We start from the raw sequence: 144,179 nt of genomic DNA, 5'->3' as shown, positions 1-144,179 counted from the left end.
TGTGAAGTTCCAAGGGATAGAGTAAAGCTGCAGTAGTGCATCGGAATCTAATACTGATCTTTTACGAAACGCTCAAAGCAAACAACAAACAATGAGAATATTTACTCTTCTTGTACTTATGTCGGCATTGTGCCCTTTGTATTAAATTCCGACGCAATTTCTGTGTTTCATCGTCAATGTGAAGGTCCAAAGGATAGAGTAAGGCTCCAGGGTTGCATCGGAAACTAATACTTATCTCCCAGGAATCGCTTCAATCAAATCACAAACAATGAGAAGATTTACTCTTCTTGAACTTATGTCTGCATTGTGCATTTTGTATTGAATCCCGACGCAATTTCTGTGTTTCATCGTCAATGTGAAAGTCCAAGGGATAGAGTAAAGCTCCAGTAGTGCATCGGCATCTAATACTGATCTCCATGAAACGCTCAAAGCAAACCACAAACAATGAGAAGATTTACTCATCTTGTACTTACGTCGGCATTGTGCCTTTTGTACTAAATCCTGACGCAATTTCTGTGTTTCATCGTCAATGTGAAGGTCCAATGGATAGATTAAAGCTGCAGTAATGCATCGGAACCGAATACTTATCTCCCAGGAAACGCTCGGACCAAACCACAAACAATCTGAAGATTTACTCTTCTTGTTTCTAAGTCGGCATTGCGCCTTTTCTATTAAATCTCGACGCGATTTCTGTGTTTCATTGTCAGTGTAAAGGTCCATGGGATGCAGTATAGCTGCAGTAGTGCATCGGAATTAAAACTGATCCCCCAGGAAACGCTCAAAGCAAACCACAACCATTGAGAAGATTTACTCTTCTTGTACTTAAGTCGGCATTGTGCCTTTTGTATTAAATCCCGACGCAATTTCTGTGGTTCATCGTCAATGTGAAGGTCCAAGTGATAGAGTAAAGCTGCAGTAGTGCATCGGAATCTAATACTGTTCTCCTAGGAAATGCTCAAAGCAAACCACAAACAATTAGAAGATAGACTCTTTTTGTACTTAGGTCGGCAGTGTGCCTTTTGTATTAAATGCCGACGCAATATCTGTGTTTCATCGTCAATGTGAAGGTATAAGGGATAGAGTAAATCTGCAGTGGTCCATCGGAATCTCAATTCAGATCTCCCAGGATACGCTCAAAACAAACCACAAAAAATCAGAAGATTAACGGTTCTTGTACTTAAGTCGGCATTGTGTATTTTGTATTAAATCCCGACGCTATTTCTGTGTTTCATCGTCAATGTGAAGGTCCACGGGATAGAGTGAAGCTCCAGTAGTGCACCGGAATGTAATTATGATCTCCCAGGAGACTCTCAAACCAAACCACAAACAATGAGATGATTTACTCTTCTTGTATTTAAGTCGGCATTGTTCCTTTTGTATTAAATCCGGACGCAATATCTGTGTTTCATCGTCAATGTGAAGGTCAAAGGGATAGAGTGAAGCTGCAAGAGTGCGTCTTGATCTAATACTGATGTCCCAGGAAACGCTCAAAGCAAACTACAAACAACGAGAATATTTACTCTTCTTGCCCTTAAGGCCGCATTGTGACTTTTGAATGAAATCCTGACGCAATTACTGTGTTTCATCGCCAATTTGAAGGTCCAAGCGACAAAGCTGCAGTAGTGCATCGGAATCTAATACTGATCTCCCAGGAAACGTTTAAAGCAAATCACAAACAATGAGAAGATTTACTCTTCTTGTAGTTTAAACGGCATTGTGCCTTTTGTATTAAATCTCGACGCAATTTCTGTGTTTCATTGTTAATGTGAAAGTCCAAGGGATTGAGTAATGCTGCAGTCGTGCATCGGAATCTAATACTGATCTCCCAGGAAACGCTCAAAGCAAACTAGAAACAATGAGAAGATTTACTCTTCTTGTTCTCAAGTCGGCATTGCGCCTTTTGTATTAAATCCTCACGCTATTGCTGTGTTTCATCGTCAATTTGTAGGTCAAAGCTATAGAGTAAGCTGTAGTAGTGCACCGAAATCTAATACTGATCTCCCAGGAAACGCTCAAAGCCAACCACAAACAATGAGATTGTTTACACTTCATGTACTTAAGTCGGCCTTGTGCCTTTTGTACTAAATCCAGACGCGATTTCTGTGTTTCATCGTCAATGTGAAGGCCAAGGGATAGAGTAAAGCTGCAGTACTGCATCGGAATCTAATACATAACACACAGGAAACGCTCAAATCAAACCACAAACAATGAGAAGACTTACTCTTCATGTATTTAAGGCGGCATTGTGCGTTTTGCATTAACCCCCGACGCAATTTCTGTGCTTCATCGTCAATGTGAAGGTCCTAGGGATAGAGTAAAGCTGCAGTAGTGCAACGGAATCCAATACTTATTTCCCAGGAAACGCTCAAACCAAACCACAAACATTGAGAAGAGTTACTCTTCTTGTACTTGATCGGCATTGTGCCCTTTGCATTAGATCCCGACCCAATATCTGTGTTTTATCGTCAATTTGAAGATCCAAGGGATAACGCTGCAGTAGTACATCGGAATCTAATACTGATCTCCGAGGAAACGCTCAAGGCAAATCACAAACAACGAGAAGATTTAATCTTCTTTTACATAAGTCGGCATTGTGACTTTTCTATTAAATCCCGACGCAATTTCAGTGCTTCATCGCAATGTGAAGGTCCAAGGGATAGAGTGAAACTGCAGTAGTGCATCGGAATCTAATACTGATCTCCCAGGAAACGCTCAAAGCAAACCACGAAGAATGAGAAGATTTACTCATCTTGTACTTACGTCGGCATTCTGCCTTTTCTATTAAATCCCGACGCAATTTCTGTGTTTCATCGTCAATGTGAAGGTTCAATGGATAGGGTAAAGCTGCAGTAGTGCATCGGAATCCAATACTTAACTCCCAGGAAACGCTCAAGCCAAACCACAAACAATGAGAAGATTTACTGTTCTTGTTTTTAAGTTGGCATTGTGCCTTTTGTATTAAATCCTGACGCGATTTCTGTGTTTCATTGTCAATGCAAAGGTCCATGGGATGCAGTAAAGCTGCATTAGTGCATCGGAATCTAATTCTGATCCCCCAGGAAACGCTCAAAGCAAACCACAAACAATGAGAAGATTTGCTCTTCTTCTTCTTAAGTTGACATTGTGCTTTTGTATTAAATCCCGATGCCATATCTGTGTTTCACCGTCAATGTAAAGGTCCAAGGGATAGAGTAAAGCTGCAGTAGTGCATCGGAATCTAATACTGATCTCCTAGGAAATGCTCAAAGCAAACCACAAACAATTAGAAGATAGACTCTTCTTGTACTTAGGTCGGCAGTGTGCCTTTTGTATTAAATGCCGACGCAATTTCTGTGTTTCATCGTAATGTGAAGGTCCAAGGGATTGAGTAAATCTGCAGTGGTGCATCGGAATCTCAATACTGATCTCCCAGTATACGCTCAAAACAAACCACAAAAAATGAGAAGATTAACTCTTCTAGTACTTAAGTCGGCATTGTGTATTTTGTATTAAATCCCGACGCTATATCTGTGCTTATCGTCAATGTGGAGGTCCAAGGGATAGAGTAAAGCTGTAGTAGTGCATCGCAATCTAATACTTATCTACCAGGAAACGCTCATACCAAACCACAAACAATGCGATGATGTACTCTTCTTGTATTGAAGTCGGCATTGTGCCTTTTGTACTAAATCCCGACGCAATATCTGAGTTTCATCGTCAATGTGAAGGTCCAAGGTATAGAGTGAAGCTGCAAGAGTGCGTCGGGATGTAATACTGATCTCCCAGGAAACGCTCAAAGCAAACCCCAAACAATGAGAATATTTACTCTTCTTGCGCTTAAGTCGGCATTGTCACTTTCGAATGAAATCCTGACGCAAATTCTGTGTTTCATCGCCAATTTGAAGGTCCAAGGGATAAAGCTGCAGTAGTGCATCGGAATCTAATACTGATCTCCCAGAAAACGCTTAAAGCAAATCACAAACAATGAGAAGATTTACTCTTCTTGTACCTTAATAGGCATTGTGCCTTTTGTATTAAATCCTGACGCAATTTCTGTGTTTCATCGTTAATGTGAAGGTCCAAGGGATTGAGTAATGCTGCAGTCGTGCATCGGAATCTAATACTGATCTCCCAGGAAACGCTCAAAGCAAACTAGAAACAATGAGAAGATTTACTCTTCTTGTCCTCAAGTCGGCATTGCGCCTTTTGTATTAAATCCTCACGCTATTTCCGTGTTTCATCGTCAATTTGTAGGTCCAAGCTATAGAGTAAGCTGCAGTAGTGCACCGAAATCTAATACTGATCTCCCAGGAAACGCTCAAAGCAAACCACAAACAATGAGAATATTTACACTTCAAGTACCTAAGTCGGCATCGTGCCTTTTTGTACTAAATCCCGACGCGATTTCTGTGTTTCATCGTCAATGTGAAGGCCAAGGGATAGAGTAAAGCTGCAGTACTGCATCGGAATCTAATACATGACACACAGGAAACGCTCAAATCAAACCACAAACAATGAGAAGACTTACTCTTCTTGTATTTAAGGCGGCATTGTGCGTTTTGCATTAAACCCCGACGCAATTTCTGTGCTTGATCGTCAGTGTGAAGGTCCAAGGGATAGAGTAAAGCTGCAGTAGTGCAACGGAATCCAATACTTATTTCCCAGGAAACGCTCAAACCAAACCACAAACATTGAGAAGAGTTACTCTTCTTGTACTTGATCGGCATTGTGCCTTTTGCATTAGATCCCGACCGAAAATCAGTGTTTTATCGTCAATTTGAAGATCCAAGGGATAATGCTGCAGTAGAACATCGCAATCTAATACTGATCTCCCAGGAAACGCTCAAAGCAAACCACAAACAATGAGAAGATTTACTCTTCTTGTCTTTAAGTCAGCATTGTGCATTTTGTATTAATTCGGGACGCAATTTCTGTGTTTCATCGTCAATGTGAAGGTCCAAGAGATAGAGTTAAGCTGCAGTAGTGCATCGGAATCTAATACTGATCAAACATGAAACGCTCAAAGCAAACCACAAACAACGAGAAGATTTAATCTTCTTGTACCTAAGTCGGCATTCTGCCTTTTGTACTAAATCCCGACGCGATTACTGTGTTTCATCGTCAATGTGAAGGTCCAAGGGATAGAGTAAAACTGCAGTAGTGCATCGGAATCTAATACTTATCCCCCAGGAAACACTCTAAGCAAACCACAAACAATGAGAAGATTTACTCTTCTTGTACTTAAGTTGACATTGCGCCTTTTGTATTAAATCTCGACGCCATTTCTGTGTTTCACCGTTAATGTGAAGTTCCAAGGGATAGAGTAAAGCTGCAGTAGTGCTTCGGAATCTAATGCTTATCTCGCAGGAAACGCTCAAAGCAAACCACAAACAAAGAGAAGATTTACCCTTCTTGTTCTTAAGTCGGCATTGTGCCTTTTGTATTAAATCCCGACGAATATCTGTCATTCATCGTCAATGTGAAAGTCCAAGGGATAGAGTAAAGCTGCAGTAGTTCATCGGAATCTAATATTGATCCCCCTGGAAACGCTCAAAGCAAACCACAAACAATGTGAAGATTTTTTCTTCTTTTACTTAAGTTGGCATTGTGCCTTTTGCATTAAATCCAGACGCAATTTCTGTGTCTCATCGTCAATGTGAAGGTCCAAGGGATAGAGTAAAGCTTCTGTAGTGCATTGGAATCCAATATTTATTTCCCAGGAAACGCTGAACCCAAACCACAAATATTGAGAAGAGTTACTCTTCTTGTACTTGATCGGCATTGTGCCTTTTGCATTAGATTCCGACCCTAAATCTGTGTTTCATCGTCAATTTGAAGGTCCAAGGGATGACGCTGCAGTAGTGCATCGGAATCTAATACTGATCTACCAGGAAACGATCAAAGCAAACCACAAACAATGAGAAGATTTAATCCGCTTGTTCTTATGTCGAGATTGTGCCTTTTGTATTAAATCTCGACGAAATTTTTTTGTTTCATCGTCAATGTGAAGGTCCAAGGAATAGAAAAAGGCGCAGTAGTTAATCGTAATCTGATACTGATCTCCCAGAAAACGCTCAAAGCAAACCCGAAACAATGAGAAGATTACCTCTTCTTGTACTTACGTCGGCATTGTGCCTTTTGTATTATATCCCGAAGCAATATCTGTGTTTCATCGTCAATTTGAAGGACCAAGGGATTGAGTAAAGCTGCAGTAGTGCATCGAAATCTTATACTCATCTCCTATGAAACGCTCCAAAAAAAACCACAAACAATACGAAGATTTACTCCGCGTGTTCTCATGTCGGCATTGTGCCTTTTGTATTAAATCCCGACGCAATTATTTTGTTTCATCGTCAATGTGAAGGTCGAAGGGTTAGAGTAAAGCTGCAGTAGTGCATTGGAATCTGATACTGATCTCCCAGGAAACGCTCAAAGTAAAACCAAAGACAATGAAAAGATTTACTCTTCTTGTACTTAAGTCGCCATTGTGCCTTTTGTATTAAATCCCGACGCAATTTCTGTGTTTCATCGTCAATGTGAAGGTCCAAGGGATAGATTAAGGCTGCAGTAGTGCATCGGAAACTAATACTTATCTCCCAGGAATCTCTGAAATCAAATCACAAACAATGAGAAGATTTACTCTTCTTGTACTTATGTCGGCATTGTGCATTTTGTATTAAATCCCGACGCAATTTCTGTGTTTCATCGTCAATGTGAAAGTCCATGGGATAGAGTAAAGCTCCAGTAGTGCATCGGAATCTAATACTGATCTCCATGAAACGCTCAAAGCAAATCACAAACAATGAGAAGATTTATCCTCTTCTACTTAAGTCGGCATTGTGACCTTTGAATTAAATCCCGACGCAATTTCTGTGTTTCATCGTCGATGTGAAGTTCCAAGAGATAGAGTAAAGCTGCAGTAATGCATCGGAATCTAATACTGATCTCCCACGAAACGCTCAAAGCAAACCACAAACAACGAGAGGATTTACTCATTTTTTACTTAAGTCGGCATTGTGCCTTTTGTGTAAAATCCCGACGCAATTTCTGTGTTTCATCGTCAATGTGAAGGTCCATGTGTTAGAGTAAAGCTGCAATAGTGCATCCGAAACTAATACTTATCTCCCAGGAGTCGCTCAAGGCAAACCACAAACAATGAGAAGATTTACTCCCCTTGTACTTAAGTCGGCATTGTGACCTTTGAATTAAATCCCGACGCAATTTCTGTGTTTCATCGTCGATGTGAAGTTGCAAGGGTTAGAGGAAAGCTGCAGTAGTGCATCGGAATCAAATACTGATCTCCATGAGTCGCTCAAAGCAAACCACAAACAATGAGAAGATTTACTCCTCTTGTACTTAAGTCGGCATTGTGACCTTTGTATTAAATTCCGACGCAATTTCTGTGTTTCATCGCAATGTGAAGGTTCAAATGACAGAGTGAAGCAGCAGTAGTGCATCGGAATCCAACACATATCTCCCAGGAAACGCTCAAACCAAACCACAAACACTGGGAAGAGTTACTCTTCATTTACTTAAGATGGCATTGAGCCGTTTGTATTAAATCCCGACGCAATTTGTGTGCTTCTTCGTCAATGTGAAGGTCCAAGGGATAGAATAAAGCTGCAGTAGTCCATCGGAATCTAATACTGATCTCCCACGAAACGCTCAAAGCAAACCACAAACAATGAGAAGATTCACTCTTCTGGTCCTTAAGTCAGCATTGTGGGTTTTGTATTAAATCCCGACGCAATATCTGATTTTCGTCGTCAATTTGAAGGTCCAAGTGTTAGAGTAAATCTGCAGGAGTGCATCGGAATCTAATACGTATCTCCCAGGAAACGCTTAAACCAAACCACAAACACTGGGAAGAGTTACTGTTCTTGTACTTAAGTCGGCATTGAGGCTTTTGTATTAAATCTCGACGCAATTTCTGTGCTTCCTCGTCAAAGGGAAGGTCGAAGAAATAGAGTAAAACTGCAGTAGTGCATCGGAATCTAATACTGATCCCACAGGAAACACTCATATCAAACCACAATCAATGAGAAGATTTATTCTTCTTCTACTTAAGTCAGCATTGGGCCTTTTGTATTAAATCACGACGCAATTTCTGTGTTTCATCGTCAATGTGAACTACCATGGGTTTGAGTATAGCCGCAGTAGTGCATTGGAATCTAATACTGATCTCCCAGGAAACGCTCAAAGCAAACCACAAAACAATGAGATGATTTAGTCATCTTGTACTTAAGTCGGCATTGTGTCTTTTGTGTTAAATCCCGACGGTATTTCTGTGTTTCATCGTCAATTTCACACTCCTAGCTATAGAGTAAAGCTTAAGTTGTGCACCGGAATCTAATAGAGATCTCCCAGGAAACGCTCAAAGCAAGACACAAACAATGAGAAGATTTACTCTTCTTGTACTTTAGTCGGCATTGTGCCTTTTGTATTAAATCCCGGCGCAATTTCGGTGTTTCATTGTCAATGTAAATGTCCAAGAGATAGAGTAAAGCTGCAGTAGTGCATCGGAATCTAACACTGATCCCCCAGGAAACGCTCATATCAAACGACAAACAATGAGAAGATTTACTCTGCTTGTACTTAAGTTGGCATTGTGCCTTTTGTATTAAATTCCGACGCAATTTCTGTGTTTCATCGTCAATGTGAAGGGCCAAGGGATAGAGTAAAGCTGTAGTAGTGTATCGAAATCTTTATACAGATCTCCCAGGAAACGCTCAAAGCAGGACACAAACAATGAGAAGATTTACTCTTCTTGTACTTAAGTCGGCATGTGCCTTTTGTATTAATCCCGACGCAATTTCTGTGTTTCATTCTCAATGTGAAGGTCCAAGAGATAGAGTAAAGCTGCAGTAGTGCATCGGAATCTAATACTGATCCCCCAGGAAACGCTCATATCAAACCACAAACAATGAGAATATTTACTCTTCTTGTACTTAAGTTGGCATTGTTCCTTTTGTATTAAATCACGACGCAATTTCTGTGTTTCATTGTCAATGAGAAGGTCCAAGGGATGGTGTAAAGCTGCAGTAATGCATCGAAATCTAATACTGATCTCCCAGGAAACGCTAAAAGCAAAACAGAAATAATGAAAAGATTAACTCGTCTTGTACGTAAGTCGGCATTGTGCCTTTTGTATTAATTCCCGACGCAATTTCTGTGTTTCATCGTCAATGTGAAGTTCCAAGGGATAGAGTAATCAGCAGCAGTGCATCGGAATCCAAACCTGATCTCCCAGGAAGCGCTCAAAGCAAACCACAAACATTGAGAAGATTTACTCTTCTTCAACTTAAGTCAGCAAATTGCCTTTTGTATTAAATCCCGACGCAATTTCTGTGTTTCATCGTCAATGTGAAGGGCCAAGGGATACACTAAAGCTGCAGTAGTGCATCGAAATCTAAGACTGATCTCCCAGAAAACGCTCAAAGCAAAACAGAAACAATGAGAAGATTAACTCTTCTTCTACTTAAGTCGGCATTGTGCCTTTTGTATTAAATCCCGACGCAATTTCTGTGTTTCATCGTCAATGTGAACTTCCATGGGTTTGAGTATAGCCGCAGTAGTGCATCGGAATCTAATACTGATGTCCCAGGAAACGCTCAAAGCAAACCACAAACAGTGATATGATTTAGTCTTCTTGTACTTAAGTCGGCATTGTGCCTTTTGTATTAAATCCCGACGTATTTTCTGTGTTTCATCATGGATGTTAAGGTCCAAGAGACAAAGTAACGCTGCAGTATTGCATCGGAATCTGATACTGATCCCCCAGAAAACGCTCAAAGCAAACCACAAACAATGAGAATATTTACTCTTCTTGTACTTAAGTTGGCATTGTGCCTTTTGTATTAGATCCCGACGCAGTTTATGTGTTTCATCGTCAATGTAAAGGTCCAAGGGATAGTGTAAAGCTGCAGAAGTGCATCGGAATCTAATACTGATGTGTCAGGAAACGATCATATCAAACCACAAACAATGAAAAGATTTACTCTTCTTATACTTATGTCAGCATTTTTCCTTTTGTATTAAATCCCGAATCAATTTCAGTGTTTAATCGTAAATGTGAAGATCCAAAGGTTAGAGTGCATCGGAATCTAATACTGATCGCTCAGGAGACGCTTAAAGCATTCCACAAACAATGAGATCATTTACTCTACTTCTACTTAAGGCTGCATTGTGCCTTTCGTATTAAATCCCTACGCAATTTCTGTGTTTCTTCGTCAATGTGAAGATCCAAAGGTTAGAGTGCATCGGAATCTATTACTGATCTCCCAGGAAACGCTCAAAGCAAACCAGAAACAATGAGAAGATTTACTCTTCTTTTAATTACGTCGGCATTGTGCCTTTTGTCTTAAATCCCTACGCAATTTCTGTGTATCATCGTCAATGTGGAGGTCCAAGGGATAGAGTAAAGCTGCAGTAGTGCATCGGATTCAAATTCTGATCTCCCGAGAAACGCTCAAAGCAAACCTCAAACAATGAGAAGAGTTACTCTTCTTGTACTTGAGTCAGCATTGTGCGTTTTGTATTAAATCCCGACGCAATTTCTGTGTTTCATCATCAATTTGAAAGTCCAATGGATAGAGTAAAGCTGCAGTAGTGCATTGGAATCTAATACTGATCTCTCAGGAAACGCTCAAAGCAAACCAGACACAATGGGAAGATTTACTCTTCTTACACTCAAGTCGGCATTGTGCCTTTTGTATTAAATCCCGACGCAATTTCTTTGTTTCATCGTTAAATTGAAGGTCCAAGGGATAACGCAGCAGTAGTGCATCGGAATCTAATACTGATCTCCCAGGACACGCTCAAAGCAATCCACAAACAATGAGAAGATTTTCTCTTCTTGTTCTTAAGTCAGCATTGTGCGTTTTGTATTAAATCCCGACGCAATTTCTGTGTTTCATCGTCAATGTGAAAGTCCCAGGGATAGAGTAAAGCTGCAGTAGTGCATCGGAATCAATTACCCATCTCCCAGGACTCGTTTAAAGGAAACCACAAGCAATGAGATGATTTACTCCTCTTGTACTTAGGTAGGCATTGTGCCTTTTGTATTAAATCCCGACGCAATTTCGGTGTTTCATCGTCAATGTGAAGGTACAAGGGATAGAGTAAAGCTACAGATGTGCATCGGAATCTAATACTTATCTCGCAGGAAACGCTCAAAGCAAACCACGAACAATGAGAGGATTTACTCTTCTCGTACTTAAGTCCGCATCGTACATTTTGTATTAAATCCCGACACAATTTCTATGTTTCATCGTCAATGTGAAGGTCCAGGAGATAGAGTAAAGCTGCAGTAGTGGATCGGAATCCAATACGTATCTCCCAGGAAACGCTCAAACCAAACCACAAACACTGGGAAGAGTTACTCTTCTTGTACTTAAGTCGGCATTGAGGCTTTTGTATTAAATCCCTATAAAGGCACATTTGCATGCCGAGCGTGAGTTTCCTCGGAAACGCGAGATATTAATTAAATAAATAATCAGTGACAAATAAATAAAGCCTATGGCACACAACTGCAGCGCTGTGTCGCTGATAAAACAAAAGTACATTTTCGTTAGTCGTATGTTTGATTAAAAAAAAAAAAGAAGAGCTCTCGTTGAAGTGGTGCGAGAAGCACGTATTTTAGTTTATTGTCTGGCACACCGCCATATTTCATGATATAGAAAATTACTGCGAGTTGCAACCATACTAGGCACTCGATTCTGTAAAGAATTTATATTTATAAAAGTAAGTAGGATTATGAACTGTAGGCTTATTCATTGAATATATCTGATTTAACTAACTGTGTAATTTTTTGTTTAGTAGACAATCACCTCTGTACGACGTTTTGGCATGGCTGGCAAATTATTGTAATATTGAGATTTAGATTATGAGTCCGCACCTACCGCAGCAGTCTTTGGAAACGATTTAATTACGAAGTCCGATTATTTCAGTTTTATTTCACGGTCAACTACGAGTAACATTGCCTTTACGAAAAAGCCATTGTGAAGCGTCTGATACCGAATAATCAAAACCTGACGACTCATAGGAGAGCCAATCAGACAGATAAAAATAATTAATATTTTATTTTATTTTATTTTATTTTATTTATTTTATATTGGCGACCGTGACAGGACTTGTTATTTTGTCATTTGTTACATTGTTCTCTTTGTTTCATGTGAAAAATCAACCTTCTGGTCCTGGACTTGACTATATGAGAAAAAAAAAAATCAGAAGATATTTGCCAATTATAAAATTTTGCGGGAAGACGCAAAGAAGCTTCCAGCAAAATAAGGTAAGACGCAGCATCTTTGCATTAGCAGGCTTGACCAGACGTATAATTCAGTGTATTAGCTTTTCAGTAAAATTCTGTAGTGTTTCTTTTCCGCATAACAGTTTCAGTGATAAATTCCATTCTCAGTATTTTTCCTTAAACAATAACGTATGCAACAATACCAATACACGAGTGTACAATATGGCCGACTTCTGTACGATATCATGTAACATGGCCAGCAGCCATTACCAATAATCTCAAATTCAGTTTATATTTTTAAATTAACAGACAGCCATTGTTGCTACGACCGATTCATGCTCAACTGCATTTTATTTTAAAACCAGTGTCAAACATTAATTTCTTGAAATATATAGCACGTGTGGCATGGTAATAACTAGAAAACAATACGCAAAAATGGAACAGCAAAGACGTACTATTCAGACGCAATCCGACTCGGACGAGAGACAAATGTTAGAAAATGACTTTACGACAGCAACCGGTAGTGACGATACATCAAATATTGACGCAAGTGTCAACGGAAATTTTGACAATAGGCCGTCCACCACAAAAATTTCAAAGTCTCAGTCAGAGCCCATGTTAATACATGACGTCACGTCTAATGACGCGGCGGGGGCAGAGACCTTGCAAACAGTAAACATTGCCAACATGTTACAAATGCTAATGAAACAAAACGCAGAAAATATGGCAACCTTAAGGATGCAGAACGCGGAAAACATGGCAACCTTAAAGACACAAAATGAACAGTTAAAGACACAAAATGACGAAATTAAATCTGATCTCATAGCAATCAAGGCATGTAATGACACTTTGTGTAAACGTGTGGAACTTATAGACGCCACACTGACCGAACAGATGACTGAACTCAGTACGAAATTTTCCAAGCTTAATACGAGACAAGAAAAGACTACAAATGACGTAGCACTTTTACAGAAACAATTAAAAAACCTTAATGTCACGTGTGAAGCTCTTACTGAACAAATTCAAACATATCCTTCAGTACACGACAACCTTGAAAAACGAATTACTGACGTGCAGAATAAATTTGACGATGTTGAACAACACCTGACTGACATCTTACAATCTGATGCCACAGCTCATTTTCAAAATATTAATAAAGAATTTCATGATTGGGTAGAGAACAAAGACAAACATTTTGATAGATGCATACGTGAAAATTTACCAACAATTGTGCACGACTCCGTAGCGGAATACATCACTAATAACAAACAGCTGATTAGTGACGCAGTACAATCCGTCACTGCACCCATGAGACAATTCACCGATCAACCACAGTTTGAATGTAACGAAAATATCAGTCAAAATGTACAGTTCAGAAACCAATATACATTCGAGTATGACGCACACATACCGCACACCACAAACACACAAGAACAAAACACACCACGACTACAACACATACCACGACGTGCAACCACAAACACAAGCTATTATCATGGTAAACCACAGCAACATTATCGTAATTACTCGCCAGCTGAGCATTGCAGTAATTACAGTGGAACAAATCCATATCATAATGCAAAGGAAGAAGAAAGCTTAATAAAACACAGGCAATTTCAGGCTTTTATCCCAGAGAAACGAACCATTCATCCGGTGATTTTTCTTAAATCTTTTAGTAACGCATTTCCACGCACTTGGAGTGACCGGAAAAAGATTTCATATATTGTCGGTTACATCCAAGGCGATGCAGCTGTCTGGGCATACAGTCAAGCTGACGTATGTACCACGTACAGTGAGTTTGAGCGTGCCTTTCTGAACAAATTCTGGTCGCAATCCGTCCAGGAGCGACTCAGGAGACAAATTTTAGAACCTGAAACTTTTAACAGTAAAAATGGTAACTTACGCAGATATTTTGAAAAATACTTGAACATGGGACATTTTTTAGACGAACCAGTCGCAACACGTGATATACTCCGAGCGTTGAAGGCCAAATTGCCTTTCAACATTAAGGAAAAACTTCTACATATCCCGGATGACGATTCAGATTATTTTTTAACAGCTTTAGATTCGGTTGACATGTTACTTGAAGATCAGCGCTTCGCGCGGCAAAACAGCAGCCACAATGTTTACACTAGTGGTATGCAAAACATGCAGGCTTGCCAACACAATTCTGGCGCGCCCACAGTTGGATACGCGGTACAACAAAAACAGCAAACTCACATGCCGTCTCAGTACGGAAATCAAAATCAACACGCGTATTCCAATACGAACAATAGTTACAACAGTAATAACATTTCATGCGGCAATCCATACAAAAGGCACCGCGGTAATAACTGCAACGGTAACAACGGATACAAAGGTAATAACAAAAACACAAACAGAAATAGAAATAATAATAACTACGAGCCAAGACAGCATCAAGGTTGGACTCGTAACGATCAGTACTTTCATTCAAACTCTGCTTTACCACAGCAGCCACCAGGTCAAAATTGGAGCATACCTTACGACCGACAGGTAAGTTATAATGCGCAACAGCAACAACAACCGCAAAAGTTTGGAGATCATAATAGGCAATATCCGAATGTGAATATAATAGAAATGACACCTGATGCACAACCTCAATCTGTGTCAGTACCTAGTACAAATGCTAATCCAACAAACTAGAAACAGTCACTACTTTGCCCCAGGTCGTGGCTGAAGAATCCTTGGGGGGCGGCTTCAATGTTAATCAGTTATTTGACACCACACTTGAACAACAGAACGATCAGTGGATAGAACCATTACCTAAGTTGTCAGACAAGGAAATCACACCTGAACAGAAAATAAAAGAAGTATTGACTACGCTGACACATCACGCACAGATACGAAACAAACATCACAGAAACATAATAAAAAGAAAACAAAAATTCGAGGTAGGAATGCTTGTACTACTTCGTACTCATCATAAATCTGTTGCACTCAAACGACGCAACGCTAAGTGGCGTCTGCTATATGAAGGACCTTATATAATTGTTAACATACCGCACCCTGGTGCGTATCTGTTACAACATCGTAGAACTAACAAAATTATTGGGCTATACGCACACCGAGATCTTAGAGCATTTCATGCTGAATAATGTAAAAGTCATACCCATCAAAATATTGCTAAGCAACTCGAAAAACTCTGTTGCTACAACACAGATAATAAGTAGTATAGAAATTTTCATTTCAGCGTTCCAGAGTCGCAGTTGAAGACAGAAGAACTTTTCTTTCAACGCCGCGGTTCCACCGAGAAGACTGAATATTAAAGTAAAATTTATGATTACGTAGCAGTGAATGATATATAAATTTTTCACGGAACATTTGTGACTGTAGGTACCACTGGCCTGGTATGACACCTGACGAACTGACAGACGTCATCTGTGAAGCGATCTTTTACTTCGAGAAATAGATTAGACGCACATCTCTCAGCAAGAAAAGCATCTACCAGTAGTCAAGGCCACACAGACACACTACACACACGCACAAAACGCGAGGAATCGAACATTTTCTCTCTCTTACTATTTTGAATATTTATTGAGTAGTGAAAACGCCTGGTCTTGCCTACTGATGTAATGAATGTTGTGTCTAACCTATCTTAATTTCAGATGACATCACAAAAAACATCGATAATATCCCAGCAAAACCGCTAAAGAGGATGCAATTCATGTAATCAAATGTGACACAATGTAATAACCTATAGCTATGTAATGATGATGTAAACATGTTTATGTGCAACTGTATTATGTTTATGCTAAGAAAATATGTGACGTGTGTATGTATTATTACTTATGTTTTTTTTAAACTGATGTATAATGTAACTGTTACTGTGTGAAAATTTGAACGATAACGAGTGCCAAAATGTGAAAAACTTTTTTAAAAAAAAAAAAAAAAAAAAAAAAAATTGCGTAGTGAACCACTATTCACGGACATTAACGTACATTACTAAGTCTGCAACTACGCAGAAACCTATGTGAAAGAAACTGTTAATGACATTCATGATGCATCGTACCTTTGTTAACGCGATGAACGATTTCTTCGATGAGTAACCACGAACATTTAGGTGAGCTATATTTAAAAAAAAAAAAAACTGAATATGTGAAGTGCATAATTCGTGCATCGTCTAGCGACATTACTACAGTACCCAACTTCAAGATGTTAACTGGATTAAATGGACACAAAGTGCCTGTCCAGAAAACAACACGACGGGTGGAAGAATTTTGGTTGGAACTTCAGGGAATGAAATGTTCTCGAAATGTGACGGACACGCTTACCTGGACTGTCCAAGGATCGACGCCAGCTATGTGCCGTCCGAGGTTCTGCAACCAAGCTTCCACGGAATATCGAAAACGAACTGCATATGGACTAATTACTCGACGGGTCACGTCTGATCTGTAATAAACAATGCTTTTTGTCACAACGAACTGCATCACAACGACTATAATGGAAATAGGAAATGGACATGCTTATGTATCAATCACGTTGTTATACAACGATGTTACTGTGATCAAAAAAACTTTACCACGACGATACTAACCTGTAAAAAATTATTGTGCAGCAGATGAATATGAACTGTGATAACGACACCATGTGTATAGGTCAACGCACCTGAAAAATACGGACATTTTTCTTTGAAGCATTTCATTGCAATGCTATGTAACTAAGAACATTCAACAATCTAAAGTTGTATTGTATTATAACAAATATTGTAATTTTAAAACTAAGTTACCTGTCATAGAATGTAGTCTTCATATGTAATCTTGGTGGAATATTTTCTTTGTGCAACGACTAAGAAATGCGCGCGCACACGAACAATATGAACTGCAATACTGTGCCGCGTGATCTAAATTTACGAAATAACGGCAGTGCCGTAGTTACACAGACGCTTCTGCGCATGCGCGCACTCTGTTTTGCCAACATAAGAACTTTTTCGGCGCACGCGCGTCATTCAAATTTTGTGTATAATATACAGTATAATGTAAGTCATGTAAATAGTTGTAGATAACTTAGATTTTCTTGTGCCTTTAGGTGAATTGCTCGCCTGCAGGTGTGTCCTTTCGCCTCGCAATTCAGGGGGCAATATAAAGGCACATTTGGATGCCGAGCGTGAGTTTCCTCGGAAACGCGAGATATTAATTAAATAAATAATCAGTGACAAATAAATAAAGCCTATGGCACACAACTGCAGCGCTGTGTCGCTGATAAAACAAAAGTACATTTTCGTTAGTCGTATGTTTGATTAAAAAAAAAAAGAAGAGCTCTCGTTGAAGTGGTGCGAGAAGCACGTATTTTAGTTTATTGTCTGGCACACCGCCATATTTCATGATATAGAAAATTACTGCGAGTTGCAACCATACTAGGCACTCGATTCTGTAAAGAATTTATATTTATAAAAGTAAGTAGGATTATGAACTGTAGGCTTATTCATTGAATATATCTGATTTAACTAACTGTGTAATTTTTTGTTTAGTAGACAATCACCTCTGTACGACGTTTTGGCATGGCTGGCAAATTATTGTAATATTGAGATTTAGATTATGAGTCCGCACCTACCGCAGCAGTCTTTGGAAACGATTTAATTACGAAGTCCGATTATTTCAGTTTTATTTCACGGTCAACTACGAGTAACATTGCCTTTACGAAAAAGCCATTGTCAAGCGTCTGATACCGAATAATCAAAACCTGACGACTCATAGGAGAGCCAATCAGACAGATAAAAATAATTAATATTTTATTTTATTTTATTTTATTTTATTTATTTTATATCCCGACGCAATTTCTGTGCTTCTTCGTCAATGTGAAGGTCCAAATGATAGAGTAAAGCTGCAGTAGTGCATCGAAATGTAATACTGATCCCCCAGGAAACGCTCATATCAAACCACAAACAATGAGAAGATTTACTCTTCTTCTACTCAAGGCAGCATTGTGCCTTTTGTATTAGATCCCGACGCAATTTCTGTGTTTCATCGTCAATGTGAAACTCCAAGGGATACAGTAAAGCTGCAGTAGTGCATCGAAATCTAATTCTGATCTCCCAGAAAAGGCTCAATGCAAAACTGAAACACTTTGAAGATTAACTCTTCTTTTACTTAAGTCGGCATTGTGCCTTTTGTATTTAATCCCGACGCAATTTCTGTGTTTCATCGTCAATGTGAACTTCCATGGGTTTGAGTATAGCCACAGTAGTGCATCAGAATCTAATACTGATCTCCCAGGAAACGCTCAAAGCAAACCACAAACACTGAGATGATTTAGTCCTCTTGTACTTACGTCGGAATTGTGTCTTTTGTGTTAAATCCTGACGCTATTTCTGTGTTTCATCGTCAATTTGAAGCTCCTAGCTATAGAGTAAAGCTTCAGTAGTGCACCGGAATCTAATACAGATCTCCCAGGAAACGCTCAAAGCAAGACACAAACAATGAGAAGATTTATTCTTCTTGTACTTAAGTCGACATTTTGCCTTTTGTATTACATCCCGACGCAATTTCTGTGTTTCATCGTCAATGTGAAAGTCCAAGGGATAGAGTAAAGCTGCAGTAGTGCATCGGAATTCAATACTTATCTCCCAGGAAACGCTAACACCAAACCACAAACAATGAGAAGATTTACTCTTCTTGTTTATAAGTCGGCATTGTGCCTTTTGTATTAAATCCCGACGCGATTTCTGTGTTTCATCGTCAATGTAAAAGTCCAAGGGATAGAGTAAAGCTGCAGTAGTGCATCGGAATCTAATACTTATCTCGCAGGAAACGCTCAAAGCAAACTACGAACAATGAGAAGATTTACTCCTCTTGTACTTAAGTCGCTATTGTGCCTTTTGTATTAAATCCTGACGCAATTTCTGTGTTTCATCGTCAATGTGAACGTCCAAGGGTTTGAGTAAAGCTGCAAAAGTGCATCGGAATCTAATACTGATCTCCCAGGAAACGCTCAAAGCAAACCGCAAACAATGAAATGATTTACTCTTCTTGTACTTAAGTCGGCATCATGCGTTTTGTATTTAATCCCGACACAATTTCTGTGTTTCATCGTCAATATGAAGGTCCAAGGGATAGAGTAAAGCTGCAGTAGTGCATCGGATACAAATTCTGATCTCCCGAGAAACGATAAAAGCAAACCTCAAACAGTGAGAAGATTTATTCTTCTTGTACTTAAGTCAGCATTGTGCGTTTTGTATTAAATCCCGACGCAATATCTGTGGTTCATCATCAATGTGAAAGTCCAATGGATAGAGTAAAGCTGCAGTAGTGCATCGGAATCTAATACTGATCTCCCGGGAAATGCTCAAAGGAGACCAGACACAATGGGGAGATTTACTCTTCTTACACTCAAGTCGGCATTGTGCCTTTTGTATTAAATCCCGACGCAATTTCTTTGTTTCATCGTCAATTTGAAGGTCCAAGGGATAACGCAGCAGTAGTGCATCGGAATCTAACACTGATCTCCCAGGAAACGCTCAAAGCAATCCACAAACAATGAGAAGATTTTCTCTTCTTGTACTTAAGTCAGCATTGTGCCTTTTGTATTAAATCACGACGCGATTTCTGTGTTTCATCGTCAATGTGAAGGTCCAAGGGATAGAGTAAAGCTGCAGTAGTGCATCGGAAACTAATACTTATCTCCCAGGAGTCGCTCAAACCAAATCACAAACAATGAGAAAATTTACTCTTCTTGTACTTATGTCGGCATTGTGCATTTTGTATTAAATCCCGACGCAATTTCTGTGTTTCATGGTCCATGTGAAAGTCCAAGGAATAGAGTAAAGCTGCAATAGTGCATCGGAATCTAATACTGAACTCCATGAATCGCTCAGAGCAAACCACAAACAATGAGAAGATTTACTCGTCTTGTACTTAAGTCGGCATTGTGACCTTTGATTTAAATCCCGACGCAATTTCTGTGTTTCATCGCAATGTGAAGGTCCAAGGGATAGAGTAAAGCAGCAGTAGTGCATCGGAATCCAAGACATATCTCCCAGGAAACGCTCAAACCAAACCACAAACACTGGGATGAGTTACTCTTCTTGTACTTAAGTCGGCATTGTGCCGTTTGTATTAAATCTAGACGCAATTTCTGTGCTTCTTCGTCAATGTGAAGGTCGAAGGGATAGAATAAAGCTGCAGTAGTCCATCGGAATCTAATACTGATCTCCCACGAAACGCTCAAAGCAAACCACGAAAAATGAAAAGTCTTTCTCATCTTCTACTTAAGTCGGCATTGTGCCTTTTGTGTTAAATCCCGACGCAATTTCTGTGTTTCAACTTCAATGTGAAGGTCCAAGGGATAGAGTAAAGCTGCAGTAGTGCATCGGAAACTAAAACTGGTCCCCCAGGAAACGCTCCAAGCAAACCACAAACAATGAGACGATTTACTCTTCTTGTACTTAAGTTGGCATACTGCCTTTTGTATTCAATCCCGACCCAATTTCGGTGTTTCATCGTCAATGTGAAGGTACAAGGGATAGAGTAAAGCTACAGTAGTGCATCGGAATCTAATACTTATCTCGCCGGAAACGCTCAAAGCAAACCACGAACAATGAAAAGATTTACTCTTCTTATACTTATGTCAGCATTTTTCCTCTTGTATTAAATCCCGAATTAATTTCAGTGTTTAATCGTCAATGTGAGGATCCAAAGGTTAGAGTGCATCGGAATCTAATACTGATCTCTCAGGAGACGCTTAAAGCAACCACAAACAATGCGATCATTTACTCTACTTCTACTTAAGTCTGCATTGCGCCTTTCGTATTAAATCCCGACGCAATTTCTGTGTTTCATCGTCAATGTGAAGATCCAAAGGTTAGAGTGCATCGGAATCTATTGCTGATCTCCGAGGAAACGCTCAAAGCAAACCAGAAACAATGAGAAGATTTACTCCTCTTGTACTTCAGTGGGCATTGTGCCTTTTGTCTTAAATCACGACGCAATTTCTGTGTTTCATCGTCAATGTGAAGGTCCAAGGGATAGAGTAAAGCTGCAGTATTGCATCGGATTCTAATTCTGATCTCCCGAGAAACGCTCAAAGCAAACCTCAAACAATGAAAAGATTTACTCTTCTTGTACTTGAGTCTGCATTGTGCGATTTGTATTAAATCCCGACGGAATTTCTGTGTTTCATCATCAATGTGAAAGTCCAATGGATAGAGTAAAGCTGCAGTAGTGCATCGGAATCTAACACTTATCTCGCCGGAAACGCTCAAAGCAAACTACGAACAATGAGAAGATTTACTCTTCTCGTACCTAAGTACGCATCGTGCATTTTGTATTAAATCCCGACGCAATTTCTATGTTTCATCGTCAATGTGAAGGTCCAGGAGATAGAGTAAGGCTGCAGTAGTGTATCGGAATCCAATATGTATCTCCCAGAAAACGCTCAAACCAAACCACAAACACTGGGAAGAGTTACTCTTCTTGTACTTAAGTCGGCATTGAGGCTTTTGTATTAAGTCCCGACGCAATTTCTGTGCTTCTTCGTCAATGTGAAGCTCCAAGAAATAGAGTAAAGCTGCAGTAGTGCATCGGAATCTTATACTGATCCCCAAGGAAACGCTCATATCAAACCACAAACAATGAGAAGAATTACTCTTCTTCTACTTAAGTCAGCATTGTGCCTTTTGTATTAAGTCCCGACGCAGTTTCTGTGTTTCATCGTCAATGTGAAGGTCCAAGGGATACAGTAAAGCTGCAGTAGTGCATCGAAATCTAATTCTGATCTCCCAGAAAACGCTCAAAGCAAGACACAAACAATGAAAAGATTTACTCTTCTTGTTCTTAAGTCGGCATTGTGCCTTTTGTATTAATCCCGACGCAATTTCTGTGTTTCATTCTCAATGTGAAGGTCCAGGAGATAGAGTAAAGCTGCAGTAGTGCATCGGAATCTAATACTGATCCCCCAGGAAACTCTCATATCAAACCACAAACAATGGGAAGATTTAATCTTCTTGTACTTAAGTTGGCATTGTTCCTTTTGTATTAAATCCCAACGCAATTTCTGTGTTTCATCGTCAACGTGAAGGTCCAAGGGATAGATTAAAGCTGCAGTAATGCATCGAAATCTAATACTGATCTCCCAGAAAACGCTCAAAGCAAAACAGAAATAATGAGAAGATTAACTCTTCTTGTACTTAAGTCGGCATTGTGCCTTTTGTATTAATTCCCGACGCAATTTCTGTGTTTCATCGTCAATGTGAAGTTCCAAGGGATAGAGTAAATCAGCAGCAGTGCATCGTAATCCAAACCTGATCTCCCAGGAAGCGCTCAAAGCAAACCACAAACAATGAGAAGATTTACTCTTCTTTCACTTAAGTCACCATTGTGCCTTTTGTATTAAATCCCAACGCAAAATCTGTGTTTCATCGTCAATGTGAAGGTCCAAGGGATACAGTAAAGCTGTAGTAGTGCATCGTAATCTGATACTGATCCCCCAGGAAACGCTCAAAGCAAACCACAAACAAGAAGAAAATTTACTTTTCTTGTAGTTAAGACGGCATTGTACCGTTTGTTTTAAATCCCGACGCAATTTCGTTGCTTCATCGTCAATGTGAAGGTCCAAGGGTTAGAGTAAAGCTGCAGTAGTGCATCGCAATCCATTACTGATCCCCCACGAAACGCTCAAAGCAAACCAGAAACTTTGAGAAGATTTACTCTTCCTGTACTTAAGTCGGAATTGTGCCATTTCCATTAAATCCCGAGACTATTTCTGTGATTCATCGTCAATGTGAAGTTCGAAGGGTTAGAGTGCATCGGAATCTAATACTGATCTCCCAGGAAACGCTCATAGCAAACCTGGAAGAATAAGAAGATTTACTCTTCTTGTACTTAAGTCGGCATTGTGCCTTTTGTATTAGATCCCGACGCAGTTTATTTGTTTCATCGTCAATGTGAAGGTCCAAGGGATAGTGTAAAGCTGCAGAATTTCATCGGAATCTAATACTGATCTGTCAGGAAACGATCATCTCAAACCACAAACAATGAAAAGATTTACTCTTCTTATACTTATGTCAGCATTTTTCCTCTTGTATTAAATCCCGAATTAATTTCAGTGTTTAATCGTCAATGTGAAGGTACAAGGGATAGAGTAAAGCTACAGTAGTGCATCGGAATCTAATACTTATCTCGCCGGAAACGCTCAAAGCAAACCACGAACAATGAAAAGATTTACTCTTCTTATACTTATGTCAGCATTTTTCCTCTTGTATTAAATCCCGAATTAATTTCAGTGTTTAATCGTCAATGTGAGGATCCAAAAGTTAGAGTGCATCGGAATCTAATACTGATCTCTCAGGAGATGCTTAAAGCAACCACAAACAATGCGATCATTTACTCTACTTCTACTTAAGTCTGCATTGCGCCTTTCGTATTAAATCCCGACGCAATTTCTGTGTTTCATCGTCAATGTGAAGATCCAAAGGTTAGAGTGCATCGGAATCTATTGCTGATCTCCGAGGAAACGCTCAAAGCAAACCAGAAACAATGAGAAGATTTACTCCTCTTGTACTTCAGTGGGCATTGTGCCTTTTGTCTTAAATCACGACGCAATTTCTGTGTTTCATCGTCAATGTGAAGGTCCAAGGGATAGAGTAAAGCTGCAGTATTGCATCGGATTCTAATTCTGATCTCCCGAGAAACGCTCAAAGCAAACCTCAAACAATGAAAAGATTTACTCTTCTTGTACTTGAGTCTGCATTGTGCGATTTGTATTAAATCCCGACGCAATTTCTGTGTTTCATCATCAATGTGAAAGTCCAATGGATAGAGTAAAGCTGCAGTAGTGCATCGGAATCTAATACTTATCTCGCCGGAAACGCTCAAAGCAAACTACGAACAATGAGAAGATTTACTCTTCTCGTACCTAAGTACGCATCGTGCATTTTGTATTAAATCCCGACGCAATTTCTATGTTTCATCGTCAATGTGAAGGTCCAGGAGATAGAGTAAGGCTGCAGTAGTGTATCGGAATCCAATATGTATCTCCCAGAAAACGCTCAAACCAAACCACAAACACTGGGAAGAGTTACTCTTCTTGTACTTAAGTCGGCATTGAGGCTTTTGTATTAAGTCCCGACGCAATTTCTGTGCTTCTTCGTCAATGTGAAGCTCCAAGAAATAGAGTAAAGCTGCAGTAGTGCATCGGAATCTTATACTGATCCCCCAGGAAACGCTCATATCAAACCACAAACAATGAGAAGAATTACTCTTCTTCTACTTAAGTCAGCATTGTGCCTTTTGTATTAAGTCCCGACGCAGTTTCTGTGTTTCATCGTCAATGTGAAGGTCCAAGGGATATAGTAAAGCTGCAGTAGTGCATCGAAATCTAATTCTGATCTCCCAGAAAACGCTCAAAGCAAGACACAAACAATGAAAAGATTTACTCTTCTTGTTCTTAAGTCGGCATTGTGCCTTTTGTATTAATCCCGACGCAATTTCTGTGTTTCATTCTCAATGTGAAGGTCCAGGAGATAGAGTAAAGCTGCAGTAGTGCATCGGAATCTAATACTGATCCCCCAGGAAACTCTCATATCAAACCACAAACAATGGGAAGATTTAATCTTCTTGTACTTAAGTTGGCATTGTTCCTTTTGTATTAAATCCCAACGCAATTTCTGTGTTTCATCGTCAACGTGAAGGTCCAAGGGATAGATTAAAGCTGCAGTAATGCATCGAAATCTAATACTGATCTCCCAGAAAACGCTCAAAGCAAAACAGAAATAATGAGAAGATTAACTCTTCTTGTACTTAAGTCGGCATTGTGCCTTTTGTATTAATTCCCGACGCAATTTCTGTGTTTCATCGTCAATGTGAAGTTCCAAGGGATAGAGTAAATCAGCAGCAATGCATCGTAATCCAAACCTGATCTCCCAGGAAGCGCTCAAAGCAAACCACAAACAATGAGAAGATTTACTCTTCTTTCACTTAAGTCAGCATTGTGCCTTTTGTATTAAATCCCAACGCAAAATCTGTGTTTCATCGTCAATGTGAAGGTCCAAGGGATACAGTAAAGCTGTAGTAGTGCATCGTAATCTGATACTGATCCCCCAGGAAACGCTCAAAGCAAACCACAAACAAGAAGAAAATTTACTTTTCTTGTAGTTAAGACGGCATTGTACCGTTTGTTTTAAATCCCGACGCAATTTCGTTGCTTCATCGTCAATGTGAAGGTCCAAGGGTTAGAGTAAAGCTGCAGTAGTGCATCGCAATCCATTACTGATCCCCCACGAAACGCTCAAAGCAAACCAGAAACTTTGAGAAGATTTACACTTCCTGTACTTAAGTCGGAATTGTGCCATTTGCATTAAATCCCGAGACTATTTCTGTGATTCATCGTCAATGTGAAGTTCGAAGGGTTAGAGTGCATCGGAATCTAATACTGATCTCCCAGGAAACGCTCATAGCAAACCTGGAAGAATAAGAAGATTTACTCTTCTTGTACTTAAGTCGGCATTGTGCCTTTTGTATTAGATCCCGACGCAGTTTATTTGTTTCATCGTCAATGTGAAGGTCCAAGGGATAGTGTAAAGCTGCAGAATTTCATCGGAATCTAATACTGATCTGTCAGGAAACGATCATCTCAAACCACAAACAATGAAAAGATTTACTCTTCTTATACTTATGTCAGCATTTTTCCTCTTGTATTAAATCCCGAATTAATTTCAGTGTTTAATCGTCAATGTGAAGATCCAAAGGTTAGAGTGCATCGGAATCTAATACTGATCTCTCAGGAGACGCTTAAAGCAACCACAAACAATGCGATCATTTACTCTACTTCTACTGAAGTCTGCATTGCGCCTTTCGTATTAAATCCCGACGCAATTTCTGTGTTTCATCGTCAATGTGAAGATCCAAAAGTTGGAGTGCATCGGAATCTATTGCTGATCTCCGAGGAAACGCTCAAAGCAAACCAGAAACAATGAGAAGATTTACTCTTCTTGTACTTCAGTGGGCATTGTGCCTTTTGTCTTAAATCACGACGCAATTACTGTGTTTCATCGTCAATGTGAAGGTCCAAGGGATAGAGTAAAGCTGCAAGTATGGCATCGGATTCTAATTCTGATCTCCCGAGAAACGCTCAAAGCAAACCTCAAACAATGAAAAGATTTACTCTTCTTGTACTTGAGTCTGCATTGTGCGATTTGTATTAAATCCCGACGCAATTTCTGTGTTTCATCATCAATGTGAAAGTCCAATGGATAGAGTAAAGCTGCAGTAGTGCATCGGAATCTAATACTGATCTCCAAGGAAACGCTCAAAGCAAACCAGACACAATGGGAAAATTACTCGTCTTACACTCAAGTCGGCATTGTGCATTTTGTATTAAATCCCGACGCAATTTTTTTGTTTGATCGTCAATTACAAGGTCCAAGGGATAACGCAGCAGTAGTGCATCGGAATCTAATACTGATCTCCCAAAAACGCTCAAAGCAATCCACAAACAATGAGAAGATTTTCTCATCTTGTACTTAAGTCAGCATTGTGCGTATTGTATTAAATCACGACGCCATTTCTCTGTTTCATCGTCAATGTTAAGGTCCAAGGGATAGAGTAAAGCTGCAGTAGTGCACCGGAAACTAATACTTATCTCCCAGGAGTCTCTCAAACGAAATCACAAACAATGAGAAGATTTACTCTTCTTGTACTTATCTTGGCATTGTGCATCTTGTATTAAATCCCGACGCAATTTCTGTGTTTCATCGTCAATATGAAAGTCCAAGGGATAGAGTAAAGCTGCAGTAGTGCATCGGAATCTAATACTGATCTCCATGAAACGCTCAAAGCAAACCACAAACAATGAGAAGATTTACTCCTCTTGTACTTAAGTCGGCATTGTGACCTCTGTATTAAATCCCGACGCAATTTCTGTGTTTCATCGCAACGTGAAGGTCCAAAGGATAGAGTAAAGCAGCAGTAGTGCATCGGAATCCAACTCGTATCTCCCAGGAAACGCTCAAACCAAACCACAAACACTGGGAAGAGTCACTCTTCTTGTACTTAAGTCGGCATTGAGCCTTCTGTATTAAAACCCGACGCAATTTCTGTGCTTCTTCGTCAATGTGAAGCTCCAAGGGATAGAATAAAGCTGCAGTAGTCAATCCGAATCTAATACTGATCTCCCAGGAAACGCTCAAAAGCGAACCACAAACAATGAGAAGATTTACTCTTCTTGTACTTAAGTCGGCATTGTGTCTTTTGTGTTAAATCCCGACGCTATTTCTGTGTTTCGTCGTCAACGTGAAGGTCCCAGGGATAGAGTAAAGCTGCAGTAGTGCATCGGAATCTAATACTCATCTCCCAGGACTCGCTCAAAGGAAACCACAAGCAATGAGATGATAAACTCTTCTTGAACTAAGGTAGGCATTGTGCCTTTTGTATTAAATCCCGACGCAATTTCTGTGTTTCATCGTCAATGTGAACTTCCATGGGTTTGAGTATAGCCGCAGTAGTGCATCGTAATCTAATACTGATCTCCCAGGAAACGCTCAAAGCGAACCACAAACAATGAGAAGATTTACTCTTCTTGTACTTAAGTCGGCATTGTGTCTTTTGTGTTAAATCCCGACGCTATTTCTGTGTTTCGTCGTCAATGTGAAGGTCCCAGGGATAGAGTAAAGCTGCAGTAGTGCATCGGAATCTAATACTCATCTCCCAGGACTCGCTCAAAGGAAACCACAAGCAATGAGATGATAAACTCTTCTTGAACTTAGGTAGGCATTGTGCCCTTTGTATTAAATCCGTACGCAATTTCGGTATTTCATCGTCAATGTGAAGGTACAAGGGATAGAGTAAAGCTACAGTAGTGAATCGGAATTTAAAAATTATATCGCAGGAAACGCTGAAAGCAAACCACGAACAATGAGAAGATTTACTCTTCTCGTACTTAAGTCCGAATCGTGCATTTTGTATTAAATCTCGACGCAATTTCTGTGTTTCATCGTAAATTTCAAGGTCCAAGGGATTGAGTAAAGCTGCAGTCGTGCATCGGAATCTAATACTGATCCCCCAGGAAAAGCTCACATCAAACCACGAACAATGAGAAGATTTACTCCTCTCATACTTAAGTCCGCATCGTGCATTTTCTATTAAATCCCGACGCAATTTCTATGTTTCATCGTCAATGTAAAGGTCCCTGAGATAGAGTAAAGCTGCAGTAGTGTATCGGAATCCAATACGTATCTCCCAGGAAACGCTCAAACCAAACCACAAACACTGGGAAGAGTTACTCTTCTTGTACATAAGTCGGCATTGAGGCTTTTGTATTAAATCCCGACGCAATTTCTGTGCTTCTTCGCCAATGTGAAGGTCCAAGAAATAGAGTAAAGCTGCAGTAGTGCATCGGAATCTAATACTGATCCCCCAGGAAACGCTCATATCAAACCACAAACAATGAGAAGAATTACTCTTCTTCTACTTAAGTCAGCATTGTGCCTATTGTATTAAATCCCGATGCAAATTCTATATCTCATCGTCAACGTGAAGGTCCAAGGGATACAGTAAAGCAGCAGTAGTGCATCGAAATCTAATTCTGATCTCCTAGAAAACGCTCAAAGTAAAACAGAAACAATGAGAAGATTTACTCTTCTTGTTCTTAGGTCGGCATTGTGCCATTTGTATTAATCCCGACGCAATTTCTGTGTTTCATTCTCAATGTGAAGGTTCAAGAGATAGATTAAAGCTGCAGTAATGCATCGAAATCTAATACTGATCTCCCAGAAAACGCTCAAAGCAAAACAGAAATAATGAGAAGATTAACTCTTCTTGTACTTAAGTCGGCATTGTTCCTTTTGTATTAATTCCCGACGCTATTTCTGTGTTTCATCGTCAATGTGAAGTTCCAAATGATAGAGTAAATCAGCAGCAGTGCATCGGAATCCAAACCTGATCTCCCAGGAAGCGCTCAAAGCAAACCACAAACAATGAGAAGATTTACTCTTCTTGTACTTAAGTCAGCATTGTGCCTTTTGTATTAAATCCCGAAGCTATTTCTGTGTTTCATCGTCAATGTGAAGGTCCAAGGGATACAGTAAAGCTGCAGTAGTGCATCGAAATCTAATACTGATCTCCCAGAAAACGCTCAAAGCAAAACAGAAACAGGGAGAAGAATAACTCTTCTTGTACTTAAGTCGGAATTGTGCCTTTTGTATTAAATCCCGTCGCAATTTCTGTGTTTCATCGTCAATGTGAAGGTCCATGAGATAGAGTAAAGTTGCAGTTGCGCATCGGAAACCAATACTGATCTCCCTGAAAACGCTCAAAGGAAACCAGAAACCATGAGAAGATTAACTCTTCTTCTACTTAAGTTAGCATTGTGCCTTTTGTATTAAATCCCGACGCAATTTCTGTGTTTCATCGTCAATGTGAATGTCCGAGGGATAGAGTAATGCTGCAGTAGTGCATCGGAATCTAATACTGTTCTCCCAGGAAACGCTCAAAGCAAACCACAAACAAGAAGAAGATTTACTCATCTTGTACTTAGGAAGGCATTGTACCTTTTGTTTTAAATCCCGACGCAATTTCTGTGTTTCATCGTCATTGTGAAGGTCCAAGGGATAGAGTAATGCTGCAGTAGTGCATCGGATTCTAATTCTGATCTCCCGAGAAACGCTGAAAGCAAACCTCAAATAGTGAGAAGATTTACTCTTCTTGTACTTGAGTCAGCATTGTGCGTTTTGTATTAAATCCCGACGCAATTTCTGTGTTTCATCGTCGATGTGAAGTTCCAAGGGATAGAGTAAAGCTGCAGTAATGCATCGGAATGCAATACTGATCTCCCACGAAACGCTCAAAGCCAACCACGAACTATGAAAAGATTTTCTCATCTTGTACTTAAGTTGCATTGTGCAATTTGTGTTAAATCCCGACGCAATTTCTGTGTTTCAACGTCAATGTGAAGGTCCAAGGGATAGAGTAAAGCTGCAGTAGTGCGTCGGAATCCAATACTTATCTCCCAGGAAACGCTCAAACCAAACCACAAACAATGAGAAGATTTGCTCTTCTTGTTTATCAGTCGGCATTGTGCCTTTTGTATTACATCCCGACGCGATTTCTATGTTTCATCGTCAATGTGGAGGTGCAAGGGATAGAGTGAAGCTGCAGTACTGCATCGGAATCTAATACTGGTCCCGCAGGAAACGCTCCAAGCAAACCACAAACAATGAGAAGATTTACTTGTTTTGTACTTAAGTTGGCATAGTGCTTTTGTATTAAATCCCGACGCAATTTCTGTGTTTCTTCTTCAATGTGAAGGTCCAGGGGATAGAGTAAGGCTGCAGTAGTGCATAGGAAACTAATACTTATCTCCCAGGAATCGCTTATACCAAATCACAAAGAATGAGAAGATTTACTCTTCATGTACTTATGTCGGCATTGTGCATTTTGTATTAAATCCCGACGCAATTTCTGTGGTTCATCGTCAATGCGAAAGTCCAGGGGTAGTGTAAAGCTGCAGTAGTGCATCGGAATCTAATACTGAACTCGATGAAACACTCAAAGCAAACCACAAAGAATGAGAAGATTTACTCCTCTTGTACTTAAGTCGGCATTGTGACCTTTGAATTAAATCCCGACGCAAATTCTGTGTTTCATCGTCGATGTGAAGTTCCAAGGGATAGAGTAAAGCTGCAGTAATGCATCGGAATCTAATACTGATTTCCCTAGAAACGCTCAAAGCAAACCACAAACAACAAGAGGATTTACTCATCTTGTACTTAAGTCGGCATTGTGCCTTTTGTGTTAAATCCCGACGCAATTTCTGTGTTTAAACGTAAATGTGAAGGTCCAGGTGATACAGTAAAGCTGCAGTAGTGCATCGGAATCCAATACTTATCTCCCAGAAAACGCTAAAACAAAAGCACAAACAATGAGAAGATTTACTCTTCTTGCTTATAAGTCGGCATTGTGCCATTTGTAATCAATCCCGACACGATTTCTGTGTTTCATCGTCAATGTGAAAGTCCAAGGGATTTAGTAAAGCTGCAGTAGTGCATCGGAATCTAATACCTATCTCGCAGGAATCGCTCAAAGCAAACCACGAACACTGAGAAGATTTACTCCTCTTGTACTTAAGTCGGCATTGTGCCTTTTGTATTAAATCCTGACGCAATTTCTGTGTTTCATCGTCAATGTGAACGTCAAAGGGTTAGAGTAAAGCTTCAAAAGTGCATCGGAATCTAATACTGATCTCCCAGGAAACGCTCAAAGCAAACCGCAAACAATGAAAAGATATACTCTTCTTGTGCTTAAGTCGGCATTGCGCGTTTTGTATTAAATCCCGACGCAATTTCTGTGTTTCATCGTCAATGTGAAGGTCCAACGGGGAGAGTAAAGCTGCAGTAGCGCATCGGATTCTAATTCTGATCTCCCGAGAAACGCTCAAAGCAAACCTCAAACAATGAGAAGATTTACCCTTCTTGTACTTAGGTCAGCATTGTGCGTTTTGTATCAAATCCCGACGTAGTTTCTGTGTTTCATCGTCAATGTGAAAGTCCAATGGATAGAGTAAAGCTGCAGTAGTGCATCGGAATCTAACACTGATCTCCCAGGAAACGCTCAAAGCAAACAAGACAATGGGAAGATTTACTCTTCATACACTCAAGTCGGCATAGTGCCTTTTGTATTAAATCCCGCCGCAATTTCTTTGTTTCATCGTCAATTTGAAGGTCCAAGGGATAACGCAGCAGTAGTGAATCGGAATATAATACTGATCTCCCAGGAAACGCTCAAAGCAATCCACAAACAATGAGAAGATTTTCTCTTCTTGTACTTAAGTCAGCATTGTGCCTTTTGTATTAAATCACGACGCGATTTCTGTGTTTCATCGTCAATGTGAACGTCCAAGGGATAGAGTAAAGCAGCAGTAGAGCTTCGGAAACTAATACTTATCTCCCAGGAGTTGCTCAAACCAAATCACAAAAATGAGAAGATTTACTCTTCTTGTACTTATGTCGGCATTGTGCATTTTGTCTTAAATCCCGACGTAATTTCTGTGTTTCATCGTCAATGTGAAAGGCCAAGGGATTGAGTAAAGCTGCATTAGTGCATCGTAATCTAATACTGATCTCCATGAAACGCTCAAAGCAAACCACAAACAATGAGAAGATTTACTTATTTTGTACTTAAGTTGGCATAGTGCTTTTCTATTAAATCCTGACGCAATTTCTGTGTTTCGTCGTCAATGTGAAGGTCCAGGGGATAGAGTAAGGCTGTAGTAGTGCATCGGAAACTAATACTTATCTCCCAGGAATCGCTTATACCAAATCACAAAGAATGAGGAGATTTACTCTTCTTGTACTTATGTCGGCATTGTGCATTTTGTATTAAATCCCGACGCAATTTCTGTGTTTCAACAACATGTGAAGGTCCAAGGGATAAAGTAAAGCAGCCGTAGTGCATCGGAATCCAACACGTATCTCCCAGGAAACGCTCAAACCAAACCACAAACACTGGGAAGAGTTACTCTTCTTGTACTTAAGTCGGCATTGAGCCTTTTGTAATAAATCCAGACGCAATTTCTCTGTTTCATCGTCGATGTGAAGTTCCAAGGGATAGAGTAAAGCTGCAGTAATGCATCGGAATCTAATAATGATCTCCCACGAAACGCTCAAAGCAAACCACGAACAATGAAAAGATTTTCTCATCTTCTACTTAAGTCGGCATTGTGCCTTTTGTGTTAAATCCCGACGCAATTTCTGTGCTTCTTCGTCAATGTGAAGGTCCAAGGGATAGAATAAAGCTGCAGTAGTCCATCGGAATCTATTAATGATCCCCCAGGAAACGCTCAAAGCGAACCACAAGCAATGAGAAGATTTACTCTTCTTGTACTTAAATCGGCATTGTGTCTTTTGTGTTAAATCCCGACGCTATTTCTGTGTTTCATCGTCAATTTGAAGGACCAAGGAATAGAGTAAAGCTATAGTAGAGCATCGGAATCTAATACAGATCCACCAGGAAACGCTCCTGGCAAACCACAAACAATGAGAAAAGTTACTCTTCTTGTCCTTAAGTCGGCATTGTGCGTTTTGTATTAAATCCAGACGCAATTTCTGTGTTTCATCGTCGTTGTGAAGTTGCAAGGGATAGAGTAAAGCTGCAGTAATGCATCGGAATCTAATACTGATCTCCCACGAAACGCTCAAAGCAAACCACGAACAATCAAAAGATTTTCTCATCTTGTTCATAAGTCGGCATTGTGCCCTTTGTGTTATATCCCGACGCAATTTCTGTGTTTCAACGTCAGTGTGAAGGACCAAGGGATAGAGTAAAGCTGCAGTAGTGCATCGGAATCCAACACTGATCTCCCACGAAACGCTCAAAGCAAACCACAAACAATGGGAAGATTTACTCTTCTGGTACATAAGTCAGCATTGTGCGTTTTGTATTAAATCCCGACGCAATTTCTGTGTTTCATCGTCAATGTGAATGTCCGAGGGATAGAGTAAAGCTGCAGAAGTGCATCGGAATCTAATACTCATCTCCCAGGACTCGCTCAAAGGAAACCACAAACAATGAGATGAATTACTCTTCTTGTACTTAGGTAGGCATTGTGCCTTTTGTATTTAATCCCGACGCAATTTCGGTATTTCATCGTCAATGTGAAGGTACAAGGGATAGAGTAAAGCTACAGTAGTGCATCGGAATCTAATACTTATCTCGCAGGAAACGCTCAAAGCAAACCACGAAGAATGAGTAGATTTACTCTTCTCGTACTTAAGTCCGCATCGTGCATTTTGTATTAAATCGCGACGGAATTTCTATGTTTCATCGTAAAATTCGAAGGTCCAGGGGATAGAGTAAAGCTCCAGTAGTGCATCTGAATCAAATAATGATCCCTCATTAAACGCTCAAAGCAAACCACAAACAATGAGAAGATTTACTCTTCTTGTACTTAAGTCGGCATTGTGCCTTTTGTATTAAATCCCGACGCTATTTCGGTGTTTCATCGTCAATGTGAAGGTCCAAGGGATAGGGTAAAGCTTCAGTAGTGCATCGGATTCTAATTCTGATCTCCCGAGAAACGCTCAAAGCAAACCTCAAACAATGAGAAGATTTACTCTTCTTGTACTTAAGTCAGCATTGTGCGTTTTGTATTGAATCCCGACGCAGTTTCTGTGTTTCATCGTCAATGTGAAAGTCCAATGGATAGAGTAAAGCTGCCGTAGTGCATCGGAATCTAATACTGATCTCCCTGGAAACGCTCAAAGCAAACCAGACACAATGGGAAGATTTACGCTTCTTACACTGAAGTCGGCATTGTGCCTTTTGTATTAAATCCAGACGCAATTTCTGTGTTTCATCGTCTATGTGATGTTCCAAGGGTTAGAGTAAGGCTGCAGTAATGCATCGGAATCTAATACTGATCTCCCACGAAACGCTCAAAGCAAGCCACGAACAATGAAAAGATTTTCTCATCTTGTCCTTGAGTCGGCATTGTGCCTTTTGTATTAAATCCCGACGCGATTTCTGTGTTTCATCGTCAATGTGAAGGTCCAAGGGATAGAGTAAAGCTGCAGTAGTGCATCGGAATCTAATACTTATCTCACAGGAAACGTTCAAAGGAAACCACGAACTATGAGAAGATTTAATCCTCTTGTACTTAAGTCGGCATTGTGCCTTTTGTATTAACTCCTGACGCAATTTTTGTGTTTCATCGTCAATGTGAACGTCCAAGGTTATGAGTAAAACTGCAAAAGTGCATCGGATTCTTATACTGATCTCCCAGGAAACTCTCAAAGCAAACCACAAACAATGAAAAGATTTACTCTTCTTGTACTTAAGTCGGCATTGTGCCTTTTGTATTAAATCCCGACGCAATTTCTACGTTTCATCGTCAATGTGAAAGTCCAAGGGATAGAGTAAAGCTGCAGTAGTGCATCGAAATCTAATACTGATCTCCATGAAACGCTCAAAGCAAACCACAAACAATGAGAAGATTTATTCCTCTTGGACTTAAGTCGGCATTGTGACCTTTGAATTAAATCCCGACGCAATTTCTGTGTTTCATCGTCGATGTGAAGTTTCAAGGGACAGAGTAAAGCTGCAGTAATGCATCGGAATCTAATACTGGTCTCCCACGAAACGCTCAAAGCAAACCACAAATAATGAGAAGATTTTCTCTTCTGGTACTTAAGTCAGCATTGTGCGTTTTGTATTAAATCCCGACGCAATTTCTGTGCTTCTTCGTCAATGTGAAGGTCCAAGGGATAGAATAAGGCTGCAGTAGTGCATCGGAATCCAATACAGATCCCCCAGGAAACGCTCCTGGCAAACCACAAACAATGAGAAAATTTACTCCTCTTGTACTTAAGTCGGGATTGTGCCTTTTGTATTAAATCCAGACGCATTTTCTGTGTTTCATCGTCTATGTGAAGTTCCAAGGGATAGAGTAAAGCTGCAGTAATGCATCGGAATCTAATACTGATCTCCCACGAAACGCTCAAAGCAAACCACGAAAAATGAAAAGATTTTCTCATCTTGTACTTAAGTCGGCCATGTGCCTTTTGTGTTAAATCCCGACGCAATTTCTGTGTTTCAACGTCAATGTGAAGGTCCAAGGGATAGAGTAAAGCTGCAGTAGTGCATCGGAATGCAGTACTTATCTCCTAGGAAACGCTCTAACCAAACCACAAACAATGAGAAGATTTACTTTTCTGGTTAATAAGTCGGCATTGTGCCTTCTGTATTAAATCCCGACGCGATTTCTATGTTTCATCGTCAATGTGGAGGTGCAAGGGATCGAGTGAAGCTGCAGTACTGTATCGGAATCTAATACTGGTCCCCCAGGAAACGCTCCAAGCAAACCACAAACAATGAGAAGATATTCTCTTCTTGCACTTAAGTTGGCATAGTGCCTTTTGTATTAAATCCTGACGCAATTTCTGTGTTTCATCGTCAATGTGAAGGTCCAAGGGATGGAGTAAAGCTGCAGTACTGCATCGGAATTAAATACTTATCTCGCAGGAAACCTTCAAAGCAAACCACGAACAATGAGCAGATTTACTCCTCTTGTACTTAAGTCTACATTGAGCCTTTTGTGTAAAATCCTGACGCAATTTCTGTGTTTCATCGTCAATTTGAAGATCCAAGTGTTAGAGTAAAGCTGCAGAAGTGCATCGGAATCTAATACTGATCTCCCAGGAAACGCTCAAAGCAAACCGCAAACAATGAGAAGATTTACTCTTCTAGTACTTAAGTCGGCGTAGCGCGTTTTGTATTAAATCCCGACGCCATTTCAGTGTTTCATCGTCAATGTGAAGGTCCAATGGATAGGGTAAAGCTTCAGTAGTGCATCGGATTCTAATTCTGATCTCCCGAGAAACGCTCAAAGCAAACCTCAAACAATGAGAAGATTTACTCTTCTTGTACTTAAGTCAGCATTGTGCGTTTTGTATTAAATCCCGACGCAGTTTCTGTGTTTCATCGTCAATGTGAAAGTCCAATGGATAGAGTAAAGCTGCCGTAGTCCATCGGAATCTAATACTGATCTCCCAGGAAACGCTCAAAGCAAACCAGACACAATGGGAAGATTTACTCTTCTTACACTGAAGTCGGCATTGTGCCTTTTGTATTAAATCCAGACGCAATTTCTGTGTTTCATCGTCTATGTGATGTTCCAAGGGTTAGAGTAAGGCTGCAGTAATGCATCGGAATCTAATACTGATCTCCCACGAAACGCTCAAAGCAAGCCACGAACAATGAAAAGATTTTCTCATCTTGTACTTAAGTCGGCATTGTGCCTTTTGTATTAAATCCCGACGCGATTTCTGTGTTTCATCGTCAATGTGAAGGTCCAAGGGATAGAGTAAAGCTGCAGTAGTGCATCGGAATCTAATACTTATCTCGCAGGAAACGTTCAAAGCAAACCACGTACAATGAGAAGTTTTACTCCTCTTGTACTAAAGTCGGCATTGTGCCTTTTGTATTAAACCCTGACGCAATTTCTGTGTTTCATCGTCAATGTGAACTTCCAAGGTTTAGAGTAAAGCTGCAAAAGTGCATCGGATTCTTATACTGATCTCCCAGGAAACGCTCAAGGCAAACCACAAACAATGAAAAGATTTACTCTTCTTGTACTTAAGTCGGCATTGTGCCTTTTGTATTAAATCCCGACGCAATTTCTGTGTTTCATCGTCAATGTTAAGGTCCAAGGGATAGAGTAAGGCTGCAGTACTGCATCGGATTCAAATTCTGATCTCCCGAGAAACGCTCAAAGCAAACCTCAAACAATGAGAAGATTTACTCTTCTTGTACTTAAGTCAGCATTGTGCGTTTTGTATTAAATCCCGACGCAATTTCTGTGGTTCGTCGTAAATGTGAAGGTCCCAGGGATAGAGTAAAGTTGCAGTAGTGCATCGGAATCTAATACTCATCTCCCAGGACTCGCTCAAAGGAAACCACAAGCAAGAGATGATTTACTCCTCTTGTACTTAGGTAGGCATTGTGCCTTTTGTATTAAATCCCGACGCAATTTCTATGTTTCATCGTCAATGTGAAAGTCCAAGGGATAGAGTAAAGCAGCAGTAGTGCATCGGAATTTAATACTGATCTCCATGAAACGCTCAAAGCAAACCATAAACAATGAGAAGATTTATTCCTCTTGGACTTAAGTCGGCATTGTGACCTTTGAATTAAATCCCGACGCAATTTCTGTGTTTCATCGTCGATGTGAAATTTCAAGGGATAGAGTAAAGCTGCAGTAATGCATCGGAATCTAATACTGGTCTCCCACGAAACGCTCAAAGCAAACCACAAACAATGAGAAGATTTACTCTTCTAGTACTTAAGTCAGCATTGTGCGTTTTGTATTAAATCCCGACGCAATTTCTGTGCTTCTTCTCAATGTGAAGGTCCAAGGGATAGAATAAAGCTGCAGTAGTGCATCGGAATCCAATACAGATCACCCAGGAAACGCTCCTGGCAAACCACAAACAATGAGAAAATTTACTCCTCTTGTCCTTATGTCGGCATTGTGCCTTTTGTATTAAATCCAGACGCAATTTCTGTGTTTCATCGTCTATGTGAAGTTCCAAGGGATAGAGTAAAGCTGCAGTAATGCATCGGAATCTAATACTGATCTCCCACGAAACGCTCAAAGCAAACCACGAACAATGAAATGATTTTCTCATCTTGTATTTAAGTCGGCATTGTGCCTTTTGTGTTAAATCCCGACGCAATTTCTGTGTTTCAACGTCAATGTGCAGGTCCAAGGGATAGAGAAAAGCTGCAGTAGTGCATCGGAATCCAATACTTATCTCCCAGGAAACGCTCAAACCAAACCACAAACAATGAGAAGATTTACTCTTCTGGTTAATAAGTCGGCATTGTGCCTTTTGTATTAAATCCCGACGCGATTTCTATGTTTCATCGACAATGTGGAGGTGCAAGGGATAGAGTGAAGCTGCAGTACTGCATCGGAATCTAATCATGGTCCCCCAGGAAACGCTCCAAGCAAACCACAAACAATGAGAAGATTTTCTCTTCTTGTACTTAAGTTGGCATAGTGCCTTTTGTATTTAATCCCCACGCAATTTCTGTGTTTCATCGTCAATGTGAAGGTCCAAGAGATAGAGTAAAGCTGCAGTAGTGCATCGGAATATAATACTTATCTCGCAGGAAACGCTCAAAGCAAACCACGAACAATGAGCAGATTTACTCCTCTTGTACTTAAGTCTGCATTGAGCCTTTTGTATTAAATCCTGACTCAATTTCTGTGTTTCATCGTCAATTTGAAGATCCAAGGGTTAGTGTAAAGCTGCAGAAGTCCATCGGAATCTAATACTGATCTCCCAGGAGACGCTCAAAGCAAACCGCAAACAATGAGAAGATTTACTCTTCTTGTACTTAAGTCGGCGTTGCGCGTTTTGTATTAAATCCAGACGCCATTTCGGTGTTTCATCGTCAATGTGAAGGTCCAAGGGATAGGGTAAAGCTTCAGTAGTGCATCGGATTCTAATTCTGATCTCCCGAGAGACGCTCAATGCAAACCTCAAACAATGAGAAGATTTACTCTTCTTGTACTTAAGTCAGCATAGTGCGTTTTGTATTAAATCCCGACGCAGTTTCTGTGTTTCATCGACAATGTGAAAGTCCAAGGGATAACGCAGCTGTAGTGCTTCGGGATCAACTACTGATCTCCCAGGAAACGCTCAAAGCAATCCACAAATAATGAGAAGATTTTCTCTTCTTGTACTTAGGTCAGCATTGTGCCTTTTGTATTAAATCACGACGCGATTTCTGTGTTTCATCGTCAATGTGAAGGTCCAAGGGATAGAGTAAAGCTGCAGTAGTGCATCGGAAACTAATACTTATCTCCGAGGAGACGCCGAAACCAAATCAAAAACAATGAGAAGATTTACTCTTCTTGTACTTATGTCGGCATGGTGCATTTTGTATTAAATCCCGACGCAATTTCTGTGTTTCATCGTCAATGTGAAAGTCCAAGGGATAGAGTAAAGCTGCAGTAGTGCATCGAAATCCAACACGTATCTCCCAGGAAACGCTCAAACCAAACCACAAACACTGGGAAGAGTTAATCTTCTTGTACTTAAGTCGGCATTGAGCCTTTTGTATAAAATCCGGACGCAATTTCTGTGCTTCTTCGTCAATGTGATGGTCCAAGGGATAGAATAAAGCTGCAGTAGTTCATCGGAATCTAACACTGATCCCCAAGGAAACGCTCAAAGCGAACCACATACAATGAGAAAATTTACTCTTCTTGTACTTAAGTCAGCATTGTGTCTTTTGTGTTACATCCCGACGCTGTTTCTGTGTTTCATCGTCAATTTGAAAGTCCAAGGGATAGAGTAAAGCTGCAATAGTGCATCGGAATCCAATACAGATCCCCCAGGAAACGCTCCTGGCATACCACAAACAATGAGAAAATTTACTCTTCTTGTCCTTTAGTCGGCATTATGCCTTTTGTATTAAATCCAGACGCAATTTCTGTGTTTCATCGTCTATGTGAAGTTCCAAGGGTTAGAGTAAGGTTGCAGTAATGCATCGGAATCTAATACTGATCTCCCACGAAACGCTCAAAGCAAACCACGAACAATGAAAAGATTTTCACATCTTGTACTTAAGTCGGCATTGTGCCTTTTGTATTAAATCCCGACGCAATTTCTGTGTTTCATCGTCAATGTTAAGGTCCAAGGGAAAGAGTAAAGATGCAGTAATGCATCGGATCCTAATTCTGATCTCCCGAGAAACGCTCAAAGCAAACCTCAAACAATGAGAAGATTTACTCTTCTTGTACTTAAGTCAGCATTGTGCGTTTTGTATTAAATCCCGACGCAATTTCTGTGGTTCGTCGTAAATGTGAAGGTCCCAGGGATAGAGTAAAGTTGCAGTAGTGCATCGGAATCTAATACTCATCTCCCAGGACTCGCTCAAAGGAAACCACAAGCAATGAGATGATTTACTCTTCTTGTACTTGGGTAGGCATTGTGCCTTTTGTATTAAATCCCGACGCAATTTCTATGTTTCATCGTCAATGTGAAAGTCCAAGGGATAGAGTAAAGCAGCAGTAGTGCATCGGAATTTATACTGATCTCCATGAAACGCTCAAAGCAAACCACAAACAATGAGAAGATTTATTCCTCTTGGACTTAAGTCGGCATTGTGACCTTTGAATTAAATCCCGACGCAATTTCTGTGTTTCATCGTCGATGTGAAATTTCAAGGGATAGAGTAAAGCTGCAGTAATGCATCGGAATCTAATACTGGTCTCCCACGAAACGCTCAAAGCAAACCACAAACAATGAGAAGATTTACTCTTCTGGTACTTAAGTCAGCATTGTGCGTTTTGTATTAAATCCCGACGCAATTTCTGTGCTTCTTCTCAATGTGAAGATCCAAGGGTTAGAGTAAAGCTGCAGAAGTCCATCGGAATCTAATACTGATCTCCCAGGAGACGCTCAAAGCAAACCGCAAACAATGAGAAGATTTACTCTTCTTGTACTTAAGTCGGCGTTGCGCGTTTTGTATTAAATCCAGACGCCATTTCGGTGTTTCATCGTCAATGTGAAGGTCCAAGGGATAGGGTAAAGCTTCAGTAGTGCATCGGATTCTAATTCTGATCTCCCGAGAGACGCTCAATGCAAACTTCAAACAATGAGAAGATTTACTCTTCTTGTACTTAAGTCAGCATTGTGCGTTTTGTATTAAATCCCGACGCAGTTTCTGTGTTTCATCGTCAATGTGAAAGTCCAAGGGATAACGCAGCTGTAGGGCTTCGGGATCAACTACTGATCTCCCAGGAAACGCTCAAAGCAATCCACAAATAATGAGAAGATTTTCTCTTCTTGTACTTAGGTCAGCATTGTGCCTTTTGTATTAAATCACGACGCGATTTCTGTGTTTCATCGTCAATGTGAAGGTCCAAGGGATAGAGTAAAGCTGCAGTAGTGCATCGGAAACTAATACTTATCTCCGAGGAGACGCCCAAACCAAATCAAAAACAATGAGAAGATTTACTCTTCTTGTACTTATGTCGGCATGGTGCATTTTGTATTAAATCCCGACGCAATTTCTGTGTTTCATCGTCAATGTGAAAGTCCAAGGGATAGAGTAAAGCTGCAGTAGTGCATCGAAATCCAACACGTATCTCCCAGCAAACGCTCAAACCAAACCACAAACACTGGGAAGAGTTAATCTTCTTGTGCTTAAGTCGGCATTGAGCCTTTTGTATAAAATCCGGACGCAATTTCTGTGCTTCTTCGTCAATGTGATGGTCCAAGGGATAGAATAAAGCTGCAGTAGTTCATCGGAATCTAATACTGATCCCCAAGGAAACGCTCAAAGCTAACCACAAACAATGAGAAAATTAACTCTTCTTGTACTTAAGTCAGCATTGTGTCTTTTGTGTTACATCCCGACGCTGTTTCTGTGTTTCATCGTCAATTTGAAAGTCCAAGGGATAGAGTAAAGCTGCAATAGTGCATCGGAATCCAATACAGATCCCCCAGGAAACGCTCCTGGCATACCACAAACAATGAGAAAATTTACTCTTCTTGTCCTTAAGTCGGCATTATGCCTTTTGTATTAAATCCAGACGCAATTTCTGTGTTTCATCGTCTATGTGAAGTTCCAAGGGTTAGAGTAAGGTTGCAGTAATGCATCGGAATCTAATACTGATCTCCCACAAAACGCTCAAAGCAAACCACGAACAATGAAAAGATTTACTCCTCTTGTACTAAAGTCGGCATTGTGCCTTTTGTATTAAATCCCGACGCAATTTCTGTGTTTCATCGTCAATGTTAAGGTCCAAGGGAAAGAGTAAAGATGCAGTAATGCATCGGATCCTAATTCTGATCTCCCGAGAAACGCTCAAAGCAAACCTCAAACAATGAGAAGATTTACTCTTCTTGTACTTAAGTCAGCATTGTGCGTTTTGTATTAAATCCCGACGCAATTTCTGTGGTTCGTCGTAAATGTGAAGGTCCCAGGGATAGAGTAAAGTTGCAGTAGTGCATCGGAATCTAATACTCATCTCCCAGGACTCGCTCAAAGGAAACCACAAGCAATGAGATGATTTACTCTTCTTGTACTTGGGTAGGCATTGTGCCTTTTGTATTAAATCCCGACGCAATTTCTATGTTTCATCGTCAATGTGAAAGTCCAAGGGATAGAGTAAAGCAGCAGTAGTGCATCGGAATTTATACTGATCTCCATGAAACGCTCAAAGCAAACCACAAACAATGAGAAGATTTATTCCTCTTGGACTTAAGTCGGCATTGTGACCTTTGAATTAAATCCCGACGCAATTTCTGTGTTTCATCGTCGATGTGAAATTTCAAGGGATAGAGTAAAGCTGCAGTAATGCATCGGAATCTAATACTGGTCTCCCACGAAACGCTCAAAGCAAACCACAAACAATGAGAAGATTTACTCTTCTGGTACTTAAGTCAGCATTGTGCGTTTTGTATTAAATCCCGACGCAATTTCTGTGCTTCTTCTCAATGTGAAGATCCAAGGGTTAGAGTAAAGCTGCAGAAGTCCATCGGAATCTAATACTGATCTCCCAGGAGACGCTCAAAGCAAACCGCAAACAATGAGAAGATTTACTCTTCTTGTACTTAAGTCGGCGTTGCGCGTTTTGTATTAAATCCAGACGCCATTTCGGTGTTTCATCGTCAATGTGAAGGTCCAAGGGATAGGGTAAAGCTTCAGTAGTGCATCGGATTCTAATTCTGATCTCCCGAGAGACGCTCAATGCAAACTTCAAACAATGAGAAGATTTACTCTTCTTGTACTTAAGTCAGCATTGTGCGTTTTGTATTAAATCCCGACGCAGTTTCTGTGTTTCATCGTCAATGTGAAAGTCCAAGGGATAACGCAGCTGTAGGGCTTCGGGATCAACTACTGATCTCCCAGGAAACGCTCAAAGCAATCCACAAATAATGAGAAGATTTTCTCTTCTTGTACTTAGGTCAGCATTGTGCCTTTTGTATTAAATCACGACGCGATTTCTGTGTTTCATCGTCAATGTGAAGGTCCAAGGGATAGAGTAAAGCTGCAGTAGTGCATCGGAAACTAATACTTATCTCCGAGGAGACGCCCAAACCAAATCAAAAACAATGAGAAGATTTACTCTTCTTGTACTTATGTCGGCATGGTGCATTTTGTATTAAATCCCGACGCAATTTCTGTGTTTCATCGTCAATGTGAAAGTCCAAGGGATAGAGTAAAGCTGCAGTAGTGCATCGAAATCCAACACGTATCTCCCAGCAAACGCTCAAACCAAACCACAAACACTGGGAAGAGTTAATCTTCTTGTGCTTAAGTCGGCATTGAGCCTTTTGTATAAAATCCGGACGCAATTTCTGTGCTTCTTCGTCAATGTGATGGTCCAAGGGATAGAATAAAGCTGCAGTAGTTCATCGGAATCTAATACTGATCCCCAAGGAAACGCTCAAAGCTAACCACAAACAATGAGAAAATTAACTCTTCTTGTACTTAAGTCAGCATTGTGTCTTTTGTGTTACATCCCGACGCTGTTTCTGTGTTTCATCGTCAATTTGAAAGTCCAAGGGATAGAGTAAAGCTGCAATAGTGCATCGGAATCCAATACAGATCCCCCAGGAAACGCTCCTGGCATACCACAAACAATGAGAAAATTTACTCTTCTTGTCCTTAAGTCGGCATTATGCCTTTTGTATTAAATCCAGACGCAATTTCTGTGTTTCATCGTCTATGTGAAGTTCCAAGGGTTAGAGTAAGGTTGCAGTAATGCATCGGAATCTAATACTGATCTCCCACAAAACGCTCAAAGCAAACCACGAACAATGAAAAGATTTACTCCTCTTGTACTAAAGTCGGCATTGTGCCTTTTGTATTAAATCCTGACGCAATTTCTGTGTTTCATCGTCAATGTGAACTTCCAAGGTTTAGAGTAAAGCTGCAAAAGTGCATCGGATTCTTATACTGATCTCCCAGGAAACGCTCAAAGCAAACCACAAACAATGAAAAGATTTACTCTTCTTGTACTTAAGTCGGCATTGTGCCTTTTGTATTAAATCCCGACGCAATTTCTGTGTTTCATCGTCAATGTTAAGGTCCAAGGGATAGAGTAAAGCTGCAGTTATGCATCGGATTCTAATTCTGATCTCCCGAGAAATGCTCAAAGCAAACCTCAAACAATGAGAAGATTTACTCTTCTTGTACTTAAGTCAGCATTGTGCGTTTTGTATTAAATCCCGACGCAATTTCTGTGGTTCGTCGTAAATGTGAAGGTCCCAGGGATAGAGTAAAGTTGCAGTAGTGCATCGGAATCTAATACTCATCTCCCAGGACTCGCTCAAAGGAAACCACAAGCAATGAGATGATTTACTCTTCTTGTACTTAAGTCGGCATTGTGCCTTTTGTATTAAATCCCGACGCAATTTCTGTGTTTCATCGTCAATGTTAAGGTCCAAGGGATAGAGTAAAGCTGCAGTAGTGCATCGGAATCCAATACTTATCTCCCAGGAAACGCTCAAACCAAACCACAAACAATGAGAAGATTTACTCTTCTGGTTAATAAGTCGGCATTGTGCCTTTTGTATTAAATCCCGACGCGATTTCTATGTTTCATCGACAATGTGGAGGTGCAAGGGATAGAGTGAAGCTGCAGTACTGCATCGGAATCTAATACTGGTCCCCCAGGAAACGCTCCAAGCAAACCACAAACAATGAGAAGATTTTCTCTTCTTGTACTTAAGTTGGCATAGTGCCTTTTGTATTAAATCCCCACGCAATTTCTGTGTTTCATCGTCAATGTGAAGGTCCAAGAGATAGAGTAAAGCTGCAGTAGTGCAACGGAATCTAATACTTATCTCGCAGGAAACGCTCAAAGCAAACCACGAACAATGAGCAGATTTACTCCTCTTGTACTTAAGTCTGCATTGAGCCTTTTGTATTAAATCCTGACTCAATTTCTGTGTTTCATCGTTAATTTGAAGATCCAAGGGTTAGAGTAAAGCTGCAGAAGTCCATCGGAATCTAATACTGATCTCCCAGGAGACGCTCAAAGCAAACCGCAAACAATGAGAAGATTTACTCATCTTGTACTTATGTCGGCGTTGCGCGTTTTGTATTAAATCCAGACGCCATTTCGGTGTTTCATCGTCAATGTGAAGGTCCAAGGGATAGGGTAAAGCTTCAGTAGTGCATCGGATTCTAATTCTGATCTCCCGAGAGACGCTCAATGCAAACCTCAAACAATGAGAAGATTTACTCTTCTTGTACTTAAGTCAGCATTGTGCGTTTTGTATTAAATCCCGACGCAGTTTCTGTGTTTCATCGTCAATGTGAAAGTCCAATGGATAGAGTAAAGCTGCCGTAGTGCATTGGAATCTAATACTTATCTCGCAGGAAACGCTCAAAGCAAACCACTAACAATGAGCAGATTTACTCCTCTTGTACTTAAGTCTGCATTGAGCCTTTTGTATTAAATCCCGACGCAATTTCTTTGTTTCATCGTCAATTTGAAGGTCCAAGGGATAACGCAGCTGTAGTGCTTCGGGATCAACTACTGATCTCCCAGGAAACGCTCAAAGCAATCCACAAACAATGAGAAGATTTACTCTTCTTGTACTTATGTCGGCATGGTGCATTTTGTATTAAATCCCGTCGCAATTTCTGTGTTTCATCGTCAATGTGAAAGTCCAAGGGATAGAGTAAAGCTGCAGTAGTGCATCGAAATCCAACACGTATCTCCCAGGAAACGCTCAAACCAAACCACAAACACTGGGAAGAGTTAATCTTCTTGTACTTAAGTCGGCATTGAGCCTTTTGTATAAAATCCGGACGCAATTTCTGTGCTTCTTCGTCAATGTGATGGTCCAAGGGATAGAATAAAGCTGCAGTAGTTCATCGGAATCTAATACTGATCCCCAAGGAAACGCTCAAAGCGAACCACAAACAATGAGAAAATTTACTCTTCTTGTACTTAAGTCAGCATTGTGTCTTTTGTGTTACATCCCGACGCTGCTTCTGTGTTTCATCGTCAGATTTGAAGGTCCAAGGGATAGAGTAAAGCTGCAATAGTGCATCGGAATCCAATACAGATCCCCCAGGAAACGCTCCTGGCATACCACAAACAATGAGAAAATTTACTCTTCTTGTCCTTAAGTCGGCATTATGCCTTTTGTATTAAATCCAGACGCAATTTCTGTGTTTCATCGTCTATGTGAAGTTCCAAGTGTTAGAGTAAGGTTGCAGTAATGCTTCGGAATCTAATACTGATGTCCCACGAAACGCTCAAAGCAAACAACGAACAATGAAAAGATTTTCTCATCTTGTACTTAAGTCGGCATTGTGCCTTTTGTATTAAATCCTGACGCAATTTCTGTATTTCATCGTCAATGTGAACGTCCAAGGTTTAGAGTAAAACTGCAAAAGTGCATCGGAATCATATACTGATCTCCCAGGAAACGCTCAAATCAAACCGCAAACAATGAAAAGATTTACTCTTCTTCTACTTAAGTCAGCATTGTGCGTTTTGTATTAAATCCCGACGCAAATTCTGTGTTTCATCGTCAATGTGAAAGTCCAATGGATAGAGTAAAGCTGCAGTAGTGCATCGGAATCTAATACTGAATTCCCAGGAAACGCTCAAAGCAAACCAGACACAATGGGAAGATTTACTCTTCTTATACTCAAGTCGGCATTGTGCCTTTTATATTAAATCCCGATGCAATTTCTTTGTTTCATCGTCAAAGTGAAGGTCCAAGGGATAGAGTAAAGCCGCAGTAGTGCATCGGAAACTAATACTTATCTCCCAGGAGTCGCTCAAATCAAATCACAAACAATGAGATGATTTACTCTTCTTGTACTTATGTCGGCATTGTGCATTTTGTATTAAATCCGGACCCAATTTCTGTGTTTCAACGTCAATGTGAAAGTCCAAGAGATAGAGTAAAGCTGCAGTAGTGCATCGGAATCTAATTCTGATCTCCATGAAACGCTCAAAGGCAACCACAAACAATGAGAAGATTTTCTCCTCTTGTACTTAAGTCGGCATTGTGACCTTTGTAATAAATCCCGACGCAATTTCTGTGTTTCATCGCAATAGGAAGGTCCAAGGGATAGAGTAAAGCAGCAGTAGTGCATCGGAATACAACACGTATCTCCCAGGAAACGGTCAAACCAAACCACAAACACTGGGAAGAGTTACTCTTATTGTACTTAAGTCGGCATTGAGCCTTTTGTATTAAATCCCGACGCAATTTCTGTGCTTCTTCGTCAATGTGAAGGTGCAAGGGATACAGTAAAGCTGCAGTAATGCATCGGAATCTTATACTGATCTCCCACGAAACGCTCAAAGCAAACCACGAACAATGAAAAGATTTTCTCATCTTGTACTTAAGTCGGCAATGTGCCTTTTATGTTAAATCCCGACGCAATTTCTATGTTTCATCGTCAATGTGGACGTGCAAGGGATAGAGTAAAGCTGCAGTAGTGCATCGGAATCTAATACTTATCTCGCAGGAAACGCTCAAAGCTAACCACGAACAATGAGCAGATTTACTCCTCTTGTACTTAAGACGTCATTGAGCCTTTTGTATTAAATCCTGACGCAATTTCTGTGTTTCATCGTCAATGTGAAGGTCCAAGGGATAGAATAAAGCTGCAGTAGTGCATCGAAATCTAATACTGATCTCCCAGAAAACGCTCTAAGCAAAACAGAAATAATGAGAAGACTAACTCTCCTTGTACTTAAGTCGGCATTGTGTCTTTTGTATTATTTCCCGACGCAATTTCTGTGTTTCATCGTCAATGTGAAGTTCCAAGGGATAGAGTATATCAGCAGCAGTGCATCGGAATCCAAACCTGATCTCCCAGGAAGCACTCAAAGCAAACCACAAACAATGAGAAGATTTACTCTTCTTCTACTTAAGTCAGCATTGTGCCTTTTGTATTAAATCCCGACGCAATTTCAGTGTTTCATCGTCAATGTGAATGTCCAAGGGATACAGTAAAGCTGCAGTAGTGCATCGAAATCTAATACTGATCTCCCAGAAAACGCTCAAAGCAAAACAGAAACAATGATAAGATTAACTCTTCTTGTACTTAAGTCGGCATTGTGCCTTTTGTATTAAATCCCGACGCAATTTCTGTGTTTCATCGTCAATGTGAAGTCAAATGGGATTGAGTATAGCCGCAGTAGTGCATCAGAATCTATTACTGATCTCCCAGTAAATGCTCAAAGCAAACCACAAACAATGAGAAGATTTAGTCTTCTTGTACTTAAGTCGACATTGTGCCTTTTGTATTTAATCCCGACGCAAATTCTGTGTTTCATCGTCAATGTTAAGGTCCAAGAGATACAGTAATGCTGCAGTAGTACATCGGAATCTGATACTGATCCCCCAGAAAACGCTCAAAGCAAACCACAAACAATGAGAATATTTACTCTTCTTGTACTTAAGTTGGCATTGTGCCCTTTGTATTAAATCCCGACGCAATTTCTGTGTTTCATCGTCAATGTGAAGGTCTGAGAGATAGAGTAAAGCTGCAGTAGTGCATCGGAATCTAATACTGGTCTCCCGGGAAACGCTCAAAGCATACCACAAACAAGAAGAAGATTTACTCCTCTTGTACATAAGATGGCATTGTACCTCTTTTTTTAAATCTCAACGCAATTTCGTTGCTTCATCAACAATGTGAAGGTCCAAGGGATAGAGTAAAGCTGCAGTAGTGCAACGGAATCCAATACTGATCCCCCACGAAACGCTCTAAGTAAATCTTAAACTATGAGAAGATTTACTCTTCTTGTACTTAAGTCAGCATTGTGCCTTTTGTATTAGATCCCGACGTAATTTATGTGTTTCATCGTCAATATGAAGGACCAAGGGATTGTGTAAAGCTGCAGAAGTGCGTCGGAATCTAATACTTATCTCCCAGGAAACGATCATATCAAACCACAAACAATGAAAAGATTTACTCTTCTTACACTTATGTCAGCATTTCTCCTTTTGTATTAAATCCCGAATCAATTTCAGCGTTTTATCGTCAATGTGAAGATCCAAAGGTTAGAGTGCAATGGAATCCAATACTGATCTCTCAGGAGACGCTTAAAGCATACCACAAACAATGAGATCATTTACTATACTTCTACTTAAGTCGGCATTGTGCCTTTCGTATTAAATCCCGATGCAATTTCTGTGTTTCATCGTCAATGTGAAGATCCAAAGGTTAGAGTGCATCGGAATCTAATACTGATCTCCCAGGAAACGCTCAAAGCAAACCAGAAACAATGAGATGATTTACTCTTCTGGTGCTTAAGTCGTTATTGAGCCTTTTGTATTCAATCCCGACGCAATTTCCGTGTTTCATCGTCAATGTGAAGGTCCAAAGTGTAGAGTACAGCTGCAGTAGTCAATCGGAATTTACTACTGATCTCCCAGGAATCGCTTAAAACAAACCACAAACAACGAGAAGATTTACTCTTCTTGTACTTAAGTCGGCATTGTGTCTTTTGAATTAAATCCCAACGCAATTTCTGTGTTTCAACGTCAATGTGAAGGTACAAGGGTCAGAGTAAAGCTGCCATAGTTCATCGGAATCTGATACTGATCTCACAGGATACGCTCAAAGCAAACCACAAACAATAAGAAGATTGACTCTTCTTGAACTTAAGTCGGCATTGTGCATTTTGTATTAAATCCCGACGCAAAATCTGTGGTTCATCTTCACTGTGAAGGTCTTAGAGATAGAGTAAAACTGCAGTAATGCATCGGAATCTAATACTGATCTCCCAGGAAACGCTCAAAGCAAACCATAAACAATGAGAAGATTTACTCTCCTTGTACTTAAGTCGACATTGTGCCTTTTGTCTTAAATCCCGATGCAATTTCTGTGTTTCATCTTCATTGTGAAGGTCCACGGTATAGAGTAAAGCTGCAGAAGTGCATCGGAATCAAATACTGATCCCCCATTAACCGCTCAAAGCAAAGCACAAACAATGAGAAGATTGACTCTTCTTGTACTTAAGTCGACATTGTGCATTTTGTATTAATTCCCGACGCAAAATCTTTGGTTCATCTTCAATGTGAAGGTCCAAGGGATCGAGTAAAGCTGCAGTAGTGCATCGGAATCTCATACTGATCTCCCAGGAATCGCTCAAAGCTAACCATATACTTTGATAAGATTTACTCTTCTTGTTCTTAAGTCGGAATTGCCATTTTGTATTAAGTCCCTATGCAATTTCTGTGTTTCATCGTCAATGTGAAGGTCCAAGGGATAGAGTAAAGCTGCAGAAGTGCATCGGAATCTAATACTGATCTCCCAGGAAAAGCTCAAAGCAAACCATAAATAATGAAAAGATTTACTCCTCTTGTACTTAGGTCGGCATTGAGCCTTTTGTATTAAATCCGGACGTAATTGCTGTGCTTCATCGTCAATGTGATGGTCCAAGGGATAGAATAAAGCTGCAGTAGTTCATCGGAATCTAATACTGATCCCCAAGGAAACGCTCAAAGCGAACCACAAACAATGAGAAAATTGACACTTCTTGTACTTAAGTCAGCATTGTGTCTTTTGTGTTACATCCCGACGCTGTTTCTGTGTTTCATCGTCAATTTGAAGGTCCAAGGGATAGAGTAAAGCTGCAATAGTGCATCGGAATCTAATACTTATCTCGCAGGAAACGTTCAAAGCAAACCACGAACAATGAGAAGATTTACTCCTCTTGTACTTAAGTCGGCATTGTGCCTTTTGTATTAAATCCTGACGCCATTTCTGTGTTTCATCGTCAATGTGAACGTCCAAGGTTTAGAGTAAAACTGCAAAAGTGCATCGGAATCTTATACTGATCTCCCAGGAAACGTTCAAATCAAACCGCAAACAATGAAAACATTTACTCTTCTTGTACTTAAGTCAGCATTGTGCGTTTTGTATTAAATCCCGACCCAATTTCTGTGTTTCATCGTCAATGTGAATGTCCAATGGATAGAGTAAAGCTGCAGTAGTGCATCGGAATCTAATTCTGATCTCCATGAAACGTTCAAAGGCAACCACAAACAATGAGAAGATTTTCTCCTCTTGTACTTAAGTCGGCATTGTGACCGTTGTAATAAATCCCGACGCAATTTCTGTGTTTCATCGCAATGGGAAGGTCCAAGGGATAGAGTAAAGCAGCAGTAGTGCATCGGAATACAACACGTATCTCCCAGGAAACGGTCAAACCAAACCACAAACACTGGGAGAGTTACTCTTCTTGTACTTAAGTCGGCATTGAGCCTTTTGTATTAATTCCCGACGCAATTTCTGTGCTTCTTCGTCAATGTGAAGGTGCAAGGGATACAGTAAAGCTGCAGTAATGCATCGGAATCTAATACTGATCTCCCACGAAACGCTCAAAGCAAACCACGAACAATGAAAAGATTTTCTCATCTTGTACTTAAGTCGGCATTGTGCCTTTTTTTTTAAATCCCGACGCAATTTCTGTGTTTCATCGTCAATGTGAAGTCAAATGGGATTGAGTATAGCCACAGTAGTGCATCAGAATCTAATACTGATCACCCAGTAAATGCTCAAAGCAAACCACAAACAATGAGATGATTTAGTCTTCTTGTACTTAAGTCGACATTGTGCCTTTTGTATTAAATCCCGACGCAAATTCTGTGTTTCATCGTCAATGTTAAGGTCCAAGAGATACAGTAATGCTGCAGTAGTGCATCGGAATCTGATACTGATACCCCAGAAAACGCTCAAAGCAAACCACAAACAATGAGAATATTTACTCTTCTTGTACTTAAGTTGGCATTGTGACCGTTGTAATAAATCCCGACGCAATTTCTGTGTTTCATCGCAATGGGAAGGTCCAAGGGATAGAGTAAAGCAGCAGTAGTGCATCAGAATACAACACGTATCTCCCAGGAAACGGTCAAACCAAACCACAAACACTGGAAGAGTTACTCTTCTTGTACTTAAGTCGGCATTGAGCCTTTTGTATTAAATCCCAACGCAATATCGTTGCTTCATCAACAACGTGAAGGTCCAAGGGATAGAGTAAAGCTGCAGTAGTGCAACGGAATCCAATACTGATCCCCCACGAAACGCTCAAAGTAAACCTTAAACTATGAGAAGATTTACTCTTCTTGTACTTAAGTCGGAATTGTGCCATTTGCATTAATTCCCGAAGCTATTTCTGTGATTCATCGTCAATGTGAAGTTCCAAGGGTTAGAGTGCATCGGAATCTAATACTGATCTCCCAGGAAACGTTCAAAGCAAACCATAAACAATGAGAAGATTTTCTCTTCTTGTACTTAAGTCGGCATTGTGCCTTTTGTATTAGATCCCGACGTAATTTATGTGTTTCATCGTCAATGTGAAGGGCCAAGGGATAGTGTAAAGCTGCAGAAGTGCATCGGAATCTAATACTTATCTCCCAGGAAACGATCATATCAAACCACAAACAATGAAAAGATTTACTCTTCTTATACTTATGTCAGCATTTTTCTTTTTGTATTAAATCCCAAATCAATTTCAGTGTTTTATCGTCAATGTGAAGATCCAAAGGTTAGAGTGCAATGGAATCCAATACTGATCTCTCAGGAGACGCTTAAAGCAAACCACAAACAATGAGATCATTTACTCTACTTCTACTTAAGTCGGCATTGTGCCTTTCGTATTAAATCCCGATGCAATTTCTGTGTTTCAACGTCAATGTGAAGGTACAAGGGACAGAGTAAAGCTGCCGTAGTGCATCGGAATCTAATACTGATCCCCCAGGAAACGCTCAAAGCAAACCATAAACAATTAGAAGATTTACTCTTCTAGTACTAATGTCGGCATTGTGCCTTTTGTCTTAAATCCCTACTCAATTTCTATGCTTCATTGTCAATGTGAAGGTACAAGGGATAGAGTAAAGCTGCAGTAGTGCATCGGAATCTAATACAGATTCCCCAGGAAACGCACAAAGCAAACCACAAACAACGAGAAGTTTTACTCTTCTTGTACTTAAATCGGCATTGTGCCTTTTGTATTAAATCCCGACGCAAAATCTGTGTTTCATCGTCAATGTGAAGGTCCAAGTGATATAGTAGAGCTGCAGTAGTGGATCGGAATCTAATACTGATCCCCCAGGAAACGCACAAGGCAAACCACAAACAATGAGAAGATTTACTTTTCTTGTACTTAAGTCGGCATTGTGCATTTTTTATTAAATCCCGACGCAAAATCTGATGGTCATCTTCAATGTGAAGGTCCTGGGGATAGAGTAAAGCTGCAGTAGTGCATCGGAATCTAAAACTGATCAGCCAGGAAACGCTCAAAGCAAACCTTATACAATGAGAAGATATACTCTTCTTGTACTTAACATGGCATTGTGCCGTTTGTCTTAAATCCCGACGTAATTTCTGTGTTTCATAGTCAATGGGAAGGTTCTAGGGATAGCATAATTCTGCAGTAGTGCATAGCAATCTAATACTGATCTCCCAGGAATCGCTGAAAACAAACCACAAACAATGAGAAGATTTACTCTTCTTGTACTTATGTCGGCATTGTGCCCTTCGTATTTAATCCCGAAGGAATTTCTGTGTTTCATCGTCAATTTGAAGGTACAAGGGTCAGTGTAAGGCTGCCATAGTGCATCGAAATCTAATACTGATCTGCCAGGAAACGCTCAAAGCAAACAGTAAACAATGAGAAGATTTACTCTTCCCTTACTTAAATCGGTACTGTGCCTTTAGTATTAAATGCCGTCGCAATTTCTGTGTTTCATCGTCAATGTGAAGGTCGAAGGGGTTGAGTAAAGCTGCAGTAGTGCATCGGAATCTAATACTGATCTCCCAGGAATCGCTTAAAGCGTAACACATACAAAGAGAAGATTTACTCTTCTTGTACTTAAGAACGCATTGTGCATTTTGTATTAAATCCCGACGCAATATCTGTGTTTCATCGTCAATGCGAAGGTCCAAGCGATAGAGCAAAGCTGCAGTTGTGAATCGGAATGTAGTACTGATCCCCCTGGAAACGCTCAAAACAAACCACAAACAATGAGAAGATTTAATCTTCTTCTACTTAAGCCGGCTTGTGCCTTTTGTATTAAATCCCGACGCAAAATCTGTGTTACGTCGTCAATGTGACGGTCCAAGGAATAGAGTAAAGCTGCAATAGTGCATCAGAATCTAATACTGATCTCCCAGGAAACGCTCAAAGCAAACCATAAACAATGATAAGATTTACTCTTCTTGTACTTTGGTCGGAATTGAGCCTTTTGTCATAAATCCTGACGCAATTTCTGTGTTTCATCGTCAATGTGAAGGTCCAAGGGATAGAGGATGGCTGCAATAGTGCTTCGGAATCTAATTCTGGTCTCCCAGGAAACGCTCAAAGCAAACCACAAACAATGTGAAGACTTACTCTTCTTGATCTTAAGTCGGCATTGTGCCTTTTGTATTTAATTCCGACGCAATTTCTGTGTTTCATCGTCATTGTAAATGTCCAAGGGATAGAGTAAAGCTGCAGTAGTGCATCGTAATCTAATACTGATCCCCCAGGAAACGCCCAAAGATAACTACAAACAATCCGAAGATTTACTCTTCTTGTACTTAGGTCGGCATTGTGCCTTTTGTAATAAATCCCGACGCAATTTTTGTGGTGCATCGTCAATGTGAAGGGCCAAGGAATAGAGTAAAGCTGCAGTAGTGTGTCGGAATCTTATACTGATCCCCCAGGAAACACTCAAAGCAAACCACAAACAATGTGAAGATTTACTCTTCTTGTACTTAAGTCGGCATTGTGCCTTTTGTATTAAATCCCGACGCAAAATTTCTGTTTCATCGGCAATGTGAAGGCCCAAGAGATGGAGTAAAGCTGCAGAGGTGCATCGGAATCTAATACTGATCTCACAGGAAACGTTCAAAGCGAACCATAAACAATGTGAAGACTTACTCTTCTTGTAATTAAGTCGGCATTGTGCCTTTTGTATTAAAGCCCAACGCAATTTCTGTTTTCATCGTCAATGTGAAGCCCCAAGGGGTAGAGTAAAGCCACAGTAGTTCATCGGAATCAAATACTGATCTCCAAGGAAACTCTGAAAAAATCATATACAATGAGAAGATTTACTCTTCTTGTACTGAAGTCGGCATTGTGCCTTTTGTATCAAATGCAGACGCAATATCTGTGTTCCATCATCAATGTGAAGGTCCAAGGGATAGAGTAAAGCTGCAGTAGTGCATCGGAATCCTATACATATCTCCCAGGAAACGCTCAAAGCAAACCAGAAACAATGAGACGATTTACTCTTCTTGTACTTAAATCGGCATTTGCCTTTTTCATTAAATCCCGATGCAATATCTTTGTTTCATCGCCGATGTGAAGATGCTAGGGATAGAGTAAAGCTGCAGTAGTGCATCGGAATCTAATACTTATCTCCCAGGAGAGGAACAAAGCAAACCACAACCAATGAGAAGATTAACTCTTCTTGTACTAAAGTCGGCATTGTGCCCTTTGTGTTAAATCCCGACGCAACTTCTGTGTTTCATCGTCAAAGGGAAGGTCCAAGGGTTAGAGTAAAGCTGCAGTAGTGCATCGGAATCTAATACTGATTTCCCAGGAGACGCTCAAAACAAACGACAAACAATGAGAAGACTTACTCATCTTGTACTTAGGTCGGCATTGTGCCTTTTGTGTTAAATCCCGACGCAATATCTGTCTTTTATCGTCAATGTGAAGCTCCAAGGGATACAGTAAAGCTGCAGTAGTGCATCGGAATCTAATACTTATCTCCCAGGAGACGAACAAATCAAACCACAACCAATGAGAAGATTAACTCTTCTTGTACTAAAGTCGGCATTGTGCCTTTTGTGTTAAATCCCGACGCAACTTCTGTGTTTCATCGTCAAATGGAAGGTCCTAGGGATAGAGTAAAGTAGCAGTAGTGTAACGGAATCTAATACTGATCTCCCAGGAAACTCTCAAAGCATATCCCAGACCATGGGTAGATTTACTCTTCTTCTACTTAGGTCGGCAATATGAATCTTGTATTAAATCCCGACGCAATTTATGTTTCATCGTCAATGTTAAGGTCCAAAGAATAGAGTAAAGCTGCAGTAGTGCATCGGAATCTAATACTGATCCCCCAGGAAACGCTCAAAGCAAACTACAAACAATCTGAAGATTTACTCTTCTTGTACTTAGGTCGGCATTGTGCCTTTTGTATTAAATTCCGACGCAATTTTAGTGTTGCATCGTCAATGTGAAGGGCCAAGGGATAGAGAAAATCTGCAGCAGTACATTGGAATCTAATACTGATCCCCCAGGATACCGTCAAGCTAAGCACAAGCAATGAGAAGATTTACTCTTCTTTCACTTAAGTCGGCTTTGTGCCTTTTGTAATAAATCCCAACGCAATTTGAGTGTTTCATCGTCAATGTGAAGGTCCAAGGGATAGAGTAAAGCGTAAGTAGTGCATCGGAATCTAATACTGATCTCCTAGGAAACGCTCAAAGCACACCACAAATAATGAGAAGATTTACCCTTCTTGTACTTAAGTCGGAATTGAGTCTTTTGCATTAAATCCCGACGCTATTTCTGGTTTCATCGTCAATTTGAACGTTCAAGGGATAGAGTAAAGCTGCAGTAGTGCATCGGAATCATATAATGATCTCCCAGGAAATGCTCAAAGCAAACCACAAACAATGAGAAGATTTACTCTTCTTGTACTTATGTCGACATTGTGCCTTTCGTATTAAATCCGGTTGCAATTTCTGTCTTTCATCGTCAATGTGAAGGTCCAAGGGATAGAATAATCATGCAGTAGTGCATCGGAATCTAATACTTATCTCTCAGGAAACGCTCAAAGCTAACCGGAACAATGGGAAGATTTACTCTTCTTGTACTTAAGTCGGCATTGAGCCATTTGTATTAAATTCCGACGCAATTTCTGTGCATCATCGTCAATGGGAAAGTACAAGGGAAAGAGTGAAGCTGCAGTAGCGGTTCGGAATCTATCACTCATCTCCCAGGAAACGCCCAAAGCAAACCTCAAACAATGAGAAGATTTACTCTTCTTCTACTAAAGATGGCATTATGCCTTTTGTATTAATCCCGACGCAATTTCTGTGTTTCATCGTCAATGAGAAGGTCCAAGGGATAGAGTAAAGCTGCAGTAGTGCATCGTAATCTAGTACTGATCTTCCAGAAAACACTCAAAGCAATCAACAAACAATGAGAAGATTTACTCTTCCTGTACTTAAGACGGCATTGTGCCTTTTCTATTAAATCCCGTCGCAAGTTCTGTGTTTCATCGTCAAAGGGAAGGTCCAAGGGTTAGAGTAAAGCTGCAGTAGTGCATAGGAATCTAATAGTGCTTTCCCAGGAGACGCTCAATGCAAACGACAAACAATGAGAAGATTTACTCATCTTGTACTTAGGTCGGCATTGTGCCTTTTGTATTAAATCCCGACGCAATATCTGTCTTTCATCGTCAATGTGAAGCTCCAAGGGATAGAGTAAAGCTGCAGTAGTGCATCGGAATCTAATACTTATCTCCCAGGAGACGATCAAAGCAAACCACAACCAATGATTAGATTTACTCTTCTTGTACTAAAGTAGGCATTGTGCCTGTTGTGTTAAATCCCGACGAAATAACTGTGTTTCATCGTCAATGTGAAGTTTTAAGGGAAAGTGTTAAGCTGCAGTAGTGCAACGGGATCTAATACTGATTTCACAGGAAACGCTCAAAGCAAACCACAAACAATGAGAAGATTTACTCTTCTTGTACTTAATTCGGCATTGTGCCTTTTGTATTAAATCCCAACGCTAATTCTATTTTTCATCGTCAATGGCAAGATCCAAGTGTAGAGAAAACCTGCAGTAGTGCATCAGAATCTATTATTGATTTCCCAGCAGACGCTCAAAACAAACAACAAACGATGAGAAGATTTACTCTTCTTGTTCATAAGTAGGCATTCTGCCTTTAGTATTAAATCCCGAAGCTATTTCTTGTTTCATCGTCAATTTGAACGTTCAAGGGTAAGAGTAAAGCTGCAGTAGTGCATCGGAATCTAATACTGATCTCCTAGGAAACGCTCAAAGCAAACCACAAACAATGAGAAGATTTACCCTTCATATACTTAAGTCGGCATTGTAGCCTGTGTCTTAAATCCAGACGCAATTTCTGTTTTACATCGTCAATGTGAAGGTCCACGGTATAGAGTAAATCTGCAGTAGTGCTACGGAATCTAATACTGATCTCCCAGGAAACGCTCAAAGCAAACCACAAACAATGAGAAGATTTACCCTTCTTCTACTTAAGTCGGCATTGTGATTTTTGTATTGAATCCCGACGCAATTTCTGTGTTTCATCGTCAATGAGAAGGTCCAAGGGATAGAGTAAAGCTGTAGTAGTGAATCGGAATCTAGTACTGATCCTCCAGGAAACGCTCAAAGCAAACTACAAACTTTGAGAAGATTTAATCTTCTTCTACTTAACTCGGCATTTTCCTTTTATATTAAATCCCGACGCAATTTCCGTGTTCCATCGTCAATGAGAAGGTCCAAGGGATAGAGTAAATCTGCAGTAGTGAATCGGAATCTAGTACTAATCTCCCACGAAACGCTCAAAGCAAACCACAAACAATTAGAAGATTTACTCTTCTTGTACTTAAGTCGGCATTGTGCCTTATGTATTAAATCCCGACGCAACTTCTGTGTCTCATCGTCAATGGGAAGGTCCAAGGGACAGAGTGAAGCTGCAGTAGTGCATGGGAATCTAACACTGATTTACCAGGAGACGCTCAAAACAAACCACAAACAATGACAAGATTTACTCATCTTGTACTTAGGTCGGCATTGTGCCTTTTGTATTAAATCGCGACGCAATATCTGTTTTTCATCGTCAATGTGAAGCTCCAAGGGATAGAGTAAAGCTGCAGTAGTGCATCGGAATCTAATTCTTATCTCCCAGGAGACGAACAAAGCAAACCACAACCAATGAGAAGATTAACTCTTCTTGTACTAAAGTCGGCATTGTGCATTTTGTGTTAAATCCCGACGCAACTTCTGTGTTTCATCGTCAAAGGGAAGGTCCTAGGGATAGAGTAAAGCAGCAGTAGTGTAACGGAATCTAATACTGATCTCCCAGGAAACGCTCAAAGCATATCACAGACCATGGGTAGATTTACTCATCTTCTACTTAGGTCGGCAATGCGAATCTTGTATTACATCCCGACGCAATTTATGTTTCATCGTCAATGTTAAGGCCAAGGAATAGAGTAAAGCTGCAGTAGTGCATCGGAATCTAATACTGATCCAACAGGAAACGCCCAAAGCAAACTACAAACAATCTGAAGATTTACTCTTCTTGTACTTAGGTCGGCATCGTATCTTTTGTATTAAATTCCTACGAAATTTTAGTGTTGCATCGTCAATGTGAAGGGCCAAGGGATAGAGAAAATCTGCAGCAGTACATTGGAATCTAATACTGATCCCCCAGGATACCCTCAAGCTAAGCACAAGCAATGAGAAGATTTACTCTTCTTTCACTTAAGTCGGCTTTGTGCCTTTTGTAATAAATCCCAACGCAATTTGAGTGTTTCATCGTCAATGTGAAGGTCCACGGGATAGAGAAAATCGGCAGTAGTGCATCGGAATTAAATACTGATTTCCCAGGAAACGCTCAAAGCAAACCACAAGTAATGAGAAGATTTACCCTTCTTGTACTTAAGTTGGAATTGAGTCTTTTGTATTAAATCCCGACGCTATTTCTGGTTTCATCGTCAATTTGAACGTTGAAGGGATAGAGTAAAGCTGCAGTAGTGCATCGGAATCATATAATGATCTCCCAGGAAATGCTCAAAGCAAACCACAAACAATGAGAAGATTTACTCTTCTTGTACTTATGTCGACATTGTGCCTTTCGTATTAAATCCCGATGCAATTTCTGTCTTTCATCGTCAATGTGAAGGTCCAAGGGATAGAGTAATCATGCAGTAGTGCATCGGAATCTTATACTTATCTCTCAGGAAACGCTCAAAACTAACCGGAACAATGGGAAGATTTACTCTTCTTGTACTTAAGTCGGCATTGAGCAATTTGTATTAAATTCCGACGCAATTTCTGTGTTTCATCGTCAATGGGAAAGTGCAAGTGATAGAGTAAAGCTGCAGTAGCGGATCGGAATCTATCACTCATCTCCCAGGAAACGCCCAAAGCAAACCTCAAACAATGAGAAGATTTACTCTTCTTCTACTTAAGATGGCATTGTGCCTTTTGTATTAAATCCCGAAGCAATCTCTGTGTTTCATCGTCAATGTGAAGGTCCAAGGGATAGAGTAAAGCTGCAGTAGTGCATCGTAATCTAGTACTGATATTCCAGGAAACCCTCAAAGCAATCAACAAACAATGAGAAGATTTACTCTTCTTGTACTTAAGACGGCATTGTGCCTTTTGTATTAAATCCCGAAGCAACTTCTGTGTTTCATCGTCAAAGGGAAGGTCCAAGGGTTAGAGTAAAGCCGCAGTAGTGCATCGGAATCTAATACTGCTTACACCCATTAGACGCTCAAAACAAACGACAAACAATGAGAAGATTTACTCATCTTGTACTTTTGTCGGCATTGTGCCTTTTGTATTAAATCCCGACGCAATATCAGTCTTTCATCGTCAATGTGATGCTCCAAGGGATAGAGTAAAGCTGCAGTAGTGCATCGGAATCTAATACTTATCTCCCAGGAGACGATCAAAGCAAACCACAACCAATGAGAAGATTTACTCTTCTTGTACTAAAGTAGGCATTGTCCCTTTTGTGTTAAATCCCGACGAAATAACTGTGTTTCATCTTCAATGTGAAGGTCTAAGGGAAAGTGTAAAGCTGCAGTAGTGCAACGGAATCTAATACTGATCTCACAGGAAACGATCAAAGCAAACCACAAACAATGAGAAGATTTACTCTTCTTGTTCTTAATTCGGCATTGTGCCTTTTGTATTAAATCCCGATGCTAGTTCTATAATTCATCGTCAATGGCAAGATCCAAGTGTAGAGAAAAACTGCAGTAGAGCATCAGAATCTATTATTGATTTCCCAGCAGACGCTCAAAACAAACCACAAACGATGAGAGGATTTACTCTTCTTGTACATAAGTCGGCATTCTGCCTTTTGTATTAAATCCCGAAGCTATTTCTGGTTTCATCGTCAATTAGAACGTTCAAGGGATAGAGTAAAGCTGCAGTAGTGCATCGGAATCATATAATGATCTCCCAGGAAATGCTCAAAGCAAACCACAAACAATGAGAAGATTTACTCTTCTTGTACTTATGTCGACATTGTGCCTTTTGTATTAAATCCCGACGCTGATTCTATTTTTCATCGTCTATGGCAAGATCCAAGTGTAGAGAAAAACTGCAGTAGTGCATCAGAATCTATTATTGATTTCCCAGCAGACGCTTAAAACAAACCACAAACGATGAGAAGATTTACTCTTCTTGTACATAAGTCGGCATTCTGCCTTTTGTATTAAATCCCGAAGCTATTTCTGGTTTCATCGTCAATTTGAACGTTCAAGGAATAGAGTAAGGCTGCAGTAGTGCATCGGAATCAAATACTGATCACCCAGGATACGCTCAAAGCTAACCACAAGCAATGAGAAGATTTACTCTTCTAGTACTTAAGTCGGCTTTGTGCCTTTTGTATTAAATTCCGACGCAATTTGTGTGTTTCATCGTCAATTTGAAGGTCCAAGCGATAGAGTAAAGCTGAAGTAGTGCATCGGAATCTAATACTGATCTCCTAGGAAACGCTCAAAGCAAACCACAAACAATGAGAAGATTTACCCTTCTTATACTTAAGTTGGCATTGTAGCCTGTGTCTTAAATCCAGACGCAATTTCTGTTTTACACCGTCAATGTGAAGCTCCACGGCATAGAGTAAATCTGCAGTAGTGCTACGGAATCTAATACTGATCTCCCAGGAAACGCACAAAGCAAACCACAAACAATGAGAAGATTTACCCTTCTTCTACTTAAGTCGGCATTGTGATTTTTGTATTGAATCCCGACGCAATTTCTGTGTTTCATCGTCAATGAGAAGGTCCAAGGGATAGAGTGAAGCTGCAGTAGTGCATGGGAATCTAATACTGATTTACCAGGAGACGCTCAAAACAAACCACAAACAATGACAAGATTTACTCATCTTGTACTTAGGTCGTCATTGTGCCTTTTGTATTAAATCCCGACGCTATTTCTGTGTTTCATCGTCAATGTGAAGGTCTGAGGGATAGAGTAAAGCTGCAGTAGTGCATCGGAATCTAATACTGATCTCCCAGGAATTGCTCAAAGCAAACCTCAAACAATGAAAAGATTTACTCTCCTTGTACTTAAGTCGGCATTGTGCCTTTTCATTAAATTCCGGCGCGATTTCTGTGTTTCATCGTCAATGTGATGGTCCAAGGGATAGAGTAAGGCTGCAGTAGTGCACCGGAAACTAATACTGATCCCCCTGGAAACGCACAAGGCAAATCACAAACAATGAGAAGATTTATTCTTCTTGTACTTAAGTCGGCATTGTGCCTTTTGCATTAAATCCCGACGCAATTTCTGTCTTTCATCGTCATTGTGAAGGTCCAAGGGGTAGAGTAAAGCTGCAGTAGTGCATCGGAATCTAGTACTGGTCTCCCAGTAAACCCTCAAAGTAAACCACAAACAATGGGAAGATTTACTCCTCTTGTACTTAAGTCGGCATTGTGCCTTTTGTATTAAATCCCGACGCAATTTCTGTGTTTCATCGTCAACGTGAAGGTCCTAGGGATAGAGTAAAGCTGCAGTAGTGCATCGGAATCTGATACAGATCTCCATGGAAACGCTCAAAGCAAACCACAAAAAGGAGAAGATTTACTATTCTTGTACTTAAGTCGGCAATGTGCCTCTTTATTAAATAACGATGGAATGTCTGTGTTTCATCGTCAATGTGAAGGTCCAACGGATAGAGTAAGGCTACAGTAGTGAACCGGAATCTAATACTGATCTCCCAGTAAAAAGCTCCAAGCAAACCACAAGCAATGAGAAGATTCAACCTTCTTGAACTTAAGTCGGAATTGTGCCTTTTGTATTAAATCCGGACGCAATTTCTGTGTTACTTCGTCAATGTGAAGGTCCAAGGGATACAGTGTAGCTGCAGGAATGCATGGGAATATAATTCTGATCTTCCAGGAAACGCTCCAAGCAACCCACAAATAATGGGAAGAGTTACTCGTTTTGTACTTAAGTCGGCATTATGCATTATGTATCAAATCCTGTCGCAAATTCTGAGTTTCATCGTCAATGTGAAGGTCCAAGGGATAGAGTAATTCTGTAGTAGTGAATCGGAATTTAATACTGATCTCCCAGGAAAAGCTCCAAGCAAACCACAAAAAATGTGAAGATTTACTCTTCTTGTTCCTAAGTCGGCATTGTGCCGTTTGTATTAACTCCCGACGCAATTTCTGTGTTTCATCGTCAACGAGAAGGTCCCAGGAATAGAGTAATGCTGCAGTAGTGCATCGGAATATAATACTTATCTCACAGAAACCGCTCAAAGCAAACCAGAAACATAGGGAAGATTTACTCTTCTTGTACATAAGTCGGCATTGTGCCTTTTGGATTAAATCCCGACACAAAATCTGTGTTTCATCGGCAATGCGAAGATCCAATGGATACAGTAAAGCTGCTGTAGTGCATCGGAATCTAATTCTGCTTTCCCAGGAAGCGCTCAAAACAAACCCTAAGCAATGAGACGATTATTTACTCTTAATGTTCCTAAGTCGGCATTGTGCCGTTTGTATTAAATCAAGACGCAATTTCTGTGTTTCATCGTCAACGAGAAGGTCCCAGGAATAGAGTAATGCTGCAGTAGTGCATCGGTATATAATACTTATCTCACAGAAACCGCTCAAAGCAAACCAGAAACATTGAGAAGATTTACTCTTCTTGTACTTAGGTCGCCATTGTGCCTTTTGTTTTAATTACCGACGCAATTTCTGTGTTTCATCGTCAATGTGAAGGTCCAAGGGATAGAGTAAAGCTGCAGTAGTGCATCAGATTCAAATACTGATCTCCCAGGAGAAGCTCAAAGCAATCCAGAAACAATGAGAAGATATACTCATCTTGTACTTAAGTCGGCATTGTGCATTTTGTATCAAATCCCGACGCAATTTCTGTGGTTCATCGTCAATGGAATGTCCAAGGGATAGAGTAAAGCTGCAGTAGTGCATCGGAATATAATACTGATCTCCTAGAAAACGCTCAAAGCGAACCACAAACTATGAGAATATTTACTCTTCTTCTACTTAAGTCGGCATTGTGCCTTTTGTATTAAATCCCGACGTAATATCTATGTTTCATCGTCAATGAGAAGGTCCAAGGGATACAGTAAAGCTGCAGTAGTGCATCGGAATCTAGTACTGATCTCCAAGGAAACGCTCAAAGCAAACCACAAAAAATGAGAAGATTTACTCTTCTTTTACTTAAGTCGGCATTTAGCCTTTTGTATTAAATCCCGACGCAACCTCAGTGTTTCATCGTCAATGGGAAGGTCCAAGGGATAGAGAAAAGCTGCAGTAATGCATCGGAATATAATACTTATCTCCCAGGAACCGCTCAAAGCAATCCAGAAACATTGAGAAGATTTACTCTTCTTGTACTTTAGTCGGCATTGTGCCTTTTGGATTAAATCCCGACGCAAAATCTGTGTTTCATCGTCAACGTGAAGGTCCTACGGATAGAGTAACGCTGCAGTAGTGCATCGGAATCTAATACTGATCTCCCAGGAAACGCTCAAAGGAAACCACAAACAATGAGAAGATTTACTCATCTTGTACTTAAGTCGGCATTGTGCCTCTTGTATTAAATCCCGACGCCATTTCTGTCTTTCATCGTCATTGTGAAGGTCCGAGGGTTAGAGTAAGGTTACAGTAGTGCATCGGAATCTAATACTGATCTCCAAGGAAACGCTCAAAGCAAACCAAAAACAATGACAAGATTTACTCTTCTTGTACTTAGATCGGCATTGTGCCTTTTGTATTAAATCCCGACGCAATTTCTGTGTTTCATCGTCAATGTGAATGTCGAAGGGACAGAGTGAAGCTGCAGTAGTGCATCGGAATCTAATACTGATCTCCCAGGAAACGCTCAAAGCAAACCACAAACAATGAGAAGATTTACTCTTCATGTACTTCAGTCTTCATTGTGCCTTTTGTATTAAACCCCGAAGCAACTTCTGTGTTTCATCGTCAATGTGAAGGTCCAAGGGATAGAGTAAAGCTGCAGTAGTGCATCAGATTCAAATACTGATCTCCCAGGAGAAGCTCGAAGCAATTCAGAAACAATGAGAAGATATACTCTTCTTGTACTTAAGTCGGCATTGTGCATTTTGTATCAAATCCCGACGCAATTTCGGTGGTTCATCGTCAATGGGATGTCCAAGGGATAGAGTAAAGCTGCAGTAGTGCATCGGAATATAATACTGATCTCCCAGGAAACGCTCAAAGCGAACCACAAACTATGAGATTATTTACTCTTCTTCTACTTAAGTCGGCATTGTCCCCGTTTGTATTAAATCCCGACGCAATATCTGTGTTTCATTGTCAATGTGAAGGTCCAAGGGATAGAGTACAGCTGCAGTAGTGCATCAGATTCAAATACTGTTCTCCCACGAGACGCTCAAAGCAAACGAGAAACAATGAGCAGATCTACTCTTCTTGTACTTAAGTCGGCATTGTGCATTTTGTATTAAATCCCGACGCTATTTCTGTGTTTCATCGTCAATGGGAAGGTCCAAGGGATAGAGTAAAGCTGCAGTAGTGCATCGGAAAATAATACTGATCTCCCAGGAAACGCTCAAAGCGAACAACAAACTATGAGATGATTTACTCTTCTTGGACTTAAGTCGGCATTGTGCCTTTTGTATTAAATCCCGACCTAATATCTGTGTTCATCGTCAATGAGAAGGTCCAAGGGATAGAGTAAAGCTGCAGTAGTGCATCGGAATCTAATACTGATTTCCCAGGAAACGCTCAAAGCAAACCACAAACAATGAGAAGATTAACTCTTCTTGTACTTAGGTCGCCATTATGCCTTTTGTATTAATTCCCGACGCAATTTCTGTGTTTCATCGTCAATGTGAAGGTTCAAAGAATAGAGTAAAAGCTGCAGTAGTGCATCGGAATCTTGTACTGATCTCCCAGAAAACGCTCAAAGGAAACCGCAAACAATGAGAAGATTTACTCTTCTAGTACTTAAGTCGGCATTGTGCCTTTTTTTAAATAACGATGCGATATCTGTGTTTTATCGTCAATGTGAATGTCCAAGGGATATAGTAAGGCTACAGTAGTGCACCAGAATCTAATACTGATCTCCCAGGAAAAGCTCCAAGCAAACCAAAAACAATGAGAAGATTTACCCATCTTGTACTTAAGTCGGCATTGTGCCTTTTGTATTAAATCCGGACGCAATTTCTGTGTTGCATCGTCAATGTGAAGGTCCAAGGGATACAGTGAAGCCGCAGTAATGCATGAGAATATAATTCTGATCTTCCAGGAAACGCTCAAAGCAAACCACAAACAATTAGAAGATTTACTCTTCTTGTACTTAGGTTGTCATTATGCCTTTTGTATTAATTCCCGACGCAATTTCTGTGTTTCCTCGTCAATGTGAAGGTCAAAGGAATAGAGTAAAAGCTGCAGTAGCGCATCGGAATCTAATACTGATCTCCCAGGAGACGCTCCAAGCAAAACACAAACAAAGTGAAGATTTACTCTTGTTGTACCTAAGTCGGCATTGTGCCGTTTGTATTAAATCCCGACGCAATTTCTGTGTTTCATCGTCAACGAGAAGGTCCAAGGAATAGAGTAATGCTGCAGTAATGCATCGGAATATAATACTTATCTCACAGGAACAGCTCAAAGCAAACCAGAAACATTGAGAAGATTTACTCTTCTTGTACATAGGTTGGCATTGTGCCTTTTGGATTAAATCCCGACACAAAATCTGTGTTTCATCGGCAATGTGAAGGTCCAAGGGATAGTGTAAAGCTGCAGTAGTGCATCCGAATCTAATTCTGATTTCCCAGGAAGCGCTCAAAGCAGACCACAAAGAATGAGAAGAATTACTCTTCTTGTACTTAGGTCGCCATTGTGCCTTTTGTTTTAATTCCCGACGCAATTTCTGTGTATCATCGTCGATGTGAAGGTCCAAGGGATAGAGTGTAGCTGCAGTAGTGCATCAGATTCAAATACTGATCTCCCAGGAGACGCTCAGAGCAAACCACAAGCAATGAGGAGATATACTCTTCTTGTACTTAAGTCGGCATTGTGCATTTTGTATTAAATCCCGACGCAATTTCTATTTCTCATCGTCAATGGGATATGTCCAAGGGATAGATAAAAGCTGCAGTTGTGCATCGGAATATAATACTGATCTCCCAGGAAACGCTCAATGCTAACCACAATCAATGAAAAGATGTACTCTTCCTGTACTTAGGTCGGCATTGTGCCATTTGTATTAAATTCCGACGTAATTTCTGTGTTTCATCGTCAATGAGAAAGTCCAAGGGATACAGTAAAGCTGCAGTAGTGCATCGGAATCTAGTACTGATCTCCCAAAAAACGCTCAAAGCAAACCACAAATAATGCGAAGATTTACTCTTCTTGTACTTAAGCCGGCATTGTGCCGTTCGTATTAAATCCCGACGCAATTTCTGTGTTTCATCGTCAATGAGTAGGTCCAAGGGATAGAGAAAAGCTGCAGTAATGCATCGGAATATAATACTTATCTCCCAGGAACCGCTCAAAGCAATCCAGAAACATTGAGAAGATTTACTCTGCTTGTACTTTAGTCGGCATTGTGCCTTTTGGATTAAATCCCGACGCAAAATCTGTGTTTCATCGTCAACGTGAAGGTCCTACGGATAGAGTAAAGCTGCAGTAGTGCATCGGAATCTAATACTGATCTCCCAGGAAACGCTCAAAGGAAACCACAAACAATGAGAAGATTTCATCATCTTGTACTTAAGTCGGCATTGTGCGTCTTGTATTAAATCCCGACGCCATTTCTGTCTTTCATCGTCATTGTGAAGGTCCGAGGGTTAGAGTAAGGTTACAGTAGTGCATCGGAATCTAATACTGATCTCCAAGGAAACGCTCAAAGCAAACCAAAAACAATGACAAGATTTACTCTTCTTGTACTTAGATCGGCATTGTGCCTTTTGTATTAAATCCCGACGCAATTTCTGTGTTTCATCGTCAATGTGAATGTCGAAGGGACAGAGTGAAGCTGCAGTAGTGCATCGGAATCTAATACTGATCTCCCAGGAAACGCTCAAAGCAAACCACAAACAATGAGAAGATTTACTCTTCTTGTACTTCAGTCTTCATTGTGCCTTTTGTATTAAACCCCGAAGCAACTTCTGTGTTTCATCGTCAATGTGAAGGTCCAAGGGATAGAGTAAAGCTGCAGTAGTGCATCAGATTCAAATACTGATCTCCCAGGAGAAGCTCAAAGCAATCCAGAAACAATGAGAAGATATACTCTTCTTGTACTTAAGTCGGCATTGTGCATTTTGTATCAAATCCCGACGCAATTTCGGTGGTTCATCGTCAATGGGATGTCCAAGGGATAGAGTAAAGCTGCAGTAGTGCATCGGAATATAATACTGATCTCCCAGGAAACGCTCAAAGCGAACCACAAACTATGAGAATATTTACTCTTCTTCTACTTAAGTCGGCATTGTCCCTTTTGTATTAAATCCCGACGCAATATCTGTGTTTCATCGTCAATGTGAAGGTCCAAGGGATAGAGTACAGCTGCAGTAGTGCATCAGATTCAAATACTGTTCTCCCACGAGACGCTCAAAGCAAACCAGAAACAATGAGCAGATCTACTCTTCTTGTACTTAAGTCGGCATTGTGCATTTTGTATTAAATCCCGACGCTATTTCTGTGTTTCATCGTCAATGGGAAGGTCCAAGGGATAGAGTAAAGCTGCAGTAGTGCATCGGAAAATAATACTGATCTCCCAGGAAACGCTCAAAGCTAACCACAAACTATGAGAAGATTTACTCTTCTTGGACTTAAGTCGGCATTGTGCCTTTTGTATTAAATCCCGACCTAATATCTGTGTTCATCGTCAATGAGAAGGTCCAAGGGATAGAGTAAAGCTGCAGTAGTGCATCGGAATCTAATACTGATTTCCCAGGAAACGCTCAAAGCAAACCACAAACAATGAGAAGATTAACTCTTCTTGTACTTAGGTCGCCATTATGCCTTTTGTATTAATTCCCGACGCAATTTCTGTGTTTCATCGTCAATGTGAAGGTCCAAAGAATAGAGTAAAAGCTGCAGTAGTGCATCGGAATCTTGTACTGATCTCCCAGAAAACGCTCAAAGGAAACCGCAAACAATGAGAAGATTTACTCTTCTAGTACTTAAGTCGGCATTGTGCCTTTTTATTAAATAACGATGCAATATCTGTGTTTTATCGTCAATGTGAATGTCCAAGGGATAGAGTAAGGCTACAGTAGTGCACCAGAATCTAATACTGATCTCCCAGGAAAATTTCCAAGCAAACCAAAAACAATGAGAAGATTTACCCATCTTGTACTTAAGTCGGCATTGTGCCTTTTGTATTAAATCCGGACGCAATTTCTGTGTTGCATCGTCAATGTGAAGGTCCAAGGGATACAGTGAAGCCGCAGTAATGCATGAGAATATAATTCTGATCTTCCAGGAAACGCTCAAAGCAACCCAGAAATAATGAGAAGATTTACTCTTCTTGTACTTAAGTCGGCATTATGCCTTATGTATTAAATCCTGTCGCAAATTCTGAGTTTCATCGTCAATGTGAAGGTCCAAGGGATAGTGTAAAGCTGCAGTAGTGCATCGGAATCTAATTCTGATTTCCCAGGAAGCGCTCAAAGCAAACCACAAACAATGAGAAGAATTACTCTTCTTGTACTTAGGTCGCCATTGTGCCTTTTGTTTTAATTCCCGACGCAATTTCTGTGTTTCATCGTCGATGTGAAGGTCCAAGGAATAGAGTGAAGCTGCAGTAGTGCATCAGATTCAAATACTGATCTCCCAGGAGACGCTCGGAGCAAACCACAAGCAATGAGGAGATATACTCTTCTTGTACTTAAGTCGGCATTGTGCATTTTGTATTAAATGCCGACGCAAATTCTATTTCTCATCGTCAATGGGAATGTCCAAGGAATAGATAAAAGCTGCAGTAGTGCATCGGAATCGAGTACTGATCTCCCAGGAAACGCTCAAATCAAACCACAAACTATGAGAAGATTTACTCATCTTGTACTTAAGTCGGCATTGTGATCTTTGTATTAAATCCCGACGCAAAATCTGTGTTTCATCGGCAATGTGACGGTCCAAGCGATAGAGTTAAAGCTGCAGTAGTGCATCGGAATCTAATACTGATCTCCCAGGAAACGTTACAAGCAAACCAGAAATCAGGAGTAGATGTACTCTTCTTGTATTTAAGTCGGCATTGTGCTTTTTGTATTAATTCACGACGCTATATCTGTGTTTCATCGTCATTTGGAAGGTCAAAGGGATTGAGTAAAGCTGCAGTAGTGCATCGGAATCTAATACTGATCTCCCAGGAGACGCTCCAAGCAAACCACAAACAATGTGAAGAATTACTCTTCTTGTACGTAAGTCGGCATTGTGCCGTTAGTATTACATCCCGACGCAATTTCTGTGTTTCATCGTCAATTTCAAGGTCCAAGTGATAGAGTAATGCTGCAGTAGTGCATCGGAATCTAACACTGATTTCCCAGGAAACGCTCAAAGCAAACCACAAACAATTAGAAGATTTACTCTTCTTGTACTTAGGTTGTCATTATGCCTTTTGTATTAATTCCCGACGCAATTTCTGTGTTTCCTCGTCAATGTGAAGGTCCAAGGAATAGAGTAAAAGCTGCAGTAGCGCATCGGAATCTAATACTGTTCTCCCAGGAGACGCTCCAAGCAAAACACAAACAAAGTGAAGATTTACTCTTCTTGTACCTAAGTCGGCATTGTGCCGTTTGTATTAAATCCCGACGCAATTCCTGTGTTTCATCGTCAACGAGAAGGTCCAAGGAATAGAGTAATGCTGCAGTAATGCATCGGAATATAATACTTATCTCACAGGAACAGCTCAAAGCAAACCAGAAACATTGAGAAGATTTACTCTTCTTGTACATAAGTTGGCATTGTGCCTTTTGGATTAAATCCCGACACAAAATCTGTGTTTCATCGGCAATGTGAAGGTCCAAGGGATAGTGTAAAGCTGCAGTAGTGCATCGGAATCTAATTCTGATTTCCCAGGAATCGCTCAAAGCAAACCACAAAGAATGAGAAGAATTACTCTTCTTGTACTTAGGTCGCCATTGTGCCTTTTGTTTTAATTCCCGACGCAATTTCTGTGTATCATCGTCGATGTGAAGGTCCAAGGGATAGAGTGTAGCTGCAGTAGTGCATCAGATTCAAATACTGATCTCCCAGGAGACGCTCAGAGCAAACCACAAGCAATGAGGAGATATACTCTTCTTGTACTTAAGTCGGCATTGTGCATTTTGTATTAAATCCCGACGCAATTTCTATTTCTCATGGTCAATGGGATATGTCCAAGGGATAGATAAAAGCTGCAGTTGTGCATCGGAATATAATACTGATCTCCCCGGAAACGCTCAATGCTAACCACAATCAATGAAAAGATGTACTCTTCCTGTACTTAGGTCGGCATTGTGCCATTTGTATTAAATTCCGACGTAATTTCTGTGTTTCATCGTCAATGAGAAAGTCCAAGGGATACAGTAAAGCTGCAGTAGTGCATCGGAATCTAGTACTGATCTCCCAGGAAACGCTCAAAGCAAACCACAAACAATGCGAAGATTTACTCTTCTTGTACTTAAGCCGGCATTGTGCCGTTCGTATTAAATCCCGACGCAATTTCTGTGTTTCATCGTCAATGAGTAGGTCCAAGGGATAGAGAAAAGCTGCAATAATGCATCGGAATATAATACTTATCTCCCAGGAACCGCTCAAAGCAATCCAGAAACATTGAGAAGATTTACTCTTCTTGTACTTTAGTCGGCATTGTGCCTTTTGGATTAAATCCCGACGCAAAATCTGTGTTTCATCGTCAACGTGAAGGTCCTACGGATAGAGTAAAGCTGCAGTAGTGCATCGGAATCTAATACTGATCTCCCAGGAAACGCTCAAAGGAAACCACAAACAATGAGAAGATTTACTCATCTTGTACTTAAGTCGGCATTGTGCGTCTTGTATTAAATCCCGACGCCATTTCTGTCTTTCATCGTCATTGTGAAGGTCCGAGGGTTAGAGTAAGGTTACAGTAGTGCATCGGAATCTAATACTGATCTCCAAGGAAACGCTCAAAGCAAACCAAAAACAATGACAAGATTTACTCTTCTTGTACTTAGATCGGCATTGTGCCTTTTGTATTAAATCCCGACGCAATTTCTGTGTTTCATCGTCAATGTGAATGTCGAAGGGACAGAGTGAAGCTGCAGTAGTGCATCGGAATCTAATACTGATCTCCCAGGAAACGCTCAAAGCAAACCACAAACAATGAGAAGATTTACTCTTCTTGTACTTCAGTCTTCATTGTGCCTTTTGTATTAAACCCCGAAGCAACTTCTGTGTTTCATTGTCAATGTGAAGTTCCAAGGGATAGAGTAAAGCTGCAGTAGTGCATCAGATTCAAATACTGATCTCCCAGGAGAAGCTCAAAGCAATCCAGAAACAATGAGAAGATATACTCTTCTTGTACTTAAGTCGGCATTGTGCATTTTGTATCAAATCCCGACGCAATTTCGGTGGTTCATCGTCAATGGGATGTCCAAGGGATAGAGTAAAGCTGCAGTAGTGCATCGGAATATAATAATGATCTCCCAGGAAACGCTCAAAGCGAACCACAAACTATGAGAATATTTACTCTTCTTCTACTTAAGTCGGCATTGTCCCTTTTGTATTAAATCCCGACGCAATATCTGTGTTTCATCGTCAATGTGAAGGTCCAAGGGATAGAGTACAGCTGCAGTAGTGCATCAGATTCAAATACTGTTCTCCCACGAGACGCTCAAAGCAAACCAGAAGCAATGAGCAGATCTACTCTTCTTGTACTTAAGTCGGCATTGTGCATTTTGTATTAAATCCCGACGCTATTTCTGTGTTTCATCGTCAATGGGAAGGTCCAAGGGATAGAGTAAAGCTGCAGTAGTGCATCGGAAAATAATACTGATCTCCCAGGAAACGCTCAAAGCAAACCACAAACAATTAGAAGATTTACTCTTCTTGTACTTAGGTTGTCATTATGCCTTTTGTATTAATTCCCGACGCAATTTCTGTGTTTCCTCGTCAATGTGAAGGTCCAAGGAATAGAGTAAAAGCTGCAGTAGCGCATCGGAATCTAATACTGTTCTCCCAGGAGACGCTCCAAGCAAAACACAAACAAAGTGAAGATTTACTCTTCTTGTACCTAAGTCGGCATTGTGCCGTTTGTATTAAATCCCGACGCAATTCTTGTGTTTCATCGTCAACGAGAAGGTCCAAGGAATAGAGTAATGCTGCAGTAATGCATCGGAATATAATACTTATCTCACAGGAACAGCTCAAAGCAAACCAGAAACATTGAGAAGATTTACTCTTCTTGTACATAAGTTGGCATTGTGCCTTTTGGATTAAATCCCGACACAAAATCTGTGTTTCATCGGCAATGTGAAGGTCCAAGGGATAGTGTAAAGCTGCAGTAGTGCATCGGAATCTAATTCTGATTTCCCAGGAAGCGCTCAAAGCAAACCACAAAGAATGAGAAGAATTACTCTTCTTGTACTTAGGTCGCCATTGTGCCTTTTGTTTTAATTCCCGACGCAATTTCTGTGTATCATCGTCGATGTGAAGGTCCAAGGGATAGAGTGTAGCTGCAGTAGTGCATCAGATTCAAATACTGATCTCCCAGGAGACGCTCAGAGCAAACCACAAGCAATGAGGAGATATACTCTTCTTGTACTTAAGTCGGCATTGTGCATTTTGTATTAAATCCCGACGCAATTTCTATTTCTCATCGTCAATGGGATATGTCCAAGGGATAGATAAAAGCTGCAGTTGTGCATCGGAATATAATACTGATCTCCCAGGAAACGCTCAATGCTAACCACAATCAATGAAAAGATGTACTCTTCCTGTACTTAGGTCGGCATTGTGCCATTTGTATTAAATTCCGACGTAATTTCTGTGTTTCATCGTCAATGAGAAAGTCCAAGGGATACAGTAAAGCTGCAGTAGTGCATCGGAATCTAGTACTGATCTCCTAGGAAACGCTCAAAGCAAACCACAAACAATGCGAAGATTTACTCTTCTTGTACTTAAGCCGGCATTGTGCCGTTCGTATTAAATCCCGACGCAATTTCTGTGTTTCATCGTCAATGCGTAGGTCCAAGGGATAGAGAAAAGCTGCAATAATGCATCGGAATATAATACTTATCTCCCAGGAACCGCTCAAAGCAATCCAGAAACATTGAGAAGATTTACTCTTCTTGTACTTTAGTCGGCATTGGGCCTTTTGGATTAAATCCCGACGCAAAATCTGTGTTTCATCGTCAACGTGAAGGTCCTACGGATAGAGTAAAGCTGCAGTAGTGCATCGGAATCTAATACTGATCTCCCAGGAAACGCTCAAAGGAAACCACAAACAATGAGAAGATTTACTCATCTTGTACTTAAGTCGGCATTGTGCGTCTTGTATTAAATCCCGACGCCATTTCTGTCTTTCATCGTCATTGTGAAGGTCCGAGGGTTAGAGTAAGGTTACAGTAGTGCATCGGAATCTAATACTGATCTCCAAGGAAACGCTCAAAGCAAACCAAAAACAATGACAAGATTTACTCTTCTTGTACTTAGATCGGCATTGTGCCTTTTGTATTAAATCCCGACGCAATTTCTGTGTTTCATCGTCAATGTGAATGTCGAAGGGACAGAGTGAAGCTGCAGTAGTGCATCGGAATCTAATACTGATCTCCCAGGAAACGCTCAAAGCAAACCACAAACAATGAGAAGATTTACTCTTCTTGTACTTCAGTCTTCATTGTGCCTTTTGTATTAAACCCCGAAGCAACTTCTGTGTTTCATTGTCAATGTGAAGGTCCAAGGGATAGAGTAAAGCTGCAGTAGTGCATCAGATTCAAATACTGATCTCCCAGGAGAAGCTCAAAGCAATCCAGAAACAATGAGAAGATATACTCTTCTTGTACTTAAGTCGGCATTGTGCATTTTGTATCAAATCCCGACGCAATTTCGGTGGTTCATCGTCAATGGGATGTCCAAGGGATAGAGTAAAGCTGCAGTAGTGCATCGGAATATAATAATGATCTCCCAGGAAACGCTCAAAGCGAACCACAAACTATGAGAATATTTACTCTTCTTCTACTTAAGTCGGCATTGTCCCTTTTGTATTAAATCCCGACGCAATATCTGTGTTTCATCGTCAATGTGAAGGTCCAAGGGATAGAGTACAGCTGCAGTAGTGCATCAGATTCAAATACTGTTCTCCCACGAGACGCTCAAAGCAAACCAGAAGCAATGAGCAGATCTACTCTTCTTGTACTTAAGTCGGCATTGTGCATTTTGTATTAAATCCCGACGCTATTTCTGTGTTTCATCGTCAATGGGAAGGTCCAAGGGATAGAGTAAAGCTGCAGTAGTGCATCGGAAAATAATACTGATCTCCCAGGAAACGCTTAAAGCGAACCACAAACTATGAGAAGATTTACTCTTCTTGGACTTAAGTCGGCATTGTGCCTTTTGTATTAAATCCCGACGTAATATCTGTGTTCATCGTCAATGAGAAGGTCCAAGGGATAGAGTAAAGATGCAGTAGTGCATCGGAATCTAATACTGATATCCCAGGAAACGCTCAAAGCAAACCACAAACAATGAGAAGATTAACTCTTCTTGTACTTAGGTCGCCATTATGCCTTTTGTATTAATTCCCGACGCAATTTCTGTGTTTCATCGTCAATGTGAAGGTCCAAAGAATAGAGTAAAAGCTGCAGTAGTGCATCGGAATCTTGTACTGATCTCCCAGAAAACGCTCAAAGGAAACCGCAAACAATGAGAAGATTTACTCATCTTGTACTTAAGTCGGCATTGTGCCTCTTGTATTAAATCCGGACGCAATTTCTGTCTTTCATCGTCATTGTGAAGGTCCGAGGGTTAGAGAAAGGTTACAGTAGTGCATCGGAATCTTATACTGGTCTCCAAGGAAACCCTCAAAGCAAACCAAAAACAATGACAAGATTTACTCTTCTTGTACTTAGATCTGCATTGTGCCTTTTGTATTAAATCCCGACGCAATTTCTGTGTTTCATCGTCAATGTGAATGTCGAAGGGACAGAGTGAAGCTGCAGTAGTGCATCGAAATCTAATACTGATCTCCCAGGAAACGCTCAAAGCAAACCACAAACAATGAGAATATTTACTCTTCTTGTACTTAAGTCAGCATTTTGCCTTTTGCATTAAACCCGACACAATATCTGTGTTTCATCGTCAATGTGAAGGTCCAAGGGATAGAGTAAAGCTGCAGTAGTGCATCAGATTCAAATACTGATCTCCCAGGAGAAGCTCAAAGCAATCCAGAAACAATGAGAAGATATACTCTTCTTGTACTTAAGTCGGCATTGTGCATTTTGTATCAAATCCCGACGCAATTTCGGTGGTTCATCGTCAATGGGATGTCCAAGGGATAGAGTAAAGCTGCAGTGGTGCATCGGAATATAATACTGATCTCCCAGGAAACGCTCAAAGCGAACCACAAACTATGAGAATATTTACTCTTCTTCCACTTAAGTCGGCATTGTGCCTTTTGTATTAAATCCCGACGTAATATCTGTGTTTCATCGTCAATGAGAAGGTCCAAGGGATACAGTAAAGCTGCAGTAGTGCATCGGAATCTAGTACTGATCTCCCAGGAAACGCTCAAAGCAAACCACAAAAAATGAGAAGATTTACTCTTCTTTTACTTAAGTCGGCATTTAGCCTTTTGTATTAAATCCCGACGCAACGTCAGTGTTTCATCGTCAATGGGAAGGTCCAAGGGATAGAGTAAAGCTGCAGTAGTGCATCGTAATCTAATACTGATTTCCCAGGAGACTCTCAAAGCAAACCACAAACAATGTAAAGATTTACTCTTCCAGTACTTAGGTCGGCATTGTGCCTTATGTATTAAATCCCGACGCAATTTCTGTATTTCATCGTCAAAGTGAATCTCCGAGGGATAGAGTAAAGCTGCGGTAGTGCATCGGAATCTAATACTGATCTCCCAGGAAACGCTCAAAGCAAACCACAAACAATGAGAAGATTTACTCTTCTAGTACTTAAGTCGGCATTGTGCCTTTTTATTAAATAACGATGCAATATCTGTGTTTTATCGTCAATGTGAAGGTCCAAGGGATAGAGTAAGGCTACAGTAATGCACCAGAATCTAATACTGATCTCCCAGGAAAAGCTCCAAGCAAACCACAAACAATGAGAAGATTTACCCATCTTTTACTTAAGTCGGCATTGTGCCTTTTGTATTAAATCCGGACGCAATTTCTGTGTTGCATCGTCAATGTGAAGGTCCAAGGGATACAGTGAAGCCGCAGTAATGCATGAGAATATAATTCTGATCTTCCAGGAAACGCTCAAAGCAACCTAGAAATAATGAGAAGATTTACTCTTCTTGTACTTAAGTCGGCATTATGCCTTATGTATTAAATCCTGTCGCAAATTCTGAGTTTCATCGTCAATGTGAAGGTCCAAGGGATAGAGTAATTCTGCAGTAGTGAATCGGAATCTAATACTGATCTCCCAGGAAACGCTCCAAGCAAAACACAAACAATGTGAAGATTTACTCTTCTTGTACCTAAGTCGGCATTGTGCCGTTTGTATTAAATCCCGACGCAATTTCTGTGTTTCATCGTCAACGAGAAGGTCCAAGGAATAGAGTAATGCTGCAGTAGTGCATCGGAATATAATACTTATCTCACAGGAACCGCTCAAAGCAAACCAGAAATATTGAGAAGACTTACTCTTCTTGTACATAAGTCGGCATTGTGAATTTTGGATTAAATCCCGACACAAAATCTGTGCTTCATCGGCAATGTGAAGGTCCAAGGGATAGTGTAAAGCTGCAGTAGTGCATCGGAATCTAATTCTGATATCCCAGGTAGCGCTCAAAGCAAACCACAAACAATGAGAAGAATTACTCTTTTTGTACTTAGGTCGCCATTGTGCCTTTTGTTTTAATTCCCGACGCAATTTCTGTGTTTCATCGTCGATGTGAAGGTCCAAGGAATAGAGTGAAGCTGCAGTAGTGCATCAGATTCAAATACTGATCTCCCAGGAGACGCTCGGAGCAAACCACAAGCAATGAGGAGATATACTCTTCTTGTACTTAAGTCGGCATTGTGCATTTTGTATTAAATGCCGACGCAAATTCTATTTCTCATCGTCAATGGGAATGTCCAAGGAATAGATAAAAGCTGCAGTAGTGCATCGGAATATAATACTGATCTCCCAGAAACCGCTCAAAGCAAACCAGAAACATTGAGAAGATTTATTCTTCTTGTACTTTAGTCGGCATTGTGCCTTTTGAATTAAATCCCGACGGAAAATCAGTGTTTCATGGGCAATGCGAAGGTCCAAGGGACAGAGTAAAGCTGCAGTAGTGCATCGGAATCAAATACTGATTTCCCAGGAAACGCTCAAAGTAAACCACAAACAATGAGAAGATTTACTCTTCTTGTACTTAGGTTGTCATTTTGCCCTTTGTATTAATTCCCGACGCAATTTCTGTGTTTCATCGTCAATGTGAAGGTCCATGGAATAGAGTAAAAGCTGCAGTAGTGCATCGGAATCTAGTACTGATCTCCCAGGAAACGCTCAAAGCAAACCACAAACAATGAGAAGATTTACTCATCTTGTACTTAAGTCGGCATTGTGATCTTTGTATTAAATCCCGACGCAAAATCTGTGTTTCATCGGCAATGTGACGGTCCAAGGGATAGAGTTAAAGCTGCAGTAGTGCATCGGAATCTAATACTGATCTCCCAGGAAACGTTACAAGCAAACCAGAAATAAGGAGTAGATGTACTCTTCTTGTATTTAAGTCGGCATTGTGCTTTTTGTATTAATTCACGACGCTATATCTGCGTTTCATCGTCAATTTGAAGGTGAAAGGGATTGAGTAAAGCTGCAGTAGTGCATCGGAATCTAACACTGATTTCCCAGGAAACGCTCAAAGCAAACCACAAACAATTAGAAGATTTACTCTTCTTGTACTTAGGTTGTCATTATGCCTTTTGTATTAATTCCCGACGCAATTTCTGTGTTTCCTCGTCAATGTGAAGGTCCAAGGAATAGAGTAAAAGCTGCAGTAGCGCATCGGAATCTAATACTGATCTCCCAGGAGACGCTCCAAGCAAAACACAAACAATGTGAAGATTTACTCTTCTTGTACCTAAGTCGGCATTGTGCCGTTTGTATTAAATCCCGACGCAATTTCTGTGTTTCATCGTCAACGAGAAGGTCCAAGGAATAGAGTAATGCTGCAGTAATGCATCGGAATATAATACTTATCTCACAGGAAAAGCTCAAAACAAACCAGAAACATTGAGAAGATTTACTCTTCTTGTACATAAGTTGGCATTGTGCCTTTTGGATTAAATCCCGACACAAAATCTGTGTTTCATCGGCAATGTGAAGGTCCAAGGGATAGTGTAAAGCTGCAGTAGTGCATCGGAATCTAATTCTGATTTCCCAGGAAGCGCTCAAAGCAAACCACAAAGAATGAGAAGAATTACTCTTCTTGTACTTAGGTCGCCATTGTGCCTTTTGTTTCAATTCCCGACGCAATTTCTGTGTATCATCGTCGATGTGAAGGTCCAAGGGATAGAGTGGAGCTGCAGTAGTGCATCAGATTCAAATACTGATCTCCCAGGAGACGCTCAGAGCAAACCACAAGCAATGAGGAGATATACTCTTCTTGTACTTAAGTCGGCATTGTGCATTTTGTATTAAATCCCGACGCAATTTCTATTTCTCATCGTCAATGGGATATGTCCAAGGGATAGATAAAAGCTGCAGTTGTGCATCGGAATATAATACTGATCTCCCAGGAAACGCTCAATGCTAACCACAATCAATGAAAAGATGTACTCTTCCTGTACTTAGGTCGGCATTGTGCCATTTGTATTAAATTCCGACGTAATTTCTGTGTTTCATCGTCAATGAGAAAGTCCAAGGGATACAGTAAAGCTGCAGTAGTGCATCGGAATCTAGTACTGATCTCCCAGGAAACGCTCAAAGCAAACCACAAACAATGCGAAGATTTACTCTTCTTGTACTTAAGCCGGCACTGTGCCGTTCGTATTAAATCCCGACGCAATTTCAGTGTTTCATCGTCAATGAGTAGGTCCAAGGGATAGAGCAAAGCTGCAATAATGCATCGGAATATAATACTTATCTCCCAGGAACCGCTCAAAGCAAACCAGAAACATTGAGAAGATTTACTCTTCTTGTACTTTAGTCGGCATTGTGCCTTTTGGATTAAATCCCGACGCAAAATCTGTGTTTCATCGTCAACGTGAAGGTCCTACGGATAGAGTAAAGCTGCAGTAGTGCATCAGAATCTAATACTGATCTCCCAGGAAAAGCTCAAAGCAAACCACAAACAATGAGAAGATTTACTCTTCTTGTACATAAGTTGGCATTGTGCCTTTTGGATTAAATCCCGACACAAAATCTGTGTTTCATCGTCAATGGGAAGGTCCAAGGGATAGAGTAAAGCTGCAGTACTGCATCGGAATCTAATACTGTTTTCCCAGGAGACACCCAATGCAAACCACAAACAATGGAAAGACATACTCTTCCTGTACTTAGGTCGGCATTGTGCCTTTAGTATTAAATCCCGACGCAATTTCTGTCTTTCATCGTCATTGTGAAGGTACAAGGGATAGAGTAAATATACAGTAGTGCATTGGAATCTAATACTGACCTCCAAGGCATCGCTCAAAGCAAACCAAAAACAATGAGAAGATTTACTCTTCTTGTACTTAAGTCGGCATTGTGCCTTTTGTTTTAAATCCTGACCGAATTTCTGTGTTTCATCGTCAATGTGTACGTCCAAGGTATAGAATAAAATCTGCAGTAGTGCATTGGAATCTAATACTGATCTCCCAGGAAACGCTACAAACAAACCAGAAACAATGACAAGATTTACTCTTCTTGTACTTAAGACGGCATTGTGCTTTTTGTATTAATTACCGAGGCTATATCTGTATTTCATCGACAATTTGAAGGTCCTAGGGATAGAGTAAAGCTGCAGTAGTGCATCGGAATCTAATACTGATCTCCCAGAAAACGCTCTAAGCAAAACAGAAATAATGAGAAGACTAACTCTTCTTGTACTTAAGTCGGCATTGTGTCTTTTGTATTATTTCCCGACGCAATTTCTGTGTTTCATCGTCAATGTGAAGTTCCAAGGGATAGAGTAAATCAGCAGCAGTGCATCGGAATCCAAACCTTATCTCCCAGGAAGCACTCAAAGCAAACCACAAACAATGAGAAGATTTACTCTTCTTCTACTTAAGTCAGCATTGTGCCTTTTGTATTAAATCCCGACGCAATTTCAGTGTTTCATCGTCAATGTGAATGTCCAAGGGATACAGTAAAGCTGCAGTAGTGCATCGAAATCTAATACTGATCTCCCAGAAAACGCTCAAAGCAAAACAGAAACAATGATAAGATTAACTCTTCTTGTACTTAAGTCGGCATTGTGCCTTTTGTATTAAATCCCGACGCAATTTCTGTGTTTCATCGTCAATGTGAAGTCAAATGGGATTGAGTATAGACGCAGTAGTGCATCAGAATCTATTACTGATCTCCCAGTAAATGCTCAAAGCAAACCACAAACAATGAGAAGATTTAGTCTTCTTGTACTTAAGTCGACATTGTGCCTTTTGTATAAAATCCCGACGCAAATTCTGTGTTTCATCGTCAATTTTAAGGTCCAAGAGATACAGTAATGCTGCAGTAGTGCATCGGAATCTGATACTGATCCCCCAGAAAACGCTCAAAGCAAACCACAAACAATGAGAATATTTACTCTTCTTGTACTTAAGTTGGCATTGTGCCCTTTGTATTAAATCCCGACGCAATTTCTGTGTTTCATCGTCAATGTGAAGGTCTGAGAGATAGAGTAAAGCTGCAGTAGTGCATCGGAATCTAATACTGATCTCACAGGAAACGCTCAAAGCAAACCACAAACAAGAAGAAGATTTATTCTTCTTGTACATTAGATGGCATTGTACCTCTTGTTTTAAATCTCAACGCAATTTCGTTGCTTCATCAACAATGTGAAGGTCCAAGGGATAGAGTAAAGCTGCAGTAGTGCATCGATATCCAAACCTGATCTCCCAGGAAACGCTCAAAGCAAACCATAAACAATGAGAAGATTTTCTCTTCTTGTACTTAAGTCGGCATTGTGCCTTTTGTATTAGATCCCGACGTAATATATGTGTTTCATCGTGAATGTGAAGGACCAAGGGATTGTGTAAAGCTGCAGAAGTGCGTCGGAATCTAATACTTATCTCCCAGGAAACGATCATATCAAACCACAAACAATGAAAAGATTTACTCTTCTTATACTTATGTCAGCATTTTTCCTTTTGTATTAAATCCCGAATCAATTTCAGCGTTTTATCGTCAATGTGAAGATCCAAAGGTTAGAGTGCAATGGAATCCAATACTGATCTCTCAGGAGACGCTTAAAGCATACCACAAACAATGAGATCATTTACTATACTTCTACTTAAGTCGGCATTGTGCCTTTCGTATTAAATCCCGATGCAATTTCTGTGTTTCAACGTCAATGTGAAGGTACAAGGGTCAGAGTAAAGCTGCCATAGTTCATCGGAATCTGATACTGATCTCACAGGATACGCTCAAAGCAAACCACAAACAATAAGAAGATTGACTCTTCTTGAACTTAAGTCAGCATTGTGCATTTTGTATTAAATCCCGACGCAAAATCTGTGGTTCATCTTCACTGTGAAGGTCTTAGAGATAGAGTAAAACTGCAGTAATGCATCGGAATCAAATACTGATCTCCCAGGAAACGCTCAAAGCAAACCATAAACAATGAGAAGATTTACTCTCCTTGTACTTAAGTCGACATTGTGCCTTTTGTCTTAAATCCCGATGCAATTTCTGTGTTTCATCTTCATTGTGAAGGTCCACGGTATAGAGTAAAGCTGCAGAAGTGCATCGGAATCAAATACTGATCCCCCATTAAACGCTCAAAGCAAAGCACAAACAATGAGAAGATTGACTCTTCTTGTACTTAAGTCGACATTGTGCATTTTTTATTAATTCCCGACGCAAAATCTTTGGTTCATCTTCAATGTGAAGGTCCAAGGGATCGAGTAAAGCTGCAGTAGTGCATCGGAATCTCATACTGATCTCCCAGGAATCGCTCAAAGCTAACCATATACTTTGAGAAGATTTACTCTTCTTGTTCTTAAGTCGGAATTGCCATTTTGTATTAAGTCCCTATGCAATTTCTGTGTTTCATCGTCAATGTGAAGGTCCAAGGGATAGAGTAAAGCTGCAGAAGTGCATCGGAATCTAATACTGATCTCCCAGGAAAAGCTCAAAGCAAACCATAAATAATGAAAAGATTTACTCCTCTTGTACTTAGGTCGGCATTGAGCCTTTTGTATTAAATCCGGACGTAATCTCTGTGCTTCATCGTCAATGTGATGGTCCAAGGGATAGAATAAAGCTGCAGTAGTTCATCGGAATCTAATACTGATCCCCAAGGAAACGCTCAAAGCGAACCACAAACAATGAGAAAATTTACACTTCTTGTACTTAAGTCAGCATTGTGTCTTTTGTGTAACATCCCGACGCTGTTTCTGTGTTTCATCGTCAATTTGAAGGTCCAAGGGATAGAGTAAAGCTGCAATAGTGCATCGGAATCTAATACTTATCTCGCAGGAAACGTTCAAAGCAAACCACGAACAATGAGAAGATTTACTCCTCTTGTACTTAAGTCGGCATTGTGCCTTTTGTATTAAATCCTGACGCCATTTCTGTGTTTCATCGTCAATGTGAACATCCAAGGTTTAGAGTAAAACTGCAAAAGTGCATCGGAATCTTATACTGATCTCCCAGGAAACGTTCAAATCAAACCGCAAACAATGAAAAGATTTACTCTTCTTGTACTTAAGTCAGCATTGTGCGTTTTGTATTAAATCCCGACCCAATTTCTGTGTTTCATCGTCAATGTGAAGGTCCAATGGATAGAGTAAAGCTGCAGTAGTGCATCGGAATCTAATACTGAACTCCCAGGAAACGCTCAAAGCAAACCAGACACAATGGGAAGATTTACTCTTCTTATACTCAAGTCGGCATTGTGCCTTTTGTATTAAATCCCGACGCAATTTCTTTGTTTCATCGTCAATGTGAAGGTCCAAGGGATAGAGTAAAGCCGCAGTAGTGCATCGGAAACTAATACTTATCTCCCAGGAGTCGCTCAAATCAAATCACAAACAATGAGAAGATTTACTCTTCTTGTACTTATGTCGGCATTGTGCATTTTGTATTAAATCCGGACCCAATTTCTGTGTTTCAACGTCAATGTGAAAGTGCAAGGGATAGAGTAAAGCTGCAGTAGTGCATCGGAATCTAATTCTGATCTCCATGAAACGTTCAAAGGCAACCACAAACAATGAGAAGATTTTCTCCTCTTGTACTTAAGTCGGCATTGTGACCGTTGTAATAAATCCCGACGCAATTTCTGTGTTTCATCGCAATGGGAAGGTCCAAGGGATAGAGTAAAGCAGCAGTAGTGCATCGGAATACAACACGTATCTCCCAGGAAACGGTCAAACCAAACCACAAACACTGGAAGAGTTACTCTTCTTGTACTTAAGTCGGCATTGAGCCTTTTGTATTAAATCCCGACGCAATTTCTGTGCTTCTTCGTCAATGTGAAGGTGCAAGGGATACAGTAAAGCTGCAGTAATGCATCGGAATCTAATACTGATCTCCCACGAAACGCTCAAAGCAAACCACGAACAATGAAAAGATTTTCTCATCTTGTACTTAAGTCGGCATTGTGCCTTTTGTATTAAATCCCGACGCATTTTCTGTGTTTCATCGTCAATGTGAAGTCAAATGGGATTGAGTATAGCCGCAGTAGTGCATCAGAATCTAATACTGATCTCCCAGTAAATGCTCAAAGCAAACCACAAACAATGAGATGATTTAGTCTTCTTGTACTTAAGTCGACATTGTGCCTTTTGTATTAAATCCCGACGCAAATTCTGTGTTTCATCGTCAATGTTAAGGTCCAAGAGATACAGTAATGCTGCAGTAGTGCATCGGAATCTGATACTGATCCCCCAGAAAACGCTCAAAGCAAACCACAAACAATGAGAATATTTACTCTTCTTGTACTTAAGTTGGCATTGTGACCGTTGTAATAAATCCCGACGCAATTTCTGTGTTTCATCGCAATGGGAAGGTCCAAGGGATAGAGTAAAGCAGCAGTAGTGCATCGGAATACAACACGTATCTCCCAGGAAACGGTCAAACCAAACCACAAACACTGGAAGAGTTACTCTTCTTGTACTTAAGTCGGCATTGAGCCTTTTGTATTAAATCCCAACGCAATATCGTTGCTTCATCAACAACGTGAAGGTCCAAGGGATAGAGTAAAGCTGCAGTAGTGCAACGGAATCCAATACTGATCCCCCACGAAACGCTCAAAGTAAACCTTAAACAATGAGAAGATTTATTCTTCTTGTACTTAAGTCGGAATTGTGCCATTTGCATTAATTCCCGAAGCTATTTCTGTGATTCATCGTCAATGTGAAGTTCCAAGGGTTAGAGTGCATAGGAATCTAATACTGATCTCCCAGGAAACGCTCAAAGCAAACCATAAACAATGAGAAGATTTTCTCTTCTTGTACTTAAGTCGGCATTGTGCCTTTTGTATTAGATCCCGACGTAATTTATGTGTTTCATCGTCAATGTGAAGGACCAAGGGATAGTGTAAAGCTGCAGAAGTGCATCGGAATCTAATACTTATCTCCCAGGAAACGAACATATCAAACCACAAACAATGAAAAGATTTACTCTTCTTATACTTATGTCAGCATTTTTCTTTTTGTATTAAATCCCAAATCAATTTCAGTGTTTTATCGTCAATGTGAAGATCCTAAGGTTGGAGTGCAATGGAATCCAATACTGATCTCTCAGGAGACGCTTAAAGCAAACCACAAACAATGAGATCATTTACTCTACTTCTACTTAAGTCGGCATTGTGCCTTTCGTATTAAATCCCGATGCAATTTCTGTGTTTCATCGTCAATGTGAAGATCCAAAGGTTAGAGTGCATCGGAATCTAATACCGATCTCCCAGGAAACGCGCAAAGCAAACCAGAAACAATGAGATGATTTACTCTTCTGGTGCTTAAGTCGTTATTGAGCCTTTTGTATTCAATCCCGACGCAATTTACGTGTTTCATTGTCAATGTGAAGGTCCAAAGTGTAGAGTACAGCTGCAGTAGTCAATCGGAATTTACTACTGATCTCCCAGGAATCGCTTAAAACAAACCACAAACAACGAGAAGATTTACTCTTCTTGTACTTAAGTCGGCATTGTGTCTTTTGTATTAAATCCCAACGCAATTTCTGTGTTTCAACGTCAATGTGAAGGTACAAGGGTCAGAGTAAAGCTGCCATAGTGCATCGGAATCTGATACTGATCTCACAGGATACGCTCAAAGCAAACCACTAACAATAAGAAGGTGTACTATTCTTGAACTTAAATCGGCATTGTGCATGTTGTATTAAATCCCGACGCAAAATCTGTGGTTCATCTTCACTGTGAAGGTCTTAGAGATAGAGTAAAACTGCAGTAATGCATCGGAATCTAATACTGATCTCCCAGGAAACGCTCAAAGCAAACCATAAACAATGAGAAGATTTACTCTCCTTGTACTTAAGTCGACATTGTGCCTTTTGTCTTAAATCCCGATGCAATTTCTGTGTTTCATCGTCAATGTAAAGGTCCAAGGGATAGAGTAAAGCTGCAGTAGTGCATCGGAATCTAATACTGATCTCCCAAGAAACGCTCAAAGCAAACCGCAAACAATGAGAAGATTTACTCTTCTTGTACTTAAGTGGACATTGTGCCTTTTGTATTAAATCCCCTCGGAAAATCTGTGTTTCATCTTCATTGTGAAGGTCCACGGTATAGAGTAAAGCTGCAGAAGTGCATCGGAATCAAATACTGATCCCCCATTAAACGCCCAAAGCAAAGCACAAACAATGAGAAGATTGACTCTTCTTGTACTTAAGTCGACATTGTGCATTTTGTATTAATTCCCGACGCAAAATCTTTGGTTCATCTTCAATGTGAAGGTCCAAGGGTAGGAGTAAAGCTGCAGTAGTGCATCGGAATCTAATACTGATCTCCCAGGAAACGCTCAAAGCAAACCATAAACTTTGAGAAGATTTACTCTTCTTGTTGTTAAGTCGGAATTGCCATTTTGTATTAAGTCCCTATGCAATTTCTGTGTTTCATCTTCAATGTGAAGGTCCAAGGGATAGAGTAAAGCTGCAGAAGTGCATCTGAATCTAATACTGATCTCCCAGGAAACGCTCAAAGAAAACCATAAATAATGAAAAGATTTACTCCTCTTGTACTTAGGTCGGAATTGTGCCTTTTGTATTAAATCCCGACGCAATTTCGGTGTTTCATCGTCAACAGAGTAAAGCTGCCGTAGTGCATCGGAATCTAATACTGATCCCCCAGGAAACGCTCAAAGCAAAACATAAACAATTAGAAGATTTACTCTTCTAGTACTAATGTCGGCATTGTGCCTTTTGTCTTAAATCCCTACTCAATTTCTATGCTTCATTGTCAATGTGAAGGTACAAGGGATAGAGTAAAGCTGCAGTAGTGCATCGGAATCTAATACAGATTCCCCAGGAAACGCACAAAGCAAACCACAAACAACGAGAAGTTTTACTCTTCTTGTACTTAAATCAGCATTGTGCCTTTTGTATTAAATCCCGACGCAAAATCTGTGTTTCATCATCAATGTGAAGGTCCAAGTGATATAGTAGAACTGCAGTAGTGGATCGGAATCTAATACTGATCCCCCAGGAAACGCACAAGGCAAACCACAAACAATGAGAAGATTTACTTTTCTTGTACTTAAGTCGGCATTGTGCATTTTTTATTAAATCCCGACGCAAAATCTGATGGTCATCTTCAATGTGAAGGTCCTGGGGATAGAGTAAAGCTGCAGTAGTGCATCGGAATCTAAAACTGATCAGCCAGGAAACGCTCAAAGCAAACCTTATACAATGAGAAGATATACTCTTCTTGAACTTAACACGGCATTGTGCCGTTTGTCTTAAATCCCGACGTATTATCTGTGTTTCATAGTCAATGCGAAGGTTCTAGGGATAGCATAATTCTGCAGTAGTGCATAGCAATCTAATACTTATCTCCCAGGAATCGCTGAAAACAAACCACAAACAATGAGAAGATTTACTCTTCTTGTACTTATGTCGACATTGTGCCCTTCGTATTTAATCCCGAAGGAATTTCTGTGTTTCATCGTTAATTTGAAGGTACAAGGGTCAGTGTAAGGCTGCCATAGTGCATCGAAATCTAATACTGATCTGCCAGGAAACGCTCAAAGCAAACATTAAACAATGAGAAGATTTACTCTTTCCGTACTTAAATCGGTACTGTGCCTTTAGTATTAAATGCCGTCGCAATTTCTGTGTTTCATCGTCAATGTGAAGGTCGAAGGGGTTGAGTAAAGCTGCAGTAGTGCATCGGAATCTAATACTGATCTCCCAGGAATCGCTTAAAGCGTAACACATACAAAGAGAAGATTTACTCTTCTTGTACTTAAGAACGCATTGTGCATTTTGTATTAAATCCCGACGCAACATCTGTGTTTCATCGTCAATGCGAAGGTCCAAGCGATAGAGCAAAGCTGCAGTTGTGAATCGGAATGTAGTACTGATCCCCCTGGAAACGCTCAAAACTAACCACAAACAATGAGAAGATTTAATCTTCTTCTACTTAAGCCGGCTTGTGCCTTTTGTATTAAATCCCGACGCAAAATCTGTGTTTCATCGTCAATGTGACGGTCCAAGGAATAGAGTAAAGCTGCAATAGTGCATCAGAATCTAATACTGATCTCCCAGGAAACGCTCAAAGCAAACCATAAACAATGATAAGATTTACTCTTCTTGTACTTTGGTCGGAATTGAGCCTTTTGTCGTAAATCCTGACGCAATTTCTGTGTTTCATCGTCAATGTGAAGGTCCAAGGGATAGAGGATGGCTGCAATAGTGCTTCGGAATCTAATTCTGGTCTCCCAGGAAACGCTCAAAGCAAACCACAAACAATGTGAAGACTTACTCTTCTTGATCTTAAGTCGGCATTGTGCCTTTTGTATTTAATTCCGACGCAATTTCTGTGTTTCATCGTCATTGTAAATGTCCAAGGGATAGAGTAAAGCTGCAGTAGTGCATCGTAATCTAATACTGATCCCCCAGGAAATGCTCAAAGATAACTACAAACAATCCGAAGATTTACTCTTCTTGTACTTAGGTCGGCATTGTGCCTTTTGAAATAAATCCCGACGCAATTTTTGTGGTGCATCGTCAATGTGAAGGGCCAAGGAATAGAGTAAAGCTGCAGTAGTGTGTCGGAATCTTATACTGATCCCCCAGGAAACACTCAAAGCAAACCACAAACAATGTGAAGATTTACTCTTCTTGTACTTACGTCGGCATTGTGCCTTTTGTATTAAATCCCGACGCAAAATTTCTGTTTCATCGGCAATGTGAAGGCCCAAGAGATGGAGTAAAGCTGCAGAGGTACATCGGAATCTAATACTGATCTCACAGGAAACGTTCAAAGCGAACCATAAACTATGAGAAGACTTACTCTTCTTGTAATTAAGTCGGCATTGTGCCTTTTGTATTAAAGCCCAACGCAATTTCTGTTTTTCATCGTCAATGTGAAGCCCCAAGGGGTAGAGTAAAGCCACAGTAGTTCATCGGAATCAAATACTGATCTCCAAGGAAACTCTGAAAAAAACATATACAATGAGAAGATTTACTCTTCTTGTACTGAAGTCGGCATTGTGCCTTTTGTATCAAATGCAGACGCAATATCTGTGTTCCATCATCAATGTGAAGGTCCAAGGGATAGAGTAAAGCTGCAGTAGTGCATCGGAATCCTATACATATCTCCCAGGAAACGCTCAAAGCAAACCAGAAACAATGCGACGATTTACTCTTCTTGTACTTAAATCGGCATTTTGCCTTTTTCATTAAATCCCGATGCAATATCTGTGTTTCATCGCCGATGTGAAGATCCTAGGGATAGAGTAAAGCTGCAGTAGTGCATCGGAATCTAATACTTATCTCCCAGGAGAGGAACAAAGCAAACCACAACCAATGAGAAGATTAACTCTTCTTGTACTAAAGTCGCATTGTGCCATTTGTGTTAAATCCCGACGCAACTTCTGTGTTTCATCGTCAAAGGGAAGGTCCAAGGGTTAGAGTAAAGCTGCAGTAGTGCATCGGAATCTAATACTGATTTCCCAGGAGACGCTCAAAACAAACGACAAACAATGAGAAGACTTACTCATCTTGTACTTAGGTCGGCATTGTGCCTTTTGTATTAAATTCCGACGCAATTTTAGTGTTGCATCGTCAATGTGAAGGGCCAAGGGATAGAGAAAATCTGCAGCAGTACATTGGAATCTAATACTGATCCCCCAGGATACCGTCAAGCTAAGCACAAGCAATGAGAAGATTTACTCTTCTTTCACTTAAGTCGGCTTTGTGCCTTTTGTAATAAATCCCAACGCAATTTGAGTGTTTCATCGTCAATGTGAAGGTCCAAGGGATAGAGTAAAGCGTAAGTAGTGCATCGGAATCTAATACTGATCTCCTAGGAAACGCTCAAAGCACACCACAAATAATGAGAAGATTTACCCTTCTTGTACTTAAGTCGGAATTGAGTCTTTTGCATTAAATCCCGACGCTATTTCTGGTTTCATCGTCAATTTGAACGTTCAAGGGATAGAGTAAAGCTGCAGTAGTGCATCGGAATCATATAATGATCTCCCAGGAAATGCTCAAAGCAAACCACAAACAATGAGAAGATTTACTCTTCTTGTACTTATGTCGACATTGTGCCTTTCGTATTAAATCCGGTTGCAATTTCTGTCTTTCATCGTCAATGTGAAGGTCCAAGGGATAGAATAATCATGCAGTAGTGCATCGGAATCTAATACTTATCTCTCAGGAAACGCTCAAAGCTAACCGGAACAATGGGAAGATTTACTCTTCTTGTACTTAAGTCGGCATTGAGCCATTTGTATTAAATTCCGACGCAATTTCTGTGCTTCATCGTCAATGGGAAAGTACAAGGGATAGAGTGAAGCTGCAGTAGCGGTTCGGAATCTATCACTCATCTCCCAGGAAACGCCCAAAGCAAACCTCAAACAATGAGAAGATTTACTCTTCCTCTACTTAAGATGGCATTATGCCTTTTGTTTTAATCCCGACGCAATTTCTGTGTTTCATCGTCAATGAGAAGGTCCAAGGGATAGAGTAAAGCTGCAGTAGTGCATCGTAATGTAGTACTGATCTTCCAGGATACACTCAAAGCAATCAACAAACAATGAGAAGATTTACTCTTCCTGTACATAAGACGGCATTGTGCCTTTTCTATTAAATCCCGTCGCAAGTTCTGTGTTTCATCTTCAAAGGGAAGGTCCAAGGGTTAGAGTAAAGCTGCAGTAGTGCATAGGAATCTAATAGTGCTTTCCCAGGAGACGCTCAATGCAAACGACAAACAATGAGAAGATTTACTCATCTTGTACTTAGGTCGGCATTGTGCCTATTGTATTAAATCCCGACGCAATATCTGTCTTTCATCGTCAATGTGAAGCTCCAAGGGATAGAGTAAAGCTGCAGTAGTGCATCGGAATCTAATACTTATCTCCCAGGAGACGATCAAAGCAAACCACAACCAGTGATTAGATTTACTCTTCTTGTACTAAAGTAGGCATTGTGCCTTTTGTGTTAAATCCCGACGAAATAACTGTGTTTCATCGTCAATGTGAAGTTTTAAGGGAAAGTGTTAAGCTGCAGTAGTGCAACGGGATCTAATACTGATCTCACAGGAAACGCTCAAAGCAAACCACAAACAATGAGAAGATTTACTCTTCTTGTACTTAAGTCGGCATTGTGCCTTATGTATTAAATCCCGACGCAACTTCTGTGTCTCATCGTCAATGGGAAGGTCCAAGGGACAGAGTGAAGCTGCAGTAGTGCATGGGAATCTAACACTGATTTACCAGGAGACGCTCAAAACAAACCACAAACAATGACAAGATTTACTCATCTTGTACTTAGGTCGGCATTGTGCCTTTTGTATTAAATCGCGACGCAATATCTGTTTTTCATCGTCAATGTGAAGCTCCAAGGGATAGAGTAAAGCTGCAGTAGTGCATCGGAATCTAATTCTTATCTCCCAGGAGACGAACAAAGCAAACCACAACCAATGAGAAGATTAACTCTTCTTGTACTAAAGTCGGCATTGTGCATTTTGTGTTAAATCCCGACGCAACTTCTGTGTTTCATCGTCAAAGGGAAGGTCCTAGGGATAGAGTAAAGCAGAAGTAGTGTAACGGAATCTAATACTGATCTCCCAGGAAACGCTCAAAGCATATCACAGACCATGGGTAGATTTACTCATCTTCTACTTAGGTCGGCAATGCGAATCTTGTATTAAATCCCGACGCAATTTATGTTTCATCGTCAATGTTAAGGCCAAGGAATAGAGTAAAGCTGCAGTAGTGCATCGGAATCTAATACTGATCCCCCAGGAAACGCCCAAAGCAAACTACAAACAATCTGAAGATTTACTCTTCTTGTACTTAGGTCGGCATCGTATCTATTGTATTAAATTCCTACGCAATTTTAGTGTTGCATCGTCAATGTGAAGGGCCAAGGGATAGAGAAAATCTGCAGCAGTACATTGGAATCTAATACCGATCCCCCAGGATACCCTCAAGCTAAGCACAAGCAATGAGAAGATTTACTCTTCTTTCACTTAAGTCGGCTTTGTGCCTTTTGTAATAAATCCCAACGCAATTTGAGTGTTTCATCGTCAATGTGAAGGTCCAAGGGATAGAGTAAAGCGTAAGTAGTGCATCGGAATCTAATACTGATCTCCCAGGAAATGCTCAAAGCAATCCACAAACACTGAGAAGATTTACTCTTCTTGTACTTAAGTCGGATTTATGCCTTTTGTCTTTAATCCCGACGCAATTTCTGCGTTTCAGCGTCAATGTGAAGGTCCACGGGATAGAGAAAATCGGCAGTAGTGCATCGGAATTAAATACTGATTTCCCAGGAAACGCTCAAAGCAAACCACAAGTAATGAGAAGATTTACCCTTCTTGTACTTAAGTTGGAATTGAGTCTTTTGTATTAAATCCCGACGCTATTTCTGGTTTCATCGTCAATTTGAACGTTGAAGGGACAGAGTAAAGCTGCAGTAGTGCATCGGAATCATATAATGATCTCCCAGGAAATGCTCAAAGCAAACCACAAACAATGAGAAGATTTACTCTTCTTGTACTTATGTCGACATTGTGCCTTTCGTATTAAATCCCGATGCAATTTCTGTCTTTCATCGTCAATGTGAAGGTCCAAGGGATAGAGTAATCATGCAGTAGTGCATCGGAATCTTATACTCATCTGCCAGGAAACGACCAAAGCACACCTCAAACAATGAGAAGATTTACTCTTCTTCTACTTAAGATGGCATTGTGCCTTTTGTATTAAATCCCGACGCAATTTCTGTGTTTCATCGTCAATGAGAAGGTCCAAGGGATAGAGTAAAGCTGCAGTAGTGCATCGTTATCTAGTACTGATATTCCAGGAAACGCTCAAAGCAATCAACAAACAATGAGAAGATTTACTCTTCTTGTACTTAAGACGGCATTGTGCCTTTTGTATTAAATCCCGAAGCAACTTCTGTGTTTCATCGTCAAAGGGAAGGTCCAAGGGTTAGAGTAAAGCTGCAGTAGTGCATCGGAATCTAATACTGCTTTCCCAGGAGACGCTCAAAACAAACGACAAACAATGAGAAGATTTACTCATCTTGTACTTATGTCGGCATTGTGCCTTTTGTATTAAATCCCGACGCAATATCAGTCTTTCATCGTCAATGTGATGCTCCAAGGGATAGAGTAAAGCTGCAGTAGTGCATCGGAATGTAATACTTATTTCCCAGGAGACGATCAAAGCAAACCACAACCAATGAGAAGATTTACTCTTCTTGTACTAAAGTAGGCATTGTCCCTTTTGTGTTAAATCCCGACGAAATAACTGTGTTTCATCTTCAATGTGAAGGTCTAAGGGAAAGTGTAAAGCTGCAGTAGTGCAACGGAATCTAATACTGATCTCACAGGAAACGATCAAAGCAAACCACAAACAATGAGAAGATTTACTCTTCTTGTTCTTAATTCGGCATTGTGCCTTTTGTATTAAATCCCGATGCTAGTTCTATAATTCATCGTCAATGGCAAGATCCAAGTGTAGAGAAAAACTGCAGTAGAGCATCAGTATCTATTATTGATTTCCCAGCAGACGCTCAAAACAAACCACAAACGATGAGAGGATTTACTCTTCTTGTACATAAGTCGGCATTCTGACTTTTGTATTAAATCCCGAAGCTATTTCTGGTTTCATCGTCAATTTGAACGTTCAAGGGATAGAGTAAAGCTGCAGTAGTGCATCGGAATCATATAATGATCTCCCAGGAAATGCTCAAAGCAAACCACAAACAATGAGAAGATTTACTCTTCTTGTACTTATGTCGACATTGTGCCTTTTGTATTAAATCCCGACGCTAATTCTATTTTTCATCGTCAATGGCAAGATCCAAGTGTAGAGAAAAACTGCAGTAGTGCATCAGAATCTATTATTGATTTCCCAGCAGACGCTTAAAACAAACCACAAACGATGAGAAGATTTACTCTTCTTGTACATAAGTCGGCATTCTGCCTTTTGTATTAAATCCCGAAGCTATTTCTGGTTTCATCGTCAATTTGAACGTTCAAGGAATAGAGTAAGGCTGCAGTAGTGCATCGGAATCAAATACTGATCACCCAGGATACGCTCAAAGCTAACCACAAGCAATGAGAAGATTTACTCTTCTAGTACTTAAGTCGGCTTTGTGCCTTTTGTATTAAATTCCGACGCAATTTGTGTGTTTCATCGTCAATGTGAAGGTCCACGGCATAGAGTAAATCTGCAGTAGTGCTACGGAATCTAATACTGATCTCCCAGGAAACGCTCAAAGCAAACCACAAACAATGAGAAGATTTACCCTTCTTCTACTTAAGTCGGCATTGTGACTTTTGTATTGAATCCCGACGCAATTTCTGTGTTTCATCGTCAATGAGAAGGTCCAAGGGATAGAGTGAAGCTGCAGTAGTGCATGGGAATCTAATACTGATTTACCAGGAGACGCTCAAAACAAACCACAAACAATGACAAGATTTACTCATCTTGTACTTAGGTCGTCATTGTGCCCTTTGTATTAAATCCCGACGCTATTTCTGTGTTTCATCGTCAATGTGAAGGTCTGAGGGATAGAGTAAAGCTGCAGTAGTGCATCGGAATCTAATACTGATCTCCCAGGAATTGCTCAAAGCAAACCTCAAACAATGAAAAGATTTACTCTCCTTGTACTCAAGTCGGCATTGTGCCTTTTCATTAAATTCCGGCGCGATTTCTGTGTTTCATCGTCAATGTGATGGTCCAAGGGATAGAGTAAGGCTGCAGTAGTGCACCGAAAACTAATACTGATCCCCCAGGAAACGCACAAGGCAAATCACAAACAATGAGAAGATTTATTCTTCTTGTACTTAAGTCGGCATTGTGCCTTTTGCATTAAATCCCGACGCAATTTCTGTCTTTCATCGTCATTGTGAAGGTCCAAGGGGTAGAGTAAAGCTGCAGTAGTGCATCGGAATCTAGTACTGGTCTCCCAGTAAACCCTCAAAGTAAACCACAAACAATGGGAAGATTTACTCCTCTTGTACTTAAGTCGGCATTGTGCCTTTTGTATTAAATCCCGACGGAATTTCTGTGTTTCATCGTCAACGTGAAGGTCCTAGGGATAGAGTAAAGCTGCAGTAGTGCATCGGAATCTGATACAGATCTCCCTGGAAACGCTCAAAGCAAACCACAAAAAGGAGAAGATTTACTATTCTTGTACTTAAGTCGGCATTGTGCCTCTTTATTAAATAACGATGCAATGTCTGTGTTTCATCGTCAATGTGAAGGTCCAACGGATAGAGTAAGGCTACAGTAGTGCATCGGAATCTAGTACTGATCTCCCAGGAAACGCTCTAAGCAAACCACAAACAATGCGAAGATTTACTCTTCTTGTACTTTAGTCGGCATTTTGCCTTTTGTATTAAATCCCGACGCAACCTCAGTGTTTCATCGTCAATGGGAAGGTCCAAGGGATAGAGTAAAGCCGCAGTAGAGAATCGGAATCTAATACTGATCTCCCAGGAAACGCTCAAAGCAAACCACAAACAATTAGAAGATTTACTCTTCTTGTACTTAAGTCGGCATTGTCCCTTTTGTATTAAATTCCGACACAATATCTGTGTTTCATCGTCAATCTGAAGGTCCAAGGGATAGAGTTAATCTGCAGTAGTGCACCGGAATCTAATACTTGTCTCCCAGGAAACGCTCAAAACAAACCATAAACAATGAGAAGATTAACTCTTCTTGTACTTATGCCGGCTTTGTGAGGTTTGCATTAAATCCCGACGCAATTTCTATGTTTCATCGACAATGTGAAGGTCCAAGGTATAGGAGTAAATCTGCAGTAGTGCATTGGAATCTAATACTGATCTCCCAGGAAACGCTCCAAGCAAACCACAAACAATGTGAAGATTTACTCTTCTTGTACGAAAGTCGGCATTGTGCCGTTTGTATTAAATCCCGACGCCATTTCTGTGTTTCATCGTCAATGGGAAGGTCCAAGGGATAGATCAAAGCTGCAGTAGTGCATCGGAATATAATACTTATCTCCAGGAACCGCTCAAAGAAAACCAGAAACATTGAGAAGATTTACTCTTCTAGTACTTAGGTCGCCATTATGCCTTTTGTATTAATTCCCGACGCAATTTCTGTGTTTCATCGTCAATGTGAAGGTCCAAGGGATAGAGTAAAGCTACAGTAGGGCACCGGAATCTAATACTGATGTCCCAGGAAACGCTCCAAGCAAACCACAAACAATGAGAATATTTACTCTTCTTGTACTTCAGTCTTCATTGTGCCTTTTGTATTAAACCCCGAAGCAACTCCTGTGTTTCATCGTCAATGGGAAGGTCCAAGGGATAGAGTAAAGCTGCAGTAGTGCATCGGAATCTAACACTGATTTCCCAGGAAACGCTCAAAGCAAACCACAAACAATGAGAAGATTAACTCTTCTTGTACTTAGGTCGCCATTATGCCTTTTGTATTAATTCCCGACGCAATTTCTGTGTTTCATCGTCAATGTGAAGGTCCAAAGAATAGAGTAAAAGCTGCAGTAGTGCATCGGAATCTTGTAGTGATCTCCCAGAAAACGCTCAAAGGAAACCACAAACAATGAGAAGATTTACTCATCTTGTACTTAAGTCGGCATTGTGCCTCTTGTATTAAATCCCGACGCCATTTCTGTCTTTCATCGTCATTGTGAAGGTCCGAGGGTTAGAGTAAGGTTACAGTAGTGCATCGGAATCTAATACTGATCTCCAAGGAAACGCTCAAAGCAAACCAAAAACAATGACAAGATTTACTCTTCTTGTACTTAGATTGGCATTGTGCCTTTTGTATTAAATCCCGACGCAATTTCTGTGTTTCATCGTCAATGTGAATGTCGAAGGGACAGAGTGAAGCTGCAGTAGTGCATCGGAATCTAATACTGATCTCCCAGGAAACGCTCAAAGCAAACCACAAACAATGAGAAGATTTACTCTTCTTGTACTTCAGTCTTCATTGTGCCTTTTGTATTAAACCCCGAAGCAACGTCTGTGTTTCATCGTCAATGTGAAGGCCCAAGGGATAGAGTAAAGCTGCAGTAGTGCATCAGATTCAAATACTGATCTCCCAGGAGAAGCTCAAAGCAATCCAGAATCAATGAGAAGATATACTCTTCTTGTACTTAAGTCGGCATTGTGCATTTTGTATCAAATCCCGACGCAATTTCTGTGGTTCATCGTCAATGGAATGTCCAAGGGATAGAGTAAAGCTGCAGTAGTGCATCGGAATATAATACTGATCTCCCAGGAAACGCTCAAAGCGAACCACAAACTATGAGAATATTTACTCTTCTTCTACTTAAGTCGGCATTGTCCCTTTTGCTATTAAATCCCGACGCAATATCTGTGTTTCATCGTCAATGTGAAGGTCCAAGGGATAGAGTACAGCTGCAGTAGTGCATCAGATTCAAATACTGTTCTCCCACGAGACGCTCAAAGCAAACCAGAAACAATGAGAAGATCTACTCTTCTTGTACTTAAGTCGGCATTGTGCATTTTGTATTAAATCCCGACGCTATTTCTGTGTTTCATCGTCAATGGGAAGGTCCAAGGGATAGAGTAAAGCTGCAGTAGTGCATCGGAAAATAATACTGATCTCCCAGGAAACACTCAAAGCGAACCACAAACTATGAGAAGATTTACTTCTCTTGGACTTAAGTCGGCATTGTGCCTCTTGTATTAAATCCGGACGCAATTTCTGTCTTTCATCGTCATTGTGAAGGTCCGAGGGTTAGAGTAAGGTTACAGTAGTGCATCGGAATCTTATACTGATCTCCAAGGAAACCCTCAAAGCAAACCAAAAACAATGACAAGATTTACTCTTCTTGTACTTAGATCGGCATTGTGCCTTTTGTATTAAATCCCGACGCAATTTCTGTGTTTCATCGTCAATGTGAATGTCGAAGGGTCAGAGTGAAGCTGCAGTAGTGCATCGAAATCTAATACTGATCTCCCAGGAAACGCTCAAAGCAAACCACAAACAATGAGAAGATTTACTCTTCTTGTACTTAAGTCACCATTTTGCCTTTTGCATTAAACCCGACACAATATCTGTGTTTCATCGTCAATGTGAAGGTCCAAGGGATAGAGTAAAGCTGCAGTAGTGCATCAGATTCAAATACTGATCTCCCAGGAGAAGCTCAAAGCAATCCAGAAACAATGAGAAGATATACTCATCTTGTACTTAAGTCGGCATTGTGCATTTTGTATCAAATCCCGACGCAATTTCTGTGCTTCATCGTCAATGTGAATGTCGAAGGGACAGAGTGAAGCTGCAGTAGTGCATCGAAATCTAATACTGATCTCCCAGGAAACGCTCAAAGCAAACCACAAAAAATGAGAAGATTTACTCTTCTTTTACTTAAGTCGGCATTTAGCCTTTTGTATTAAATCCCGACGCAACCTCAGTGTTTCATCGTCAATGGGAAGGTCCAAGGGATAGAGTAAAGCTGCAGTAGTGCATCGTAATCTAATACTGATTTCCCAGGAGACTCTCAAAGCAAACCACAAACAATGTAAAGATTTACTCTTCCTGTACTTAGGTCGGCATTGTGCCTTATGTATTAAATCCCGACGCAATTTCTGTATTTCATCGTCAAAGTGAATCTCCGAGGGATAGAGTAAAGCTGCAGTAGTGCATCGGAATCTAATACTGACCTCCCAGGAGACGCTCAAAGCAAACCACAAACAATGAGAAGATTTACTCTTCTAGTACTTAAGTCGGCATTGTGCCTTTTTATTAAATAACGATGCAATATCTGTGTTTTATCGTCAATGTGAGTGTCCAAGGGATAGAGTAAGGCTACAGTAGTGCACCAGAATCTAATACTGATCTCCCAGGATAAGCTCCAATCAAACCACAAACAATGAGAAGATTTACCCATCTTGTACTTAGGTCGCCATTGTGCCTTTTGTTTTAATTCCCGACGCAATTTCTGTGTTTCATCGTCGATGTGAAGGTCCAAGGAATAGAGTGAAGCTGCAGTAGTGCATCAGATTCAAATACTGATCTCCCAGGAGACGCTCGGAGCAAACCACAAGCAATGAGGAGATATACTCTTCTTGTACTTAAGTCGGCTTTGTGCATTTTGTATTAAATGCCGACGCAAATTCTATTTCTCATCGTCAATGGGAATGTCCAAGGAATAGATAAAAGCTGCAGTAGTGCATCGGAATATAATACTGATCTCCCAGAAACCGCTCAAAGCAAACCAGAAACATTGAGAAGATTTATTCTTCTTGTACTTTAGTCGGCATTGTGCCTTTTGAATTAAATCCCGACGCAAAATCTGTGTTTCATGGGCAATGCGAAGGTCCAAGGGACAGAGTAAAGCTGCAGTAGTACATCGGAATCAAATACTGATTTCCCAGGAAACGCTCAAAGTAAACCACAAACAATGAGAAGATTTACTCTTCTTGTACTTAGGTTGTCATTTTGCCCTTTGTATTAATTCCCGACGCAATTTCTGTGTTTCATCGTCAATGTGAAGGTCCAAGGAATAGAGTAAAAGCTGCAGTAGTGCATCGGAATCTAGTACTGATCTCCCAGGAAACGCTCAAAGCAAACCACAAACAATGAGAAGATTTACTCATCTTGTACTTAAGTCGGCATTGTGATCTTTGTATTAAATCCCGACGCAAAATCTGTGTTTCATCGGCAATGTGACGGTCCAAGGGATAGAGTTAAAGCTGCAGTAGTGCATCGGAATCTAATACTGATCTCCCAGGAAACGTTACAAGCAAACCAGAAATCAGGAGTAGATGTACTCATCTTGTATTTAAGTCGGCATTGTGCTTTTTGTATTAATTCACGACGCTATATCTGTGTTTCATCGTCATTTGGAAGGTCAAAGGGATTGAGTAAAGCTGCAGTAGTGCATCGGAATCTAATACTGATCTCCCAGGAGACGCTCCAAGCAAACCACAAACAATGTGAAGAATTACTCTTCTTGTACGTAAGTCGGCATTGTGCCGTTAGTATTACATCCCGACGCAATTTCTGTGTTTCATCGTCAATTTGAAGGTCCAAGTGATAGAGTAAAGCTGCAGTAGTGCATCGGAATCTAACACTGATTTCCCAGGAAACGCGCAAAACAAACCACAAACAATTAGAAGATTTACTCTTCTTGTACTTAGGTTGTCATTATGCCTTTTGTATTAATTCCCGACGCAATTTCTGTGTTTCCTCGTCAATGTGAAGGTCCAAGGAATAGAGTAAAAGCTGCAGTAGCGCATCGGAATCTAATACTGATCTCCCAGGAGACGCTCCAAGCAAAACACAAACAAAGTGAAGATTTACTCTTCTTGTACCTAAGTCGGCATTGTGCCGTTTGTATTATCTCCCGACGCAATTTCTGTGTTTCATCGTCAACGAGAAGGTCCAAGGAATAGAGTAATGCTGCAGTAATGCATCGGAATATAATACTTATCTCACAGGAACAGCTCAAAGCAAACCAGAAACATTGAGAAGATTTACTCTTCTTGTACATAAGTTGGCATTGTGCCTTTTGGAAAATTCCCGACACAAAATCTGTGTTTCATCGGCAAAGTGAAGGTCCAAGGGATAGTGTAAAGCTGCAGTAGTGCATCGGAATCTAATTCTGATTTCCCAGGAAGCGCTCAAAGCAAACCACAAAGAATGAGAAGAATTACTCTTCTTGTACTTAGGTCGCCATTGTGCCTTTTGTTTTAATTCCCGACGCAATTTCTGTGTATCATCGTCGATGTGAAGGTCCAAGGGATAGAGTGGAGCTGCAGTAGTGCATCAGATTCAAATACTGATCTCCCAGGAGACGCTCAGAGCAAACCACAAGCAATGAGGAGATATACTCTTCTTGTACTTAAGTCGGCATTGTGCATTTTGTATTAAATCCCGACGCAATTTCTATTTCTCATCGTCAATGGGATATGTCCAAGGGATAGATAAAAGCTGCTCTTGTGCATCGGAATATAATACTGATCTCCCAGGAAACGCTCAATGCTAACCACAATCAATGAAAAGATGTATTCTTCCTGTACTTAGGTCGGCATTGTGCCATTTGTATTAAATTCCGACGTAATTTCTGTGTTTCATCGTCAATGAGAAAGTCCAAGGGATACAGTAAAGCTGCAGTAGTGCATCGGAATCTAGTACTGATCTCCCAGGAAACGCTCAAAGCAAACCACAAACAATGCGAAGATTTACTCTTCTTGTACTTAAGCCGGCATTGTGCCGTTCGTATTAAATCCCGACGCAATTTCTGTGTTTCATCGTCAATGAGTAGGTCCAAGGGATAGAGAAAAGCTGCAGTAATGCATCGGAATATAATACTTATCTCCCAGGAACCGCTCAAAGCAATCCAGAAACATTGAGAAGATTTACTATTCTTGTACTTTAGTCGGCATTGTGCCTTTTGGATTAAATCCCGACGCAAAATCTGTGTTTCATCGTCAACGTGAAGGTCCTACGGATAGAGTAAAGCTGCAGTAGTGCATCGGAATCTAATACTGATCTCCCAGGAAACGCTCAAAGGAAACCACAAACAATGAGAAGATTTACTCATCTTGTACTTAAGTCGGCATTGTGCCTCTTGTATTAAATCCCGACGCCATTTCTGTCTTTCATCGTCATTGTGAAGGTCCGAGGGTTAGAGTAAGGTTACAGTAGTGCATCGGAATCTAATACTGATCTCCAAGGAAACGCTCAAAGCAAACCAAAAACAATGACAAGATTTACTCTTCTTGTACTTAGATCGGCATTGTGCCTTTTGTATTAAACCCCGACGCAATGTCTGTGTTTCATCGTCAATGTGAATGTCGAAGGGACAGAGTGAAGCTGCAGTAGTGCATCGGAATCTAATACTGATCTCCCAGGAAACGCTCAAAGCAAACCACAAACAATGAGAAGATTTACTCTTCTTGTACTTCAGTCTTCATTGTGCCTTTTGTATTAAACCCCGAAGCAACTTCTGTGTTTCATCGTCAATGTGAGGGTCCAAGGGATAGAGTACAGCTGCAGTAGTGCATCAGATTCAAATACTGTTCTCCCACGAGACGCTCAAAGCAAACCAGAAACAATGAGCAGATCTACTCTTCTTGTACTTAAGTCGGCATTGTGCATTTTGTATTAAATCCCGACGCTATTTCTGTGTTTCATCGTCAATGGGAAGGTCCAAGGGATAGAGTAAAGCTGCAGTAGTGCATCGGAATATAATACTGATCTCCCAGGAAACGCTCAAAGCGAACCACAAACTATGAGAATATTTACTCTTCTTCTACTTAACTCGGCATTGTCCCTTTTGTATTAAATCCCGACGCAATATCTGTGTTTCATCGTCAATGTGAAGGTCCAAGGGAGAGAGTACAGCTGCAGTAGTGCATCAGATTCAAATACTGTTCTCCCACGAGACGCTCAAAGCAAACCAGAAGCAATGAGCAGATCTTCTCTTCTTGTACTTAAGTCGGCATTGTGCATTTTGTATTAAATCCCGACGCTATTTCTGTGTTTCATCGTCAATGGGAAGGTCCAAGGGATAGAGTAAAGCTGCAGTAGTGCATCGGAAAATAATACTGATCTCCCAGGAAACGCTCAAATCGAACCACAAACTATGAGAAGATTTACTCTTCTTGGACTTAAGTCGGCATTGTGCCTTTTTTATTAAATCCCGACGTAATATCTGTGTTCATCGTCAATGAGAAGGTCCAAGGGATAGAGTAAAGCTGCAGTAGTGCATCGGAATCTAATACTGATTTCCCAGGAAACGCTCAAAGCAAACCACAAACAATGAGAAGATTAACTCTTCTTGTACTTAGGTCGCCATTATGCCTTTTGTATTAATTCCCGACGCAATTTCTGTGTTTCATCGTCAATGTGAAGGTCCAAAGAATAGAGTAAAAGGTGCAGTAGTGCATCGGAATCTTGTACAGATCTCCCAGAAAACGCTCAAAGGAAACCGCAAACAATGAGAAGATTTACTCTTCTAGTACTTAAGTCGGCATTGTGCCTTTTTATTAAATAACGATGCAATATCTGTGTTTTATCGTCAATGTGAATGTCCAAGGGATAGAGTAAGGCTACAGTAGTGCACCAGAATCTAATACTGATCTCCCAGGAAAAGCTCCAAGCAAACCACAAACAATGAGAAGATTTACCCATCTTGTACTTAAGTCGGCATTGTGCCTTTTGTATTAAATCCGGACGCAATTTCTGTGTTGCATCGTCAATGTGAAGGTCCAAGGGATACAGTGAAGCCGCAGTAATGCATGAGAATATAATTCTGATCTTCCAGGAAACGCTCAAAGCAACCCAGAAATAATGAGAAGATTTACTCTTCTTGTACTTAAGTCGGCATTATGCCTTATGTATTAAATCCTGTCGCAAATTCTGAGTTTCATCGTCAATGTGAAGGTCCAAGGGATAGTGTAAAGCTGCATTAGTGCATCGGAATCTAATTCTGATTTCCCAGGAAGCGCTCAAAGCAAACCACAAACAATGAGAAGAATTACTCTTCTTGTACTTAGGTCGCCATTGTGCCTTTTGTTTTAATTCCCGACGCAATTTCTGTGTTTCATCGTCGATGTGAAGGTCCAAGGAATAGAGTGAAGCTGCAGTAATGCATCAGATACAAATACTGATCTCCCAGGAGACGCTCGGAGCAAACCACAAGCAATGAGGAGATATACTCTTCTTGTACTTAAGTCGGCATTGTGCATTTTGTATTAAATGCCGACGCAAATTCTATTTCTCATCGTCAATGGGAATGTCCAAGGAATAGATAAAAGCTGCAGTAGTGCATCGGAATATAATACTGATCTCCCAGAAACCGCTCTTAGCAAATCAGAAACATTGAGAAGATTTATTCTTCTTGTACTTTAGTCGGCATTGTGCCTTTTGAATTAAATCCCGACGCAAAATCTGTGTTTCATGGGCAATGCGAAGGTCCAAGGGACAGAGTAAAGCTGCAGTAGTGCATCGGAATCAAATACTGATTTCCCAGGAAACGCTCAAAGTAAACCACAAACAATGAGAAGATTTACTCTTCTTGTACTTAAGTTGTCATTTTGCCCTTTGTATTAATTCCCGACGCAATTTCTGTGTTTCATCGTCAATGTGAAGGTCCAAGGAATAGAGTAAAAGCTGCAGTAGTGCATCGGAATCTAGTACTGATCTCCCAGGAAACGCTCAAAGCAAACCACAAACAATGAGAAGATTTACTCATCTTGTACTTAAGTCGGCATTGTGATCTTTGTATTAAATCCCGACGCAAAATCTATGTTTCATCGGCAATGTGACGGTCCAAGGGATAGAGTTAAAGCTGCAGTAGTGCATCGGAATCTAATACTGATCTCCCAGGAAACGTTACAAGCAAACCAGAAATCAGGAGTAGATGTACTCTTCTTGTATTTAAGTCGGCATTGTGCTTTTTGTATTAATTCACGACGCTATATCTGTGTTTCATCGTCATTTGGAAGGTCAAAGGGATTGAGTAAAGCTGCAGTAGTGCATCGGAATCTAATACTGATCTCCCAGGAGACGCTCCAAGCAAACCACAAACAATGTGAAGAATTACTCTTCTTGTACGTAAGTCGGCATTGTGCCGTAAGTATTACATCCCGACGCAATTTCTGTGTTTCATCGTCAATTTGAAGGTCCAAGTGATAGAGTAAAGCTGCAGTAGTGCATCGGAATCTAACACTGATTTCCCAGGAAACGCTCAAAGCAAACCACAAACAATTAGAAGATTTACTCTTCTTGTACTTAGGTTGTCATTATGCCTTTTGTATTAATTCCCGACGCAATTTCTGTGTTTCCTCGTCAATGTGAAGGTCCAAGGAATAGAGTAAAAGCTGCAGTAGCGCATCGGAATCTAATACTGATCTCCCAGGAGACGCTCCAAGCAAAACACAAACAAAGTGAAGATTTACTCTTCTTGTACTTAAGCCGGCATTGTGCCGTTCGTATTAAATCCCGACGCAATTTCTGTGTTTCATCGTCAATGAGTAGGTCCAAGGGATAGAGAAAAGCTGCAGTAATGCATCGGAATATAATACTTATCTCCCAGGAACCGCTCAAAGCAATCCAGAAACATTGAGAAGATTTACTCTTCTTGTACTTTAGTCGGCATTGTGCCTTTTGGATTAAATCCCGACGCAAAATCTGTGTTTCATCGTCAACGTGAAGGTCCTACGGATAGAGTAAAGCTGCAGTAGTGCATCGGAATCTAATACTGATCTCCCAGGAAACGCTCAAAGGAAACCACAAACAATGAGAAGATTTACTCATCTTGTACTTAAGTCGGCATTGTGCCTCTTGTATTAAATCCCGACGCCATTTCTGTCTCTCATCGTCATTGTGAAGGTCCGAGGGTTAGAGTAAGGTTACAGTAGTGCATCGGAATCTAATACTGATCTCCAAGGAAACGCTCAAAGCAAACCAAAAACAATGACAAGATTTACTCTTCTTGTACTTAGATCGGCATTGTGCCTTTTGTATTAAACCCCGACGCAATTTCTGTGTTTCATCGTCAATGTGATTGTCGAAGGGTCAGAGTGAAGCTGCAGTAGTGCATCGGAATCTAATACTGATCTCCCAGGAAACGCTCAAAGCAAACCACAAACAATGAGAAGATTTACTCTTCTTGTACTTCAGTCTTCATTGTGCCTTTTGTATTAAACCCCGAAGCAACTTCTGTGTTTCATCGTCAATGTGAGGGTCCAAGGGATAGAGTACAGCTGCAGTAGTGCATCAGATTCAAATACTGTTCTCCCACGAGACGCTCAAAGCAAACCAGAAACAATGAGCAGATCTACTCTTCTTGTACTTAAGTCGGCATTGTGCATTTTGTATTAAATCCCGACGCTATTTCTGTGTTTCATCGTCAATGGGAAGGTCCAAGGGATAGAGTAAAGCTGCAGTAGTGCATCGGAATATAATACTGATCTCCCAGGAAACGCTCAAAGCGAACCACAAACTATGAGAATATTTACTCTTCTTCTACTTAACTCGGCATTGTCCCTTTTGTATTAAATCCCGACGCAATATCTGTGTTTCATCGTCAATGTGAAGGTCCAAGGGATAGAGTACAGCTGCAGTAGTGCATCAGATTCAAATACTGTTCTCCCACGAGACGCTCAAAGCAAACCAGAAGCAATGAGCAGATCTACTCTTCTTGTACTTAAGTCGGCATTGTGCATTTTGTATTAAATCCCGACGCTATATCTGTGTTTCATCGTCAATGGGAAGGTCCAAGGGATAGAGTAAAGCTGCAGTAGTGCATCGGAAAATAATACTGATCTCCCAGGAAACGCTCAAAGCGAACCACAAATTATGAGAAGATTTACTCTTCTTGGACTTAAGTCGGCATTGTGATTTTTGTATTAAATCCCGACGTAATATCTGTGTTCATCGTCAATGAGAAGGTCCAAGTGATAGAGTAAAGCTGCAGTAGTGCATCGGAATCTAATACTGATTTCCCAGGAAACGCTCAAAGCAAACCACAAACAATGAGAAGATTAACTCTTCTTGTACTTAGGTCGCCATTATGCGTTTTGTATTAATTCCCGACGCAATTTCTGTGTTTCATCGTCAATGTGAAGGTCCAAAGAATAGAGTAAAAGGTGCAGTAGTGCATCGGAATCTTGTACAGATCTCCCAGAAAACGCTCAAAGGAAACCGCAAACAATGAGAAGATTTACTCTTCTAGTACTTAAGTCGGCATTGTGCCTTTTTATTAAATAACGATGCAATATCTGTGTTTTATCGTCAATGTGAATGTCCATGGGATAGAGTAAGGCTACAGTAGTGCACCAGAATCTAATACTGATCTCCCAGGAAAAGCTCCAAGCAAACCACAAACAATGAGAAGATTTACCCATCTTGTACTTAAGTCGGCATTGTGCCTTTTGTATTAAATCAGGACGCAATTTCTGTGTTGCATCGTCAATGTGAAGGTCCAAGGGATACAGTGAAGCCGCAGTAATGCATGAGAATATAATTCAGATCTTCCAGGAAACGCTCAAAACAACCCAGAAATAATGAGAAGATTTACTCTTCTTGTACTTAAGTCGGCATTATGCCTTATGTATTAAATCCTGTCGCAAATTCTGAGTTTCATCGTCAATGTGAAGGTCCAAGGGATAGTGTAAAGCTGCATTAGTGCATCGGAATCTAATTCTGATTTCCCAGGAAGCGCTCAAAGCAAACCACAAACAATGAGAAGAATTACTCTTCTTGTACTTAGGTCGCCATTGTGCCTTTTGTTTTAATTCCCGACGCAATTTCTGTGTTTCATCGTCGATGTGAAGGTCCAAGGGATAGAGTGAAGCTGCAGTAATGCATCAGATACAAATACTGATCTCCCAGGAGACGCTCGGAGCAAACCACAAGCAATGAGGAGATATACTCTTCTTGTACTTAAGTCGGCATTGTGCATTTTGTATTAAATGCCGACGCAAATTCTATTTCTCATCGTCAATGGGAATGTCCAAGGAATAGATAAAAGCTGCAGTAGTGCATCGGAATATAATACTGATCTCCCAGAAACCACTCAAAGCAAACCAGAAACATTGAGAAGATTTATTCTTCTTGTACTTTAGTCGGCATTGTGCCTTTTGAATTAAATCCCGACGCAAAATCTGTGTTTCATGGGCAATGCGAAGGTCCAAGGGACAGAGTAAAGCTGCAGTAGTGCATCGGAATCAAATACTGATTTCCCAGGAAACGCTCAAAGTAAACCACAAACAATGAGAAGATTTACTCTTCTTGTACTTAAGTTGTCATTTTGCCCTTTGTATTAATTCCCGACGCAATTTCTGTGTTTCATCGTCAATGTGAAGGTCCAAGGAATAGAGTAAAAGCTGCAGTAGTGCATCGGAATCTAGTACTGATCTCCCAGGAAACGCTCAAAGCAAACCACAAACAATGAGAAGATTTACTCATCTTGTACTTAAGTCGGCATTGTGATCTTTGTATTAAATCCCGACGCAAAATCTGTGTTTCATCGGCAATGTGACGGTCCAAGGGATAGAGTTAAAGCTGCAGTAGTGCATCGGAATCTAATACTGATCTCCCAGGAAACGTTACAAGCAAACCAGAAATCAGGAGTAGATGTACTCTTCTTGTATTTAAGTCGGCATTGTGCTTTTTGTATTAATTCACGACGCTATATCTGTGTTTCATCGTCATTTGGAAGGTCAAAGGGATTGAGTAAAGCTGCAGTAGTGCATCGGAATCTAATACTGATCTCCCAGGAGACGCTCCAAGCAAACCACAAACAATGTGAAGAATTACTCTTCTTGTACGTAAGTCGGCATTCTGCCGTTAGTATTACATCCCGACGCAATTTCTGTGTTTCATCGTCAGTTTGAAGGTCCAAGTATAGAGTAAAGCTGCAGTAGTGCATCGGAATCTAACACTGATTTCCCAGGAAACGCTCAAAGCAAACCACAAACAATTAGAAGATTTACTCTTCTTGTACTTAGGTTGTCATTATGCCTTTTGTATTAATTCCCGACGCAATTTCTGTGTTTCCTCGTCAATGTGAAGGTCCAAGGAATAGAGTAAAAGCTGCAGTAGCGCATCGGAATCTAATACTGATCTCCCAGGAGACGCTCCAAGCAAAACACAAACAAAGTGAAGATTTACTCTTCTTGTACCTAAGTCGGCATTGTGCCGTTTGTATTAAATCCCGACGCAATTTCTGTGTTTCATCGTCAACGAGAAGGTCCAAGGAATAGAGTAATGCTGCAGTAATGCATCGGAATATAATACTTATCTCACAGGAACAGCTCAAAGCAAACCAGAAACATTGAGAAGATTTATTCTTCTTGTACATAAGTTGGCATTGTGCCTTTTGGATTAAATCCCGACACAAAATCTGTGTTTCATCGGCAATGTGAAGGTCCAAGGGATAGTGTAAAGCTGCAGTAGTGCATCGGAATCTAATTCTGATTTCCCAGGAAGCGCTCAAAGCAAACCACAAAGAATGAGAAGAATTACTCTTCTTGTACTTAGGTCGCCATTGTGCTTTTTGTTTTAATTCCCGACGCAATTTCTGTGTATCATCGTCGATGTGAAGGTCCAAGGGATAGAGTGGAGCTGCAGTAGTGCATCAGATTCAAATACTGATCTCCCAGGAGACGCTCAGAGCAAACCACAAGCAATGAGGAGATATACTCTTCTTGTACTTAAGTCGGCATTGTGCATTTTGTATTAAATCCCGACGCAATTTCTATTTCTCATCGTCAATGGGATATGTCCAAGGGATAGATAAAAGCTGCAGTTGTGCATCGGAATATAATACTGATCTCCCAGGAAACGCTCAAAGGAAACCACAAACAATGAGAAGATTTACTCATCTTGTACTTAAGTCGGCATTGTGCCTCTTGTATTAAATCCCGACGCCATTTCTGTCTTTCATCGTCATTGTGAAGGTCCGAGGGTTAGAGTAAGGTTACAGTAGTGCATCGGAATCTAATACTGATCTCCAAGGAAACGCTCAAAGCAAACCAAAAACAATGACAAGATTTACTCTTCTTGTACTTAGATCGGCATTGTGCCTTTTGTATTAAATCCCGACGCAATTTCTGTGTTTCATCGTCAATGTGAATGTCGAAGGGACAGAGTGAAGCTGCAGTAGTGCATCGGAATCTAATACTGATCTCCCAGGAAACGCTCAAAGCAAACCACAAACAATGAGAAGATTTACTCTTCTTGTACTTCAGTCTTCATTGTGCCTTTTGTATTAAACCCCGAAGCAACTTCTGTGTTTCATCGTCAATGTGAAGATCCAAGGGATAGAGTAAAGCTGCAGTAGTGCATCAGATTCAAATACTGATCTCCCAGGAGAAGCTCAAAGCAATCCAGAAACAATGAGAAGATATACTCTTCTTGTACTTAAGTCGGCATTGTGCATTTTGTATCAAATCCCGACGCAATTTCGGTGGTTCATCGTCAATGGGATGTCCAAGGGATAGAGTAAAGCTGCAGTAGTGCATCGGAATATAATACTGATCTCCCAGGAAACGCTCAAAGCGAACCACAAACTATGAGAATATTTACTCTTCTTCTACTTAAGTCGGCATTGTCCCTTTTGTATTAAATCCCGACGCAATATCTGTGTTTCATCGTCAATGTGAAGGTCCAAGGGATAGAGTACAGCTGCAGTAGTGCATCAGATTCAAATACTGTTCTCCCACGAGACGCTCAAAGCAAACCAGAAGCAATGAGCAGATCTACTCTTCTTGTACTTAAGTCGGCATTGTGCATTTTGTATTAAATCCCGACGCTATTTCTGTGTTTCATCGTCAATGGGAAGGTCCAAGGGATAGAGTAAAGCTGCAGTAGTGCATCGGAAAATAATACTGATCTCCCAGGAAACGCTCAAAGCGAACCACAAACTATGAGAAGATTTACTCTTCTTGGACTTAAGTCGGCATTGTGCCTTTTGTATTAAATCCCGACGTAATATCTGTGTACATCGTCAATGAGAAGGTCCAAGGGATAGAGTAAAGCTGCAGTAGTGCATCGGAATCTAATACTGATTTCCCAGGAAACGCTCAAAGCAAACCACAAACAATGAGAAGATTAACTCTTCTTGTACTTAGGTCGCCATTATGCCTTTTGTATTAATTCCCGACGCAATTTCTGTGTTTCATCGTCAATGTGAAGGTCCAAAGAATAGAGTAAAAGCTGCAGTAGTGCATCGGAATCTTGTACTGATCTCCCAGAAAACGCTCAAAGGAAACCGCAAACAATGAGAAGATTTACTCATCTTGTACTTAAGTCGGCATTGTGCCTTTTGTATTAAATCCGGACGCAATTTCTGTCTTTCATCGTCATTGTGAAGGTCCGAGGGTTAGAGTAAGGTTACAGTAGTGCATCGGAATTTTATACTGATCTCCAAGAAAACCCTCAAAGCAAACCAAAAACAATGACAAGATTTACTCTTCTTGTACTTAGATCGGCATTGTGCCTTTTGTATTAAATCCCGACGCAATTTCTGTGTTTCATCGTCAATGTGAATGTCGAAGGGACAGAGTGAAGCTGCAGTAGTGCATCGAAATCTAATACTGATCTCCCAGGAAACGCTCAAAGCAAACCACAAACAATGAGAATATTTACTCTTCTTGTACTTAAGTCAGCATTTTGCCTTTTGCATTAAACCCGACACAATATCTGTGTTTCATCGTCAATGTGAAGGTCCAAGGGATAGAGTAAAGCTGCAGTAGTGCATCAGATTCAAATACTGATCTCCCAGGAGAAGCTCAAAGCAATCCAGAAACAATGAGAAGATATACTCTTCTTGTACTTAAGTCGGCATTGTGCATTTTGTATCAAATCCCGACGCAATTTCGGTGGTTCATCGTCAATGGGATGTCCAAGGGATAGAGTAAAGCTGCAGTAGTGCATCGGAATATAATACTGATCTCCCAGGAAACGCTCAAAGCGAACCACAAACTATGAGAATATTTACTCTTCTTCTACTTAAGTCGGCATTGTGCCTTTTGTATTAAATCCCGACGTAATATCTGTGTTTCATCGTCAATGAGAAGGTCCAAGGGATACAGTAAAGCTGCAGTAGTGCATCGGAATCTAGTACTGATCTCCCAGGAAACGCTCAAAGCAAACCACAAAAAATGAGAAGATTTACTCTTCTTTTACTTAAGTCGGCATTTAGCCTTTTGTATTAAATCCCGACGCAACCTCAGTGTTTCATCGTCAATGGGAAGGTCCAAGGGATAGAGTAAAGCTGCAGTAGTGCATCGTAATCTAATACTGATTTCCCAGGAGACTCTCAAAGCAAACCACAAACAATGTAAAGATTTACTCTTCCTGTACTTAGGTCGGCATTGTGCCTTATGTATTAAATCCCGACGCAATTTCTGTATTTCATCGTCAAAGTGAATCTCCGAGGGATAGAGTAAAGCTGCGGTAGTGCATCGGAATCTAATACTGATCTCCCAGGAAACGCTCAAAGCAAACCACAAACAATGAGAAGATTTACTCTTCTAGTACTTAAGTCGGCATTGTGCCTTTTTATTAAATAACGATGCAATATCTGTGTTTTATCGTCAATGTGAAGGTCCAAGGGATAGAGTAAGGCTACAGTAATGCATCAGAATCTAATACTGATCTCCCAGGAAAAGCTCCAAGCAAACCACAAACAATGAGAAGATTTACCCATCTTGTACTTAAGTCGGCATTGTGCCTTTTGTATTAAATCCGGACGCAATTTCTGTGTTGCATCGTCAATGTGAAGGTCCAAGGGATACAGTGAAGCCGCAGTAATGCATGAGAATATAATTCTGATCTTCCAGGAAACGCTCAAAGCAACCCAGAAATAATGAGAAGATTTACTCTTCTTGTACTTAAGTCGGCATTATGCCTTATGTATTAAATCCTGTCGCAAATTCTGAGTTTCATCGTCAATGTGAAGGTCCAAGGGATAGAGTAATTCTGCAGTAGTGAATCGGAATCTAATACTGATCTCCCAGGAAACGCTCCAAGCAAAACACAAACAATGTGAAGATTTACTCTTCTTGTACCTAAGTCGGCATTGTGCCGTTTGTATTAAATCCCGACGCAATTTCTGTGTTTCATCGTCAACGAGAAGGTCCAAGGAATAGAGTAATGCTGCAGTAGTGCATCGGAATATAATACTTATCTCACAGGAACCGCTCAAAGCAAACCAGAAATATTGAGAAGACTTACTCTTCTTGTACATAAGTCGGCATTGTGAATTTTGGATTAAATCCCGACACAAAATCTGTGTTTCATCGGCAATGTGAAGGTCCAAGGGATAGTGTAAAGCTGCAGTAGTGCATCGGAATCTAATTCTGATTTCCCAGGTAGCGCTCAAAGCAAACCACAAACAATGAGAAGAATTACTCTTCTTGTACTTAGGTCGCCATTGTGCTTTTGTTTTAATTCCCGACGCAATATCTGTGTTTCATCGTCGATGTGAAGGTCCAAGGAATAGAGTGAAGCAGCAGTAGTGCATCAGATTCAAATACTGATCTCCCAGGAGACGCTCGGAGCAAACCACAAGCAATGAGGAGATATACTCTTCTTGTACTTAAGTCGGCATTGTGCATTTTGTATTAAATGCCGACGCAAATTCTATTTCTCATCGTCAATGGGAATGTCCGAGGAATAGATAAAAGCTGCAGTAGTGCATCGGAATATAATACTGATCTCCCAGAAACCGCTCAAAGCAAACCAGAAACATTGAGAAGATTTATTCTTCTTGTACTTTAGTCGGCATTGTGCCTTTTGAATTAAATCCCGACGGAAAATCTGTGTTTCATGGGCAATGCGAAGGTCCAAGGGACAGAGTAAAGCTGCAGTAGTGCATCGGAATCAAATACTGATTTCCCAGGAAACGCTCAAAGTAAACCACAAACAATGAGAAGATTTACTCTTCTTGTACTTAGGTTGTCATTTTGCCCTTTGTATTAATTCCCGACGCAATTTCTGTGTTTCATCGTCAATGTGAAGGTCCAAGGAATAGAGTAAAAGCTGCAGTAGTGCATCGGAATCTAGTACTGATCTCCCAGGAAACGCTCAAAGCAAACCACAAACAAAGAGAAGATTTACTCATCTTGTACTTAAGTCGGCATTGTGATCTTTGTATTAAATCCCGACGCAAAATCTGTGTTTCATCGGCAATGTGACGGTCCAAGGGATAGAGTTAAAGCTGCAGTAGTGCATCGGAATCTAATACTGATCTCCCAGGAAACGTTACAAGCAAACCAGAAATAAGGAGTAGATGTACTCTTCTTGTATTTAAGTCGGCATTGTGCTTTTTGTATTAATTCACGACGCTATATCTGCGTTTCATCGTCATTTGGAAGGTCAAAGGGATTGAGTAAAGCTGCAGTAGTGCATCGGAATCTAATACTGATCTCCCAGGAGACGCTCCAAGCAAACCACAAACAATGTGAAGAATTACTCTTCTTGTACGTAAGTCGGCATTGTGCCGTAAGTATTACATCCCGACGCAATTTCTGTGTTTCATCGTCAATTTGAAGGTCCAAGTGATAGAGTAAAGCTGCAGTAGTGCATCGGAATCTAACACTGATTTCCCAGGAAACGCTCAAAGCAAACCACAAACAATTAGAAGATTTACTCTTCTTGTACTTAGGTTGTCATTATGCCTTTTGTATTAATTCCCGACGCAATTTCTGTGTTTCCTCGTCAATGTGAAGGTCCAAGGAATAGAGTAAAAGCTGCAGTAGCGCATCGGAATCTAATACTGATCTCCCAGGAGACGCTCCAAGCAAAACACAAACAATGTGAAGATTTACTCTTCTTGTACCTAAGTCGGCATTGTGCCGTTTGTATTAAATCCCGACGCCATTTCTGTGTTTCATCGTCAACGAGAAGGTCCAAGGAATAGAGTAATGCTGCAGTAATGCATCGGAATATAATACTTATCTCACAGGAACAGCTCAAAGCAAACCAGAAACATTGAGAAGATTTACTCTTCTTGTACATAAGTTGGCATTGTGCCTTTTGGATTAAATCCCGACACAAAATCTGTGTTTCATCGGCAATGTGAAGGTCCAAGGGATAGTGTAAAGCTGCAGTAGTGCATCGGAATCTAATTCTGATTTCCCAGGAAGCGCTCAAAGCAAACCACAAAGAATGAGAAGAATTACTCTTCTTGTACTTAGGTCGCCATTGTGCCTTTTGTTTCAATTCCCGACGCAATTTCTGTGTATCATCGTCGATGTGAAGGTCCAAGGGATAGAGTGGAGCTGCAGTAGTGCACCAGATTCAAATACTGATCTCCCAGGAGACGCTCAGAGCAAACCACAAGCAATGAGGAGATATACTCTTCTTGTACTTAAGTCGGCATTGTGCATTTTGTATTAAATCCCGACGCAATTTCTATTTCTCATCGTCAATGGGATATGTCCAAGGGATAGATAAAAGCTGCAGTTGTGCATCGGAATATAATACTGATCTCCCAGGAAACGCTCAATGCTAACCACAATCAATGAAAAGATGTACTCTTCCTGTACTTAGGTCGGCATTGTGCCATTTGTATTAAATTCCGACGTAATTTCTGTGTTTCATCGTCAATGAGAAAGTCCAAGGGATACAGTAAAGCTGCAGTAGTGCATCGGAATCTAGTACTGATCTCCCAGGAAACGCTCAAAGCAAACCACAAACAATGCGAAGATTTACTCTTCTTGTACTTAAGCCGGCATTGTGCCGTTCGTATTAAATCCCGACGCAATTTCTGTGTTTCATCGTCAATGAGTAGGTCCAAGGGATAGAGCAAAGCTGCAGTAATGCATCGGAATATAATACTTATCTCCCAGGAACCGCTCAAAGCAAACCAGAAAGATTGAGAAGATTTACTCTTCTTGTACTTTAGTCGGCATTGTGCCTTTTGGATTAAATCCCGACGCAAAATCTGTGTTTCATCGTCAACGTGAAGGTCCTACGGATAGAGTAAAGCTGCAGTAGTGCATCAGAATCTAATACTAATCTCCCAGGAAAAGCTCAAAGCAAACCACAAACAATGAGAAGATTTAATCATCTTGTACTTAAGTCGGCATTGTGCCTTTTGTATTAAATCCCGACGCAACTTCTGTGTTTCATCGTCAATGGGAAGGTCCAAGGGATAGAGTAAAGCTGCAGTTCTGCATCGGAATCTAATACTGTTTTCCCAGGAGACACCCAAAGCAAACCACAAACAATGGAAAGACATACTCTTCCTGTACTTAGGTCGGCATTGTGCCTTTAGTATTAAATCCCGACGCAATTTCTGTCTTTCATCGTCATTGTGAAGGTACAAGGGATAGAGTAAATATACAGTAGTGCATTGGAATCTAATACTGACCTCCAAGGCATCGCTCAAAGCAAACCAAAAACAATGAGAAGATTTACTCTTCTTGTACTTAAGTCGGCATTGTGCCTTTTGTTTTAAATCCTGACCCAATTTCTGTGTTTCATCGTCAATGTGTACGTCCAAGGTATAGAATAAAATCTGCAGTAGTGCATTGGAATCTAATACCGATCTCCCAGGAAACGCTACAAGCAAACCAGAAACAATGACAAGATTTACTCTTCTTGTACTTAAGACGGCATTGTGCTTTTTGTATTAATTACCGAGGCTATATCTGTATTTCATCGACAATTTGAAGGACCTAGGGATAGAGTATAGCTGCAGTAGTGCATCGGAATCAAGTACTGGTCTCCCAGGAAACGCTCAAAGCAAACCACAACCAATGAGAAGATTTACTCTTCTTGTACTTAAGTCGGCATTGTTCCTTTTGTGTTAAATCCCGACGCAACTTCTGTGTTTCATCGTCAATGGGAAGGTCCCAGAGATAGAGTAAAGCTGCAGTAGTGCATCGGAATGTAATACTGATTTCCCAGGAGACGCTCAAAGCAAACCACAAACAATGAAAAGATTCACTCTTCCTGTACATAGTCTGCATTTTGCCTTTTGTATTAAATACCGACGCAATATCTGTCTTTCATCGTCATTGTGAAGGCCCAAGGGATAGAGTAAAGTTACTGTAGTGCTTCGGAATCTAATACTGATCTCCAAGTAAATGCTCAAAGCAAACCACAAACAATGGGTAGATTTACTCTTCTAGTACTTATGTCGGCATTGTGCCTTTTGAAATAAATCCCGACGCAATTTCTGTGTGTCATTGTCAATGGGAACGTCCAAGGGATGGAGTAATGCTGCAGTAGTGCATCGGAATATAAAAAACTGATATGCTAGGAATCGCTCAAAGTTAACCACAAACAATGAGAAGATTTACTCTTATTGTACTTGTGTCGGCATTTTGCCTTTTGTATTAAATTTCGACGCAATTTCTGTGTTTCATCGTCAATGTCAAGGTCCAAGGGATAGAGTAAAGCTGCAGTAGTGCATCGGAATCTAATACATATCTCCCAGGAAACGCTCAAGGCAAACCACAAACAATGAGAGGATTTACTCTTCTTGTACTTAAGTCGGCATTGTGCCTTTTGTATTAAATCCCGACACAATTTCTGTGTTTCATCGTGAATGTGAAGAACCAAGTGATAGAGTAAATCTGCAGTAGTGCATTGGAATTAAATACTGATCTCCCAGGATCGCTCAAAGCAATCCACAAACAATAAGACGATTTATTCTTCTTGTACTGAAGTCGACATTGTGCCTTTTGTGTTAACTCCCGACACAATTTCTGTGTATCATCGTGAATGTGAAGAACCAAGGGATAGAGTAAATCTGCTGTAGTGCTTCGGAATTAAATACTGATCTCCCAGGATCGCTCAAAGCAAACCACAAACAATGAAAAGATTCACTCTTCCTGTACATAGACTGCATTGTGCCTTTTGTATTAAATCCCGGCGCAATTCCTGTTTTTCATCGACAATGTGTAGGTCCAAGATATAGGATTAAATCTGCAGTAGTGCATTTTAGTCTAATACTGATCTCCCAGGAAACGCTACAACCAAACCAGAAACAATGACAAGATTTGCTCCTCTTGTTCTTAAGTCGGCATTGTGCTTTTTGTATTAATTTCCGACGCTATATATGTATTTCATCGACAATTTGAAGGTCCAAGGGATAGAGTAAATCTGCAGTAGTGCATCGGAATCTAATACTGATATCCCACGAAACGCTCAAAGCAGACCACAAACAATGCAAAGATTTACTATTCTTGTACTTAGGGCGCCATTGTGCCTTTTGTATTAAATCCCGAAGCATTTTCTGTGTTTCATCGTCAATGGGACGGTGCAAGGGATGGAGTAATGCTGCAGTAGTGCATCGGAATATAAAACTGATCTCCCAGGAATCGCTCAAAGCTAACAACAAACAATGAGAAGATTTTCTCTTCTTGTACTTAAGTCGGCATTGTACCTTTTGTATTAAATCCCGACGCTATTACTGTGTTTCATTGTCAATGTGAAGGTCCATGGGATAGAGTAAAGCTGCGGTAGTGCATCGAAATCTAAAACTGAATTCCAAGGAAACGCTCAAAGCAAACCACAAACAATGAGAAGATTTACTAATCATGTACCTAAGTCGGCATTGTTCTATCTGTATTAAATCCCGGCGCAATTTCAGTGTTTCATCGTCAATGTGAAAGTCCAAGGGATAGAGTAAAGCTGAAGCAGTGCATCGGAATCTAATACTTATCTCACAGGAAACGCTCAAACCAAGCTACAAACAACGAGAAGATTTACTCTTCTTGTACTTAAGTCGACATTGTGCCTTTTGCATTAAGTCCCGGCGCAATTTCTGTGTTTCATCGTCAATGTGAAGGTCCAAGGGATACAGTAAAGCTGCAGTAGTGCACCGGAATCTAATACTGATCTCCCAGGAAACGCTCAAAGCATACCAGAAACAATGAGAAGATCTACTCTTCTTGTACTTATGTCGGGATTGTGCCTTTTGTATTAAATCCCGACGCTATCTCTGTGTTTCATCGGCAATGTGAACGTCCAAAGGATAGAGTAAAGCTGCAGTAGTGCATCGGAATCAAATACTGATCTCCTAGGAAACGCTCAAAGCAAACCACAAACAATGAGAAGATTTACTCTTCTTGTACTGAAGTCGGCATTATGCATTTTGTATTATATCCAGACGAAATTTCTGTGTTTCGTTGTCAATGTGGAGGACCAAGGGATAGAGAAAAGCTGCAGTAGTGCATCGGAATCTAATACTGATCTCCCAGGAAACGCTCAAAGCAAACTACAAACAGTGAGAAGATTTACTCACTCTTGTACTTTAGTCGGCATTGTGCCTTTTGTATTAAATCCCGACTCAATTTCTGTGTTTCATCGTCAATTTGAAGGTCCAAGGGATAGAGTAAAGCTGCAGTAGTGCATCGGAATCTAATACTGATCTCCCAGGAAACGCTCATAGCAAACCACAGACAATGAGAAGATTTACTCTTCTTGCACTTAAGTCGGTATTGTGCCTTTGTATTAAATACCGACGCAATTTCTATGTTTCATCGTCAATGTGAATGTCCAAGGGATAGAGAAAAGCATCAGTAGTGCATTGGAATCTAATACTGATGTCCAAGGAAACGCTCAAAGCAAACCACAATCAATGAGAAGATTTACTCTTCTTGTACTTAAGTCGGAATTGTGCCTTTTGTAATAAATCCCGACACAGTTCCGGCGTTTCATCGTCAATGTGAAGGTCCAAGGGATAGAGGAAATCTGCAGTAGTGCATCGGAATTAAATACTGATCTCCCAGGAACGCTTAAAGCAATCCACAAAGAATGAGAAGATTCACTCTTCTTGTACATAAGTCGGCATTGTGCCTTTTGTGACAAATCACGACGCAATTTCTGTGATTCATCGTCAATATGAAGGTCTAAGGGATAGAGTAAAGCTGCAGTGGTGCATCGGAATCTAATACTGACCACACAGGAAACTCTCAAAGCAAACCACAAACAATGAGAAGATTTACTCTTCTTGTATTTAAGTTGGCAATGTGCCTTTTTTATTAAATCCCGATGCTATTTCTGTGTTTCAACGTCAATGTGAAGGTCAAAGGGACAAAGGAAATCGGCAGTAGTGCATCGGAATCAAATACTGATCTCCCAGGAAACGCTCAAATCAAACCAAAAACAATGAGAAGATATATTCTTCTTGTACTCAAGTTGGCAATGTGCCTTTGTATTAAATCCCGACGCAATTTCTGTGTTTCATCGTCAATTTGAGGGTCCAAGGGATACAGTAAAGCAGCAGTAGTGCATCGGAATCTAATACTTATCTCACAGGAAACGCTCATAGCAAACCACAAACAATGAAAAGATTTACTCACTCTTGTACTTAAGTCGGCATTGTGGCTTTTGTATTAAATCCCGTCGCAATATCTGTGTTTCATCGTCAATTTGAAGGTCCAAGGGCTAGAGTAAAGCTGCAGTAGTGCATCGCAATCTAATACTGATCTCCCAGGAAACGCTCAAAGCAAACCACAAACAATGAGAAGATTTACTCTTCCTGCAGTTAAGTCGACATTGTGCCTTTTCTACTAAATCCTGACGCATTTTCTGTGTTTCATCGTCAATATGAAGGTCCAAGGGATAGAGTAAATCTGCAGTAGTGCATCGGAATCTAATACTGATCTCCCAGGAAACGCTCAAAGCATACTACGAACAGTGAGAAGATTTACTCACTCTTGTACTTTAGTCGGCATTGTGCCTTTTGCATTAAATCCCGACTCAATTTCTGTGTTTCATCGTCAATTTGAAGGTCCAAGGGATAGAGTTAAGTTGCAGTAGTGCATCGGAATCTAATACTGATCTCCCAGGAAACGCTCATAGCAAACCACAAACAATGAGAAGATTTACTCTTCTTGCACTTAAGTCGGTATTGTGCCTTTGTATTAAATACCGACGCAATTTCTATGTTTCATCGTCAATGTGAGTGACCAAGGGATAGAGAAAAGCATCAGTAGTGCATTGGAATCTAATACTGATCTCCAAGGAAACGCTCAAAGCAAACCACAAACAATGAGAAGATTTACTCTTCTTGTACTTAGGTCGGAATTGTGCCTTTTATATTAAATCCCGACGCAATTTCTGTGTTTCATCGTCAATAAAAAGGTCCATGGGATAGAGTAAAGCTGCAGTAGTGCATCGGAATCTAATACTGATCTTCCAGGAAACGCTCAAAGCAAACCACAAACAGTGAGAAGATTTTCTCATCTTGTACTTAAGCCTGCATTGTGCCTTTTGCATTAAATCCCGACGCAATTTCTGTGTTTTATCGTCAATGTGAAGGTCCAAGGGATAGAGTAAAGCTGCAGTAGTGCATCGGAATCTAATACTGATCTTCCAGGAAACGCTCAAAGCAAACCACAAACAGTGAGAAGATTTTCTCATCTTGTACTTAAGCCTGCATTGTGCATTTTGTATTAAATCCCGACGCAATTTCTGTAATTCATCGTCATTGTGGAGGTCCAAGGGATAGAGTAAAGCTGCAGTAGTGCATCGGAATCTAAAACTTGTCTCGGAGGAATCGCTCAAAATAAACCACATACAATGTGAAGATTTACTCTTCTTGTACTTAAACCTGCATTGTGCCTTTTGTATTAAATCCCGACGCAATATCTGTGTTTCATAGTCAATGTGAAAGTCCAAGGGATAGAGTAGGGCGTCGGAATCTGACACTGATCTGCCAGGAAACACTCAAAGCAAACCACAAACAATGAGAAGATTTACTTTTCTTGTATTTAAGATGGAATTGTGCCTTTCGTATTAAATCCCTACGCAATTTCTTTGTTTCATCGTCAATGAGGAGGTCCAAGGGATAGAGTAAAGCTGCAGTAGTGCATCGGAATCTAATACTGACTTCCCAGGAAACGCTCAAAGCAAACCAGAAACATTGAGATTTACTCTTCCTGCAGTTAAGTCGACATTGTGCATTTTCTATTAAATCTTGACGCACTTTCTGTGATTCATCGTCAGTGTGAAGGTCCGTGGGATAGAGTAAAGCTGCAATAGTGCATCGGAATCTAATACATATCTCCCAGGAAACGCTCAATTCAGACCACTACCAATGAGAAGATTTACTCACATTTGTACTTATGTCGGCATTGAGCCTTTTGTATTAAATCCAGACGCAATTTCTGTGTTTCATCGTCACTGTGAGCGTCCATGGGATAGAGTAAGGCTGCAGTAGTGCATCGGAATCTAATACTCATCTCCCAGGAAACACTCAAAGCAAACCACAAACAATGAGAAGATTTACTTTTCTTGTATTTAAGATGGAATTGTGCCTTTCGTATTAAATCCCTACGCAATTTCTTTGTTTCATCGTCAATTTGAAGGTCCAAGGGATAGAGGAAAGCTGCAGTAGTGCATCCGAATCTGCTACTGATCTCCCAGGAAATGCTCAAAGCAAACCACAAACAATGAGAAGATTTACTCTTCTTGTACTTAAGTCGGAATAGAGCATTTTGTATTAAATCCCGACGCAATTTCTGTGTTTCATCGGCAATGTGAGGGTCCAAAGGATATAGTAAAGCAGCAGTAGTGCATCGGATTCTAATACTTATCTCCCAGGAAAAGATCAAACCAAACTACTAACAATGAGAAGATATACTCTACTTTTACTTATGTCGTCATTGTGCCTTGTGTATTAAATTCTGTCGCAATTTCTTTGTTTCCTCGTCAATGTGAAGGTCCAAGGGATAGAGTAAAGCTGCAGTAGTGCATCAGAATCTAATACTGAGCTCCCAGGAAACGCTCTAAGCTAACCACAAACAATGAGATGAATTACTCTTCTTGTAATTAAGTCGTCATTGTGCCTCTTGTATTAAATCACGACGCAATTTCTATGTTTCATCGTCACTGTGAACGTGCAAGGGATAGAGTAAATCTGCAGTAGTGCATCGGAATCTAATACTGATCTCCCAGTAAACGCTCAAAGCAAACCACAAACAATGAGAAGATTTACTCTTCTTGTACTTAAGATGGAATTGTGCCTTTCGTATTAAATCACTACGCAACTTCTTTGTTTCATCGTCAATGTGGAGGTACAAGGGATGGAGTAAAGGTGCATTAGTGCATTGGAATCTAATACTGATCTCCCAGGAGACGCTCAAAGGAAACCAGAAACATGGAGATGATTAACTCTTCTTGTTCATAAGTCAGCATTGTGCCTTTTGTATTAAATCCCGACGCAATTTCTGTGTTTCATCGTCAATGAGAAGGTCCAAGGGATAGAGTAAATCTGCAGATGTGATCGGAATCTAATACAGATCTCCCAGCTAACGCTCAAAGGAAACCACAAACAATGAGAAGATTTACTCTTCTTCTTCTTAAAACGGCATTGTGCCATTTGTATTACATCCCGACGCTATTACTGTGTTTCATCGTTAATTTGAAGGTCCAAGGGATAGAGTAAAGCTGCAGTAGTGCATCGGAATCTAATACTGATCCACAGGAAAAGCTCATAGCAAACCACAAACAATGAGAAGATTTACTCATCTTGTACTTAAGTCGACATTGTGCTTTTTGTATTCATTTCCGACGCAATTTCTGTGTTCCATCGTCAATGTGAAGGTCAAAGAGATAGAGTAAAGCTGCAGTAGTGCATCGGAATCTAGTACTGATATCCCAGGAAACGCTCAAAGCAAACCACAATCAATGAGATGATTTACTCTTCTTGTACTTAAGTCTGCATTGTTCCTTCTGTATTAAATCCCGAAGGTATTTTTGTGCTTCATCGTCAATTTGAAGGTCCAAGGGATAGAGTAAGGCTGCAGTAGTGGATCTGAATCTAATACTGATCGCCCAGGAGACGCTCAAAGCAAACCAAAAACAATGAGAAAATTTACTCTTTTTGTACTTAAGTCGGCATTGTGCATTTTGTATTAAATCCCGACGCAATTTCTGCGTTTCATCACCAATGTGAAAGTCCAAGGGATAGAGTAATGCTGCAGTAGTGCAACGGAATCTAATACTGATCCACAGGAAAAGCTCATAGCAAACCACAAACAATGAGAAGATTTACTCTTCTAGTACTTAAGGCGGCATTGTGCCTTGTGTATTAAATCCCGACGCAATTTCTGTGTTTCATCGTCAATGTGAAGGACCAAGGGATAGAGTAAAGCTGCAGTAGTGCATCGGAATCTAATACTCATCTTCCAGGAAACGCTCAAAGCAAACCACAGACAAAGAGAATATTTACTCATCTTGTACTTAAGTCGACATTGTGCCTTTTGTGTTACATCCCAACGCAATTTCTGTGTTTCATCGTCAATGTGAAGGTCCGAGGAATGTAGTAGAGCTGCAGTAGTGCATCGGAATCTAATACTGATGTCCCAGGAAACGCTCAAAGTAATCCAGAAACAATGAGAAGATTTACTCTTCTTGGACTTAAGCTGGCATTGTGCCTTTTGTATTAAATCCCGACGCAATTTCTGTGTGTCATCGTCAACGAGAAGGTCCAAGGAATAGAGTAAAACTGCAGTAGTGCATCGGAATCTAATACTGATCCACAGGAAAAGCTCATAGCAAACCACAAACAATGAGAAGATTTACTCATCTTGTACTTAAGTCGACATTGTGCTTTTTGTATTCATTTCCGACGCAATTGCTGTGTTCCATCGTCAATGTGAAGGTCAAAGGGATAGAGTAAAGCTGCAGTAGTGCATCGGAATCTAGTACTGATATCCCAGGAAACGCTCAATGCAAACCACAAACAATGAGAAGATTTATTCTTCTTGTACTTAAGTCGGCATCGTGCGTTTGTGTTAAATCCCGACGCAATTTCTTTGTTTCATCGTCAATGTGAAGGTCCAAGGGATACAGTAAAGCAGCAGTAGTGCATCGGAATCTAATACTTATCTCCCAGGAAACGCTCAAACCAAACAAGTAACAATGAGAAGATTTACTCCTCTTGTACTTACGTCGACATTGTGCCATCTCTATTAAATCCCGACGCAATTTCTGTGTTTCATCGTCAATGTGAAGGTCCAAGGAATAGAGTAAAGCTGCAGTAGTGCATCGGAATCTAATACTGATCTCCCAGGAAACGCTCAAAGCAAACCAGAAACAATGAGATGATTTACTCTACTTGTACTTAAGTCGGGATTACGCCTTTTGTATTAAATCCCGAATCAATATCTATGTTTCATCATCAATGAGTAAAGCTGCAGTAGTGAAACGCAATCTAGTACTGATCTTCCAGGAAACGCTCAAATAAACCACAAACAAAGAGAAGATTTACTCTTCTTGTACGTAAGTCGGCATTGTGCCTTTTGTATTAAATCCCGACGCAATTTCTGTGTTTCATCGTCAATGTGAAGGTCCAAGGAATAGAGTAAAACTGCAGTAGTGCATCGGAATCTAATACTGATCTCCCAGGAAACGCTCAAAGCAAACCAGAAACAGTGAGATGATTTACTCTACTTGTACATAAGTCGGCATTGTGCCTTTTGTATTAAATCCTGAATCAATATCTGTATTTCATCGTCAATGAGCAGGTCCAAGGGATAAAGTAAATCTGCAGATGTGATCGGAATCTAATACTGACCTCCCAGGAAACGCTCAAAGCAAACCGCAAACACTGAGAAGATTTACTCTTCTTCTTCTTAAAACGGCATTGTGCCTTTTGTATTAAATCCCGACGCTATTACTGTGTTTCATCGTCGATGTGAAGGTCCAACGGATAGAGTAAAGCTGCAGTAGTGCATCGGAATCTAATACTCATCTGCCAGGAAACGCTCAAAGCAAACCACAAACAAAGAGAAGATTTACTCATCTTGTACTTAAGTCGACATTGTGCCTTTTGTATTAAATTCCGACGCAATTTCTGTGTGTCATCGTCAACGAGAAGGTCCAAGGGATAGAGTAAAGCTGCAGTAGAGCATCGGAATCCAGTACTGATCTCCCAGAAAACGCTCAATGCAAACCACAAACAATGAGAAGATTTATTCTTCTTGTACATATGTCGGTATCGTGCCCTTGTATTAAATCCCGACGCAATATCTGCGTTTCGTCGTCAATGTGAAAGTCCATGGGATAGAGTAAAGCTGCAGTACTGCATCGGAATCTAATACTGACCTCCCAGGAAACCCTCAAAGCAAACCACAAACAATGAGAAGATTTACTCTTCTTGTACTTAAGTCGGCTTAGTGCCTTTTGTATTAAATCCGACGCAATTTATGTTTTTCAATGGCAATTCGAAAGTCCAAGGGGTAGAGTAAAGCTGCGGTTGTGCATCGGAAACTAATACTGAACTCCCAGGAAACGCTAAAAGCATACCACAAACAATGAGAAGATTTACATTTCTTGTACTTAAGTCGGCTTTGTGCCTTTTGTATTAAATCCCGACGCAATGTCTGTTTTTCATCGTCAATATGAAGGTCCAAGGGATAGAGTAATGCTGCAGTAGTGCATCGGAATATAATACTGATCCCCAGGAAAAGCTCATAGTAAACCACTAACAATGAGAAGATTTACTCTTCTAATACATAAGGCGCATTGTGCCTTGTGTATTAAAACCCGACGCAATTTCTGTGTTTCATCGTCAATGTGAAGGTCCAAGGGATAGAGTAAAGCAGCAGTAGTGCATCGGAATCTAATACTGATCTCCCAGGAAACGCTCAAAGCAAACCACAAACAAAGAGAATATTTACTCATCTTGTACTTCAGTAGACATTGTGCATTTTGTATTACATCCCGACGCAATTTCTATGTTTCATCGTCAAAATAGTGCCTTTTGTATTAATTCCCTACGCAATTTCTTTGTTTCATCGTCAATGTGAAAGTCCTAGGGATGGAGTAAATCTACCGTAGTGCATCGGAATCTAATGCTGAGCCCCCAGGAAACGCTGAAATCAAACCACAAACAATGAGAAGATTTACGCATCTTGTACTTAAGACGATATTGTGCCTTTTATATTACATCCCGACGCAATGTCCGTGATTCATCATCAATGTGAAGGTCCAAGGGATAGAGTAAAGCTGCAGCAGTGCATAGGAATCTAATACTATTCTAACGCTCAAAGCAATCCAGAAACAATGAGATGATTTACTCATCATGTACTTATGTTGGCATTGTGCCTTTTGTATTAAATCCAGACGCAATTTCTATGTGTCATCGTCAATGAAAAGGTCCAAGGGATAGAGAAAAGACGCTGTAGTGCATCGTTATCTACTACTAATCTCACAGGAAACGTTCAAACCAAACCACAAACAATGAGAAGATTTACTCTTCTATTACTTAAGTCGTCCTTGTGCCGTTTGTATTACTTCCCTACGCTATTTCTGTGCTTCATCGCCAATTTGAAGGTCCAAGGGATAGAGTAAAGCTGCAATAGTGCATCGGAATCCAATACTGATCTCAAAGGAAACGATATACGCAAACCACAAACAGTGAGAAGATTTACTCTTCTTGTACTTAAGTTGGCATAGTGCCTATTTTACTACATACCGACCCAATTTCTGTGTTTCATCGTCAATGTGAAGGTCCGATGGATAGAGTGAAGCTGCAGTTGTGAATTGGAATCTAATATTAATTCCCCAGGAAACGCTCAAAGCAAACCACAAACATTGAGAAGATTTACTCATCTTGTACTTAAGTCAACATTGTGCCTTTTGTATTGAACCCCAACGCAATTTCTGTGTTTCATCGTCAATGTGAAGGTCCAAGGGATAGAGTAAAGCTGCAGTAGTGCATCGGAATCTAATACTGTTCTCCCAGGGAACGCCAAAAGCAAGCCACCAACAATGAGAAGATAAACTCTTCTTGCACTTAAGTCGGCATTGTGCCTTTTGTATTAAATACAGACGCAATTTCTGTGTTTCGTCGTCAATGTGAAGGTCCAAGGGATAGAGTATAGATGCAGTAGTGCTTCGGAATCTAATACTCATCTCTCAGGTATCGCTCAAAGCAAACTAGAACACAATGAGAAGAATTACTCTTCTTGTACCTAACTCCACATTGTGCCATTTCAATTAAATCCCGACGCAATTTCTGTGATTCATCGTCAGTGTGAAGGTCCAAGGGGTAGAGTAAAGCGGCAATATTGCATCGGAAATTAGTACTGATCCCCCAGGAAATGCTCAAAGCAAACCACAAACAATGAGAAGATTTACTCTTCTTGTACTTAAGTCGGCATTGTGCCTCTTGTGTTAAATCCCGACGCTATTTCTGTGTCTCATTGTCAATTTGAAGGTCCACGGGGTAGAGTAAAACTGCAGAAGTGCTTCGGAATCTAAAACTGATGTCCAAGGTAACGCTCATAGCAAACCACAAAGAATGAGAAGGTTTACTCTTCTTGTACTAATGTCGGTATTGTGCATTTTGTATTAAATCCCGACGCAATTTCTGTGTTTTATCGACAATGTGAAGGTCCAAGGGATAGAGAAAATCTGCAGTAGTGCATCGTACTCGAATACTGATCTCCCAGCAAACGCTCAAAGCAAACCACAAACAATGAGAAGATTTTCACCTCTTGTACTTAAATCGGTATTGTGCCTTTTGTATTAAATACCATCCCTATTTCTGTGTTTCATCGTCAATTTGATGGTCCAAGGGATAGAGTAAAACTGCAGTAGTGCCTCGGAATCTGTTACTGATATCCCAGGAAGCGTTCAAAGCAAACCACAAACAATGAGGAGATTTACACTTCTTGTACATAAGTCGGCATTGTGCCTTTTGTATTTAATCCCGATGCGATTTCTGTGTTTCATCGTCAATGAGAAGGTGCAATGGGTACGGTAAAGCTGCAGTAGAGCATCGCAACCTAATACTGTACTCCCAGAAAACGCTCAAAGCAAACCGGAAAATATAAGAAGATTTGCTCTTCTGGTGCTTAAGTCGGCATTGGGCCTCTTGTATTCAAACCCGAAGCTATTTCTGTGTTTCGTCGTCAATTTGAAGGTCCAAGGGAAAGAGTAAATCTGAAGTAGTGCATTGGAATCCAATACTGATCTTCCAGAAAAAGCTCTAAGCAAACCAGAAACAATGTGAAGATATATTCTTCTGTAACTTAAGTCGTCATTGTGCCGATTGTATTAATTCCCTACGCTGTATCTGTGCTTCATCACCTATTTAAAAGTCCAAGGTACAGAGTAAAGCTGCAATAGTGCATCGGAATGTAATACTGGTCTCCCGGGTAACGCTCAAAGCAAACCAAAAACAATGAGAAGATTTACTCTTCTTGTACTTAAGACGAAATAGCGCCTTTTGTATTAATTCCCTACGCAATTTCTTTGTGTCATCGTCAATTTGAAGATCCAAGTGATAGAGTACAGCTGCAGTAGTGCATCGGTATCTAATACTGATCTCCCAGGAAACGCTCAAAGCAAACCACAAACAATGAGAAGATTAACTCTTCTTGTACTTAAGTCGGCATTGTGCGTTTTGTATTAAATCCCGACGCAATTTATGTGTTTCATCGTCAATGTGACAGTCCAAGGGATAGAGTATAGCTGCAGTAGTGCATCGGAATCAAATACTTATCTCCCAGAAACGCACAAACCAAACCACAAACAAGAGGAAGATTTACTCTTCTTGCACTTGAGTCGGCATTGTGCCTTTTGTATTAAATCCCGACGCAATTTCTGTGTTTCATCGTCAATGTTAAGGTTCAAGGGATAGGGTAAGGCTGCACTAGTGCATCAGAATCTAATACTGATCTCCCAAAAACGCTCAATGCTAACCAGAAACAATGAGAAGATTTACTCTTCTTGTACTTAAGTCAGCATTGTGCATTTTGTATTAAATCCAGACACTATTTCTGTGTTCCATCGTCAATGTGAAGGTCCAAGGGATAGAGTAAAGTTGCAGTAGTGCATCGGAATCTAATACTGATCTCCCAGGAAACGTTCAAAGTAAAATAACAAACAATGAGAAGATTTACTCTTCTTGTACTTAAGACGGCATTGTGCCTTTTGTATTAAATCCCGACGCAATTTCTGTGTTTGGTCGTCAATGTGAAGGTCCAAGGGATAGAGTAAAGATGCAGTAGTGCATCGGAATCTAAACTGATCTCTCAGGAATCGCTCAAAGCAAACTAGAACACAATGAGGAGAATTACTCTTCTTGTACCGAACTCGGCATTGTGCCATTTCAATTAAATCGCGACGCAATTTCTGTGATTCATCGGCAATGTGAAGGGCCAAGGGACAGAGTGAAGCGGCATTATTGCATCGGAATCAAGTACTGATTCCCCAGGAAATGCTCAAAGCAAACCACAAACAATGAGAAAATTTACTCTTCTTGTACTTAAGTCGGCGTTGTACCTTTTGTATTAAATCACGACGCTATTTCTCTGTTTCATCGTCAATTTGAAGGTCCAAGGGATAGAGTAAAGCTGCAGTAGTGAATGGGAATCTAATACTGATCCCCCCGGAAACGCTCAAAGCAAACCACAAACATTGAGAAGATTTACCCTTCTTGTACTTATGTCGGTTATGTGCATTTTGTATTAAATCCCGACGCAATTTCTGTTTTTTATCGACAAAGTGAAGGTGCAAGGGATAGAGTAAATCTGCAGTAGTGCATTGTACTCGAATACTGATCTCCCAGGAAACGCTCAAAGCTAACCACAAACAATGAGATGATTTACCCTTCTTGTAATTAAATCGGAATTGTTCCTTTAGTATTAAATCCCGACACAATTTCTGTGTTTCATCGTGAATGTGAAGAACCAAGTGATAGAGTAAATCTGCAGTAGTGCATCGGAATTAAATACTGATCTCCCAGGATCGCTCAAAGCAAACCACAAACAATGAGGAGATTTACACTTCTTGTACCTAAGTCGGCATTGTGCCTTTTGTATTTAATCCCGGCGCTATTTCTGAGTTTCATTGTCAATGTGAAGTTCCAAGGGATAGAGTATATCTGCAGTTGTGACCCAAATCAATACTGATCTTCCAGGAGACGCTCAAAGCAAACCACAAACAATGAGAAGATTTACTCATCTTGTACTTAAGACGATATTGTGCCATTTATATCACATCGCGACGCAATTTCTGTGTTTCATCGTCAATGTGAAGGTCCGAGGGATAGAGTAAAGCAGCAGCAGTGCATCGGAATCTAATACTGATCTCCCAGGAAATGCTCAAAGCAATCCAGAACAATGAGATGATTTACTCTTCATGTACTTATGTTGGCATTGTGCTTTTTGTATTATATTCAGATGCAATTCATGTGTGTCATCGTCTATGAGAAGGTCCAAGGGATAGAGTACAGCTGCAGTAGGGGATCGGAATCCAATACTGATCCCCCAGGAACCGCTCAAAGCAAACCACAAACAATGAGAAGATTTACTCCTCTTGTACTTAAGTCGCCTTTGTGCTTTATGAATTAAATTCCGACGCAATTTCTGTGTGTCATCATCAAAGTGAATGTCCAAGGGATAGAGTATAGTTGCAGTAGTGCATCTGAATCTAATACTGATCTCCCAGGAAACGCTCAAAGCAAACCACAAAATATGAGAAGATTTACTCTTCTTGTACTGAAGCCGGCATTGTGCCTTTTGTATAAGATCCGACGCAGTTTCTGTGTTTCATCGTCAATGTGAAGGTACAAGAGATAGAGTAAAGCTGCAGTAGTGCATCGGAATCTAGTACTGACCTCCCAGGAAACGCTCAAATTAAACCAAAAACAATGAGAAGATTTACTCTTCTTGCACTTAAGTCGGCATTGTGCCTTTCTATTAAATCCCGACGCAGTATCTGTGCTACATCGTAAATGTGTAGGTCCAAGAGATAGAGTAAATCTGCAGTAGTGCATCGGAATCTAATACTGATCTCCCAGGAAACGCTCAAATCAAACCACAGATAATGAAAAGATTTACTCATCTTGTACTTAAGACGATATTGTGCCTTTTATATTAGATCCCTACGCAATTTCTGTGTTTCATCGTGAATGTGAAGGTTCAAGGGATAGAGTAAAGCTGCAGCAGTGCATCGGAATCTAATACTGATCTCCCAGGAAACGCTCAAAGCAATCCAGAAACAATGAGATGATGTACTCTTCATGAACTTATGTTGGCATTGTGCCTTTTGTATTAAGTCCAGACGCTATTTCTAAGTGTCATCGCCACTGAAAAGGTCCAAGGGATAGAGAAAAGACGTTGTAGTGCATCGTTATCTACTACTGATCTCACAGGAAACGCTCTAACCAAACCACAAACAATGAGAAGATTTACTTTTCTATTACTTAAGTCGTCCTTGTGCCGATTGTATTACTTCCCTACGCAATTTCTGTGCTTCATCGCCCATTTAAAGGTCCAAGGGTTAGAGTAAAGCTGCAATAGTGCATCGGAATCCAATACTGATCTCAAAGGAAACGCTATAAGCAAACCACAAACAGTGAGATGATTTACTCTTCTTGTACTTATGACGAAATTGGGCCTTTTGTATTAAATCACTACGCAATTTCTGTGTTTCATCGACAATGTGAAGGTCCGATGGATAGTGTGAAGCTGTAGTTGTGAATTGGAATCTAATACTGATCCCCCGGAAAACGCTCAAAGCAAACCACAAACACTGAGAAGATTTAATCATCTTGTACTTAAGTCAGCATTGTGCCTTTTGTATTGAACCCCAACGCAATTTCTGTGTTAGATCGTCAATGTGAAGGTCCAAGGGATAGAGTAGAGCTGCAGTAGTGCATCGGTATCTAATACTGATCTCCCAGGAAACGCTCAAAGCAAACCACAAACAATGAGATGATTTTCTCTTCTTGTAATTAAGTCGGCATTGTGCGTTTTGTATTAAGTCCCGACGCATTTTCAGTGTTTCATCATCAATGTGATGGTCCAAGGGATAGAGTACAGCTGCATTAGTTCATACGATTCTAATACTGATCTCCCAGGAAACGCTCAAAGCAAACCGGAAAATATAAGAAGATTTACTATTCTTGTACTTAAGTCGGCATTGTGCCTTTTGTATTACATCCCGGCGCTATTTATGAGTTTCATTGTCAATGTGAAGGTCCAAGGGATAGAGAAAATCTGCAGTTGTGATCGGAATCTAATACTGTTCTTCCAGGAAACGCTCAAAGCAAACCACAAACAATGAGAAGATTTACTCTTCTTGTACTTAAGACGGCATTGTGCCTTTTGTATTAAATCCCGTCGCAATTTCTGTGTTTGGTCGTCAATGTCAAGGTCCAAGGGATAGAGTAAAGATGCAGTAGTGCATCGGAATCTAAACTGATCTCTCAGGTATCGCTCAAAATAAACTAGAACACAATGAGGAGAATTACTCTTCTTGTACCTAACGCAGCATTGTGCCATTTCAATTAAATCCCGACGCAATTTCTGTGATTCATCGTCAATGTGAAGGTCCGAGGGATAGAGTAAAGCGGCATTATTCCATCGGAATCTAGTACTGATCCCCCAGGAAATGCTCAAAGCAAACCACAAACAATGAGAAAATTTACTCTTCTTGTACTTAAGTCGGCATTGTGCCTTTTGTATTAAATCCCGACGCTATTTCTCTGTTTCATCGTCAATTTGAAGGTCCAAGGGATAGAGTAAAGCTGCAGTAGTGCATCGGAATCTAATACTAATCACCCAGGAAACGCTCAAAGCAAACCACAAACAATTAGAAGAATTACTCTTCTTGTACTTAAGTCGGCATTGTACCTTTTGTATTAAATTCCAACGCAATTTTGGTGTTTCATCGTCAATGTGAAGGTCCAAGGGATAGAGTAAATTTGCAGTAGTGCATCGGAATCTAATACAAATCTCCCAGGAAACGCTCAAAGCAACCCACAAACAATGAGAGGATTTACTCTTCTTGTACTTAAGTGGGCATTGTGCCTTTTGTATTAAATCCCGACGCAATTTCTGTGTTTCATCGTCAATGAGAAGGGCCAAGGGATAGAGTAAAGCTGCAGTAGTGAATCGGAATATGATACTGATCCCACCGGAAACGCTCAAAGCAAACCACAAACATTGAGAAGATTTACTCTTCTTGTACTTATGTCGGTATTGTGCATTTTGTATTAAATCCCGACGCAATTTCTGTGTTTTATAGACAATGTGAAGTTGCAAAGGATAGAGTAAATCTCCAGTAGTGCATCGTACTCGAATACTGATATCCCAGCAAACGCTCAAAGCAAACCACAAACAATGAGATGATTTTCACCGCATGTACTTAAATCGGAATTGTGCCTTTAGTATTAAATACTATCCATATTTCTGTGTTTCATCGTCAATTTGATGGTCCAAGGGATACAGTAAAACGGCAGTAGTGCATCGGAATCTATTACTGATCTCCCAGGAAGCGCTCAAAGCAAACCACAAACAGTGAGGAGATTTACACTTCTTGTACCTAAGTCGGCATTGTGCCTTTTGTATTTAATCCCGGCGCTATTTCTGAGTTTCATTGTCAATGTGAAGGTCCAAGGGATAGAGTAAATCTGCAGTTGTGATCCGAATGAAATACTGATCTTCCAGGAGACGCTCAAAGCAAACAACAAACAATGAGAAGATTTACTCGTCTTGTACTTAAGACGATATTGTGCCATTTATATTACATGGCGACGCAATTTCTGTGTTTCATCGTCAATGTGAAGATCCAAGGGATAGAGTAAAGCAGCAGCAGTGCATCGGAATCTAATACTGATCTCCCAGGAAACGCTCAAAGCAATCCAGAACAATGAGATGATTTACTCTTCATGTACTTATGTTGGCATTGTGCTTTTTGTATTAAATCCAGATGCAATTTCAGTGTGTCATCGTCAATGAGAAGGTCAAAGGGTTAGAGTACAGCTGCAGTAGAGCATCGGAATCCAATACTGATCCCCCAGGAACCGCTGAAAACAAATCACAAACAATGAGACAGTTTACTCATCTTGTACTTAAGTCGATATTGTGCCATTTATATTACATCGCGACGCAATTTCTGTGTTTCATCGTCAATGTGAAGGTCCAAGGGATAGAGTAAAGCTGCAGTAGTGCATCGGAGTGTAATACCGATCACCCACGAAACGCACAAAGCAAACCAGAAATAATGAGAAGATTTACTCTTCCTGTTCTTAACTCGGCAATGTGCCTCTTGAATCAAATTACGACGCAATTTCTGTAATTCATCGTCAATGTGAAGGTCCAAGGGATAGAGTAAAGCTGCAGTAGTGCATCGGAATCCATCTCCCAGGATATGCTCAAAGCAAACCACAAACAATGAGAAGATTTACTCTTCTTGTAATTAAGTCGGCATTGTGCCTTTTGAATTAAATACCGAGGCAATTTCTGTGTTTCATCGTCAATGTGAGGGGCCAAGGGATAGAGTACAGCTGCAGTAGTGCATCGGCACCTAATACTGATCTCCCAAGAAACGCTCAAACCAAAACCACAAACAATGCGAAGATTTGCTCGTCTTGTACTTAAGTCGGCATTGTGCCTTTTGTATTAAATCCCGTCGCAATTTCTGTGTATCATCGTCAATGAGAAGGTCCAAGGGGTATAGTAAAGCTGCAGTAGTGCATCGGAATCTAATACTGATCTCCCAGGAAACGCTCAAAGCAAACCACAAAGAATGAGAAGATTTACCCTTCTCGTACTAAAGTCGGCATTGTGCCTATCGTATTAAATCCCGACGCAATTTCTGTGTTTCATCGTCAATGTGAAAGTCCAAGGGATAGAGTAAAGCTGCAGTAGGGCATCGGAATCTACCACTTATCTCCCAGGAAAGGCTAAATCCCAATCACAACCAATGAGAAGATTTATTCTCTTGTACTTAAGTCTGCATTGTGCCTTTTGCATTAAATCCCGTCGCAATTTCTTAGTTTCATCGACAATGTGAACGTCCAAGGGATAGAGTAAAGCTGCAGTAGTGCATCGGAATCTAATACTGATATCCCAGGAAACGCCTCAAAGCAAACCACAAATAATGAGAAGTTCTACTCAGTCTTGTACTTAAGTCAGAATTGTGCATTTTGTATTAAATCGCGACACAAAATCTGTGTTTCATCGTCGATATGAAGGTCCAAGGGATAGAGTAAAGCTGCAGTTGTGCATCGGAATCTAGAATCGATCTCCCAGAAAACGCTCTAAGCAAAACACAAACAATGAGACGAATTACTCTTCTTGTACTTAAGTCGGCATTGAGCCTTTTGGATTAAATCCCGAGGCACTTTCTGTTATTCGTCGTCAATTTGAAGGTACAAGGTATAGAGTAAAGCTGCAGTAGTGCATCGAAATCTAATACTGATGTCCCAGGAATCGCTCAAAGCAAACCACAAACAATGAGAACATTTACTCTTCTTGTACTTAAGTCGGCATTGTGCCTTTTGTATAAAATCCGACGCAATTTCTGTGATTCATCGTGAATGTGAAGGTCCAAGGGATAGAGTAAAGCTGCAGTTGTGCATCGCAATCTGATACTGATCTCCCCGGAAATGCTCAAAGCAAACCACAGACAATGAGAAGATTTACTCTTATTTTACTTAAGTCGGCATTGTGCCTTTTGTATTAAATCCCGGCGCAATATCTGTGTTTCATCGTCAATGTGAAGGTCCAAGGGATAGAGTAAAGCTGCAGTAGTGCATCATAATCTAATACTGATACCCCAGGAAACGCTCAAAGCAAACCACAAACAATGAGTAGATTTACTCATCCTGTACTTAAGTCGGCTTTGTGCCTTTCGTATAAAATCCCGACGCTATTTCTATGTTTAATCGTCAATGTGAATGTCCAAGGGATAGAATAAATCTGCAGTAGTGCTTCTGAATCTAACACTGATCACCCAGGAAACGCTCAAAGCAAACCACAATGAATGAGAAGATTTACTCTTCTTGTACTTAAGTCGCCATTGTTCCTTTTGTATTAAATCCCGACGCAATTCCTGTGTATCACCATCAATGTGAAGGTCCAAGGGATAGAGTAAAGCTGCAGTAGTGCATCGGAATAAAATACTGATCTCCCGGAAAACGCTAAAACGCTCATACCAAAGCACAAACAATGAGAAGATTTACTCTTCTTGTACTTAAGCCGGCATTGTGCCTTTTGTATAAAATCCGACGCAATTTCTGTGATTCATCGTGAATGTGAAGGTCCAAGGGATAGAGTAAAGCTGTAGTTGTGCATCGCAATCTATTACTGATCTCCCAGGAAACGCTCAAAGCAAACCACAGACAATGAGAAGATTTACTGTTCTTGTACTTAAGTCGGCATTGTGCGTTTTGTATTAAATGCCGACGCAATTTCTGTGTTTCATCATCAATTTGATGGTCCAAGGTATAGAATAAAGCTGCAGTAGCGCATCTGAATCCAATACTGTTCTCCCTGGAAAGGCTCAAAGCAAACCACAAACAATGAGAAGATTTATTCTTCTTGTACTTAAGCCGGCATTGTGCCTTTTCTATATAATCCGACGCAATTTCTGTGATTCATCGTGAATGTGAAGGTCCAAGGGATAGAGTAAGGCTGCAGTAATACAAAATGCACAAACAATGAGAAGATTTACTGTTCTTGTACTTATGTCGGCATTGTGCGTTTTGTATTAAATGCCGACGCAATTTCTGTGTTTCATCATCAATTTGATGGTCCAAGGTATAGAGTAAAGCTGCAGTAGCGCATCTGAATCCGATACTGTTCTCCCAGGAAACGCTCAAAGCAGACCACAAACAATGAGAAGTTTTATTCTTCTTGTACTTAACTCGGCATTGTGCCTTTTGAATTAAATTCTGACGCAATTTCTGTGATTCATGGTCAATGTGAAGGTCCAAGGGATAGAGTAAAGCTGCAGTTGTGCATCGCAATCTATTACTGATCTCCCAGGAAACGCTCAAAGCATACCACAGACAATGAGAAGATTTACTCTTATTTTACTTAAGTCGGCATTGTGCCTTTTGTATTAAATCCCGGCCCAATATATGTGTTTCATCGTCAATGTGAAGGTCCAAGGGATAGAGTAAAGCTGCAGTAGTGCATCATAATCTAATACTGATCCCCCAGGAAACGCTCAAAGGAAACCACAAACAATGAGTAGATTTACTCATCTTGTACTTAAGTCGGCTTTGTGCCTTTTGTATAAAATCCCGACGCAATTTCTATGTTTTATCGTCAATGTGAATGTCCAAGGGATAGAATAAATCTGCAGTAGTGCTTCTGAATCTAACACTGATCTCCCAGGAAACGCTCAAAGCAAACCACAAAGAATGAGAAGATTTACTCTTCTTGTACTTAAGTCGGCATTGTTCCCTTTCTATTAAATCCCGACGTAATTCCTGTGTATCACCATCAATGTGAAGGTCCAAGGGATAGAGTAAAGCTGCAGTAGTGCCTCGGAGTGTAATACCGATCACCCACGAAATGCACAAAGCAAACCAGAAAGAATGAGAAGATTTACTCTTCCTGTACTTAACTCGGCATTGTGCCTCTTGAATTAAATCCCGTCGCCATTTCTGTAATTCATCGTCAATGTGAAGGTCCATGGGATAGAGTAAAGCTGCAGTAGTGCATCGGAATCCAGTACTGGTCTCCCAGGATATGCTCAAATCAAACCACAAACAAGGAGAAGATTTACTCGTCTTGTAATTAAGTCGGCATTGTGCCTTTGTATTAAATCCCGACGCAATTTCTGTGTTTCTTTGTCAATGTGAAGGTCGAAGGGATAATGTAAAGCTGCAGCAGGTAATCGGAATCTAGTACTGATCTATCAGTAAACGCTCATACCAAAGCACAAACAATAAGAAGATTTACTCTTCTTGTACTTAAGTCGGCACTGTGCATTACGTATGAAATCCCGACGCAATTTCTGTGTTTCATCGTCAATGTGAAGGTCCAAGGGATAGAGTAAATCTGCGTTTGTGCATCGGAATCTAGAACTGATCTCCCAGGAAACGCTCTAAGCAAACCACAAACAATGAGACGATTTACTCTTCTTGTACTTATGTCGGCATTGTGCCTTTTGGATTAAATCCCGAGGCAATTTCTGTGATTCATCGCCAATGTGAAGGTCCTAGGCATAGAGTAAAGCTGCGGAAGTGCATCGGCACCTAATACTGATCTCCCAGGAAAAGCTCAAAGCAAACCACAAACAAAGAGAAGATTTACTCTTCTTGTACGTAAGTCGACATTGTGACTTTGTATTAAATCCCGACGCAATATCTGTGTTTCATCGTCAATGTGAATGTCCAAGGGATAGAGTAAAGCTGAAGTAGTGCATCGGCACCTAATACTGATCTCCCAGGAAACGCTCAAAGCAAACCACAAACAATAAGAACATTTACTCGTCTTGTTATTAGGTCGGCATTGTGCATTTTTTTAAATCCCGACGCAATTTCTGTGTTTCTTTGTCAATGTGAAGGTCCAAGGGATAGAGTAAAGCTGCAGCAGGTAATCGGAATCTAATACTGATCTACCAGGAAACGCTCATACCAAAGCACAAACAATAAGAAGATTTACTCTTCTTGTACTTAAGTCGGCACTGTGCATTACGTATGAAATCCCGACGCAATATCTGTGTTTCATCGTCAATGCGAAGGTCCAAGGGATGGAGTAAAGCTACAGTAGTGCATCGGAATCCAGTACACATCTCCCAGGCAATGCTCAAAGCAACCCACAAATAATGCGAAGATTTGCTCGTCTTGCACTTAAGTCGGCATTGTGCCTTTTGAATTAAATCCCGACGCAAATTCTGTGAATTCAGCGTCAATGTGAAGTTCCAAGGGATAGAGTGAAGCTGCAGTAGCGCATCGGAATCTAATACTGATCCCCCAGGAAAATCTCAAAGCAACCACAAACAATGAGAAGATTTACTCTACTTGTACTTATGTCGGCATTGTGCCTCTCGTACTACATCCCGACTCTATTTCTGTGTTTCGTTGTCAATGTGAAGGGTCAAGGGATAGAGTAAAGCTGGAGTAGTGCATCGGAATCTAATACTTATCTCCCAGGAAACGCTCAAAGCAAACCACGAACAATGATAGGATTTACTCTTCTTGGACTTAAGTCAGTATTGTGCCTTTTCTATTAAATCCCGACGCAATTTCTGTGTTTCATCGTCAATGTGAAGGTCCAAGGGATATAGTAAAGCTGCAGTATTGCAATTGAATCCAATACTGATCTCCCAGGAACCGCTCAAAGCAAACCACAAAATATGAGAAGATTTACTCTTCTTGTACTTAAATCCTCATTGTGGATTTTGTATTAAATCCCGACCCAATTTCTGTGTTTTAGCGTCAATGTGAAGGTCCTAGGGATAGAGTAAAGCTGTAGTTGTGCATCGCAATCTAATACTGATCTCCCAGGAAACGCTCAAAGCAAACCACAGACAATGAGAAGATTTACTCTTCTTGTACTTATGTCGGCATTGTGCCTTTTGAATTAAATCCCGACGCAAATTCTGTGAATTCAGTGTCAATGTCAAAGTCCAAGCGATAGAGTGAAGCTGCAGTAGCGCATCGGAATTTAATACTGATCCCCCAGGAAGAGCTCAAAGCAACCACAAACAATGAGAAGATTTACACTTCTTGTACTTAAGTCGGCATTGTGCGTTTTGTAATAAATACCAACGCAATTTCAGCGTTTCATCATCAATTTAATGGTCCAAGGTATAGAGTAAAGCTGCAGTAGTGCATCGGAATCTAATACTGATCTCTCAGGACACGCTCAAAGCAAACCACAAACAATGAGAAGATTTATTCTTCATGTACTTAACTTGGCATTGTGCCTTTTGAATTAAATCCCGACGAAATTTCTGTGATTCATGGTCAATGTGAAGGTCCTAGGGATAGAGTAAAGCTACAGTAGTGCATCGGAATCCAGTACACATCTCCGAGGCAATGCTCAAAGCAACCCACAACCAATGCGAAGATTTGCTCGTCTTGTCCTTAACTCGGCATTGTGCCTTTTGAATTAAATCCCGACGCAAATTCTGTGAATTCAGCGTCAATGTGAAGGTCCAAGGGATAGCGTGAAGCTGCGGTAGCGCATCGGAATCTAATACTGATCCCCCAGGAAAAGCTCAAAGCAACCACAAACAATGAGAAGATTTACTCTTCTTATACTTATGTCAGCATTGTGCCTCTCGTACTATATCCCGACGCTATTTCTGTGTTTCGTTGTCAATGTGAAAGTTCAAGGGATAGAGTAAAGCTGGAGTAGTGCATCGGAATCTAATACTGATCTCCCACGCAACGCTCAAAGCAAACCACGCACAATGATAGGATTTACTCTTCTTGTACTTAAGTCAGAATTGTGCCCTTTCTATTAAATCCCGACGCAATTTCTGTGTTTCATCGTCAATGTGACGGTCCAAGGCATAGAGTAAAGCTGCAGTAGTCTAATGGAATCTAATACTGATCTCCCAGGAAACGATCAAAGCAAACCACAAACACTGAGAAAATTTACTCTCCTTGTACTTAAGTCGACATTGTGCTGTTTTTATTTAATCCCGACGCAATTTCTGTGTTTCATCGTCAATGTTAAGGTCCAAGGGATAGAGTAAAGCTGCAGTAGTGCATCGGAATCTAGAACTGATCTCCCAGGAAACGCTCTAAGCAAACCACAAACAATGAGACGATTTACTCTTCTTGTATTTAAGTTGGCATTGTGCCTTTTGGATTAAATCCCGAGGCAATTTCTGTGATTCATCGCCAATGTGAAGGTCCAAGGGATAGAGTAAAGCTGCGGAAGTGCATCGGCATCTAATACTGATCTCCCAGGAAACGCTCAAAGCAAACCACAAACAAAGAGAAGATTTACTCTTTTTGTACGTAAGTCGACATTGTGCTTTTGTATTAAATCCGGACACAATTTCTGTGTTTCATCGTCAATGTGAAGGGCCAAGGGATAGAGTAAAGCTGAAGTAGTGCATCGGCACCTAATACTGATCTCCCAGGAAACGCTCAAAGCAAACCACAAACAATGAGAAAATTTACTTGTCTTGTTATTAGGTCGGCATTGTGCCTTTGTATTAAATCCCGACGCAATTTCTGTGTTTCATCGTGAATGTGAAGGTAAAGGGATAGAGTAAAGCTGCAGTAGTGCATCGGCACCTAATACTGATCTCCCAGGAAACGCTCAAAGCAAACCACAAACAATGAGAACATTTACTCGTCTTGTTATTAGGTCGGCTTTGTGCCTTTGTATTAAATCCCGACGCAATTTCTGTGTTTCTTTGTCAATGTGAAGGTCCAAGGGATAGAGTAAAGCTGCAGCAGGTAATCGGAATCTAATACTGATCTACCAGGAAACGCTCATACCAAAGCACAAACAATGAGTAGATTTACCCTTCTTGTACTTAAGTCGGCATTGTTCCTTTTGTATTAAATCCCGACGCAATTTCTGTGTATCACCGTCAATGTGAAGATCCAAAAGATAGAGTAAAGCTGCATTAGTGCCTCGAAATATAATTCTGATCTCCCGGAAAACGCTGAAAGCAAAGCACAAACAATGAGAAGATTTACTGTTTTTGTACTTAAGTCGGCATTGTGCGTCTTGTATTAAATTCCGACGCAATTGCGGTGTTTCATCATCAATTTGAAGGTCCAAGGTACAGAGTAAAGCTGCAGTAGTGCATCGGAATCTAATACTGATCTCCCAGGAAACTCTCAAAGCAAACCACAAACAATGAGAAGATTTACTCTTCTTGTACTTATGTCGGCATTGTGCCTCTCGTACTACATCCCGACGCTATTTCTGTGTTTCGTTGTCAATGTGAAGGGTCAAGGGATAGAGTAAAGCTGGAGTAGTGCATCGGTATCTAATACTTACCTCCCAGGAAACTCTCATAGCAAACCACGAACAATGATAGGATTTACTCTCCTTGTACTTAAGTCAGTATTGTGCCTTTTCTATTAAATCCCGACGCAATTTCTGTGTT

Source organism: Schistocerca serialis, chromosome 3 (assembly GCF_023864345.2).
Source record: "Schistocerca serialis cubense isolate TAMUIC-IGC-003099 chromosome 3, iqSchSeri2.2, whole genome shotgun sequence".
Lineage (NCBI taxonomy): Eukaryota > Metazoa > Arthropoda > Insecta > Orthoptera > Acrididae > Schistocerca > Schistocerca serialis.
Note: the sequence above shows the minus strand (reverse complement) of the source record.